Raw genomic sequence first — 144,179 nt, 5'->3', positions numbered from 1 at the left:
CCTAATAACAAAAGTGAGTGATGATGAAGGGGCTTGCTTAATCCTATTGTCATTTTATTTATAGACTCTTTATTCTAGAAACTATGTCCAGAGACATAATACTATGTATTGGCCATTGATTCAATGATCATACTAAAAAATATAATATAGTGCTCTGGGGTGCCTGGGTGGCTCAGTCAGTTAAGCATCTGCCTTTTGGCTCAGGTAATGACCTCAATGTCCTGGGCTTAAGTCTGCATCAGGCTCCCTGCTCTGCAGAGGGCCTGCTTCTCCCTCTCCTTCTGTCTACTGTTCCCCTTGCTCTCTTTCTCGCTCTCATTCTCACTCTCTCCATCAAATAAATAAATAAAATCTTTAAAAAAAATAGACTGTTTCAATAGATGTCCTTGGGTTGGCTCATCCATTGAGCTTTTAATAGACTACTAAATTATTATTACATTAGCTGCTCCTGGATAATTCTTTATAAAGTAGACTTTGTTCATTTTATTACCATGTAACCATTATTTCATGTCCCTTACTGTAAAGTAGTTATTTTATTATAGGCAACATTATATGGGAATCCCAGGTCAGCAAATCTGGCATTCTCTAAGTCCAGAAGGTACTGGTAGCAGTTTTATGGATTGGGAAAAAAACCCATTTTCAGAATTGGTGTATAGTCCATTAAGTCTGAATCATTACCCTCTCTAAGTTTGAAAGAGACTCATGAAATTAATTTTCTACTAAGCAGCCAGCTGGTCATCCCTAAGGAATTGTGTACTATTGAGAGAGGAAAGAGTTAAGTTCTTATCTATTAGCAAGTAGGATTTCTCACCAAGGACAGTATGTGGATTAAATTTAGTAAGGAGGGACTTAAGCCACTGGGTACCTCTATAACTTCCATCTCTGCCACCACTGTCCACTCGGTTCATAAGTTCATTGGGCAAGCACTTTAGTGGCTAAGGAGACAACTTGCCTTATGTCCAAAGGACAAGTCTTTCTTTCTATCTAATATTTGAGTACTTCCTCTCAGGTGGGTACACTCTGATGAGAATTACAAAAGATACAAAAATCTACGACTGTTTGCCTACTTCCATTAGTCTTCCTAAATATCTTATAGTTCTTGCCATGATGTACTTTTCAAGTACCCTCTTGGGAACTGACACTCATTCTCCAGCTGCTGAACATTTCTATGGCCAGAAACTCTCAGCTGAATGACTTTCCATAAACTTCTCTCAGTGTAAGTATGCAACCTTGCCCAAGGTCACAACTCCTTCTAGAAGCAATATCCAGTGACTAGTTAAAGCATAGTTATAAATTTTGCTGCAAGTTGGTAACTCTAAATTAAACCTCTAGAACTAGCTAAAACCTTTGTTGAGATAGAATCAAAATTCATTTTCTCTTCTATTCAATCCTACTTCCTTCACTCCTCCACAAATGGCCCCAGGGGTAGTACTCAATTAATTCACTGAATGAAACCTTAATCTCAATCTCTGAAAAGCAACATAAAACAAATGGTGTCAGAAGTGGCCTGAAAAAGTTGACACAAAAATGAGATTTTGGTGCTGTGTGACCAGCTAGCAAGAAAGATGCCCATCACTGTAGGTAGATGGAACATAGAGAGCCAACAAAAGACAGTAACGTGCAGTGTTTTAAAACTTTCATTAATGATGACTTGATACGGGATATGAAGGAAGGAAAGATATTGATGGGAACAATAAATAGGCATTTAAGAAATTCAGTTAAGTAAATTATAGTATTTATGGATATGAGTGGCTTTCTCTAGGTTCTTCTAAATGCATTGAAGAAAGTTAATGAGAGGCTGAAGATGATTATCAATTAAAATCTTATACCTACATTCTTAGACCATGAGATTCAATCAATTAAAGTATTAGTTGGAAAGCTAAAAGATTTTTTTAGCAACATGTAACTAGATTCTAAAATTTAGCTGCCAGAGGGCATGAAAAGATAAAGATCTGACCCCAGAATTATCTATAAATTTCTTTATAAGAATAGCCAGAAAAGGGTATGAATTCTCAACCTCATTTAGTATGTTATAACAAGTTCAGGTCATTGACTGGGAGAGAGAGGGACATTAAGAAATGAGATGGGAGATATTTCGATTGATGCTCTAAAAAATTCTGCATCTCCAGATTCTTCTGAACCCTGTGGTCCTCAGAAATGGTCTATTTCTCCATGTTAAAGGTGAGTGTGCCTTCTTGCTTGAAGATGGAATAGAAGTCACTGACTTTCAAGAAAGTATGCCCCTTCCTCAGGATTCACCCTCACTACTCCTTTTCCTATGGACCACCAGGTGTATAAATACAGTTAAGCTACAACAGAGCACAACAGGGAAGTGTTGGGCCTCCCAAGAGAGGAAAGGGAATATAGTTGAAAGAATCTTTAAGATGTAGCCATCAAATATTGGCAAGATTCTAGGGAGTCTGGGGAAGCAGGGAAAAAAATTAAAGTTGGATAATGGAAAGCTTATAGATATGAGACTCTCATGATACAAGATTTATCATCTTAGCAAGGCCTCAAGAATATGGTAATGACATCCTGTTCTTGGAAGTGGGAAGGCTCTTGGAAGTTGCAGGAAATGATGGCCAACAGTAAAATGTCAAAAATTTCCATAAAAGATAGTGGAAGAAGAGATTAAAATTCTCAGAGAAGGGACATACTTTAGTAGATGAGCTACCAAGATTAAAAACCTCACCAATTGTCTAGGTTTTAGAGGGAACTCAAAATAAATAATAGTGAAAGGGAATATAAGGGAAGGGACACTTTCTTTTTTAACAAAAGAAACAATGAATGTTCTAGGGAAAGGGGCACCACCATCACTGAAAAGCTCAGAAGTGACTCAGTGGTATAGGACATAATAGGAGATGCTATTTCAGAACAGGGATCCAAAAAAAAAAAAAAAAAAAAGAACAGGGATCCAGGGTGATAGAAGCCCTAAGTAACATAGGCCAGATGGCAGTGCTTAAATGAGTGTGAAAGTTGAAGTAGCAGCCAAAGGGACATGACCTTTTGAGAACTAAGGAGATTGTTAACAGATCGGTATGTCCCTAGGCACAAATTAATGGGCTGCCAATAAAGAAACTGCTCAATCTAAATGTTCAAAAAAATTAAGGATAGATAGCCACACTTTGAAGGCAGCTGCCCCTATAAAAATCAGTCTCTTGTGAACAAATTGATGGTTACCAGAGGGGAGTTGGGTGGGATGGGTGAAACAGATAAAGGGGGTTATGAACTACAAATTTCCTCTTAAAGGGATGAAAAAGTATAACAGGGAATACAGTTCATAAGATTGTAATAATGTCATTTGGCGACCAAAGGTGACTACACTTATCATGGTGAACACCAAATAATGTACAAGTTATTGAATCATTATGTTGTATGCCTGAAACTAATATAACACAGCATGTTAATTATACTTCAATAGAAATTACATCAAAATAAAAAAATATATATGTCTAAAATTAGAAGAATGCTTAAATTTGCAGCCACTACAAAAACAACAAGAAGCAAAACAGGAAAAAAGAATCTCTTGCCCAGTTTTTGACTAGAGCCAGTTTTAACCTTGAAACCATGGACACAGGAAAGATTAAGTCTCTAGGAGGAAGGTCAAAACTCATGGACACAGGAAAGATTAAGTCTCTAGGAGGAAGGTCTTTGAAAAATCATGGCAAGTAAATAGAATACTAATTTTCCCATTCTTTCCTTCAAAGGGACCTACAGCTTCTTACTCAGAATCAGAAAAATTGAATACCCAAAATTTTAAAGATAACTAAACACAGGGTCACACTACAGGCTCATATTGATTCACTATATATTGAGGGTACCATATTAATTAAACCAGATGAGCAAGAGAGAAAAAGACAGTATGTGGATCTAATGGCCTTGGTAAGACACATAAACTTCCAAGGGTAGCAGGAAAAAAAATTACACTAAATCTAGGGCCTACTATATCAGTATAGTTTTTAGGTGTTTGGTGGTCTGTGGTATACTGATACAACCTCTCCAAAGTAAAAGATAAATTATTGACATTCATGCATTCTACCACTAAGAAGGAAGCTTCTGCAGATTCTAGGTGAAGCATATTATATGTACCTTAACAGCTAAATATGAAGCCTTTCCGATTTCTTTTAAGCTTTGGCTTTTCCAATATACCCAGATATTTCAATGAAAGCTATTTAGTGACTATTTCTTCTATATCTCAATTGCAACTTTCTGGGCTTATACTTCCCCATCTCTTCCCATATCCATGTGGGTTCTAATTGCTATATTAACCCCTAAATTACTTTAATACTTAAACTGTAATGATATGATATTGCATAAAAGATAATGAACTCTAGGGATCCCTGGGTGGCGCAGCGGTTTAGCGCCTGCCTTTGGCCCAGGGCGTGATCCTGGTAGACCCGGGATCGAATCCCACGTCGGGCTTCCGGTGCTTGGAGCCTGCTTCTCCCTCTGCCTATGTCTCTGCCTCTCTCTCTCTGTGACTATCATAAAAAAAAAAATAATAAAAAAATTAAAAAAAAAAAAAAGATAATGAACTCTAAGTCATATCCAAAATTCCAATAAAGCTAAAGCAGAACTTAGATGTGTATATTAGGAAAGAATACTTTATTACAGGAGAAAATCTTCATGACCCTGCAGTATTTGAAGATTTCTTAAAGAGGGCACTGAAAACACTAACCAAAAGGTAAAATATTTAATTAGATTAATTAAAATTATCAAAAGATAACTCCACAAATTAGAAGATACTTTCAATACCTTCCTCCCACAATAGACTAACATCCATCTATATTTTTAAAAATCTCTAAAATTAATTGGAAAAAGTCAGCAAAAAAAGTCATTTAAGGAAAATGACTTAGACAATTCTCAAAAGAGGATATTTCAAATCATAGATAGGCTTACAAAAATGAAAATTATAACCAAAATGCCATACCACTGTAAATATATTACAAAGGCTAATTTTTTTTTTTTAAACTAACAAAACCTAGTGTTGTTGAGATGTAGAACAAATGGAACTCTCATGAACTGTTTGTGGGGATATGAGTTGATATAACCATTTTGGAAAATTGTTTGGCATTATCCACTAAAGCTGAACATATCTATATTCTTAGACCATGAGATTCAACTCTGCTTTTTACTTTAGAGATGACACACAGGATAGAATAATTAAATGAGTCTCTAAATATCAGAGATGTTACCCAGTATCAAAAGTTACTAATAAATCAAAGATGAGAGGTAACTGTTAGATGCAAGCAAAACTTGAACTCTAAAACATCTTAAACATAATGAGTCATTTATTGGCGCCTAACTCCAAGGGGTTGGGGATGTGCCAAGAAAAAAAGGGAGAACCAGACACAGATGAGTTTTAGATATATTTATGGGATCTGACAGAAAGCAACGTATCTAGTCCTTTGCAAAAGTGAAGTAAATTGTGTTGCATTAATTTATTTTATAATTAATTTATTATTAAAGAGAAAGAATGATCACACTGAAAGGGGTCAATATAACCTACTTAAATTTTTCTAATTTTAAAAAAATATTTCAAAAGTGTTTTAAATACATTATATAAGCTCAGGATTATGGAATGACTAAAAAAAATTAAAAGAAACTTGAACTTTGGCAGAGCCATTTAACATGTTTCTGTTGCTTTTATTTGGGATTATGTATGGAGATCAGGGTGTATCATAATCTTTTTAATTTATAAAGTCTTTAAGATTTTAAGTCTTAAAATTGCTGAATAACATAAAACCTTTTTTATAAGTGAAGACACAATGAAATAAGTAGGATCTAATGGTTAAGTGAAAATAAGCAGAAAAATGGAAGCCAGGATAGGGAAGTTCAAAAAAAAAAATTATAACAGCACAAAATTCAAATCTAAATGTCTTTATCTAAAGCAAAAGAAAGACATTAGTAATCAATTTTAACTGTCACTGCTGTTTGGTTTTGTTTGTCTCTCTCGCCCTCAGGCAAAAGGCTGTGTTGGCACAACCAAAATATTTAACAAGTTCTTACACATTTTAATGACAGCAGTAGAAATAACCCAAATATGATGTCCTGAATCTATATAAAACAATGTTTTTAAAGAACAAGTTTCATGTTGTAGAGAGCAGCTTTCTGACCCCCTGTATTATCACTCAAAGGCTCAGTGCCAACAGCATGAAGCATGAACAACCAAAGCAGCCATTTCTCATATTTCAAACTCCTAAATGGATGAACCTTGCTAAGATGGGAAAACAGCCTTTGTAAAATGGAGATAAGATGGTTGTTAAGGAGGGAGAATGGGAGTAGATGTTGGATTTGTTTCTTTCTTTGGCATTGTCTGTTGTTGTTCCCTTCCTCTGTACTAGAAAAAAGAAAATAATAAGAAATAAATTTATAAAAATTTTTAAAAAGATATTTTTTTAGAACATTAGGTCCAATCACATAATACATTCACATGATGGTAATCCTTTAATTGAAAGGTGAAGGTACAGAAAAATTGGATTAAAATCTATGTAGGAAGGAATATAATAAATTATCAATGCCTTTATTTACCTAATTCTGATACAGTGGATAAGAGGTAAAATACTGAAATTGAGCAAAGTTATCTTGAATAAATATCAGGAAGCCCTTATTCATAGTGGATAATAAAATTAAAGAACTATTTGTTCCAAGAAGTGGCAGTGGCAGGAAATTAAACTAGATTCAAAATAATTTTCATCAAATTGATGAATGATATAACTATAGAAAGTTCCTGAGAAAAACTGGGGCATGATTCAACTTTCAATTAAAGCGAGGAAAACTAATCCATACCACCTAATGACAGGTAACTTGCAGTAATTGTCCACAACAGGACAGTTGCTTAGAATCAAGGTGTCTAATAGAAAGTCACCAGCCACACATGGTTGTTTAAATTTAAATCAATTAAAATAAAATATTCAGTTCTTCAACATATAAAGTAGATGAATGGGCAATTCCTCTAATTTAATTTGTGATGGATGACTCAGAGCCCACCAATGGTGTGAATATACCCAACTCCACTGTGGACCCCAAAGAGACTATCATTGTGAAAGATTCTACTATAGGCTAACCACTCTGTTCCCTGATGTAAATATAAGATAACAAAACATGATATTTTACTTCAAGAGAGTTTAAATATGGAGAGAAGAAAACTGAGAAACAAAATTTAAGTGCAATTAATGGTACCGTTGGTGTGTGGAGGGAGAACAGAAGTTTACCTTGAGGAGTCAGATATGACTTTACTGATGAATCGGGTTTTTCTTTTTTAAGATTTCATTTATTTGAGAGAGAGAGAGAGAGAGAGAGAGAGTGCAGGAGGAGGGGGAGGGGCAGAGGGAGAGGGAGAAGCATACTCCTTGCTCAGCAAGGCTTGATTCCTGGACCCTAAGATCATGACCTGAGCTCAAGTCAGATGCTTAACTGATTCAGCCACCTAGGCGCTCCCTGATGAGTTTTGACTGAGACTTGAAAAGTATTTGTTGGATTCCTCTTCAGGCAAGTGTTGGAGAGCCTACAGTCATGGAGAAAGGCATCTGCAAAAGTGGCATGAGTTTAGAGCAGAGCAACTATTTTGATAAAACGTGAGTGCAGAGTGCCTAGCTGAGATAGGCTTTTATAGTATGTCATGAATATCTAGTTTGTCATATTGAGCTAAGGGGCCACTTAAGCAATTAAAACACAAAAATGGGGATCCCTGGGTGGCGCAGCGGTTTAGTGCCTGCCTTTGGCCCAGGGTGTGATCCTGGAGACCCGGGATCGAATCCCACGTCAGGCTCCTGGTGCATGGAGCCTGCTTCTCCCTCTGCCTATGTCTCTGCCTCTCTCTCTCTCTCTGTGACTATCATAAATAAATAAAAATTTAAAATAAATAAATAAATAAGTAAATAAATAAATAAATAAAACACAAAAATGGCTCAATTTTGTGTGTCAGAAATACAACTTAGGGGACCCCTGGGTTAGCTCAGTTGGTTGGGTTTCTACCTTTGGTCCAGATCATGACCTCAGGAGGTCCTGGAATCAAGTCTCACATCAGGCTCCCTGCTCAGTGATGAGTAGGCTTCTTCTCCATCTGTGATCTCTCTCTCCCTCAAATAAATAAATACAATCTTTAAAAAATAACTCCATATAGATATTAAAACAATGAGATAGCAAGAAGCATGGCAACCAGTTAAGAGACAATTCTAACAATTCCAGTGAGAAATTTTGGAAAATGGGTGATGACAAGTGTCTAAACTGGGGCAGAGACAATGGCAGTAGAAAATATTTTGAAAAAAAAAAAAAAAAGATGCTGAATTTTATGAGTGTGGTTGTGGAATATTCTTATGAAGATATCTAGTAGAAAGTTAGATTCAGAAGTCTAGAGTTTGAAAGAAAAGTTAACTATAGATAAACTCTGAAATCAGTAATACTATTTTATAGTGGCTGGTGAGGGGAGGTAACTTTGACCTCATTTCTCTCCCCGAAGACTCCACTATTCTACCTATCATCAACATCATCAGTGGTCTTTGAGGATTCCATTTGATATTACACATGTATTAGTACCAATCTTTTTATTAGAGTCAGGGTTGAATAAATATGAGTATAGCACTCTAAATACTTATTCCTCCCAGACATAATATCATGGCTTTATCATCTTGATAAGTGATGATTATGTAAAGCTATCCAGCTAAGGCTATTTTTCAAATCTTTGCTGTTGCCTATATGTCTAAGCAGGTAATTGGTAATTAACTGGTTACTTAAACATTTTAAAAATTAGTATATTTTCAATGTTGTTGCTAAAGTTACTGAATCACATAAAGAAAACCCTTTAACCAAATATGCCCATATCCTCTAGAAAAAGTTACATACCATTTTATTTCACTTTTCAAATTATGCTCAATTATATTTTTTAACTAAGTTTGGCATAAAAGGCAGCATGTAAACATGTGGAAATGAATTCCTTTGAATAAGAACAATGTCTTCTAAGATTGTGATATATATTATTTTGAACACAGAACAAAAACTCTAAGGATCAAGATATGTTGGGTATCAAATCAAAACTACAGGGAGATATCACTTCACATCTGTTAAGATGACTATTACTAAAAACATAAAAGATGACAAATGTTGGTGAGGATGTGAAGAAATTGGAACCCAGTGCACTGTGGTTGGAAATGTAAAACGGTACAGGTGCTATGAAAAACAGTGTGGATGGTTATCAAAAAATTAAAAATAGAATTACAGTGGGGCACCTCAGTCATTTATGCATTTGACTTAGGCTCAGGTCATGATCTCAGGGCCATGGGATCAAGCCCCATGTCAGGCTCCACACTCAGCTGGAGTCTGCTGGAGATTCCTTCTTCCTCACTCTTTGTCCCTCCCCTGCTCACACTCTGTCTCTCTCTTTCTCTTTCTAAGATAAATAAATAAATCTTAAAAAAAAAAAAAAAAAAAAACCGGAACTCCCACATGACCCAGCAGTCCCACTCCTGCACACATATTCCAAAGAATTGGAATCGGGATGAAGAGATATCTGCATTCTCATGTTCACAACAGCTTTACATACATATCCAAAATATGAATGGGTAAAAAAATGGGTAAAATTTTCCATTTTATAATGGAAAATTATTGAACCTTAAAAAAGAAGAAAAACTTTCCATTCATGACATTATGGAAGAACCCAAACAACATAATGTTAAGTAAAATAAGCCAGACACAAAAAGACAAATACTACATAATCTCACTTATAGGTGGCATCTAAAACAAACTCATAGAAGCAGGGGGTAGAATGGTGGTTGCCAGTGGTGGGGTTTTCAGGGAATGGGGAGATGTTGGTCAAGTGTACGGTTTCAGTTATAGAAGTTGAATAAGTTTTGGATATTTAATACATCATGGTGAATATAGTTAATAATGCTTTATTGTGTTTTTGAAATTTGCTGAGAGGGTTAATGTCAAATGTTCTCACCACAAACATGGAAAGGAAAAAAAGGGTAAACTAAGAGAAGTGATGAATAAATTAATTAGCTGGATTTTGATTATCATTTCACTAAATATGCATATATCAAATCATCAAGTTGTACACCTTAAATATATACTCTTCCTATTTGTCAATTATACCATTAAAAAGCTGAAAAATGTCATGTGATCCATCAAGATTGTAACATTTAAATTTTGAGGACTTTGAAAAATTACATTTGATGCACATCAATGAAGTGTATCAATGTCTAGTGACGATATTCTTCATCAAAAAGTCATTTGTTCATGTGGCACCTTTTGTGAAACAGTGTTGGAACAATACCCATATATCCTAATATAGATAGTTACATGGCTTCAAATGGTTTTCTGATTTGAAAAATCAAAATATAGTTGCAACTAATAAAGATATTCAAGAGAGCATTTTAGAACAAGTGAAGACAGTGTCAGAAGAGATTTTAAAATGTTTTATACAGTGATAGTATTATTAGAGTCAGCATAGAAACTTTAAGAATTCTTTAATAGAAAACATTTTCCGTCATGTTTCCTGAGTTGTTTTTAAAGTATAACTGATTTAGAACTACTACTGTTGCTGGATAGGCCTCTATTGTCAGACTTGCTTATGAAACAGAAAAGAAATAGTTGAACTTAGCACATAACATATTTGCATGCAAACTGCATTTCTAAAATTCTTAGAAATAGTTTATTTTAGGTAGATTAAGAATACTCTCTTTAAAATTTACAAACTTTCTAAAATTCTTAGAAATAGTTTATTTTAGGTAGATTAAGAATACTCTCTTTAAAATTTACAAAATCAGTTTGCATATCCAGACCTTTAAAACTGAAAATGAAACATAAACTTGATCTATCCTGTAAATGAGTAATGAATTCTACACTTTAGTTCACTGAGATGTAATTTAGATAATTTTTGTTATATTAAACCAAATACATATGTTTTCATAAGGAAAAGTATTCCATACTGCTGTACACTTAGAAAAAGACAATTTCAGTTTCTATATAAATTATCCTTTGAAAGATTTTCCTTTGAAACAAATGAGGCAGTGAAATAGCAGAGAAAAACAACTAAAAGAAAAACAGGTAACCATATGATTTTCCCTTTGCTCTTTGGTTAGCGGCTATGTTTAAAATCCCATGATTTTGGTCAATATCACACTTTACAGCTAAACCATTAGAGCAGTTCCATTAAATTTAGAAACAAAGGAAACGTATATTGGGTATGACTTCAATTTGTAAACATCATTCTGGTTTATGCTACTAATGTAAATGTAAAATATAAATTGTAAAAAAAATACAAATGACAGATAAACATAGATAAACATATGTTAAGTATAACCTCTGAGTTAAAAAGGCAATTAAAAGTAATGATACAGTTTCAATGATCAGCTATCAAATATTTTAATAATGAGAATAATACTAATGTTGTCTAGGGTACAATGAATAGGTCCTCTTAGACACTGTAGATTGGAATTAAATTAGTACATCTAGTCTGAATTTACTTTGGCAGTTAAATTCAAGAGAAGTTAAAAGAAGCTTTTCCTTTGTGACAAAAGAATTTCATCTCTAAAAATCTACAATTATAAAATAGTAAAAACTGAGCTATAGAATTACGCAAAAAATGTTTACAGAAATAATATTAGTAAGAGAAAAATTAGAAATAGTAAATGACTATAAGTAAATGAATACATAGTACATCAATATAAAGAATTCCATGAAGCTATCTAAAATTCTATTTTTAAGAATACTTAGTGAAATAGGGGCATCTGGATGGCTCAGTGGTTGAGCAACTGCCTTCAGCTCAGGTTGTAATCCCGGGGTCCTAGGATCGAGTCCTGCATCAGGCTCCCCATGGGAAGCCTGCTTCTCCCTCTGCCTATGTCTCTGCCTCTCCCTCTGTGTCTCTCATGAATAAATAAATAAAATCTTAAAAAAAAGAATATTTAATGATATGAAAATGCTCACAACATAGTGAAGTAAATAAAGAAGAAAATAAAATTGTATAAGTTTCATATCCAGTTTGGTAAAAATAAATACACACACATATACACACACACACACAAGCTTAGAAAGAATATAGATGAGATAAATGATAGATGATAAATAGATAGATAAATAGGAAGAAGAAGCTATACAGAAAGTGACCAAACCTTGGTAAAATTTTGGGTAAATTTTCTTTTCTTCTTTTTACCATCCTAGGATGAATATGTATTAGTTTTATCTTATTGTTTTTAAAGAACATGTTGTAAACCTCTAGGACATTCATTTCATTACATAATTTATCACATTTTAATTACTTAAAAGAGTAATGGCTCTAAATATAAAGTTTAATAAATATTTTGGGAAAATCTGGCCCCATTTCCATTTTGTCCTTTCATTCCTGGATGTACCTTTAGAACATGATCTATATGGAAATTAGCAGACTATACTAAATAATGACACTGCTCTTGCATGCAATGATTCAAAAATAAAATGTAAGTTAATAAATTCTTCATAAAAATGACTGTTTCACAGAAGGACACTACTGGAGATTGCCAGTTGATTAAACCTCCAACAAGATACATTTGTTTTCTAGTTCTATACTTACTGATTCCATAATAATAACTGCAGTGCAGAATTACTGCTTGCATTTACCTCAGCACAAGGAGCCCTGTTGTTTTTTATCAGAACATTATGTTTCCTAATTTACTGTCCAATTTTCCAGACATATCAAGAAAAATAATACGAGTAAAAGAAAAAACAAACCAAAAACAAACTGACACCTGAGACTACAAATGAGATCACCTAAAAATATAATTAAAATATAAAGTTTCTCCATGAAAACAAAAACAATGTTAATATAACATAAATTGACATTTTAAAAGTATATTTTCTGACGTAAAGTTTCATTTTAAATATTTTTATTTCTGTGTTAGATTAATAGCTAATTTAGGGCTACACTTACCTCCTTTTCATGTTACATTTTCTATAATGGAGTTTATAAGGGAAAATATCTAGTTGGAATAAATATGAATGGTAAACTATTTTTTTTTGGTTTGCAAAAAATATACTTTGCTAAAATACATTATGAATCACAGTGACAAAACTCTGCTTCCAGGGATATGAAGATTCAGTAGTGAAAAAAAAACTTACATTCAAGTGACATGATAATAGACTCCTAACACTTCAGAATCTTAGAATACAGTAGTAAGGTGACAAGTAGTAATGGTGTTTTCTGCTCTTTCGAGATACAGTTACAAATTAACTTGTGAATACCTTTCAGCTTTTCTTTTTCAAAATTAGGACAAAGATAAACTCAAGATGTGCTTTAAGTGTCATCAATAGAGTGTGAGGAAATCTAAACAACATTTCATTTTTAAACGTGTTTTTGCCTAATTTTATCTTTCCTTACTATATAAAATTTGAAACATGTTGGAGGTAGTTTGAGATTTTTTAAAATTAGCACTCTAACCAGTTTAGATAATTTTAGATTAAGATATTTCTTAGACCTTTACAGTTCCAATAGATTTTATCCTTTGTATTCATTATGTAGGCTAGGCTAAAAAATCAATTGGACCCAGATATATAAATGATCAGTACAGTCGGATGTTATTTCTTGCTCCATGGAATATCCAAGTTTACAGGGTACAGGGAATGTCTCCTCCCCAAAATCACTTGAGAATCCAACCTGAGGGCACATTCTCTACCTTCAATATGGAGTGTGTAAGGTTGCCTTGGAGATCACATTCCCAGTCAGTCAGAATCGGAAATGAGCATGGAGGAGTATTTTTAAGAGATTTGGGGTGTGCGAGGGATATTCACAGGAGTGAATACAGTTGCATGTACATATCTGTCTGAAAGAGAAGCTGGAAAATGTAGTTCAGGAGAAAGAAAAACATGTTTTCTTGGAGGCCTGCAAAGAGCCATCAACCAGGTTGGTCCCTCCATCCATGCATACTTATTCCTTCCCAAGTGATACAACCTAATTACCCACTAGTTAGGGAAGTCTGCCCCAAGTCTATTAGGTTTGAATTTGGTTGCTTGTACTCTAATGACCTATGAATTGAAAGAGAAGTTATAAGTCTGTCCACACTCAACATCAGGGCAAGAGTAGGATTGTTGCATGAAAACTCCAGTGTTTAATATAGGAAAAAATGAAAAACACATCGCAGTTCCTAGTTTTATGGTGGGATAAAATCCTGCAATTTAGGTACTGTGGAAAGCCCTCTCCTGGGAGAAAGTTTACGATTATATCCATAGTCTGCTCTCAGAGTGGACATTCCCTTCTTCTTCACTGACTCTGTGGCCCTTGGCTCTGCCTTTGAGAAGTCTATCCTTGTTGTCTTCAATGGCCACATCTGAAGAGGGTGGGGTGAAGTATATACTTGGAAATTTCAGTTTGGACAGCTATTTTCCTGCTGGTGAAATTGCCTAGATGTGATAATCACATTCTACCTTGTACCCCTTACAGGGAGATGAGGGCTTCCCTATAGCTTTTTAGCATAACATCAGGCTTAGAAAAAAGTTGAAAGACTAATGCTAAAATACCCATGGATCCACATCACAAAAATACCCAAAGTATTAATAATTTTATGGGCTTGTGGTTTCTGAGACAGTATAATTCCACTAAAAATGTATATGCTTCTGATAAGTTCCAAGTTCCAGTTATTTCCATATTCCAGGAAATGCTGCCAAAATTTATTCCAGCCATAATTTTAAAGTCAGCTCTATTAAGTTGGCTTTATTTCTTTGTTCTTCCTCTTCCTCCATCTCTCTCTCTCTTTCTCTCTCTGCCGTTTTCTTTCTCCTACCAATATTACTTTAAGATTACTTTAAGGTCATCTGAAACAGTATGAATGCATGAGAAAACAGCTCCTCTCAAGTTGATTATTGCACAAGCTGAAGCCCTTTGACTATACTGTTTTAACATGCCTTTGGTTCTCAGAGCTTTTTTCAGTCTTTTCTCTTATAGTTCAGGATTCAGAGCAGTTGCATTTTCAAACCTTGTGATGCTTTTAATCTAGCTTTGTCTATTCCCTTCAATCTCTGTTTAAAACCAGCTAATTCTTGCCTGAGCTCAGCTCTTTCTCGTAATACATGGCTCAGTGTAGCAAATAACAGTCACACATTTATTAACTTTCTAGCTTTTTCTCATCACTTACCCTAGAGCTACAGGTCCAGCAGGCATTTCTTCTACCTTCCAAATAATTACAATTGAGAGTTTTCAAGATGTTTTGCCACCACATAGCCCCTGATTCCACTTTGTCACTTGCTGTATACATTTTTCTCACCACCTATCACATGACCTCCACTTGGGTTTTTTTTTTTTTTTTTAGATTTTATCTATTTATTCATGAGAGAGACAGAGAAAGAGAGAGAGAGGCAGAGACACAGGCAGAGGAAGAAGCAGGCTCCATGCAGGGAGCCTGACATGGGACTCGATCCAGGGTCTCCAGGATCACGTCCTGGGCTGAAGGCGGCGCTAAACCGCTGAGCCACCCAGGCTGCCCTCTCCACTTGTTTTTTGTTGGTAGAGCAAAATTTTATGTTATAACACATTTTAATTTTTTACAGCAGCACCCCATCGCGGTATTATTTTTCTGCTAGTTTGAGTGAGCTGGGCCAGACAATAGAGCTAAACATGTAGTAACTTAAAATATTATCATTCTCATACAAACTGTCTAGGGACATGCCTAGTCAATGACCAATCCTGGGGGTAGGGTAGGGGCACTCTTGGAGTTTCTATTTAGGGTAGAAGAAAGGTAGAAAAGTATAAAGCAGTGCTCATGGGTGATTTTTATAAGATGGGCCCAGAAATGTGCATATCACTTTCCTTACATTTTACCAGAGGATACTTGGTTACATTGACAACAACCCACAAGGGAAATCAAGAAGAGGGTCTTAGTTTTGCACCCAGAAAAAAAAAGAGCAGGTGACCAGGTAGTAGTCTTCACCTCCCTTCTGAAGTTCTTAAAAGTGGCATAACTCATGAGGAATCAAGTATGGATACAAATATAAAAGTGTTGAGGGTAAAGAAAAGTAAAAGTAAAATATGTTGAACAGAGGAGTAACAGTAGCCACTGAATTTATGTCATTCATAATCTGAGAGGAAAGACTTCTTCCTTCAGTTTCCTAAATGAATATATATATATTCTCCTAGTTACTGTCTCCTTGCTTATACATGCTTTGATATCAGTGATGATGAAATTGTTATTAGGCTGTGAAGTTTTATATTTTGTTTCATAGAAAAATGTGCATCTGGCCAAAAAAAAAAAAGGCACAAAGTAAACTTTCAAGTTTCAATAAAGCTCTAATTTCTGATCACTCTGTGGCTTAGATACAATTATGTCAGTCACAAGGCAAATATTACTTTCCTTTTTAAGAAAACCAATATCTTTTAACAGTAGGAAGGATTTTCTGTGTCTACATAACTCATTTCTATTAGAGTTGTCATGTTTGTTTTATTGATATAATTCAGGACTTGGTTGTAGAAAGGGAAAGGAATACTGGATTGCAAAATAAATGCTAAATAGTACATATTTAATATTGAATCTGGAGTATATAGATCTGAAACAAAGGAATTTTAATATATCCTGAATGTGGCCAAGGATAATACACTATATTAATGCAGCAATGTGTACATAAAAATTAAAGATAATGATTATATTTATTAAGCAGTAATTAACAGAGCTTATTCAATCTTCATGAACATACAGTAGATCCTGTCGTTGTGTCTGTTTTACAGATGAGAAAATCGAGGCTCAATAGTCCCAGTACTTACTCAAGATCCAAAACCAAAAAATAAAATAATAAAACTATCTATAGTGATAAAATATAAACACCCATCTATCTGATCTTAAATTCAGTAAAAACTGCCAGTATAACATTGCCCTATGTTATAATAGCAAATACTTTTATAGTATTTAATCAGTGCTAACATATTCTAGGAGCTTTACATCTATTAATTCATTTAAGCCATACAATTGGACTGGGTAGGTATTACTTTTATTATGGAAGAATAAAATGAAGCATGGGAAGGTTAAAAAGATTGCTCATTTTTATACAGCCAGTAAAGAGGAGAGAGCTAGGATTTATCCCCCAGCTGTTTGGCTCCAGGGTGTACATATTTAACTACTTCTTTTTGCTGTGTCTCACATAATGCTCAATTTTCACCAAAAATGAATTTTATTAGAGGACTAAGTGGCCCACTGGAATCTCAAGTAAGGTGATTTCTTATAATACATGCTTATTAAACTGATTATATCCTAGTTCCTTTTGGTTAACTGTTGGTTATTGATTAAACACACAACATTGTCCATCTGAAAATATTTTTTTGTTTACCTTATGCTATGCAAACTTCATATATATTCAGGTTCCAAAGTCTATTTTGCTAGAAATAATTAAGATTCATAAATACGGCAATCCTCTCTACACATTTTAGTGTTTATTTCAAATCAGGCAAGACACAAGGAGATTATGTTATATACTCAGCGTGACTTTAGTTATGAATGACAGTCATATCTCAAATCCTCAAACCTATGATACTTTTCTATTTCTCTCACTCAACCAACACTGCAGTGTTATAAATAACTTCAAATTTAATGACAGCATGAGCATGTACCTTTGTTGAAAAGTTGAAATTAAGTTTTTTTTTTTACAATAAAGTATAAAATTTTATTGTTAAAAAGAAGAAACTTATGGAGAGTAATGTATTCTAAAAGTTATCTTTCGGCCCATCTATCCTACCTAGTCAATCATCATGACTTTGAATTCAAAACAAAACAAAATGAATAGAAGATTAAAATTATGACAATGAATGCAAGCACCGTGGCTTGCCTTTAAATTTTTAAACCAAGTTTTCTCTATACCTGGGTAATTTGATCTTCCATTAGTTTCTGCTTTAGAAGGTTATTTTGCCATTTCTCCATACCATATGTGCAAATGCAAGTATGACCATCAAGCTGAATACTGGCCATGAGAGCTGAGTGGATGGCCCTTCTCTAGGGAGAATGTGGAGAATCTGCTCCTTGGGGCTAGTCCTCTAAAGGAGTTGCACTGCTACAACGTGAGACCTGAGTTCTGTTGATTACCAACCTCCCATTTGTCTATCCTTAGATTTAGATATATTTTTTTTTTACCAGAATCCTTCTGAGAAGATAACACAGAGATTCCATGTTGAGGCAGTCAATACTGCCTCTGCTCAGCAGCACACTTCATTCACTTTATGAATCAGTTTTTCCTCAGTGCTGTCACAGGCCTGGGATCCAGGAGAAAGTTAAAGATGTGACCTGTAGATAGCACATCTAGAGTTCCACTGAACTGGAAACATTATTCCTGAAAGCAGAAAAAGACTGCTCTCTGACAGAATTAAACTTTAGTATAACTGATAGGGGTAACTAAGCATCAATACACTCAGCTATAAGCTTTATCAAACGTCTTCCTCTAATTTTAAAACTCACAGCACCAGTATGTAAATGTGTTCACTAAAAGCAAGTAGTAAAGTATCCCACCTTCTTTCCTGCTTATTTATACCCAAAATACCTAGAAAACCACCCATGAATGAGTATTATTTCCTCATTCTACAGTTAGAAAACCGAGACATTGATGGATTAATTAAACAGATGACACCACTGATTTAAAATCTTTTGCCCCTAAAGGCAGATATGTTCCATAGAACTATAAAACTTTGTTTTTGGCTTTAGGTTAAATGAAATGAGAAAACTAAACAAATGCATTAATGTTACTCCCTTAAGATGTGAGTTACCAAAAATCAAGTTGGGATAGGTGATTGTAAGTGCATTACTCAGGTCTTCCATTACTTATAACCTTTAATGGATGGCTCTCACTAATGGGTACTATCTAATATTAAAGTAAGATGGTCCCTAATGAGTGGATCTGAAAACATGAGTGGATGGAATTCATCCATACCAAAGCCTCATCTTCAGTGAAGAGCAAAGACATAAAAATGTTTCCTAAACTTAACTTGAGACTGTATTTGGATATATTCTATTCTTTTTACATTTTGTTACCTTATTCACCTAGGATCCAAATCCAAGTAATATTTGTCAACAAACTAGAACTTCACCTGAAGAGAATAAAGCATTTAAATACATATTCTTTTGTTCTCAGAGCATTTTCCCTTAGGAAAAACCTTCCTCTCAAAACTTAATTTGAATAATAGGGTGAGAAATTGTTAATGACCATTTATTTTGCAACTGCTTACCTAACCTAATATCAAAGACTTACTTCAGAAAGTTCACTGTATTCTTTTGATTCATTTTTTACTATATCATTAATTACAAATGAGTTCTGAATGAAGAATGATGTATATCTTTGTGTTACCATATTTTCTTGATCCATATTCCCAAAAATAACATTTTCCAGTTTATTCCAAGTCTTCCATAGTCATCTTTCTTAAGGTCAAGAAAAAGACACAATAATGAGAAAATAGAACAAACAGCAGCTAATGGAAGGAGCAGTTCATAAGAGGCTGTAATGGCAATTCCACCCAGACAGCAAAGGAATGCAGCATTTTCACTGAGCGCTACCTGACAGATTCAATAATCAAGGGAAAGCCTTAATTGATGACACTTCATTAGCATAATGAGTCGAAGCTGGGAAAAGAGAGTCCCTTATTAATTAATCAAGCAAAGCACGAACTGGTTCAGTCACCTACACTCTGCCATTTTCTATTAATCAAGAAAATGTGTATTAAAATCATTTGAAATCCCGGCATGTGGATTATCATTCCAAGAAGAGCAATGGCAAAATGGTTTGCCCAGTTGCACACATCTGCTCTGGACTCATGGATGCCTCCAATTCAGATTTGCAAGGCTGAAACCATGCACAGAGAATACAGTAAAGTGGTCTCCAAAACATGTAAATCAGCATCTCATTAGGAAGGTAAACAAAACCCCATCAGCCTCACTAGGAAAAAAAAAGAAAAGAAAAATAAATTATTTTGCCATGCCTTCACCTACTGTCCAAAACATCTATTGTATGAAATATATATATGTATATAATACATAAAATTTTTAGAATCTGTTCAGCATCCATAACTGATTCCAGATTCACTACTTCTGGCTATTCATATTCTATTAGGTCACAAGAGAAATGATGATTGGTTGTCGGCTCTGTACAAAGAAGTCATACACCCTAGGTCCCCAACTAACCACAGGCACAGGTGTTGAGAATCACTGCTAATGAGGTTAACAAGCCAAGATCAAAACTGTGGAATCCCTATAGCAGAATGGACTTGAAGAGAGACTAAAACCAGGATTCTATTATTGTAAGGTCACTTCCCTGTGTTGTCTTTTATAATCTTCAGGTGAGAGGTGGCTGTCAACATATTAATAAACTAAAGAGAGCATAGAAGTTTGAAAACAGATCTCTGGAAAGGAAGTCTACAGACTTGGATTTTCCATCTAGCTCTGACAACCACTAACTAGCTTTGTGGCTTAGTTCAGTCCCTGGATGGTAAGGGTATTTATTTCTATATAGTAAGAAGTTTAAACTAGAGGAACTCTTAGGTTTTTGTAGCCTAAGATCAAATGTCATTAACAAAAGAAAGCAATTCAGATAAGGCAAGGGTCTGATTTACCCAGGTAACCAACCATGGAAATGTTATGCAATTTTGTAATAATGGTTTAATCAAACTCTTGACTTGCTTTGTATCTATCTGTTTCAATGTCTCCACATATTGTGCCGATTTTGCACTCTCCAGGTACAGGGTGAATCCCCTGCAAAGACTAGAGGTGACCAGGACTCTCTAAAGTTATGCAATGCCCAAGCTGCATGGCCACACATAACAGCTGTGCAAACTCGGCCATGTAAATTGAAAGTCAATTTGTCTGTCCATCTTGTCTTTATATGTTATATTTTTCTATACCTGCTCCAGTTCAAAATGGATGTGAAACCTTATGCAGATCTTAGTGGTTCCAGGATAAGTAAAAAAAGAAAATAAAAACTGATTAAGCAGAAAAAAACTTTATCCACTGCCATCTATCAGTATTATTTTTAAGCACTTGATATTCAAAAAATAAATTTGTTTGACAGAAAAGTGCTTCATCTAAATATTCAAGTGGGTGCATTAAGCCCAATAACAAAATAAATCCACATCTGAAGCACTCCAGACATTCTAGAACCTTAAGTGCAGTGAAACACAGATGACCAGAAAAGAGCCATTACTGCTCCTGGGCTCTTTCATGTCAGCCAAATTGGTCCCAAGTGCTGAACATTAACTATTTGTGCTCTGAGTGGAGATGAGCGTTACCTCCTTGCAGGACAATAACTTGTATCAATTTGGAAAGAGTTCAGCTTTGTGATGAGGAAGATTTAATAGTAATAAATTCTATTTTGTAACTCGAAAATGGCTGAAGCCACCACCTATAACACAGGATGATGACCAGGGACTGAATGTTCTCAGTAGCTATTTTTTCTTATAAATATTTCATTGATTTTTCAGACCCACAAAGATTCCCTATTGTCATAAAGTTGGTTTAATACATATAATAGACTTTGTTCTATGCATATAAAATGAAATCTCCTCTCAGGTATAGTAGAAATAGGAAAAATGCCTGTTATATGCAGGATCTATTTTTGAATTCCAACTATTGACTTTCCAGGAAGATTTTCAGACCTTTTCACCATCTGCCGAGTATTTCTGCAATGTCCTGGTTTTGTGTACAAGCATTATCAGTCAATAAAGAAACATAAACCTGATTTAAAAATGAGAAAACACATCATATGCCAAAAACAAAGTGAGTATAATTAAACGCAAACAAAAACAAAAAAACAGCCAGAGTGATAGCAACTCTTTTTCTCAGATTCTAGGAAACACTAGCAAAAATACATGTTTATTTCCATAAATACCAGAGAACTGCAATTTGATAAAGAGTGGCTCTCCCTTATTGTTATGAAAATAATAAATTCTTATAAAAAAGTAAGAATTGAGATAAATTAAAAGGATGAAACCCATTATCTTGATAACCTGAGAATATAAAGCAAGGCTGAAAGAATTGCTTTACATAAAACAGAGCAAAATAACAGAATTATTTAAAAGAAAGTCCTACAGATGACTAATTTAATAGAGATTTAAATCCTTTCCAATTTTAAAGTAAGTACATCTATTTGAAAATGTAGATCGAATTTTAGAGAGGTGCTAAGAAGTTTAAGGGCTTAACTACCAACCCACCTTTGAAATGATTTTACAACTGAAAAAAAAATCATATTCATCAAGTATGAACTTAGTTCTGTTTTTGGAAGATGCATTATCATTCTCAGCCCATTTACAATACTAGTTTGTGTGTTGTTAAGAGTAATGCCCAAAATAAACAGATAAAATCTGCTCATAAAATACATGCAACATATGAGGCACACATCTGTAGGGAAAGGAAATAAAAGTCATTCAAAAGTTCACAGAATATTATTATTAGAGAAAGGCAACTTTAGAATAACCTTATAGTACTGGAAAAGTTACAATATATTTAACTTCATATCTGCCATTTGGGGTAGTGTAGGAAATACCAGAAGAGGATGAGGAACTGCTTTAAATGGTAAGGACATCAAAGAAAGATCTAGAAGTCCACTGCCTCTGTGTATATTTTCTTCTATGTCCTACTCATAATTAAGCAGAGAATAATGCACAGACTACTGCTAGGAAAAAACAAAAGTCCATCCACAATTTCAGTCTTTTGTTTATGCAATCACAAAGCATACTTTATGGTCGTCAAGAGGTAAGAGGCAGGTTTACCATTGGTCATCTTTTACTATTTCCTGAGGATCTCCTGGATATATTGTACAACACTAGACACTTTGTAGACATAAAAGCTCAGGTATATAGAGAAAAAGTAATGGTCAAGTGACAAAATGAACAAGTGATAAAGGCAGAAACAAAATCTAGATCTTCTAATTGCCAGGTCACTGCTTCATACTAATGCCTGTTTTGGTGCTTTGCTGGACCAATAAGTCTATATTGAAAGTTTTTTTTTGGAAAGTTTTTTTTAAGGAAAACTCATGCTATTTTAACAGGATGACTGAGAGAATGAAAATGAAAAGGATTTCTATTCTTGATGCTTTTTATATGTGAAATGGGGTTCTAAGAAATTACTCTGCTTAACAATCAACACGAAGAGCCACATCAGTAGGCCTCTTTAGCAGCCACAAAAGAAATACAAAAATTCAATCTTGGACCTGTTTAATAAATACATTTTATTTTATTTATTTTTTAAAATAAATACATTTTAAAGTATGTGATGCAACATATTATGAATCTTATGTGGTTAAAACTAATCTAGATATTTTATTACTGAAAAAATTTTGGTTAAGGCATGATTTGAAATTATTAATATAATCCATTGTAAAAAGAAACTTTCAAGAAAACTGTGTTTTAGAGAGGACTTATTCCAGGAAGTTTTTATGTCAAACCAAGAGCCAAAATTTAAGACAAAACATAGTTTTACAACGATTATTTTGCTATTGTGAATCTTTCAAAGAGAAATTAAAATTACTTTTTAAAAACTAGGGAAATTTAGAACTTCAAGAGTTCATATATATATGTGTGTGTGTTTGTGTATATATGTATATTAATTTTCTTCAACATAGAAGTGAGGAATAAATGAAAAGCTTAAATGAAGAGTTAAGACATAGTGCAAGAGCTAGAAAACTTTGCTAGCCATGATGTGATTATCTCCAGACCAACCTAAAGGCTAATGCTGCTTACTTAATATTTTTGGTAATCTCAGATCACCTCACTTTTCTCTATGATTTTTACAAAGAGAATTATTCACATTTTTAAATTCAGGTTTCATTGAGAATAGTATACATGGATATTATAATAAGGAAATGTAAGAAACATAGCATACTTACCATGTCTTGGCATTTCTACTTAAGTATTTACTTCTACTTGATTCAGGTAATCATAAATTACCTTACATAGATTCAGAACACGTTTGATTATAGAAACTTTTAAAATTTGAGTTTGAGTTCATTTGAAATAGCAAATATATTCTAAATCAAACTTTCAACTAATAATTTAAGTGTGCTCATGGGGAAAATGACACACAATTTGAAACCAATAGCATCCCAAGAAATTGATATATGCTCATTCAACCATAGAGATCAGTCAAATAGAGTGGATTCTAAATTTTTAAGATTCTTTTATACTGGTAACTTACTGCAATATTACTGGCTTTCCTCCCTTGTTCAGTTCATTGGTCCTTTTTCTGCTGCTCTCTTCCAAGTCTATGATGAACAGCTGATACAAAAAGAAGTGTGTAAACACAACTCATTATATCTTAAAGAAAAGATCTTGTTGGATTTGCCTTACAAAGCCTGTCATTTTGTGAGTTTTTTTTTTTTAAGAATTATTTATTTGTTTATTCAGAGAGAGAGAGAGAGAGGCAGAGACACAGGCAGAGGGAGAAGCAGGCTCCATGCAAGAAGCCCGACGTGGGACTCGATCCCCAGTCTCCAGGATCACACCCCGGGCTGCAGGCGGCGCTAAACCGCTGCGCCACCAGGGCTGCTCCATTTTGTGACAGTTTGTAAAAATTTATAAAAATTGTATGTGTGTGTCAGTGTTTGTGTAGAAGCAATGCTGTATGTTTAAGATTGTTAAATCAATAGATATTGACAACCGGTAGAAATCCACAGATTTAAATTCTGCTTATATGTTTCAAATTGGAATAGACATCATGGCTATCAATTTCAGAGAAGAACCAAGTAGAATAATACCAGTTATAACACTTTGAATTTCTTAAATAAAAGCTATGTACTGATAAGTGAATTTTATCAAAACAAAAAAGCTTTAGAAAAATGAAAAACAAGTCTAATATTTTGACATAACAACTCAATGGGGAGAGGAATAAATATTATCAAACTATATACTGGAAGAATTAATAATCATTGGAACATGTGAAATTTAGTCACAACCATCATTTTAGATTTCTTTTTTATATTTCTCCCTCCAAGGCCCTTATAGTTATTTTGGTAATACAGCACAAGGAAAAACCTCTATCATCACAAAGAGAAAACACTGAGATTCCATTACTGAGGTGAATATATGAATCACCCTTATGCATAAAGCACATTTTGAAAAAGATTTTACTTATTTGTGAGAGCAGAGCACACAAGAGAGCATGAGTTAAGGGGGGGAGTGGCAGAGAGAGAGGGAGAAGCAGGCTCCCCTATTGAGTATGGAGCCTAAAGTGGGGGGTGGATCCCAGAGCCATGGGGTCATAACATGAGCTAAAGGCAGAGACTTAACCTACTGAACAAGTCAGGTGCTTGGCATAGGGCACAATTTTAACTAGAATGTGAAAAAGATACTGCCATAAATGGGAGGTAAAAAGTAAAAGGGTACTTTTAAAAATAACACTGAAGAATTCATGGATGCATCAGAAAATTTCTAAGTGCAGAGAAAGCTACTACAGTTTTCTCTACCTGGGAAAGATAGGAAGTAATTTTGCATATGTGTGTGTGAATCAAAGATCATAAGATTATATGTCCTTCTCTTATTTCTGGTCCAATCCATGGTATCTCTGCTTGTTTAGAAAATATGCTACAATCTTCACTCCACGACATCTCTCATCTACATACTCTTTCTGATCCCACAAATAACTTTTTAGTTCAGGCTGCTTTTATCTCCCTAAAGGAATAGGAGAGAGGTGGGTAATTACAGAGGTCACATTTTGAGAAGGTGAAGTGCAGGATACACCCAACATGTTTAATTGGAAGAGGGATACTTCATCCAAAGTAACAGTGGGTAAATCAGACAGTGTCGCGGGTTCCAGATGCAGGTAAGTTCAGAGTTTTGTGATGGGAAGGTAAAAAAGTACATGACTTTTATTTCAGATTATTTCTGGCTTCTTAATTAAGTACAAAGTTTGATCATCAATGGAGAGCAAAACAGAGAGGAGAGTAGGAACAAAACATACAGGGGAAATAATATGATATCAATGGTTGTTTTGAAGCCTACTGAATGTTTTACACAAGTACACAGCTATGAATCCTCCATATGTAAAACAAACTTTCTCTTGTACCCATTCTCATTCAAGTTAGATAACAAGTGCTCTGAAAATCCCTTTGACCAGCAAGTGTAGAAGGGCAGAAGGAATAAGTTCTAGTTCTCCTCTAGTCTTTCTAACAAAAAGTTACCAAAAGAAAATTGTATGACAAACTACTCTCAATATATGTGTCTCAGTAAATTTGCTCAATAATTTTATTTCTGGTTCCAAAAGGGAGCATTGGCATTCTAATGCAATCTCTGCCTTTAATGCCTTATGCCTTTGCTTTGGCCAGGGTGGTGTGGATGTTCTCATTCTTTACATGGTACTTGACAATAAATCTGTTTTCCTCATTGAAGAAAGCATAAAACTCTACTCATAGCCATGTCTGTGGAATATATGTCCTACTTTGGATCCTAGGTGAACAAGCCAGCTTTACCAGCAAAAATCATCATGAACATTTTAATGCAGTTATTGTAGTGGAGTACAAGGGGAGAAAAGAGCTACTATATTTCTGGAAATAAAGAACAGACCTTCATAAGAGTAAGGGAGTGATCTGTTTACTAGAGTGATGGGGTTGTTTTCAAGTTAACAATATAGAGACATGGGCATGAGGAATGCTGGAGAAGTTCACTTTAAAAAAAAATGAAGCACAAGTTGGGATCTGAGTCTCATGAAGTTGAATGCAGGCTCAAGACTAGTCTATGAAGAAGCATGATTTGATGCTAAAACCAAAAATGCTGAATACAATCCCTTAAGCCTTTCTGTCCTAGAAAATGTAATAGCATTTGAGATGGAAACTCTAAATCAGCAGTTCTCAACTGGAAGTGCAGCTGTCCTCCAGAAACATTTCTCAATCTCTGCAGATGTTTTGTTGTTGTTGTTGTTGTCATAACTAGGGGACGTGCTATTGGCATCTACTGGGTAGACCCCATAAATGCTATTGAATATCCTACAATGAACAGGGTAGCCCCTCACAACAAAGAATCATTTGGCATCAAAAGTCAGTACCACGGAGATTGAGGAACGCTGTTTCAAATAATGGCCAAATGGCCACACTTGTAGAAGACTGAAGAGTGGGTAGAGGATTTACCATTCCTACATATTCAGGGCTATTCCTTTTTTTTTTTTTTTTTTTTTTTTAGTTTTATTTATTTATTCATGAGTGACACAGAGAGAGAAAGAGGCAGAGACACAAGTAGAGGGAGAAGCAGGCTCCCTTAGGGAGCCTGATGTGGGACTCAATCTCGGGATTCCAGGACCACTCCCTGGGCTGAAAGCAGACACCCAACTGCTGAGCCACCCAGGGATCCCTCAAGGCTATTCTTATGCATGTTGCAGTCCTCAGATAAATCATGGAGAAACAACCTTGTATTCATGTGGGTTTTTAGTCATTTTTTTAAAAGATTTATTTATTTATTTATTCATGAGAGACAGAGAGAGAGAGACAGAGACACAGGCAGAGAGGGAGAAGCAGGCTCCATGCAGGGAGCCCTACACGGGACTCCATCACGGGTCTCCAGGATCAAGCCCTGGGCCGAAGACAGGCGCCAAACTGCTGAGCCACCCAGGGATCCCCTTTTTAGTCATTTTTAAAATGTTCTCTCTCTACTCTTATCTGAGGACTGATAAACTTTTTTGGTCATATTGTTGGTTCCTTTCTAGTATTTGCTCTGTTCTTTCCCTACAAAATTTTCCCAACTTTATAGCCTGCCTTCTACTTCCCTCACAGCCCCACAGTCATCTCTTCTTATTTACTTTACTTTGTGAAGTAAATGACTTTGATCTGGACATCCTTGTATTGTGTTCTTGCTGTATCCCAAGATATGGTGTGACAACTGCAAACATGCACCTCATTATACAGCTGGATATTTCACAAAATATTGTTGGGATAACATACCAAAAATTAACAAAGAACTAATGTGAACTAATACACACTGAAACATATCTTTTTTTTCCCCCTCACACTTCAGAGTTTAAGACCATTTGTTAATTATAGTTTTCATTTGTCAGAGAACAAAAATACCCTGCCACAGATGCCCACCAGCCCTGGAGAACTGCCAAAGGCTGCAAGTTCTATAGCCACTTTCCTGGAAACACAAAGGACAATGTGTTTATTTAATTATGTTGTGCTAGAAGCTCGCAATATTTAGCTGCTTTCAACTTATCTGCATAATAATGATTGCATGGAATCAGTTATAGTGATAAAAGCACTTTCATACAGGAGGTATTGTTCTTTCCTCTTGAATCATATATCTCTTTATCCATATACATGTTTTAAATTCAGCACAGGTTTAGATAATCCTCTTTGTGACAGCTTCTGCAGCATCTCTGAACAGAAATAAAAATAAAGAGAGAGCTTGGAACATTTTGTTCCTTTTAGTATATAAAGAATTGAAAATGCAAAGCACTGAAAATTTAAGGATTTAGAACTCCTGATAAGTATAAAATCTTTTCCAACCACACTATTTCAAATTTTAGAGGGAAATAATAATGTAATAATAAATTAGTCTGTAACATGTGGAGTAGCTTTAGAAAACAAGTTTGGTTTTTCTACAATATGCCGCTGAAAGTACCTCTTCCTGATGAACTGTCCTCATTTTTTTTTTTTTTTACTGCACAATGTTAGGTTACTTATTGCTCTTTCAAAATGGGCCAGCTCTCATCATATATTTTCTGCATATTTTATTATGAATGATAAAATTTGTTTATGTGAGTAAAGTAAAAAAGCCCACATTTTTCATGATGAACTCGTTTTTGGGTAGAGGCATGATTCTCCTTTCCTTAAAAAAATACTAAATTTGATTGCTTACTTAAATTATATATATGCTGAGCTCTAAATTTGTATTATTATCTTTTGACATATGGTACTGTATCAGTTAGGATATGTATATGTAAGAAACACTATAGGAGAGGATATTTGATCTGTCCATGGATAAGCTCCCCAAATTCCCACATATTAAATTAACTAGGGCAGTCTTCCTAACAGGTTGGGGATGCGTGAGGGATGTCTCTATCTAGAAACATCTTTAAGGTACCAGTCATCTGCAAACAAAACAAAACAAATCATAATTAATTTGTTCTCAAAATCCCTACTTGCATTTTTATAAGACTTTAAGATTGCAAGATAGTCTAGTTTGATTTGGCCTACACTTTCTTTTCTTTATTTACTCCATTTTTCAGTTAAATAACTAGTAACAGTAAAATGGTAGTGCAATGGGAAAATCTGGATCCTAATGTTTGGAATTCAGAATAAGGCAAAATACGCATGCAAAAGTTATAAGATGGCATGAGGTATCGCAGCACTGGTGCTAATGATTGTAAATAAACTACATTTCCACGAAAAAGTATTCAACTTGCTCCAAATGCTTGCAAACACAGAAGTCAGTATCACATGGGAAGACCAGAAAATCTCAGGTAACAGCTATGCAAATGATCTGTACTCTACCATCAGCACACTCTAGACAGGAAGTTCTGAGGAACAGTGTGTAATTGATTTAAAAATGGTCCTTTCTAAAGGGGAAACAATTTCTCTTATCCACAAAAGATCTTCTTAGATATACTCTTCTTCTGACCAAGAAAAGATAGTTCTCAAATTTAGGAGGAATTTACCTCTTAACATCCAAAGATCTATGAAAACAAGCCATCTGTTTAAGCGGTTGGCGTCAGTGATTCTGAAACATGACTATCACACTATCTTTAAATTCCTTCTATAAGAAGGCAAGCTGTGTTTCTATTATTTTGAGCATCAAATCTATATAGCATAGCAACAAGTATGCTTAAAAACTATAGATTAATACTCAAAATGATGTGGGGAATAATGTAAGCTGAAGTTAACATGAACAAAAAAAATGGCAGCAAAGTCAACAGTGCCCTCCTTACAAGGAAGGATTGGGTGTATATCTTAGGTTCAGTGGGATTTAGCCCAATATTTGAGGTACAGATCAGGAAATTTACCAGATGGTGAATACACAAGGAATGCTTCACTCCACAGTGATAGCATTCGTATCTTATCTAGAAGATACCAGAAAGTTGGCAGATAAAATTCTACATCATTTGTAATAAGGTTTTAAATAAAAATAGCATGTGAATCATTTGAGGATGGAAGAAGAATGAGGAATTCCTGTAACTAAAATACTCTTCCTTAAATATTCTGGTTAACCATAATTTATTGGATGTGACATCTTTCTCTCAAAGCATAAAATATTCCTTAACACTATGAAAACAGTAGTGAGAGTACATGGAGTAAGTCTCTCCTCATGTAATTTCAACACTGACAAGTTGTGGTTTGTCAAATAACACGGCAAGGAGGAATATTACTAGCAATTCTTGGTTATAAAGAGATATATGTTTTAATCAGTTTTACAAATATTTTCAAATATTCTTTCCTTCACAGTGTGCAAGCTTCGTAAGCAGCTCACTCTCTAGAGACAGAGGAGAAATAGGTCCCATAAGAAGGCTGATACAAAGAAAAGAGCATCTGACAATGTCTGAAGACAAACAAAGCTTCCTGGAGGATTAAGTAGGTAGGAGAAAGAGCAAGTCGAAGACAGGTGGGCCAGGCACAATGAACACATGGAAAGGTGTTGATGTGAAAGAAAATATATACTTGCAGGAATTCCATAGGCTGAGGTGAATTTACAGACTGTTTTTGTTGTTTATCTCTAGCTCTTAAAAATCTTCAAATATAATTTCTATTATTTGAGGTATCCATGCAGTTTCAATAATTAGCTCTAACTATAAAAATCTTGTTACACATGGTCAGAAATTCTTATTCAGGATTCCAAAGCAACATTTACAAATCCTTATTGTAAATCACTGGCTCCAAAAGGGGCACACTTAAGCTTTACCATATTTCCCCTAATAGGTAAGGGAAGTAGGTTATATTTGTATACTTAATAACATCCATCCAGTTGTAAGGTTATCAATATTCTACATCTAAGTAAACAAGCTGCCCATCAGTTCTGAGATGTATAACTGTCATATTAATCTTACTGCTTCTGTGGGTTGATAGAAAGCAGTTATACTTCTTTTTACATTCCACATTTTACTAGTGGAATTGCAAATTTTTCTGGCAGTGAGATGGTCTAGGAAAAGGAATTTGTGATTCAAAGTATGATATTTTCCATTACCTCATGGTTTGTGTTAGCAGTACAGTATACATGAAGACCATGATTTCCAACTTTATATTATTCCTAACCAAAACACAGCAAGTACTATATACAGCTTTCAACTCCTCTATTTACTATTATTCTTATTAAAATAAGATTTGCATGCAATAATACCTAGAAAATCCTCACATCAATTGTGGTGGCCACCCGTGCGTTACCTAACAATACCAACTCCCTGCTAAAGATTCTTAAATGTCTGACTCTCCATTCATAATAGTCAGAAAGGTACACATAATGATCTATGGTCACCTCCAACTTCACTTCTTGCTTGGCTTCCATCCTATGCTTTAACCATGTTGAATTATTTCATTTTTGCATTACAAGCCAGCCAAGGTTCTCACCGCCCATCTGTATACTTGTTACTTTGTGTGCTTGATGCTCCTACATCACTTCATCTGATTAATGCATTCTTAACTTGCACGCTTATCACAGATGTCACCTCTTCCAAGAATTCTTCCCTAGGCCTTCAATCTGGATTAGGTGACTCTTAAAATTGTTTCCTATGCACCTTATCCTTTATCAAGACCTTTGTCACATCGTATTTGCTAATATGTTTGCGCTTCCAGTAAAACAGAAGCCACAAATTGGAGGTTGCAATGTATTTCAAATGCCTAACACTATTTCTAGTCTGTAATAGGTGCTTAATAAATGTCTATTGAATAAATAAATAAAAAAAAAACATGTAGATGGATATTGTTCCTCCTTCACTTTAAAATGAGCATTTTGAGGTTGGCTGAGTAATGCTGGGCTATTTTTCCTTTGTCTTCATATTGAGTTTTTATTCATTTAATTCATGTGTTAGAGAAAATTGATTTTCTTGCCTGACTTCTTAACTCAGCAGTACGGTTTTGACAATGCTGGAGCCTGGTGTTTTGTTTATTTGTTTTCCTGTGCTCTGAATGGATTTCAGTGGTTTGTTCGGTACTATTTACTATTATAATCTGAATTTCAATGAGAATTCTGAAGTGTCACAAGCTCTGTTGTGCATGTGTTGCTTGTTAGGGGAGAAAACCCAAAGTTAGTGGGATAATATCCACCCTTCTTTAGTTTCCTTTACTGGACTGGTTTATGTGCATTATCACAGATATGTCTTTCTTTACAACAATATCTGAAATTATTATAAAATTGTCCAAGGAGTTTTAGTTACACATTTGGTATCTTGAAATGAGAAAGCAAAACATCTGTTAAGTTATTCTGAATCTAAAACTATCTTTAATAACAAAAGTTTTACTTTTATGTAACATTTAAAAGATCCCATAAAACATCTTATTTTTTATAAAACTATTTAACAAATATTGATTATCTCTACCTTCCAATGATATGATTGAGTCAAAGATATATTAAATATTTTTTTAGAGATGAAATTGATATTGATAGGCCACATTTCTCCTGAATCTCAGCCCTGGTCGCTCTTCAACTGAACAAGGTAATAACTGGTATTTACTCAATTAATAATTCCAGTGATAATTTCACAGACTGTCTTTTTAAAGAAAATTTTGATTTTTGAAATGTATTTATATTGATCCAGTTAGTCCTTTTCCTTAGTGATTCAGGTTATCCAGAGAAATAGTGGTATGATAATAGAAAGACACAAGAAGACATAATTAAGGGATTTACATTTTTTAAAATAAAAGTATAAAGAAATTTAGATGATTAAATAGGTAAGATGGTGATGCAGCATATTACCATCTGAAAGGACAAATTGCTCAGTCTTCCCAATGTTCCCCAAGAAGGCACAGAGCCTTTGAAAAAGGACACTTTTTGCTGGATGTGAAAAAGCCCAGCTTTGCCACTGCCAAAGGGTTTTATGTTCTGCTCCTAAGTCCTCTCCACCATTACTACAACTGTCATGAGCACCGGCTATGTGTTTATCGCTATATGTAACTGGGACAGAACTAATCACTATTATTCTTCCTGAATGAGTAAGTGAAGCAAAAGTCACTTCTTAAGGTGGAACATCTCCTACAGTGTTTCTTAATGAGTTTAGAGGCACCATTAGCATTTCGAACAGCATATTTAGCATCCCTGGCTCCTACACAACAAATTCTAGTGCTATCTTTTGGTCACTGTGCAACCAAAAATACCTTCCCACATTTACAAACGCCCTACTTTAGACCCATGGAATGAGGAGACTGAGAATTCTTCCCATATTAAATATTCTTGGGAAAAAAGCGGGAAAAAAATTTTGCTTTAGTGTCTTCCAGTTTTATGAGAAAAATGCTATAGTATTTTCTGTAATCATGTTTGGCCATTTTCCCTTCTGCAAAATTATCTAAGATACAGTTGTCTAAGATAAGATAAGATAAAAGATAAGATAAAATACAATTATTACATATATATTATATATACATTATTATTTTATGATAACAATGAACAGTGTCTGAAAAATGCCAGACAAATGGAATGAAATAGGAATATTTCTTATGATTTAAAAGTAAAAGGATACACACCTAATACCATTTTCACCTATCATTAAATTCAGATACACTTTAGAGAGGGGTCTAGTCTCTGTTAGAACTCTTTTCTTGAGAGGAAGTAACTTTACACTTCTGAACAACCATAACTGTAAAGTTTTTAGAAATGTTTTCTTAAATGAGTCATTATCTGCTTACCTATACACCAATGATTTTAATTTTGACACCCAAGTGACACAGGATATAAATAATACATTGCATATTTTCCAGGAAAATTCTTCAAAATTTTGACAATAAGGTTTTACATACTTCATATTCTTGGTCTTCTCTATCATTCTACATACAGCATAATTTCCAAATATCTCTTTATTCTGATCCCTTTAGTCCAGACACATGGTAGGCAGTTTGTGCATCTCTTAATACACAAACTCTCAAAGTGAATGCAATAGGCCACACTACATGAATAGCACAGAATATCACAGGGATATTAACCCCCATGTTCTGCATAATATCAGGGTTTCTACAGATAATATTTGCAATAGCTTCTGTTGGTATTGGCAACCACAACCGTCAACTGAGTTATCAACTGATTTTAAAATATATACATTTTTTTACACAATAAATATCTCAAAATCCAATTTGTGATAAGATTTTTTACATAAAGATTTTTATTAAACATAATGTCTTATGTAATTACCTACCTAAATTCATATACTACTTTCAGTTCCTAATTCTTTTTTTTTTTAATTTTTTATTTATTTATGATAGTCACAGAGAGAGAGAGAGGCAGAGACATAGGCAGAGGGAGAAGCAGGCTCCATTCACCGAGAGCCCGACGTGGGATTCGATCCCGGGTCTCTAGGAGCGCACCCTGGGCCAAAGGCAGGCACCAAACCGCTGCGCCACCCAGGGATCCCTTAGTTCCTAATTCTGATTACACATTCAACATTTTGGCTATCCTAAATTTTGTCTTTTATAGATTCAGTAAACTTAACTCTTACGCAAGTTATACAATCAATTTTACCTGTAAAATTGTGAGAATAACATTTGTCTGGCTTTAATAATAAAATTTAAAAATTACACATGTAATAGGTTACATTCCACATTTAAATTTCAGCGGTGCTTACAGACCCTTTATAGTTATCAGTTTGCTTTCCTCTCCCTACCTCATTTTCACCTCTCCAATATTTACTGAATAATTCAAGATGAAACACTATATAATACCATCAATAACTGCCCTCTAAGTTCACTATGATCTATTAATAATATACTTGGGAATGATGATTAACTCTTAATATGCCAACCTATAATTCATTTGGTCTACAGAATCCCATGTTGTTTTAAATACATTGTTTAATGCCTTACGGAAATTCAGATTTATTATGTCTAAACTGCTCACCTCTTCTATCACTTTAGTAATAAAAAGCAACAATCATGAAGTATATTAGATGGCAAGATATGTTCTTGTTAAATTAATTCAGATCCCTAAATGATTAACAGACTATCTTTTCAAATTTTAAATTTCAAGCTTAAGAAAAATAGAAATGTATAACATATAACACAACTTAACAACACATAATGTAATAGACATGCATTATAGGAATAACTAATTTTGCCCTAGATTTCATTCTGACCTTTTTAATAATAGCAACTAAGTTCTATTCTCAGAGCTCTAGCAGTACACATATAGTTGCCCAGCTAAACATCATATTTTATGATAGTCTTATATTGCATGTGAACAAGGATTCAGTTTTTGCAAATAGAATATGAATAAAAGTGATATGTACAAGAGCACCTGGGTGGCCCAGTTGGTTAAGCATCTGATTCTTGGTGTCAGCTCAGGCTATGATCCAAATTCAGCATGGAGTCTACTTGAGATTCTCTCTCCTTCTTCCTCTTCCCCTCACACTTGTGCACTCTCTCTAAAATAAGTAAATTAATCTTTTTTTTCTATGAGAATCTTTTTTTAAAAAGCAATATATACAATCCCTTCTTAATTTTCCTAAAAGAAAATTGCCTGCTTTCTACTGCCTCTCTCTATTTGCCTTCTCCTAGGCTAGAGATGGAAGTGCTGCTGATGTGCCAGCTCCAACAATCCAATTTAGGCAAACACCCATTTGAATAGTAGAGCTTAAAACATAAGAAAGCCAGATTATCTCTTGATCTTGTTTGTGAAACAGATCTGCCTACATCTATACTACCATGTAGTATAACAAAAATAAGCTTTATCCTGTGTTTTAGCTTCTGTGTTTAGGATCCACTTGCCACAAAATTAGCTTATATCCTAATTTTTACCCCTAAAACTCAATGCTAAACTGTTAAACATTAACTTTTACTTCAGGGTTTTTTTTTTTAACAAAATAAATATTATACATGCTACTGAATAATTCTTCTCCCAATCATGACATTTTCCTCTCTCCTTCTCCAAAGGTAAATACCATTCTTATGACTAGTTGGAAATACTACTTATTGTTTTCACTCTGATTTGATATTGAACTAGCAAACAAGCTGTGACAAAGGTACACTAGAACAGGCTATAAGTGAGTAAATAAACATAGCTTCTCATTGACTGTCTAGTTGCTTATTGAGGTGCACTAATAGTTTGATGAGAGGTTCAGTCTGCGCAGAATAAGATATTTACCACACTGGAGGATTCCAGAGTGTTTTATAGTGTTAGGCTTTGGAAGGGAAATGTAAGTCCTTGAGGTCTACCTGACATATTTAAATCAACCAATCAAGCAAGCAATCAATCTTTTTTTTTCCTGATACTCTCTTGTTATTGCATTAACAGATTTTAAGGAAATTGGGCCCTGCTCTGTTCAAGCTTTATGCTTTTCTTATATCCAATGGTATTTTTAAATCAGATGCTCAGTCTTCATAAATCAGATATTGAGCTCAGGGGAATATAAAAAATAGTGAAAGGGAATAAAGGGGAAAGGAGAAAAAATGAGTGGGAAATATCAGAAAGGGAGACAGAACATGAGAGACTCCTAACTCTGGGAAACGAACTAGGGGTGGTGGAAGGGGAGGTGACTGGGTGACGGGCACTGAGGTGGGCACTTGATGGGATGAGCACTGGGTGTTATATGTTATTCTATATGTTGACAAATTGAACACCAATAAAAAATAAATTTATACATAAAAAAAGAATTGTTTAAGTATGGGCATCCAGTTAGACTGCACTGTCATTTGTTAAATTACATCAAATGTAGATTAGATTGTGATCGAGTCAAAACTAGCAAAAATGAGATATAAATTCCAAAAAGAGTAACATTTTATTATGGATTTTTTGCTGTGATTTAGAGCACTCTGCTTTTTAGTGTATATAAAAATTCATAAAGTAATGGAAAATGTGTGCCACATAATAAATGAAATCATATAAAACTTATTTGAAACCACCACAAATTAGATATTTCCAAATGAAACAACTATATTTATGTCAACAGAATTAAATATTAACATCCAATACCAAAATATTCCATCATTTACCTGGTAAACTTACACGCTGAGTTTTATATCTTCACTACCTTTACCTTTACCACAGAGTCAATACCACTACATATAGACATACAGTTTTTATTTTCTTCCAGTCCCAAATGTTGGTAATAAATGTTGATAAAATGTTGGTGATAAATATTTAAGAAACAAGAAATGCTTCTTGCAGAAAAGTAAAATATTAACTTCTGCAATTCTCAGACACTGTGTATTAGCGAGGAGAGCTTGATCTTAAACTTACAACCAAAACATCTTTTGACCACATTACCAAAAAATTAATCCCAGTAATTTTGTGTTAGTTTGGGATTCCCTTGAAAATAAAGAGCCTGAAGTAAGGATTCAAATACAAAGTGTTTATTTGGGAAGATAATCAAATAGAGGAGTGGGGAAGACAGAATAGCGATAACAGGCAAAGAGGAAAAGCCAGCTCAAGGGTCTTTACTGAGCTGGTTTTCACTGTTGACAACTGTGGCTCGATTTCACTGGAGAGGTTCTGTATATCTCTGTAGAGTGTGTCCCAGCATGGTCTGCCTAAAATACTGAAAGAATATTTTTTTGCCTTTCCTTTCTCTCTGACTAATCTTTAGTTAAAAGCTAAAGAATTTCTATTTTGTTTTATAAATAATATGTTACTCATTGAGTATTATATATGACACAACAATTTTTCTAGATAATGGCTTAGTGCACATGTCAGATGACCAAGTAAGAGTCAAAAACATTAAATAAACTCCCCAAGTTTATCCAGTAGTAAGTGGCAAGGCCAGGACTTAAATAATTTCCAATCAGGAAAAGACAGTACAATAAAATTAATATATTATACAAGAGTTTAATGGAGGAATTATCTATAAAGATATCATGTAGGAAAACTACTAGGGATAGTGCAATGCCCTAGTGATAGGATGGAGAGAGAGATAGTTCTATTCCTACATCTGAAGGCATACAGGAAAGAAACCAATACCAGAAACTGGAAGGAGGGTGATGGGAGCTGTGGCTTTTGGCAGTAAAACATAGCCAGCATATGACTACAAGGACAAGGCAAGGTAAATAAACAATTTACAAGAAGCTGAAGGAATATAAGGAATATGACAGCTCGTGACACTTCAGCCCTTTGTTGTAGGCTAAAACCAGGTGGAAGTCAATAGAGAGTGGATCTGAATTAGACCAGTAAGCAAACAAGGCATTTAATACAAGGAGACCATCATATTCCAAAGCCACATATTTAATCACTATGCTATTAAGTCATTTAAAAAAAGACATCATACGATATAAGTATTTGTTCAGAACATTTGATTTGCAAGCTAATGTATAAAAAACATAGGATGGAGTTGATGCTGGAAGTAGGGAAATCAGGTTGATTTACCATGATCAAAGAGTAAGTACTGAAGGCTTTCAACTGTTGTTGCAGAGTGTATGGACTGATCACAATTCTACTGTAGAAGTAGAATCAATACCACTTGACAACTAAACTGCAAATACAAATATAAGACAAAGGAGACTGAAAAGATCATGTTATGCATGAGTGTTTTACACAAAAGGACACAACTAAAAGAAACAGATAAAATAGAAAGAGGAGTAGGTTTAAGAAGGAACATGGTTATTTAATTTGGGGATGGACTTTACTTGAATGTAGATTGCACATTCTAATGGAATGTACTAATGGAATGTACATTTGGGGACAGACTATGCTTGAATGTACAAACTGTAAATTCTAATGGATGTACCAGTGAAAACATCTAGCAAGTTGTTGGAAGTGCAGCAACATATCTCTAGGAGGAGGTCAGAATTTAGAATACAGATAAGGGAAGCTATCTGCAGAGAAGTTATATTTATAGTCCTGAGTTAGGATAAGAAAATAAAATATAGGAAGAAGTGCTTTCTATAGTATGTGAAGTTAAGGTGAAAGGTTAAATTCACATGAAAGACATAACAAATTTAACATTTTATCTAATAACGTAAGTTCAAAATATATAAAGCAAAAAATCAACCAAACTTAAAATATAAAATTAGAAATTTACCTTTAGAGAGAGACATTTTAACCTATTTCAGCAATTAATAGATCAATCAAGTAATATATAAATTTATAAATGATTAGAATGATACAATTTAACAAGTTTAATCTAATGAACATATAGAAAAATACTGCACTCAAAACTCTTCTATGGATTCTTTTCAAAAATAGCTGGAAGGAAAAAAAAACAAAACTGAATACGCATGCTTTCTGTATTAGTCAATGAAACTGACTTCAGAGAAACAGAACAAATAGGATACATATAGCTATATATAAGAAAAGATTTATTATAGAAATTTGCTTGTATGGTTGCTGCCTACAAGCTGGAGAACCAGGAAAGCCAGTATATAATTCAGTCCAGGTCCAAAGGCCTGAGAAACATGGGACTGCTGTTTTAAGTCTCAGAGTCCAAAGGCCCTAGAACCAGCGGCTTCAAGGACCAATGATAAGACAGATGAATGCTCTTTCTACAAGAGACTGCAAAGTTGTTCTACCTTTTTGTTCCATCAGGGCCCTTAGTGGATTGGATGATGCCCACCCATATAGGTAAGGATGTGTCTCTTTATTCAGCCTACTGAATCAAATGTTAGTATCTTCTAAAAAAAACCCCTCACAAACGCATTCAGAAATAAATGTTTTACTAGCTATCTGGGGATCCTTTAGCCCAAAAAGTTAATACATGAAATTATCTACCATACTTATCTAGAATTATATTTTAAAAAATTAATTCCCATCTGATAAATTGGACAATGTAAGGAGTAAGGTTTCAAAACTTTGAGAAGATACAATGTGACAAATCTTCAAGTATTTAGGACAGGGAAATATTTTTTAAAATGTTCCAGAAGCACAGACTATAAAAAAGAGTGATTAAACTGGAATTGGAGTTATTTAATTGTATATACCAAGAACATATCAAGAAAATGAAAAGACAGCTCAATAAGATATTTGTCACACTTACTCTGACAAAAAATTAAAATATAAAATATGTGTTTAAAAATTCCTATCTGCCAATTACAAAAATATCAGTAATATATAAGAAACACATAAAAGACATACATATGCAGATTATAAGAAAAATATATAGAAAGACACTCAAAATCATCATTAAACAGAGAATACAGCTAGAAATGCACCCATTTCTTCTAGATTGCCTAATTTGTTGGCGTATAGCTGCTCATAATATGTTTTTAAATTTCTTTGTATTTCCTTTGTATTGGTTGTGATCTCTCCTCTTTCATTTGTGATTTTATTAATTTGCGTCTTTTCTCTTTTCTTTTTAATAAGGTTGTCTAGGGGTTTATCCATCTTACTAATTCTTTCAAAGAACCAACTCCTGGTTTTGTTGATCCGTTCTACATTTTATTTTTTTTGTTTTTGTTTTGTTTTTGTTTTTTTTTTGGTGCCAATTTTAAATACAGTTTTATTTAAGACATTGCATTTTCCACTTAACAATACAGTGCTTATAAAGGGCAATGTTTATTTCCTTTCCCTGTGCACATATTCCATATTCAAGTATCAAGAATGCCCAGTATATTTACTATAGCAGCTTGACTTTAAAACTGCCATGGAATTTGCTACAAATTTGGGTCCTTGAAATGTGTGGAACAATGCTAGACCTGTCATCAGGTTGGCTTAATCAACCTCTTCAATGGTAGGCCCAGAGGAGGCACCACCAGAGGGAGGAGCTCCACCACCAGGAAAGCCTCCAGGCATTCCTCCTGGCATGCCTCCTGCACTCTGGTATAGCTTCGTAATGATGGGATTGCAGACTTTCTCCAGCTCTTTCTGCTGATGTTCAAATTCTTCCTTCTCTGCAGTCTGGTTCTTATCGAGCCAGTTGATGATTTCATTGCACTTGTCAAGAATCTTCTGTTTGTCTTCATCATTGATTTTGCCCTGAAGTTTTTCATCTTCAACAGTTGCTTTCATGTTGAAAGCGTAAGACTCAAGTGAATTCTTGGAAGACACCTTGTCTCTCTGCTTCTCATCTTCGGCTTTGTACTTCTCAGCTTCCGGGACCATGCGCTCAGTGTCCTCCTTGCTCAAGCGGCCCTTGTCATTAGTGATGGTAATCTTGTTCTCTTTTCCTGTGCTCTTATCCACAGCAGACACGTTGAGGATACCATTTGCATCAATATCAAAAGTGACTTCAATCTGAGGAACGCCACGAGGAGCAGGAGGTATGCCTGTGAGTTCAAACTTGCCAAGTAGGTTGTTATCCTTGGTCATAGCATGCTCACCTTCATAGACCTGAATAAGCACACCAGGTTGGTTGTCAGAGTAGGTAGTAAAGGTTTGTGTCTGTTTTGTAGGAATGGTAGTATTGTGCTTGATGAGCACAGTCATGACTCCTCCAGCAGTTTCAATACCAAGAGAAAGTGGGGTGACATCCAATAGCAGCAAATCTTGAACATTTTCAGATTTGTCACCAGAAAGAATGGTTGCCTGGACAGCTGCACCATAAGCAACGGCCTCATCAGGGTTGATGCTCTTATTCAGTTCCTTTCCATTGAAGAAATCTTGCAGAAGTTTCTGAATCTTGGGGATATGGGTAGAACCACCCACCAGGACAATGTCATGGATCTGAGACTTGTCCAGCTTGGCATCGCGAAGAGCTTTCTCTACAGGGTCCAGGGTGCCACGGAACAGGTCAGCATTTAATTCTTCAAACCGGGCACGAGTAATAGAGGTATAGAAGTCGATTCCTTCATGCAGAGAATCAATCTCAATACTGGCCTGGGTGCTGGAAGAAAGTGTACGCTTAGCCCATTCACATGCAGTACGGAGACGGCGGACAGCCCTCTTGTTTTCGCTGATGTCCTTCTTGTGTTTGCGCTTGAATTCTGCAATAAAATGGTTGACCATTCTGTTGTCAAAGTCTTCTCCACCTAAGTGGGTGTCTCCAGCTGTGGACTTGACATCAAAAGTAAGGATTGACACATCAAAAGTGCCACCTCCTAAATCAAAGATCAACACATTCCTTTCAGCTCCAACCTTCTTGTCTAAGCCATAAGCAATAGCAGCAGCAGTTGGCTCATTGATAATTCGAAGTACGTTAAGACCGGCAATAGTTCCAGCATCTTTGGTAGCCTGACGCTGAGAGTCATTGAAGTATGCAGGTACCGTGACAACTGCATTGGTAACAGTCTTCCCAAGGTAGGCCTCTGCAATTTCCTTCATCTTCGTCAGGACCATAGAGGACACCTCCTCTGGATAGAAACTTTTGGTCTCCCCCTTGTATTCTACTTGGACTTTAGGCCTGCCAGCATCATTCACCACCATGAAGGGCCAATGCTTCATATCAGATTGGACGACAGCATCATCAAATCTACGTCCAATCAGCCGCTTGGCATAGAAAACCGTGTTGGTGGGGTCCATCGCAACTTGATTCTTCGCAGCATCACCGATCAATCGTTCGGTGTCTGAAGGCGACATAACTTGGGGTGGTTCGGTTTCCCTGATCATTGGCAATTATTTCCACTTTCCCGTGCTGGAAGACACCCACGCAGGAGTAGGTGGTGCCAAGATCGATCCCGACTGCAGGTCCCTTAGACATAATTGCTTCTGTGTGGGCCGGGCTCGGCTCGTGGAGACAACAGCCGCCTGCGGATCTGGCGCCGCGTTCAATGAGCCCGTTCTACATTTTGTACATCCATTCTACATACACTCTATTTCATTTAGTTCTGCTCAAATCTTTATTATCTCTCTTCTTCTGCTTGGTGTAGGTTTTACTTGCTCTTCTATCTCCAATTCCTTTAGGTTCAAGGTTAACTTGTGTACATGAGTTTTTTTCCCAATTTTTTGAGGGAGGCTTGTATTGCAATGTATTTCCCTCTTAGGACTGCTTTTGCTGTAACCCAAAGATTTTGAACGGTTGTATCTTCATTTTCATTAGTTTCTATGAATCTTTTTAATTCTTCTCTAATTTCCTGGTTGACCCATTCATCATTTTTTTTTAAGATTCTAGTTATTTATTCATGAGAGACACACAGAGAGAGAGAGAGACAGAGACAGAGACAGAGACAGAGGCAGAACACAGGCAGAGGGAGAAGCAGGCTCCATGAAGGGAGCCCAATGTGGGACTCGATCCCAGGAATCCAGGATCAGGCCCTGAGCCGAAGGCAGGCGCTTAACCGCTGAACCACCCAGGCCTCCCCCATTCGTCTTTTAGTAGGATGCTATTTAACCTTCATGTGTTTGAGTTTCTTCCAAATTTCTTCTTGTGATTGAGTTCTCGTTTCACAGCATTGTGGTCTGAAAATACACAGGGGACAATCCCAGTCTTTTGGTATCAGTTGAGACCTGATTTGTGACCCAGTATGTGGTCTATTCTGGAGAAAGTTCCATGTGCACATGAGAAGAATGTGTATTCAGTTACGTTTGGTTGGAAAGTTCTGTATATATCTGTGAAATCCATCTGATCCAGTGTATCATTTAAGGCCCTTGTTTCCTTGGTGATGTTCTGCTTAGAATATCTGTCATTAGCTGAAAGTGCTGTGTTGAAGTCTCCTACTATTAGTGTATTATTATCTAAGTATCTCTTTACTTTGGTTATTAATTAATATGCTTGGCAGATCCCACATTAGGGGCATATATATTCATGATTGTTAGGTCTTCTTGTTGGATAGACCCTTTAAGTATGATATAGTGTCCCTCTTCATCTCTTGCTACAGCCTTTGGGTTAAACTTTATCTGATATGGGCTTATTTCTGGACTCTATCATGTTTCATTGATCTATGTATCTGTTTTTATGTCAATACCATACTGTTTTGATTATTATAGTTTTATAATATATTTTGAAATCAGGAAGTGTGAGCCTGACAGCTTTGTTCTTTTTCAAGATTGGTTTGGCTATTTGGGGTCTTTTGTAATTCTATACAAATTACAGAATTTTTTTCTTGTTTCCTTGAAAAATGCCTTTGGAATTTTGATAGAGATAGCACTGAATCTGTAGATTGCTTTGGGTTGTATGGATATTTCAATAGTATTTATTTCAATTCATGACCATGGGATATCTTTCCATCATTTGTGTCTTCTTCAATTTCTTTCATCAATGCCTTATAGATTTCAGTGTACAGATCTTTTATCTTGGTCTTACTGCTAACATAGTCAATTAACACTTTTTAACACTTTTTTTTAACACTTTTTTATGTTATATGTATTATATATGCATACTTTCAATAAAATAAGCTAGAGAAAAGAAAACATTAAGAAAACCATAAGGAAAATACATTTACAGTATTTTACTGTATTTGTTGAAAACAATCCATATATATGTGAATACATGTAGTTCAAACCTATGTTGTTTAAGGGTCAACTATAATGAGAACCAAATAAATTAAAATCCCAGAAAGTGGAAAACCTGTCAGAAGTGGGCTAATACTGAGCAACTGTTTTTTTTTGTCGTTTCTTTTTTTATTTTAATTTCTCCCCATCTTGGTTGGACAATGGGCTGGGGCTCATGGTACTTATTTATGATTTTGAATGAAGACTGAAGATCAAAGTCTGACTATGCAGAGGGTAGCTTCTGGGGAAGAGACATCCAGCAAAGCTTTTAACGGTTTCCAGAACCTTGCTGAACTAGAGACTTAGACTCTAGAGCACAACCCGATTTCCCCTCAAACTGAATTCAGAAGTTTGGCTGAAAGCTTTTATAAGGCAGAATGAAATGTCTCTCAGCTAGGGGGTCCTGAGTAAACAGCTGCCAGAGGAAGACAGCCTAAAACAAAATAGGCAAAAGATGAAAGCCCTACAGGAGAGTTGCACTGACACTGAGTCCGAACAGCTATTTGCACACACACTGTGTTCCAATGCTGGCTGCAGTTTGAGGGTAAGAATCCAAAGTTGGTCCTGTCAGGTGATTGATGGGGCAGGGAAAGCAGCAATCATTTTAGCATTCAGAAGCTGTAGTGATACAACTGACAACTTCAGGAACCTCAAACACATGATTAGGTTTCACTTCAAAACATTGTCAGAATTATGAAGCCCTATGGAATGGGAAGCTAAAAAGCTAATTAAAAAGCTCTGAAGGTCAGTACTTAATATATCGAGCTGAGCAGAGATAGATCTGTCAGGTTCCTAAATCAAAATACACAAGAATACAAGGACAACTCAGATACATAATTAGTCTCATTTAAACTGTTTTCCAGCTATCTCTCTGTCTACTTCTTGAAAGGACCGAGGTGACCAGAACATTACTCTGTTTGTCCAAAACATGAATAAATAACCCTTTCCCTTAGAAGATAATAACATCTGCAGTTCACAGTATTATTTTATAGACATCTTTTATTACAAAATAAAAATTACAGACACAAATAGGCAAGGTTATTTGAGCAATAATCAAATATCATACTTAATGGAGAAATTTTTAGCATTTTTACCTTTGAGATTGAGAATGAGAAAAAGAAGCCTGCTGTCATATTTCTATTCAAAACTGTAATGGGAAGTACTAGCCAGCTCAATAAAGCAAATAAAAAATATAAGAATTATGAAGAAATAAAAGTACCCAAGAAATCAATAGGTAAATTTAAAAAACTACATGTTGTAAGATTGCAAAATACAAGTTCAATATGCAAAATCATTTTAATTACTGTATGCCAGGAATAAACAAATAGAAAATTAAATCTTAAATTATATCCTGAAAAATATTAATTATAAGAAATAAATTTAATACACAATATAACAGACCTTAACACTAGAAAATAAAAAACATTATTAAAATTAAACCTGAATAAATGGACAGATGTGCTATGTTCATGAATTAGAATACTTAATAATGTTAAAATTAAAACATATGCAAAATAATGGAGTAAATGAATATCGACTAAAATTTTCATTACTTATTTTTTGGAAAATAAAAAAAAAACTGATTTTCAAATCCACAGGAAATACAAGTGGTCAAGTATAAATACAGCATTCCTGAAGAAGGTAGCGGTATGTATCCTCTCTCAATTCTGTTGTGGAATCTGTAAGTCTGAAATAAAGAAGTCAGCAGATCCATGCTCCCAAGCTCCAGAGAAGAACTCCTTGAACTATCACCTTTTTGCAGGTCCTACCATGGCTTAGCTTGTAAACACATCACCTCAATCTCTACTGCTATCTTCACCTCGTCTTTCCCTACATGTCTGTGTCATCATCTCTTCTTTTGAGACACACACACACACACACAGAGGCAGAGACACAGGCAGAGGGAGAAGTAGGCTCAGCTCCATGCAGGGAGCCCAATGTGGGACTCGATCCCTGGACTCCAGGATCAAAGGCAGGTGCTAAACTGCTGAGCCACCCAGGAATCCCCCTTTTGTTTTTTTTTAAAGATTTTACTTATTTATTCATGACAAACACAGAGAGAGTGAGAAAGGCAGAGACACAGGCAGAGGGAGAAGGAAGCTCCATGCAGGGAGCCCGAGAACCTCTCTTAAATTTGTAGAGAGTTTCTGGGTTTTTGTTTTGTTTTGTTTTACTTTTTCTTTTCAATTCGTCTACCTATTTTTCTCCCCATGTCTAGCAACCACCAATTTATTCTCTGTATGTAAGACCTTGTTTCTTTTTTTCTTTCTTTTTTTTTAATATTTCACGCGTAAGAAATCATACCATATTTGTCTTTTTCTGTCTGACTTATTTCATTTAGCACAATAATATCCTTAAAGCCCATCCACACTGTCACAAATGGCAAGATTTCATTCTTTTAATATGACTAATATTCCATTACACACTGACATACACACACATACACACACACATGCATTACAATTCCTTTATTCATTTATCATCACTGGACACTTACATTGTTTCTTTATCTTGGTTATTATAAATAATGTTGCAATGAACGTGGGAGTACATATATCTTTTCAAGAGGGTGTTTTCATTTTCTTTGAACAAATAACCAGAAATAGAATTCCTGGATCATATGGTAGGTCTATTTTTAATTTTTTAGGAACCTCCATACTATTTTGTATAGTGGCTGTACCAATTTATATTCCCACCAACAGTGTACAAGGGTTCCCTTTTCTTCACATCCCTGTCCATACTTGTTACTTCTTGTCTTTTAGGTAATAGTCCTAGAGCTTCAGCCTGAGGGACTGGCTTCAGGTTTGGTGTACATCTAATGGCCTATGGAGCAACTTTAAAGAATACAGGCTGTGGGTACCATTTTAGTGCTATCCCTCTACCTTGTTCTAATTCACTTGTATCTCCTAGAAAAGAGCTCATATACTTATCTGGAGCCTTGATTTATACAAATGCTATCCAGAGGACACTGCCAGATTGCGTGACTCTGATGGCCAGCTGGACTTATGCTTGTGGTCCCACTGTGGGACCTACTGGCATACTTTTAAAAGCTGCTGTGTGAGAGTCTGGCTTCCAAACAAACTCAATCTAGATGCTGAGATCCTCCCCTCAGGGACAATGATAGGTCTTGGCACATTCTCAACTACTGGGAGCTATTAAAAATATATTAGGCTATTTGGAAAAACACAAAAATTTGAGAGATGACAAAGATCTGAGCAGGATTGAACGGCAAGTTTCATGAGGCCACTTCTTCAAGAGTGTGAGAGCAGCTGTGTCATCCACTGTATAGAAACTAACAAAGTCAAGCAATATGAAGAAACAGAAGAATGTTTCAAATGAAAGAACAAGATAAAAACCTCAGAAAAAACGTAAACAAAACAAAACAAAACCTCAGAAAAAAATTAATGAAATGGAAGTAAGTAATTTATCTGAAAAAGAGTTTAAAGTAATAGTCATAATGATGCTTACTATACTAGAGAGAAGAGGGATGAATAGTGAGAAGTTCAGCATACAGATGGAAAATACAAGACAGTACCAAACAGAAGTCACAAAGCTAAAGGATAACCAAGCTGAAAAATACACTACAAGGCTTACATCAGATTAGATGAAGCAGAAGAAATGATTTTTCAACTTGAAGACAAGGCAGTGGAACTGACCCAATCAGAGCAGCAGAAAGAAAAGAGAATAAAAAAGTGAAGATAACTTAAGGGATTTAGAGGACAACATCAAATGGACTGACATTCACAGTATAGGGCTCCCAGAAGGAGAAGAATGAAAGATAGGAGCCAAAACCTTATTTAAGAAAATAAGAGCTGAACATTTCCCTAACCTGGGAGGGAAATAGACATCCAGATCCAGGAAGCTCAAAGAGTTCCCAATAAGATGGACCAAAAGAGGGTCATATCAATACACATAATAATTAAAATGTCAAAAGTTAAAAACAAGGAGAGAATTTTAAAAGCAGCAAGAGAAAAACAGTAACACACCTTGCTCTTAATTCCATAAGCATCCAAGAAAACTAAACAAAGGAGTCTGTTACTTAGACAGCATTCCCAGAATTATCTAACCAGGAAAGATAAAATGTACTATAGCTACAAGAGGAATATAGAGTGACCAGCCAGGATATGCAAACTTCGCTGAACTGAGAGGCTACACTGAAAAGGGTTGTCAGATGAACAGAGCAAGAGTACAGCAGAGCAGTCAAGACTGGTTTTGAAGTGCATTTGTAAATGTGGGATAAAATGAGCACAGGCTGTCTACAGTTGTTTTTGGCTAGGTGTGGCTTGGCTTCGATGGAGTTGCAACATGTTCTTACAGAAGGCAAAGCACTGGCACACAAAACCCATCGTTACTCATAAGAAGCTTGAGTTCTCAAAGGAAAATACGTAATCCTTGCAATTCAGTGATCATTTAATACCTTGAAATCCCATGAACCTTTTTTTTTATTTTTTTTATTTTTATTTATGATAGTCACACAGAGAGAGAGAGAGAGGCAGAGACATAGGCAGAGGGAGAAGCAGGCTCCATGCACCAGGAGCCCGACGTGGGATTCGATCCCGGGTCTCCAGGATCGTGCCCTGGGCCAAAGGCAGGCGCCAAACCGCTGCGCCACCCAGGGATCCCCCATGAACCTTTTTAAAATAAAGAAATCTCATCCCATCTCCAAATTTCTGAATTAGAATGTCCAGAGGGTGAAGACTAGCCATGTACACCTTTGAAAACTTTCACAGATAACAACTACAGGTTAGAAGAAAAGATTATCAAGAAGAATGCTGTTCATATTAATTCTATTTTTATTAGAGTTTTGCCTTGAGATTCTGTGTCAATTCTACAAATTGAAAATAGTTATGAGAAAGAACTATATATTCTTAGAAAAGTCAATTCAAGTAAACTGGGCACTGTGACTGAGGATACAAAATACAATCCACTACTTCTGCTCCAGGAGACCTCAGTCCAGACTTTACCAAAAGGAAAGGCATAATACTGACCTTCGAGTACTCTCCACTTGAAGTCATATTCTTAGCTTTCCTTCAGATTTTTCTATAGGAAGAATATTTTCTCCACAGTTAAATGTCTCCATTTCCCCATTCTTTGAAACTTCCTACAATTAAGTAAACAAATCCTTTGATTTGGCTATTTTTTTTTTTTTAAGTTTCTGGAGTGTGATCAGCATGATCTCTGGATATTACTATTTTATGGAAAGCCATTGAGTCTCCTTCTCAGAGATGAAGTGTAACTTCATGTGGGCTCCAGACTTTTTTACTTTGATGATGATATCTCCTAATGGTTTCCTAGTATTCAGATTTGATTATATTAATGTAACATATTTCACGTATTAATGATGTTAATCTCATTATCTCATGTGTTATCTGAGTACCACATTTAGATCACATAAGAACTCCCTCAAAAAAACGCTTTTTATAAAAATGCCATCCACGTTTTCACTTATGATGCTCTATTCCTCCTCATCATTTTAAATCCTTAAGGAAACATTTAAAAAACTTCTCATGGGGAAAACTTCTGTCATGGGCAAACAGTCAAATAGTTGCCAACACTTCCAAAGCCAGTGCTTGTTGATGCTTACTCCCTGGCTGGCAAAAGAACCTTTTGCACAAATGCTGAGAGGTTTCTTGGCTCCACTATGCACTATAATTCACCCTGTTATGGAGGAAAACAGCTGTTTTGTGATCATGGTCTGGACATTTGCCATATTGTCATACTGAGTTAAAATCCCAACTCGCCTCTCAGCACTGCAGTTCAGTCTCTAGGCTATTGGATAATGAATGAAGAGAACCCTTGAACTTTCTCTTTTAATTCACTGACTTTGATTGTCCTAACTTTAGCATGTTTTGTTATTTATCAATAGACAAATTTTTAGCAATACATAGCAATAAAAGCATCCCTTGAAATTTCATGTTTCCAAATCAAGATGTTCAAGGATAACCACAGTCATTATAAGTGAATCCCTCTGAACATAGTTCATGGTGACATGTAATTTCATTGGCTCATGATGACACCTCATTCCCAAACCATGTACACAGCTCTTATTTGGCTGGTGTCAGCACTTGATTTGTGTACAATCTGATGTCAACAAATGGCTCTCAATACCAGTTACCATATATTTGCAATGTACCCAAATACAGATTGCTGCTGGAGAAACATCATTGAGAATTCCCTTACCACCACAAATGTAAAACCTCATAAAATGAAACTGCATTTTAAAATTTTAATCTTAAGGGGTTTTAACACCAAGTACACAAGACAATTAAGAATTCTGTATAATTATTCTCCAGAATAATATAAACATATTCTGAAATAATTCACATGGAGCAGTCCACTTAAAATTCAGGTAATATAGTCATATTTTCTAAATAGTGGTAGGTACATATAAAAACAAAAAAAAGAACATAATGGGAAGAATAAAGATATCACTTCCTTTCACAGAGATGCATCAATTTCCAGATTCCTTTGGATACAGTTACTACACCACTGTGAGATTTCACTAACTATATTGCACCATGGAACAATCCACTAATAACTCACAAAGGATCATTAAACTTCATTTAGGCAGTTAGTGGTTATCAAAGGGACTAAATGTTAATTCCATCTCCAAATGGACTCACAGTGCATGGAGATTCTCAAATATGTCATTCAGAGGAGGAAGACATGTATATGCATACACATTTTGATCAGTGAACATAAGTAATGACCATTTCATTTAAAGGGCACAATTTATATTCTACTTTTATTTCTTTACTACTCAAAGCCTAGGTTTGTTTGTAGATAGATAATATTACCAGGCCTTTATTAGTAGATCCTGTTACACTTAAGGAAACGCTGCACATATTTCTTGCAAATTATGAATCATAATTTTTCCATAGGAAGTTGAAGTCAAAGTCAAAATACAGAATAGTAGTAATGAAAGAGTGGTTTCTAGGAAATAGCAGTCACACAGAAGTGACTGGAACAGATCACAACTAATCCAGAACCGGAGTAGGTTCCACAGATGCCATACAGTTGTAGGGACACAACTATTTCCTAGTGCATGTGCACAACAGCCAATTCCAGGCACACATTCTAAATCCAATTTCCAGCACTTGGGAAAAGAAGATTATCAGTAAAGGGATGGTTAAATCTGGTATAATGCCACTAATTCTTCAAGAAAGCATATGACGAGATACAGTTCACTAGTTATAATTTTTTTTAATTTTCAGAAAATTTAGATTGTTGATATTTATTTTGTGAGAGATGATTTTTCCTTTATTTGAAAGTTTGTTGCATGTAAATGTAATAAATATTAAAGGGACAAGTATTTCATGAGAAATATTTATAAAATAATTCATATTCATTAATAAAACACTTTAGAACACAATAAATATTTTGTGTCATAGCAATGTCAGCAGGAATAGATGCACTAATTATATTACATAAAGTCTTTATGCCCTATCCTGAAAACACGTCATTCTAAAAGAGGACCTGAAAATGCATGTATGCATAACATAAAATATCTACTGCTAAGGAAAAAAAAAGCACTTGTAGTTCTTCAGCTCCCAACATGAGCCACTGTTTGAGAAAAGAAATGTGTTTGCTTTATACAATACTATTCACAACCAAATTATCCCAAAGTGCTTTACAAAGTAATTAGTTGGAGACTAGTATGAGAGTATGTAGGCAAACATAGGAGCCATTAAGACACTCAGCAATAGCTCACACACTGCTTTGGACATTAGAACCTGTTTTATTGAGAGTGGAGATGTTATTTCAATTATAGAGTAATTTAATAGAATAATTGGAATTCCTCTGGGTCTAGTAAGTTTTACAGATCATCAAAAATGATAAGCTAACTCCATATATTTTTTTTAATTTCTAAGAATATCCAAGTGTGAATTAAAACATATATTTTCCCTCAGGTAATATATTTACAAGAAATTATTGCTATGAGGTTAAATTATAACAGAAAAACATTATGTAATTCTCTCCAAAAGATCCCTAATAGATTTGGTAAGGACGTATTATTTCACAAATTCTTTTCTTTACCGTCTCCATCGACAAACACTTCACTTATTTTCTCCTGAGCTTTGTTTATACGAGGATTCAACCCAGAAACCCTCTTCTCTCTTCTCAACATATTTAATCCTTAGCCTTCCTTTAAGTCACAGGTAAGTTTAAAAAAATTTTTTTTAAGTCACAGTTTAGATGTCACCTCTTTTATGAAAAATCTCTCAGTTGAAACATCCCCCTTCCTGGTTTTATATCGCGTTTCTTTGGTCTCTCATTGGACTTTGGCCGATTATTTTGGATTAGCATTTATAGTTCAAGAATAAGACCCTTGAGGACAGCAATAATGTCTGCCACCTCATTCATTCCCAATACACGGTCAGATATTTGGTTTCCAAAGGTGGAGCAGATAGCAGTCTGGAGGATGTATTGTCAGGAGCTTCTCAAAGAAAGGATTGCACCATGATGCACAAGTTAAGCAGCCAAGCTTCTGGCTTCTATTCTTTTACCAGCCTGATGTTTCTTCCTTATCCGCTAGTGGCCTAAGTTCCTTTGATCAAAAGGCACCCTCTAGACACCATTTCACACATAAACAATCATGTACAAGCAGATATGTTGACAAAACTGCTGTGTTCATCTTTTCACCATTTTAAGTGGCAGAGAGCTGGCTAGGATTAGCTGATAGGCTGCCAAGTTCTTACCTTCCTCTGGTCCTCATGTCACAGTATGGACTGCCCCAAGGTGGCCCTTCTTTCCTTACAGGAGCAACGAAAATATTCAATGGATAAATAATAAAAGGAAGAATAATTATAGAATAAAAAGGAGGTTGTATTTCTACCTAAAATGCATTATAAAATATTATATTCCTTTTGCTGTAAAACCTCTCTCTGTTTCCCACATGGTTGTTGAATGTGCATGGAGGCCCTACTTTGAGTGTTTACTCAGTAAAGGTCATAAAATCAACAGTTTCTGTTAAGCAGCACTACGCTTTGTCAGTCTGGATTTTTGTCACTTTTTTTGTCTTGGGCTTCACTTTGGACGTCTTTTTGGCTGTGAAAAGGTTCTCAGTAACAGGTGCATCCTATTATCAGTGAAACCAGATACATGCCACGGCAGAGTCTGCACAGCAGAGGCTAGTTTACTTTCTGTGCTTACAGCTCACACTTCTTTAGTCTATCTGACTCACTAAGAAACCATGTCCCAGGCCAGAAGACAATCTATCGTATTTCAAGGCGGAAACCAATTGCCTCAGATGAACTGTTACATTGCAGCCACTAGGGAATATAGAAGCTGCTGATATTACCAGTTTGGGCTCTCTCTCTTGTTAATCAGTGACTGAAAAACCCAAACAAATCTATTCAAAAAAGGACTCGATTAGCTCACCTACAGAATAGCCCTTGTTCACGTCTGCCTTGATCCTGGGGCTCACGTTAATGTTACCAGGATCTGATCTCTCTCTCAAATACTTAGCTCTGTGATCTTTGTGTTGGCTTCATTCTTTGATAGGAATTCCCCTTATAGTGCCAAAATGGATGCAATGGCTTCAGCTTCATATCTCGTGAATGCAAGTTCCATAGTCCCAGGAGATCTCTGATTACAACTCATTAGTTCTGACTGTGTCAGGTGACATGCCCCCGCCCCCCCAACAATTATTCTGGCCAAGAGAATGTAGTGTCTAATTTCAAAAGTCAGAAAGGAGTCAATTACCAACAAATAAGCAAGGGCTGAAAGTAGAGCAAGAGTGGATTACTGAGGGAAGTCAGGGGTGCTATTTGGAAGGGAAAAGGGGAATAAATAATAAATGGCCAAGTTGTAAAGAACTGCTATGCTATAAATATAAAAAAACAGTTTTTTTTTTTTTTTTTTTTTTTTTTTTGCTTTACTAGGGGTTTAATGCAGTACCAATTACATTCTTAGTGACATAATTTCATTCATTTCACTTTAGGTGGATTTTAATAAAAACTTGCATAAAAATTTACATAGAAAATATTGTCCTCATAGACTTTTCTACAAATTCACATATCTATAAAATAAGTATATATACTTAGGACATTATGAACCATTAATGGCATTTTGCCAGCTCTTCTCAGGTCTGGAAGCCTCTCTGTGTGATCAATACCCTTTAGGATGAGCAGACTAGCCTCTCTCAGTTGAGTTAAAATTTCACAATATTGAGAACTCTTCCATCAAACTATTTCCCCCAACTTTAAAATTTATTTATTTATTGAGATTATTTATTGAGCATCTCCTTTGTATCCAACACAACATTAATTACTACAGATATAATGAACTGTAGTGACAAATTCTCTGCCTACGTGAAGTTTAGTATGATCCATCTGCATTTTGAAAAGATCTCTCTTGGAGCACCTGGGTGGCTCAGTGGTTGAGTGTCTGCCTTCACTCAGGTCATGATCCTGGGGTCCTGGAACCAAGTCCCAAATCAGGATCCTCACAGGGAGGCTGCTTCTCCCTCTGCCTATGTCTTTGCCTCTCTGTGTGTGTCTCTCATGAAGAAATAAATAAAATATTTAAAGAAAGAAAAGATCTCTCTTATTGAAGCATATGTAGGGAAACTAGTTAGGTAGAAACTACAGCAGTGTGGGTGAGAGATGAACCTAAGTTTAATTTGAGCAGAAACACAGGAGATGGAGCAAAGTCATAAGAATAGAAATAATCTTTGAATATAAATTGTCAATAACTTGCCAATGGCTAAGTAGTGAGGTTGCAGTGCAGTGGGACATCCATATTGCCTCCTATATATCTGACTTAACGAACGGAATGAATAGTCCTATACTCTCTAATAAGGAACACTGGAAGAAGACCAGGTTTGAGAAATGCTGAGTATTTTTACCTCTCCTATGACACTAATAGTAGAGCTTGCATTTTACTTAGTTTTGGGCCTACATTATTCCCAGTCACATTATTGCCCCTTTCAGTGAGAGATCAAATCTTAAGAGTTTCATCTTACCCTAGAGCCATCATGAGGCCTGGCTCATAGTAGTACCTATTTATTGTGTTCCACTTACTTTTGTGGACTGACTAAATTAATGAATTAGCAAATAAAAAGCCATGTATTGCAGTACCTAAATTATATTACCACATTATATTCCTTTCTATTCACCATTATGTTTTGCAGGATTCCTCTTTAAAGGACCAAATTCTGGACAGCCTGGGTGGCTCAGCAGTTTAGCACTGCCTTCAGCCCAGGGCATGATCCTGGAGTCCCAGGATTGAGTCCCATGTCGGGCTCCTTGCAGGGAACCTGCTTCTCCCTCTGCCTCTGCCTCTCTCTCTCTCTCTCTCTCTCTCTCTCTGTGTCTCTCATGAATAAATAAATAAAATCTTAAAATAAAAATAAAAAAATAAAGGACCAAATTCTGAAATTTTTTTAAATAACTACCTAAATAATAGTTTGAATTACATTATATTATATATATATATAATTTTATATATTGTGAAGTGATTACCACAATAAGTTAAGTTAGCAACCATAATCTCATATTAATAGAGGAAGTTTTTAATCAAACAAGAGGGGCAACAAAATTTTATTGGTTAAATATAATGAATAGAAAGGCAGCCAGCCATGTGCGTCTTTTCTCTTATATAAAGCTAGGGAAGACCTCACACAGTGAGAATGGGGAAAATTAACAAGGCAGGAAACAACAAATGTTGGAGAGGATGTGGAGAAAGGGGAACCCTCTTGCACTGTTGGTGGGAATGTGAACTGGTGCAGCCACTCTGGAAAACTGTGTGGAGGTTCCTCAAAGACTTAAAAATAGACCTGCCCTACGACCCAGCAATTGCACTGCTGAGGATTTACTCCAAAGATACAGATGCAGTGAAACGCCGGGACCCTGCACCCCGATGTTTCTAGCAGCAATGGCCACGATAGCCAAACTGTGGAAGGAGCCTCGGTGTCCATCGAAAGATGAATGGATCAAGAAGATGTGGTCTATGTATACAATGGAATATTCCTCAGCCATTAGAAACGACAAATACCCACCATTTGCTTCGATGTGGATGGAACTGGAGGGTAGTATGCGGAGTGAAATAAGTCAATCGGAGAAGGACAAACATTATATGTTCTCATTCATTTGGGGAATATAAAAAATAGTGACAGGGAATAAAGGGGAAAGGAGAAAAAATGAGTGGGAAATATCAGAAAAGGAGACAGAACATGAAAGACTCCTAACTCTGGGAAACGAACTAGGGGTGGGGGAAGGGGAGGTGGGTGGGAGGTGAGGGTGACTGGGTGACAGGCACTGAGGTGGGCACTTGATGGGATGAGCACTGGGTGTTATTCTATATGTTGGCAAATTGAACACCAATAAAAAATAAATTTATTAAAAAAAAAAAAAAGCTAGGGAACGCTAGGTGAGAAACGCCAGTTTCAATACTTATTATCCTTTCTCACCCCCCACCTCCCCATAATGTAGCATTAAGAGCTACACTGTGTTGGAAGCACTGAACAAGAAGACTAGAAGAGCAGGCAAGGGAAAGGTAAATAAGGACCTATATTCTCCATGTTAAGGTATTTAGATCTTATCTGGTAATCTGTTATTTGCCTTTGTTTTCTTTACCTCTGAACTCCCAAAAGTATTTATTTTTTTAAAATATTCATTTGACCCTATAAAGACTTTTTAACTAACAACCTATTATAGCATCAGATTGTCAATTATTTCTTCTTTTGCTACGTAACTTTTCAAACATTTGTCATATTTGAGTAATATCTACACTTGAGTTTGAGGACTACCTTGATCTTCTTTGTAGTCTGATCCCATCTCTTACAACTGTCTTAATTATAGTTAGCAGTTGTTTGATTGCTAGGCTTCCCATTAGTTGTATTAATTTATTAGGTGGTTCTTATTCTTTCAATGGTAAATGGTTCAGACTTTACAATGTGAATAAACATATTCTGGCAATGTTCCTTCCACTATTTCGGCTTTACTCTCATGTTCTTCGTGGGTTGGAATTATTTCCAATCAAAAATTATTTCAACTCAATCATAAATCTCCCATATATCTTCGGAGGGAATGGTTCCTAAAGCACACCCTCAGGGTTATTTTTTAATCTTCTGATCTTGTAATCACTAGAGCTCAAATAGTTCCCAAGTTACTCTATAACCTTTAGACAAGCATTGATTTATTTTCTGAGTTTCATCTTGCCAGACCTCTCATTTTAAAGATTGCTTCAAAAATGAGATCTATGTTACCTTAACATTGGCTCTTTCCCTGATACATGCCCTGCTGTTAACTGAATACATGTCAAAAACATTAAAGACATACATAGGGTACTTTCTATGCTAATAATTAAGTAGACCTTCCTGTTTTTCCTCTCAAAATTACCTTGCACAAAATAGCACTGTAGTCCTGGGCTAAAGGAATTGCAACATTTTCTAATGGAATATCCAAATGGCTCAGTATTTCTCAGTCCTGGCTTTGCATGACATCACTTGAGAAGAGTTATATGCATGGTGCAACTTACCCCCAGAGATACTGTCCTGGGGTAGTGCCTGGACATTAGTAATACCAACAATCAGGCAGGGTTGAGAAGTAGGCTGCACTAGTCAATAATATTGTTTTTTGTTTGTTTGGCTGCTTGGTTTGGTTTTTAACAAAACAAGAATCTAAAGATACTAGGTTCAAGTGAGTCTGCCAGTAATTACCTTGTGAATTTGGGCAAGTCATTTCATCTTTCCAAATCTCAGATTTTTGCCTGTAACATAAAAAGTTTAGATGAGATGTTTTAATCCTTTACTAGGCAAACAAATTTTATCTGCTAGATGCCAGACACACTAAGTGAGATTGGGTATAGTCAGTACCAATCAGTAACTGACCTGATTTATATCTTCTTAAGAAGTGGCTACCATAACCAGCAGTGCATTTTCATTTACAATTAAATTCTTACCAAAATAAAATTTTAATTGCACAAAAATTTTATTAACTGCTATTCCAAATACTCTTTCTTTCACCTTTCTACTTATAGTTAATTGCTTAATTAAGTTGTTATATTACTCTGAAGGATTTTTGTAGTTAGAGGCCAGTATTGGTTTCTTATATTTTAATCACCCTATAGTCTCACCATATTTGGGCAAAATGAAGAGGATCGCAACAAGCTTTTCGTTGAAAAAATAAATAATAAGGCAGAAAACATGGCCCAGGAGATAGGAGGTTAGGCAAGCGGGTGTATATTTAGGGCAAGATGAGGAACTATATCAGCATGTTTCTTTCTAGTCCAGAAAAAAGCTGCAAGTATGATTATCCAAGTCTTGAAACTCAGGTCATTGGTGCCATAATGGTCCACCCTTGAAGATGATATCCTGTCCAAAACCTGATTATCCAGATCTGGTGGGCCTTCTGCATACACATTACTTTTATATGCATTCATAAAAGGAACAGAATTATTTGCACTCCCATTGCTCTACTTTTCACAAACTTTATTGTCATTTTTGTCTTCTAGCTCATCTGTCTTAATCTTGATAGTATTCTCAGCAACCACTCGACTTTGTCTTAAGTTATAGTGTTATCCAAAATAGATGTTTTACCTTTTTTCAATTTTCCTTTTTCTATTTTTCCCAATAATGTGGACCTTTATGGTTTATTCCATAAAACATCCAAATGTCCTGATTTATAAATTGTGAAACAAGTTGCGTATATATGCAGATATGTGAACAATGTGAACATTGTTTTGGATAGACTGCCCATTTTGAGGCTCAGTAACAGCCCTCCACTCTATCCTGCTTTATTATTTAACTCTTTGGATTCGGTTTGGGGTCTGAGTGTAATCTGAAGTAAAAGAAAATTAGCAATTTGGGGCGATCTTATATGGCATTCACTCTGCAGAGAAAACTGAGTATATTTTTAGGCACTGCATGTTTATAACCTAATTTTCCCTCATTACTTTACAGAGGTGACCTTGTTCTAATACCGCCGGCACCCGATGTTATAAAAGTGAAATTCTTTTCAAACCTGTGCTGTTAATGTGTTCCTGCTCAGAAACAAATGCAAGATAACATTAACATTCCTGCCACAAAATACCTGCTAATTTGCTTGCAGTGAAGATAGAAAGCTTTTCATTACATATCACAAACTTCATTTATGTAGAATGAGTCACCAGGCTTGCTGAAAAGCCAATGAGCATCTAATCTCTAATGGTGCCTTCAGCTCTAACATCAATCCTCCTAGTTTGACTCATCTTTTATCAGCTAGTCAGTCTTTTTTTTTTTTTAATTTCTATCCTGTTTCAAAATTGTGTTGTTCATCTGTCAAAACAGCTTTGATTTATGCTTTTTTTATATTACAGCTGCAGAGAAGAAAACACACACACACAGAGGAATATGCTATTTTCTCATTAAGGTCAGAATAAAATCTATGCAACAGAAAATGAACAACTTAGTTTCAAACAAATGATGACATTACTAAGTTCATAAAAGTTGCATTCCTGATCTTAAATTCTGCTTGATAGGTGTCCCTCCATGTTGTTTCTCTTGAAAATGATTTGCAGTGGCCCATGCAGATTTATATGCCATTTCTTGGCATAAGAGAGAAATAAAAAGAAATAAGATTTCAATGCATTGGTTTGTTCTAAACATATTAAGACAATGGCTTTTCAATTATGGTTATTCTATTAAAGTCATATCCTAATGGCATGCTATCATTGATGAAGTCTTAATCTCTCAGAACTTCCCAGAAGATTAACCCTGGAGAGCTACTTTGTGTCAATACTGGATCATTTCCTGAGGAGGGGAAAAATGTGCTTTATGTATCAAACTCTAACTACAGACTTTCATTAAATACATCCAATGGATATTCTTACGTATTAGATATAAAATTCCCCAAGAGTTTTAGGGACTTAGAAAACCTAACTGAGGATGAACTCTTTTGCACTGGCAGAATTAGGAAGCAAGTTAAGTTGAAAGTCAGTAAAGTCAGGTCAAGCAAAGAATGTGTGTGTGTTATACAAGATTGAAGATATTCCATCACCTTGTTTTAGTGGCATATTACGCAAACTTAAGAGGGTTTTTTTTCCCCTTTTCTTTTCAACACCAAAGACATTTTATCCTTCCCAACAGGTGAACACTGAGCCATTTCCTTGCTGTAAAAAGCAGAGCCTCAAGTCATTATGCCAATTTGTTGTCTCCTAGGCCCTAATAGGTCTTCATAGAATCCTGATGAAAAACACAAGGTTCATTGAAGCTCCAGAGACAAATCTCCCTCAAATGAAGCCTAGTCTTATTTGTCTGCAGAAAAAGCATACACTTCTTCAGAGTGTGACTGTTCTGTGGGATTAAAAATGAAATACAGACAAAATAAAAGGTATGGTAACCAGCTGGTTCCAAGCGACCATGAAGTCACTAATACCAAAGTTGTCGTAATTCTAATCTAGATCTTCTCCACAAATTTCACACCTCAAATTATGCCTTCTTTAGCTCAGAATTCATGGATGTGTACACACAAAGACTAAATGGAAATAGTATCCTTAATATGAAGGTTTCCCTCTTCTCAATTGTCAGCTACAGTAAGTGTATTAAAGCCATCCCATCCTCAATTTTTCTAAATCTACATTCTTCCTTAAGACTCCATGCTTCCCTAACATTATTTGTTTCTTCAATATCATCAAATTAGCAGATAGAACAACAACAACAAAAAAACTTTTGAATCCTTAATTTTCTTGATTACTTATTTACTTACATCAGATATTTTTATGCATAAATGAATACTACTTTGGTACATTTGATGCTGACAGAAATAGAAATCTATTCTGAAACAATCCACAAATGTTTTTTGTTTTGAAGATTTTGCTATACCTTTCCTTGTCAAACACCTTCGTTTCTTTCTGGGAAATTTTTCAATCCTGGGAAATTTACATTAAAATTATCATAATAATGATCTGCAACATATATCACTATACATTCCCAATGTATTTATAAATATACCTTTTCGAATCCATATAAAAACACCATGAAGAAGATATGTGGTCAACCAATACATTTTTAGCACTGAGTAAATTGGAAGGAATTTTGATTTATATGTAATTCAAAAGATCTGAGTATTAACTGTAGCTTCAATAATTTTAAACCCTGGTTTGGATAAGTCACATAATCCCTTTGAACCTCAGTTTCTTCAGTCACCAATTTAATGAAAACAAACTATAAGCTATAGGTTGTCTGGAAATTAATGAAATAGAATCTATACCTTCAAGTTATAATATAGTGGAGACTCATATATATATATTTACAACTATCTATATGATCCTAGATATAGAAGTTAAAGTTTGTAAGACCAATGTAAGGAAAATTATGTGAGAAATGTGAGAAATAGCCTTGCCAATTATTATGTAGATTAAATAAGAAAAAGGGAATTTGAAAACGGTACACATATTATGAAAGTGCAAAGTATTATTGTCAAACATCATTCTAGTAAACAGTTCCAGGAGCAGTGGGCAAAATAATGGCCCCCAAAGATGTCCACATCCTAATCCCTGGAACCTGTAAATATGTCACCTACATTATAAAAGGGGCTGTGCAGTTATGCTTAAATTAAAGAGTATGGGATGGGGAGACTATCCTGGATTACCTAAGTGAGCCCAATGTAAGGGTCCTTTGTAATAGAAAAAGGAAATAGAAGAGATCAGAATGATGAGATCTGAGAGGGACTCACCTTCTAATTCTGGCTTTCAGGTGGAGAAAGTCAGCTATGAGTCAATGAATCTGTGGATGGCCTCTAAAAGCTACAAAAGGTACAGATATAGACTTTCCCCTAGACCCTCTATGAGGGAATGTAGCCATTACCTTGATTTTAGCCCACTGAGACCCAAGTTGAACTTCTAACCTACAGAACTATAAGATAATAGATTGGGTTATTTAAAGTCCCAAAGTCTGTAGTAATCTGTCACAGCAATCATAGAAAACTAATATACCAGGCATTACACTGTTTAATGTCAGACTGAAGATATTCCTAGGAACCCAGCATCCAAGAACGAAAGGCAGACCAGAGGGGTTACAACTCTGGGAAGGCATTTCAAGGCCAAGAAACACAAGGGAGGGTATGGGTTATGAAAAAGACACAGGGCAACTCTTGGCCTAAGTGAGAACAGAAAACAGATGTGAAGCATGACTGATCTATTGTTCACATATTATTAAGCATCTATTGTATACATAATTATATGCTAGAAGTTTCAAGGAGTATATTAAAGGTAAACTCCATGAATGTTCTCAAATGCAGAGTCCACTTTTTATTTGTTTGTTTGTTTGTTTGTTTGTTTTTGGCCAAGGACCGCCCTGTCCCCAAACACATTTCCTATTCCACTGAAATGGAACTACTTAGCGAGGAAGACCACTGATGGGAAACACCTGGAGGACCTATCTCCCACAGAGGCCGTCTCTTCCCAGCACAGATTCACAAGGGAACTAACCAAAGTGCACTTTCTCTCATTGCACCACATGTGCAGTTCAAGAAAACGCTAGCTCCAGAAAGATAGCCTGCTTGGCTGGGGCTTACCCTGTACACAGAGTCCTAGAATCTGACAAGGCTGAGGGTAGGAAATGTGCAGGAAGGAAAGAGGGCATGCTTGGTGTTCTGGATCAATGGTCTGGCTCCCCAGGGTCCTCTCCCAGTTGGGGACATAGGGGTTTACTGACAGTTTTGGCCATAGGTGGGAGCCTGTGGTACATACACAGGGATAAAAGGGTCCATCTTGCTCCAAAACAGTGTAGTTCATTCCTCTGACTCCTGATCTCATGAGATAACAAAGCCAGATCTCCCGGGATCCTGGACTGGGAATCATGACTGAGATACTGGACCTTAGTCTGATAAAAACAAGAGGTCTATAAATGGCCCAAGGATAACCATCATTCAGATCCCTTCACCAATGGATCAATATGAGAAACACCACCTCAGGAGATGGTTTGGTGAGCAAAGGCAGGCCCTATTCCACAGTGGGTATGAGCCAAACACGGGCCAGGAGACAAAAGTGAAAAGTACATGTGTGAGCCTCTGTGGCTCTACATCTAGGCACCGTGCCATCACCTGTCAGGTCTGGGAATTCTGGGGATGAACAGGGCCTCTGGTGGACATTTCCTGGGGAGGTCCACTCCTCCCACCCCAATGCCCAAGTTGCCAATTCCTCCAAAGCCAGGTCTTGCAGGTACTCCTCTTTAATTTTTATTTATTTATTTATTTATTTTCAAAAATTAATTAATTAATTAATTAATTAATTTATTTATTTATGATAGTCACACACACACACAGAGAGAGAGAGAGAGAGAGAGAGAGGCAGAGACACAGGCAGAGGGAGAAGCAGGCTCCATCCACTGGGAGCCCGACGTGGGATTCGATCCTGCGTCTCCAGGATCGCGCCCTGGGCCAAAGGCAGGCGCTAAACCGCTGCGCCATCCAGGGATCCCCCCTTTTTAATTTTTTAAAAAAATATTTTATTTATTTATTCATAAGAGACACACACAGAGAGAGGCAGAGGGAGAAGCAGGCTCCTGGCAGGGAGCTCGATGTGGGACTCGATCCCTGCTCCCTGGAATCAAGACCTGAGCCAAAGGCATACGTTCAACTGCTGAGCCACCCAGGTGCCCTTTGCAGATACTTCTAAGCCTTGCAATCCCAGTATGGCTAGGAAGTTCAGTGATAAGAGATACCTATGGGACCTGAATCCCACAGGTTCCCTTACCTTCCCCAGGCACAGGGCTATGGGGGGTCTCACCATCTCACTCAAACCTCCTGCTCTTCTCGGCATCATAAATAGAGTGCAGGTAACCCCTATCTACAGGAAGAGGGCTGATGGGGGACGGGTGGTCCGGATGCACACACACCTAGAGGTCCTGGAATCCCCGGGGCTGGACATTGGTGAGGAGGGAAGTGTTCACAAGCTGGCCTCTCTGAATCTGCAGGCAGCAGATTGGTCCTTCCTTTGATTGGTCCAGAGTATCATCCTTGAGTGCTGCTTGGGGCCACAGGCAGCGCAGCACAGAAAAAACGAAAGGCAGCCAGCGTGCATCCAGCTCCAAAACCTAGTAGCTAAGTCCCCTGAGGCCAGATCTCGCAGTATCTCGGGGTCAAAACCTCGCAGGAACCTGGAAACCCTGGAAACCCTCAGCCTTGGCATCCTGGGCAAGTCTCCAGGTGAGAGGCACCTGGGAGACCTGAGTCCCACAGGTGCCCTGGGTAGCGAACCAGCCCAGGGCCATAAGGGGTCTAACTCAAATGGCCTTCCCCCTCCTCATCACTAGTGCAGTGTAGGAACACTTAGCACCATGGAGATGGCCTCCGGATTCCAGTAAAGACTAGCAATACAGAATACCAGCAAATAAATGTCATAAAACTGAAGTAGAATAAGTTATATATACAATGTGAGTTCTGTGAATCCACAAATAAGATTATTTGGCAACAGGAGTAGCCATGTGGGGATGTGAATAGGTTACAAAGCCAAATGGCCACTAGAAGACTAAGAGGAGGTAAAATAGAGTGAATGGGAAGATTACCACCTCCACTTCCCACTACAACCAGGGGATTTCAGTGTTCATTTTTTTGTATATATTGAATGCCCATGGAAGAGTTTCTTTATATAAAAGACTTAAATGAAGCTTTTTTGAATAATTTGACAGCCATTGCTGTAATCAGTTGGAAACCAGTGAACAGATTTAAGCTTGGAAATCTCACAAATACTTTACTACCAGGAGTGTAGAAGTATAAAAGATGGAACAGAGACATCAGGTGTAATAGCCCAAGTTCAAAGTTAATGGGGGAAGGCATGAAAAAGACAAATCTGATAGATTTTTAAAAAGAAAAAAAAAAAAAGAAAGGAAGAAAAGAACAAGTACTTCTTGATCATAATTTGATAAGGGAGGGAGGTAGAGAGCCTTAGAGGACAAGGTATATACCACTACCATTATTCCCTAAGTAGCAATACTGGTTTGAATATATAAACTAATTTAATCCTCCTAACAATAGGAGATGGCTTGTATCAATATTCCTGGTTTACTAGTAAGAAAACGGAGGTTGCAAACACCAAGAAATTTGCCAAAGGTCACTTAGTTAGCTCTTGGCAGGGCCAGCATTCAAATTCAGGCTGTACGGCTCTGGGGCTGTGTTCTTAGCCACTATGGATGGAGTAGTTATTTGAGGAAGAAAGCAACTTTTTTTTTCTTAAGATTTATTTATGGGGTGCCTGGGTGGCTCAGTTGGTTAAGCGCCTGTCTTTGGGCTCACGTCATGATCCTGGAGTTCCAGGATCAAGTCCCTCATCAGGAGGGACTAATGCTCAGCAGGAGTCTGCTTCTCCCTCTGCCCCTAACTCCGCTTGTGCTCCCTCTCTCTCTTTCTCTCTCTCTCTTTTTCACTCTCTCTGTGTCTTTCAACTAAATAAATAAGAGAGGGGCAGAGGGAGAGACAGAATTTCAAGCCAACTCCCCATTGAGCACAGAGCCCCAGGCGGGGCTCAATCTCATGACCCTGAGATCGTGACCTGAGCAGAAATAAAAAATGAGACACTAAAAGTACCGAGCCACCCAGGCACCCCCAAAGGAAGCAACTTTTACTTGGAACACGTAAGATCTGAAGCAACTAAAACAGAGTATCTCTGTGGTGCATTTTGCTATCATTACACTAAAATCTCAGAACATTGCTGCTGTGTAGAGCAAGGTTGACCCTGACAAATGATAAATCTAGATACCACTAAATTACTGTTTGAGTCAATAGGACATCTTGACTTTCGCTGAAAGCACTGAGAACCATAATATTATTTCATTATCACTAAACTATAGCAATTCATAAAAGAATTAGAGAGAGCTACTTCCCTAGAGACAGTCATGCCATATGGCTGTTATAAAAATATAGTTTTAAATAACATCAAATCTAAGCACTGTTATTGAAATCTCTTCATATGACACTATATATAATTCCGAAGGGGTCAATAGAACACTAAATAAACCCCTGTAACAAGAAAATAATCTGATTATGCATTACTTGGCAATTATTAAAAACAACAACTTTAACGATTGTATTTCACTTTTTAAAATGTAGGTTAAATCCTCCTTAAGTTTTAGTTACCGAACTATCACTGATAATGAGGAAAATAACAGATATTAGTTTCAAATCAGTACAGAATTTCTGGCATATAATTAGAGATCTGAAAACTCATATGTAGTCAAGAGATGCCTCGTTACCCACAGGTAGTTGACAAAATGCTTTACCACCTGCATATTGCCTGTTAAATTTAGATCAAGATTGACAAAATATTTTTTCCTGTGGTGCTTGTAACTCAAAAGCCAAAACTTCTAAGACTCTCTTGCCCTAGTTTCACTTTTTATTTATTTATTTTTATTTATTTAATTTTTTTTTAGAAATCTTCCTTCATAGAAGCCTTTAGAACTCTGTGAAACTTTTTTTTTTCTTCTATTCCTTTGCTGTTTGGAATTCCACTTCTGAGTTACAACTATGTGAAAGCTCTAAGATAACCACAAAAACAAAAGTGTGGCATCAAATTGAACCTGACCTTCTGGCAGGCAGAATGGAACAAAACCTCTCCTTTAAATCCCTCTAGTATTTGGTGAATCTTCTAATCCTAAAAAGCTGACTCTTATTGATTCTTTTTGTGTTATAAAAGAAATATCATATCTGAAGAACTTTTTTATGAAAAGTCTGGAGATTCTTAGCTACTACATTGAGAAGAATTCTAATGCTGAATAAAGAATCAATCATAAGTACCAAAAAGAAGGGCTCTGACCATTTGGAGAAAAACATGTAGAAGAATCTTTCATTTCCTTTGAATTTCACCTTGAAGCACCTTATGGCTTTCCAACATATGCTATATTTGGTTGTAGAATCTGACTATATATCATAAAAATATTGAGAGAATTCTCAAATGCTGAGAATATATTGAGATTAACTCATAGGTAAATGATTTAAACATTGGGATATTTATCTATCTATGCATATATACATATGTATATGATTGCTTTTCTTACTATATGTTAATTTGTTTTAAATTTAAATCTTCAAATACATGTATAAATGCACTCAGTATGCATCCAGTCCTTATGTGACTTGCCAACATTTCAGCATTTTCCGCACATGTAAACTATGATTTTCTGAGTTTGAAGTCCCAGCTGCCATTTACTCTGGAAGTTAAGGAATTGTTTTGGGAACTCTAAGGTCACTCAGCTGCATCTGGGTCACTGAGCTCAGATCCAGGCAGAACAGAATGTTGCTCTTCTCCCAATGGACTTCTTTTTTAGTGCATGCTACTTCTAATATTCACTCTCTCCCTAGGGTCTAACTGGGTTACACTCAAAGTCCAGCTCAGTACAGAGGCCAGATTTCTTATACTCTTGAGGATATTGTGGACTACATTAGTGTTTAAAATATGGGTAAACATTAATGTTTAAAATATGGGTAAAGTAATGAGCCACATATAGATCAAAGGAATAAATCATGAAACTTCACAATTAAAAAAAAAAAGGCTTTCTATATGTATGTCCTTTAAGTAAACCATTTAAATAACTTGAAGTAAATGTTTTCCAGTCTTGCTTACAAGGTGGGCCTGTGGCAGGGATCTCAAGAACAGTGTAATAAGGAATCTATAATGTAATCACTTAGTGTTTAGTAAAATATTGTTTAATAGAACTCAATTGAAGATACAATGTCTTTATAAATTTTCTTCTCAACACCGGCATTTACACTCAGTCTAGAGATATTTCCAGAGTAATTAGTTACACCAGAAAAAACCCCCACAATTAGTTCAAAATAGCTAAGATCCACAGAGGAAATAGAAAGGTCCCAGCTGTGATTCTAATTCATCAACAACAATACATTTTTAAATCACCTATTTAGGGATCCCTGAGTGGCGCAGCGGTTTAGCGCCTGTCTTTGGCCCAGGGCACGATCCTGGAGACCCAGGATCGAATCCCACATCGGGGTCCCAGTGCATGGAGCCTGCTTTTCTCTCTGCCTATGTCTCTGCCTCTCTCTCTCTCTCACTGTGTGGCTATCATAAATAAATAAAATAAAAAAAAATAAATCACCTATTTAAAACTAAAATAATATAAAAAATAAGGAGGATCAGTGCCAAGGTATTTGTTAAAGAAGTGATAGAATGTAAAATGTCATAAACAACAGTAAAAATGAGTTGCTTAGATTGCATTTAACAACGAAAAGTGCAACATGTCATGATAATTCTTGGAGAAACATTGAGAAATCTGAAAACCTTAATTTTCTGTTTTTGTATGAGATCATACCTAAATTGATTTCAGAGAAATTCTGCTCTCTTACAAAATAATTATGTGACCACTTTTGAGAACTCTAAGAACAGAAATCCATTTAGTTTTTTCATACAAAGGAACTTTAACATAATTGATTATACAAATGATAAAGTTGAGAGTGAGTGCCATGAAGCATGACAAATACTAGCAATAGTAGGAAGACACCAACTATTCCTAGGACAAAAGAAACAGTGAGAGGAAATGGTATAAGAAGAACAGGAAGGTAGGATTGTCCTGCCTGGCAGCCAGAAACAGGAACATGCAACAAGGGCTTTCTATCAGGAGCAGGAACTAATACAGATACATAGTCACTGCTAGAAAAGCTACTATAGGCGAGAAGGGGTGCAGGAGGGGAAATACCCTGATTTATTTTTTTACCCTCCAATACCTGCAATTTGCTGAATATAAACAAGAGTCAATAGACAGGAAAATCTGTAATGCAGAGTAAATCAAGAGAATGTGAGAAAGACACCAGCAACCAAACAGTCAAATAAGTAGCACAGGAATTATAAGAAATGAAAATGTTAAGAATCCATAAATATCAGCTCATCCAACCTCTCACTTGTTTCAAAGCATTCATAGCCAGGAATGGTTCTGAAAAATGTCTGCACTTATGCAGAAACAAAATCCTTTATTTGTAGTCTGATCACATTTTCTAATGTTCACTGGTTTGGTCATCATCCTTTTTTACAGTATCTCTCCAATTGTAAAGTCCATTTGGTGATCTTAATTATTATTTTATTTGGTTGGCTATAGAAGCTAAGTAAGTAGTTCTCAAGCTCATTCATGAGCAGTTATCTTCAAAAATGAACAAAAAGACTGATATTGAGATGCCATGGCAGAAACCTAGAGAACTTACAGTTTTAATCTTCTTTACGTATTTTTTGTAGACTTTTATGTTTCTCCTTAGCGTGTAAGAGTAAAGAATATTTAGTTAAGCAAAGCTGTTCTCATACAGTAAGCTTCAAATCATAAAACCCAGTCCATATTCATTCTGCTTAGAACATCACCTTCCATTTTGCAAAAATATTTCCAGGATTCCAACTGTTTATCTCTGACATCATGTGGAAAGGATTTATTATCTCGTCTCCTGAGAGAAATATCAGATCTTACACATATAAAAATATTACTGACTTTTAATCTCTTTTCTGTTCTAAACGTTCTAATTCTCTATGTCTAACTCATTAAGAATACACTGTGATGGGTTTTTTCTGCTTTGAATTATGGTCTTAAGCCAGTTTTTTTAGCACTGATAATGTGGTTGTTTTCATCCCAGCCAAATCCAATTAATTTTTCAAGTAAAATTTCAAGGCATATTATATCAAAGCTTTTACTCCAGTTGAAAACAAAATTCAAGAATGGAAAACAGCTGTGTGCCTTTCTCCACTGTTTCTTTAATTCTCCCTAAGGTTTTGTTGTTTGTTCTTATGCTAGCATGGTTTCTATAGAAGTCAGTTTATTTGTTTGGGGAAGGGAGTGGGTATGGGTGGGTGTTTTCTGAATTCGGGTTCTCCAAATAGAACCAGTAGGATATATGCATGTGTGTATATAAATGTGCATGTGTTTAAGGAATGACTTATGAGATTTTGGGAGCTGGCGAGTTTGAAACTTGTAGGGCAGCCTGGCAGGCGACATTCTGGTAAGAGCTAATGTTTCAGCCCCAAGTCCGAAGTGATCATGAGACAGAATTTCTTCCTCTTCGGTGGACCTCAGCTTTTTCTCTTAAGGCCTTCAACTGACTGTATAAAGCCCACCCACATAATGGATGCTACTCTACTTTATGCAAAAGTCTACTGATTTACATTTTAATCATGACTAAATAATGACTTAGCAACAACATGAAGACTGGCCTTTGACCAAACAACTGGGCACCATAGCCTAGTCAAGTTGACACATAACTTAACGATCACATTTTCGTTTGTTACAATTACTCCTTTGACCAGAAATCTATTTCACTTGAGTTGTATTGCATCATTATCTATTATAAAAAATACAGTGCTAGAAAATATTTAGAGAAATGTGAATTCTGAGTATGACTTCATTTCTAAAATATTAAGAACATTATTATTATTAAACTTTATTTTAAGAAAAAGCATTAAAATGAAAAATGACTTGTAATATTTCCTAAGCTGAAAATTTGATAAAACTCCTGTAGGAGAGGTAAATCCACTTACATATATTATAAAACGCCCTCAAAACCTAATTTAAATTTGTAAAAAAAAAAAAAATTCCTGATGCTGAACATTTATTCTATAATCTTTGCATTATTCTAATTTTTCATACATTTTCAGTAAATTTCAGTGGCTATATATGAAGTTTGTATTTTGAATGTGTAGTTAAATCTATTTTTTAAATATAAAACCCAGATATTTTAGTAAGGTCAAAGCCAATGCTTGTAGTTTAATTACTATTATTTTAAACCCTGGTAAGACTTACTTTGGTGAATGTTTCCCTAGTACTTTATGCAGGATTATACTTTAGAAATTTTTTTTCTTTTTTATATAACTACTACTTTGTCACTTTTTTATAAATCTACCTATAAAAAAAGCATAGTCTTAATGAAATTATGTTCCTAAGGAAACTAATTTCTAAGTCACTTTGTAGTTTTTGTAATTAAAAAACAAAAAAGGAAAATACAGTTTTTGTTAATTAAATACCATTTCTCGTATATCAATGATCCACCTGAGACTGGAAATGAAATAGTTCTCTCTTGTTTAAAAAATAGTGACCAAAAAATGGATCTTTTTAAGTTCTGTTGTCCAAAGTTATTTTAAACTTTCTTCCTGATATCTTTTATATTCTTCTTTCAAAATTCAACTGCCACACAGTTTAAGAATTTAGTTTCTTAATTTTTTTCAGTCTCCTAATAGCATGATGGATGGTCTACAATTGGAACTCCATTGGAAAATGTTTTTTTCTTTCTTTTTTTTTTATTAAAGAACTTAAGCAATATTTAGACTATTAAATCACACACTACTTTTTAAGATAATGCTTTTCTCTATATAATTTAAAGATTTTTCATAAACATAGCCTCATTAATCTTCTGTGTCTCCAAAGGTAATTGTGTATGCATGATTTCCATTTTACAGATTGTAAACTAACCTGAGGAAACTGACCATCATGGGATTCCTTTTGTTCCTCGTGCCACAGCTTTGACCCACAAAGATTTCAAATTTATTACAGGCATAGAGTTTATTTTACTCTTCTATTATATTCCCCAAAGTCCAAAGAGAATGCAGTCTTGTGTGACTAAAGGAAAAAAAGTTTCAAAGTCAGAAAGCCAGGCTGTGAGACATAGCTTTCCCATTTGGGCAAATTATTTAACCTCTCCAAGTTTACATCTGTGAAACACCTGCTCTCTCCACAACAGTGTTGTTTGTGAGGCTCAAATGAAAGAAATATGTAAATGTGCTTTGTAAATTGCAGCTCCTATATAAATGTTAGTTATTATGTTATACTTATAACCCCACTTGACAGTTTCTTTGATGCAAATATTGAATGTTCTCAATGTTGGCATTCTTCAAGCCATAGTATATCAGATATGTTTACCAATCATTTACTGAATACACTAAAGAATGAATATTATTGAATATTCACTGTGTATCCGGCCCTGTTCTAGATTCTGGTGTAGAGAGGCTACATTTTTTTTAAATGTTGTTATCAGGCAGGACTGAAGACCCTAAACACTCTAAAGAAGTAAAAGTGGAAGCTTGTGGCTAACTGGGGAAAAAACACCTAGCTAAAGGATATAGCAAGTGCCAAGAATGTTCGAGATGCAAATAGAGGACAGATGTGCTGTTGCAATGTAAACAGAGAGAGGGTAGTAGAACATGAGCTCTGAGATAGTAGGGATAGGGGTAGATCAAGAAAGACATTATGAATACTGGTTTTTACTCTGAATAACTTGGTAAGCATTGGAGAGCTTTATACAGGGTGACATGTGTCACTGTAGCTCCTAGAATGAGAATAGAATGAAGAAGAAAGGCAGAAGGGATATAACCAGCTGAAGGAATGAATGCAGCAGCCCTGGAAAAATATGACGGTGCACTCAATCAAGGTACTAGCAGACTGCATGGTAATAAGAAGGCAGATTATATCTATACATTTTGAATGTAGAGCTGATAAAAAATCTGTGAATGGTTTTATAGTAAAACCATGTACACATTTTGAAAAAACTTACATCTTTATAAAATTGAGTCATCTCCAATTACTTAGATCATCTTTAATTCCCCTTAGTTTTGTAGTTTCCAGTGTAGAATTCCAGAACTGATTTTCCTGCATTTTCCTTAGATACATAATGATTTTTATTGCTATTTTAGGTTCATCTTTATTAATTTTTCTCTACTATATATAATTTATACATAATTTTATCTACATTGCTAAATATACATAATCTTCTCAAGTCTGTAAGAACTTAATGAATGAATACCAGACCTGAAACTAATGTAACATTATATTATCAACTATACTGCAAAAAAAAAAAAAAAGATATTAGATGTAAAACAAAAAGGAAAGAGGAATTTGAAAATAGTTGATTACAACCAAAGAAGGAAGGATCCATAGAAAAATAAAGAATAGAGGCTCTTGGGTGGTTTCGTGGGTTGGGCATCTGACTCGATTTCAGCTAGGGTCATGATCTCAGCCCTGCTTCAGTCTCCGTACTCAACCTGCAGTCTGCTTAAGATTCTCTCCCTTTCCCTCTGTCCCTCCCGGATACCACTACTGCTCTTTCTCTCTTTCAGAAAAATTTTTAAAAAAAGAAAAAGAACAAAAAAAGAATGGGATAAAAGCTTTAAACACAAATATATAAATACAAATATAATAATATGATATATAAGTAGGTGTATGTGTACACACACATATACATTCACACATTAAAATTTTATACACACACATATATATACACATACTGTAAAATTTTACATTTATGTATCTATATGTATAAAATGTCAAAAATAGGTTTTATATAATTCATTCTGTTTTGTTTTTTTTTCTATCTTGCATCCTTCACTAGAGTAGTCAAATATTTTCAATTATGCAATGTTTTTCCTTTATCAATTATTTTCAAACTATGTATTTTTAATGATTACCATATATATTTTATGCATCCTTGATGTATTACAGTGCAGTACTACTTTTTTTTAGACAAAAGGAGTGGCAGAGAGAGAGAGAAAAACAGTATCGCAAGCAGGCTCCACACACAGTGCTGAGCCTGAAGCAGGGCTCAATCTCCCAACCCTGAGATAATGACCTGAGCTGAAATCAAGAGTCAGATGCTTAACTGACTGAGCCACCCTTATATTAAGAGTCAGGTTTTATCAGCTTTGTAAATTCGTATATTCTCAAATATTGTTTTGTACCTCTCTCTGATGCCTCTAGCTCTGGGATTCTAATTACTATTGTGTTGGACAGTGGAAATCTCACAAGTGTCTTACAATCCTTTCCTTTATTTCCCATTATATTTTCTCTGTTTTCAATTAAGATAGATATTTTCTATTGTTCTCTCTTACAGTTCACTAATTGTGTTTTCTGCTCTAATTTGCTGATAAAATCACTTATTGAAGTCCCCCCCAGCATTATTAAATAAAATTATAAGATATTTAAGATATAGCTTATACTGATTTCATATTTGTATAATTGTGAAATGAGTCCTACCATGTAAGTAACATAAATGCCATAACCTCATATACCTTTTTTTCCTTCTTCTGGTAAGAAACATTTAAGTTCTATTCCCAGAAAATTTCAATTATATAATAATATGTTACCAGCCAGCTATCCTCCATGTTTTGCATTATATCCTCAGACCTTATTCATCTTATACCTAAAAGTTTGCATGCCAATAAGCGTTGGCAAGGATGTAGAGAAAAGGGAACCCTTATACAGTGTTGGTGGAAATGTAAATTGATTCAACTACTATGGAAAACTACATGGGGGCTCCTCAAAAAATTAAAAATAGAACTACCATATGACCCAGCAGTTCCACTTCTAGGTATATACTCAAAATAAATGAAAACAGATTATTGAAGAGATATCTGCATTCCCATATTTATTGCAGTATTATTCACCATAGCCAAGATAGGAAAACAACAACCTAAATGTCTGTCAATGGATGAATAAACAAAAAAGATGTGATATATAAATATATATATACACCTTATTCATATGCATGTATATGTGACATATATACATATATACATGTGTGCATTTATACCTTATTCATATGCGCATATACATATATATACACACACACACACACGCATATATTATTCAGTCATGAGAAAGAACATCCTTCCATTTGCAACAACCTACATTGACCTTGAAGATATTATCATTATGCTGAGTCAGGTAAGTCAAACAAAGACAAATACTGTGTGATAAAACTTATATGTGAAATCTAAAAATGCCAAACTTGGGCAGCCTGCGTGGCTCAGCGGTTTAGCACCACCTTCCGCCCGGGATGTGATCCTGGAGACTCAGGATCGAGTCCCGTGTCAGGCTCCTTGCGGGGAGCCTGCTTCTCCCTCTGCCTGTGTCTCTGCCTCTCTCTCTGTGTCTTCCATGAATAGATAAATAAAGTCTTTAAAAAAAATAAAAAATTCAAACTTATAAAAAGAGAATAAATAGTGGTTACCAGGGGTTGGGAGGTGAGAAGATAGGAGAAATGTTGGAGGGTACAAACTTACAATGAGTAAAAAATAAGTCCTACAATTCTAATGTACACTGTAATGAATAAAGACTACAATATTATAATCATCAAACTTTCTAAGAGACTGGATCTTAATTATTCCAATCACTCATTAAAAAGAAATGATAATTACATGATGTGATAGAGGTGTTAATTATCACTACAATGGAAATTATAAATATATAAATATATCAAATCAACATGTTGTACACCTTAAATTTACATGTTATATGTCAAATATATTTTAATTAAAGAAATTTTTAAAAATGAATCGAATGCAAATTGAATCCTACAAAATAAATAGGAAATTAAAACCACAAACAGTCCGGTATGTTCTAAGTAGGTAAAACCAGTCGCTGGGCATCCACATTAATAAAATAGAGAACAAAGATGTGCTCAAAACAACAAACAGGAAAAAAAGAATAAATTAAAAATGGTTCATCAATTCAAACTGAGTGAATTAGGAATAGATGGGAACTTCTTTGTTGTTTTCATAAGTGGTATCTACAGACATCCCAGAGCAAACATTTTCATTAATGGTGAAATATTAAAAGTTATACTTCTGAGATTGGGAATGAGACAGGAATGTCTATTCTTATCCCTTTTATTAAACATAGTGCTGAATGTCCTAGTCCCTGCAGAAGTATAAGAATAAAAGGTATAAGAATTTGAATGTAGGACTTAAAACTCTCATGATATCAGACAACAGAGTCATATACTTTAAAATTCAAAATGATCTATAGTCAAATTATAAGAATTAATAAATAGGATCAGCACAGTTTTTATGAAGATTGACCTGCAATCAAAAAGTCTACAAATAGGGGATCCCTGGGTGGCTCAGCGGCTTGGCGCCTGCCATTGGCCCAGGGCGCGATCCTGCAGTCCCGGGATCAAGTCCCGCGTCGGGCTCCCTGCATGGAGCCTGCTTCTCCCTCTGCCTGTGTCTCTGCCTCTCTCTCTCTCTCTCTATCATGAATAAATAAAAAAAAATCTAAAAAAAATTAAAGCATACAAATAAATACATATAGCAAACTATATATAGATATTACACTGCAAGAACAGTAAGTTCAATGAGAATACATAATATGGTCAGTGTTGTCTCTCATTAGAAATACAGAATTCCGTAATGTGGCTTTAAACTGAAGTGAGAGCTTTAATGCAGCATTGCCATCAAAGTCTCTGTAATTAAATCTTTGATGTGTTGCTCTATATGACTTCTGCTTAATTTTCATTAAAGAAATGTCTGCTTTAAGCATATCCAACTGTATACCCAGTGCCTTATTTCAATGATGGCACCTAGGAGGCACTCAAACTATCTACTTATTGAATGATTGAATAAACGACATACTATTTTTCCTATTTCTAAAATCTCTTAAATCTATTCTATTCAAATCCCTTTTATTGTAAGATGGATAAATTTTGGGGGAGATAAAAGTATTAAATGTCTATTCTCTTTTAACAATATTGTCTATTTAATTTCTTCCGTCAGTCAAGTAAATTGAGCAATACATATTTTTTTGGATCTCTTTGTTAGTGATGTGTAAAATAACTGCCCAGAGCAGAGATAGGCAATATGGTATTGCTGAACAAGATGCACAGATTACTGTAAAACAGACTGGCTTCTAATTCTAGCCATTAGTTAAGACGCAATAATTCTATGACCTAAGGCAAGTTACTTTGTCTTTGTAAACCTGCTTACACAGTTAAAAATGGGAAAATAATACCAATCTCTAAAGTGACCATTAAAAATTAAAACGTGATGATATATGCTAGCTATTTTTTGTAACATTTCACACATAGATAAGTATTATTATCATTATTATTACAAATCAATAACTGCACAATCTCAATACATACCTCCCACTGGAAACTCCAGAACTTTTAAATAAGAGCTTAGACAGAGAAATCTAGTTGTAAGAGGAATTTAAAAAAATGTGTTTTGAAACTACAGTTGCACAGTATGTGCACTCCTTTTATTGAGAGTACACTTTTTATTTGACATGTATTCACCACAGTGGGTAAAAGGGAATATTGGGAATATTGATATTCCTCCACTGACATTGTGCAATTATCCTCTTGGGTGTAATGAATTTCTTATTCGAATAAGAGTTTAAAGTAGAGGAAAAAATATGTACTGTCTTTCAAAAGCAAAGTCATTAACTCTGAAGAGGAGCAAGTTAAAAGGCAGCTGCTAAGATCTATGAAGTTCTACCAAAAGCAATGAAGGTATTTCTTAATTGCTATGGTTTCATTACTGTAAAACATTTGGAACATGTTGGCCTTTAATGCCATCAACCTATAGCACACATGTTCACAAAAAGGAAAGTAATATCAGTGGAAAATTATGCACTACAATGTGGGTAAGTCAAGACCACAACTTTATTTTCAATATAAAATGTAAAATTAGGTTGGTGTAAGATTCAAAATGATCTCAAAGTTATGTTATTTTAAAAAGTGTTAGTGGTTCACAGGCAATACCCAAGATTGGCAGAGAAAGAAGTAACAAATATTGCTAAGATCAATACAAAGCAAGAAGGAATAGGTGGTCGTTCCCTCCCAAGATTCATTCGCTCTGTTTTTGCTTAACAAAATCACAAAGTCAGAACATAATTGCAATCTCAAAGAAATACAGATAAACATATTCATGAAATGAGTGTTTGTGTTGTTCCTGGGACTGCTTAAGCCCTGGAGACAGAGCAGTGTAGACCTAAGAGCCCTGCCCTTGAAGTTTACATTCAGTTATCAAAACATGAAGTGTCAAAAATTTCTTTTGTCTAGTGCTTGTGAAGTTAAGTGGGACAGCCTTTATTCAGTACATCAGCATTGTTCAGATTCAAATTATTTTCAGTCAGAAAAACTAAATGAAAAAAAAAAAAAAAAAAGAACTCACGTGGACTCTCCCACCACCAGGATTTTTAAGCAGTAATATGGTTCTTTAAGATCTTTGCTTCTTACAAGAAGCAAAACAAAAGTTTGGAGGTTAAGAGTATTATTGTGTCAAAGAAATTACAATTTCCAAAGATTGCAGGTGCTAATGTAATGATAAAAATTTTAAGATAATTCTGTAAAATTGTTTAGCAAGTTTGGCTTGCTAACTTTTTATAGTCAGAATTTGGGTATGAAAGGCTGAAAATATAGTAGTATCTTTTGTTTACTTGTTTGTTTGCTTGCTTGGTAAAAACAGACAGCTACAAGCTGAGGTTGGTAGAGTCTATCCTCCAGATCCCAACTACAACTTGGTCTGAATTCTGACAAGGAGTTTCTGAAACTCCAAGTGACACTCACTCTGTCTCACACTATTTAACTGCAAAAATCAACTGTGGGACTTAGGATAGCAATTGATTGTGTGACTCCATCAAGTGTTCATAAGCACCTATTATAATGTGCTTAACATTATGCTAATTGCTGTGAATACACAAGAGAAGTTTAAGACATAGTCTTAACTCTCAAAGACTATAAGGGTTTATTTGGAAATGCATATGAAATAAACACCTTAAGAGAACAACAAAACACCTTGCATAATTAAAGGTTTACCGGCAGAATTTCAGGGGAGGAGAAAGTTAATAGATAATTTGCTAGTTAGAAAAGCACTGTAGGAGGGAATGAATTAGATAGAAACTGGCCCATTGGGCTGGGTGGGATTTGTGAAGGCAAAAAAGAAAACATGGTGAGAATATTCCAAGCAAGGATGGCATGAATGAAGACACACAGTGAGAAGGAACTTAACTGTGTAGTTGCTGGGTGTGTTGACATTCCCAAAGCATAAGCTAAGAATCCTCTCGCCATGTCATATCAGAATTCCTGAAATCTAACCCTAGTCAGCATATAGATATCTTCAAGACTGAGATTTTTGAAGTGATTTTCACTTAAGGAAATGTGGGGACACGTGAATAAATACAATCAAATGTATCATCTAAACACATTCTCCAATATTGATTAATCCTTTAAGTGGGTTGTATTTTGTCAAGAGTCTCATAATATAAGCATGTAAATGAATATATGGAAAGCAGGAGTGTATACAGGTTGAGAAACAGTTTTATGACTTAGAGCTCTAATTCAGCTTCTTTAGCCTCCAAAATATATTTTCTTTTTAGGTAGAGTATAAGATTTTGTATAAGTGGTGGTAGACAAATTTTTCTCTATTTCTAAGGATATAAAAAAAGAAAGAAAGGTAGAGACATAAAAGGACTGAAACTACAGGCAAAGGTTTCCAGAAAAAGTATCTTGCCTATCAGAATTTTAACATAGAAGAAAAGATTACTAAGGTAAATCATGAACTCTTTAATTTTTAAGGAAATGTTACTAAGCTTTGTTTCCAAAGCACTGACTACAAACAAGGGATGATTGAAGTGACTACTTGAAGTGAATTCCCTATAAACTCAACTCTTTCCAAAGGAAATCTATAAGGGTGTTAAAAATGGTTTCCTTGTTCAATAGCATTTTTGAATGCTAAAATCAGCTAAAATACCATGCATAGTAAGTTATACTAAATTGACACTGCTTCAATTCAGTGGACTAGGAATTAACATCTCAATTATTTGTAGTATTAACAAAGGCAGGAAAAAATTGTCACTGGTGAGAAGCCTCTAAATCATTCAGCTTATCACTTCCCAGAGTTGTCAGACACTGGGCAAGCACATTTTTGTTTTGTTTATTGCTAAATTAAAATGAAGAAAGCTCTGGGGGAAAATCAGTTCCACCTGTGGCCAAATGTTTAAAAGGGTCATTACTAATAGCCAGATCGGCACATATTTGATAAGCTCAGTCTTAGAATGCATTGCTCCACTATAAGATTTTTTCAGTTGCCTTAATCTAGAATGGCAATAAAAATAAATGTGTTGATCTTAATATTTCTGCTGAAAGCTTCCCTTATAATATCCTGCCACCACCCCACAAGTATTATGTATTATTTAAAGTTAGTATAATTCATTATTTTTCACCCAAAATACCCACTGTTCATCTTCTTTGAAAACTATAATTATTCAATAATATGCTATATTGATTCAAATATTTGAATGCCTTATTGGCCCCTAAGGTGAATGTGAACTTACTGGCAGTAAGCTGATAGATACCATAAAATAATTCCAAACAAGAAATTATTGAAAGGAAATCTGTAATTCCATTCCACCTTGCTAGAGTCACTCCAGAGCTCACACTACTTAGATCTTTAAGCACATCTGAACCTGCATGCAGACAGCATGCTTTGTCAAGCTTTACTGAAGCCTGCAGAGCACAGTGGGGATCCAAGCCATATCAGAGGCTCCACATTCCCTTTCCTAATGCCACTTTAGTATACTACCAGGATGCCATATTGTGAACATCAGACCCATCGCAGAAAGTGGTCCATGCTCCAGCATCACATAGCCCTGGTCAGTGCACTGGCATTCTGCTCAGTTACACACTAAGTCCTTTATTATCTAGAACTTCAGTTGGTTTGAATTATCTCTTCTCAAAGTTATCACTGGCCCCTTGTTAAATAAAACCAACAATATCAGGGCATATTCCTTCTAAATTATAGAAATGAAAGTGTGAATAATTATGGATTCAATTTTCCATTACTTTCAATTTTAGATATGAATTTAGATTCATATTTAAATCTATGTTTATCTCATGGTAAATTCCACTTTAAAAATGTACACTTTTCTAGAGATACATATAGTTACCTTGAAAATTAAGAGACATAAATCCACACACTGCTGTAATTAAAGATTCACATGGTAGAAGTCCTATTAGACTCCAAGATTATAGTGTCCTCTTCATACTGGTACTTCATAAATCTTGATGCAAATACCCTGACTTTATAACATCTCAACACAAGACACAAGTGTTAAAATTATCCCCAGTGATCATCTCAATCATCTACTGCTTCCCTCCCACACTCAAGCCATCTCTAAAAGAGGGCTATATTCCAATTGTCATGGGATCTCATCACTTCTCATATTTACTTCATTCCTAGAATCTCATTGTCTCCACATCAAATGAGATTTCTTACTTTAAATGATACAATTTCAGCTAGTTCTCTTCAACTCCAAATTCTCTTGGAAAGACAAGATTTAATGAGCAGATGATTTCTATTTCACATGTTCAAAGTTGATATTAGTCTTTCCTCTGTGTTCTTTTCTCTTTATAGATATTGTAAATGTCCAGATTGAGAGCATGGGCCAGCATATCTTTCCTTTGCCTTTTACAGCATGTCCTTGCTGGCTGTCCTCTTTTCAAATTTTGTGTTTCTTTGAATGGGCTATTGCACTGATGGCTTTTGGCAGCTGCCGAGTGCTAAACCTGCATATAAAATCAATCTGTAGGGCCAGAGTCGCAAAACCGGGCCTACTTGAAATGACTTTTTTCAGCTTTCTGGTTACTGTCATATTAGAGTTTTAGTGCAATAGGCAAGGACAATAATTTATTTTACTTTATGAGAAATCTTTATCTTCAAGGGCCAATGCCTGGTTGAATTCTTTTCAGATCATCCTCTTGAATTTATGCAGCATTTATAGCAATTCAAGATCTTCTTCCTACTAAATATTATGGAAGAGAGTCCAAGACAGTCTTCTGTACCAAATTTTGCATTAAAGCACAAAAAGATACTAAGATATTATGGTATATTCATTATTTTCCCATACATGGGAAATATTACCAGAAACCATTTTATGCTTTCTTCCTCTTGTATATTTTTCTACCTTATCTCAAGAACAAAAGCCCTATTTCATTGCAGTTAAGACGTTGGATTTTGGTGTTAACCCAGCCTAAATCATTTCCCAGCTCTCTTCGAATAGAAAGTAAGAATGTCCTTGGGCCAATTACTTATGTAATATATAAAGCTTATTATACTCATACATAAAATATAATGATCATTCTTACGTTAGAGGAATAAGAAGGATATTTTTAAATAAATTAAAAATTCATATAAGGCAGCTAACACAATACCTGACACAAAGGAAACTTTCAAATTATGTCATTAAATTTATGATTAAGTATAATAACTGCCACTTTTGTTGTCTACTAGTATAAGGAAATTGTGCCTGAGTAACTCACCCCATCACAATCACCTGTTCAATGAAAAACAGAAATTAAGAATGTGTATTTCCAGAATAAAGCAACTTAATGTTTAGAACGCAATAAGGATAATTTTTTTTTAAATAAAGTTTAAAAAAGTCTTGTGTTACCCTTATATTCATTGTTTAACAAGTTACTCCAAACTTAGTGGCATAAAACAACCCCATTTAATTGTACTTGGAAAATCATTAGGTTGGATATCTAGAAAGGTACAATAGAATTGCCTTTTTTTTTTGCTTCAAGAGGTCCGGAGATTCGAATAGAAAGACCCAAATGATGTGGGCTGTAACATTTATCTAGAGATGTCACTTCCAAGATGTCTTCTTAATTTTCAAGTATGGATCAAATGGAACTATTGACCAGAGTATTAAAACATGGCCTCTCCATGTGGCCTAGACTCCTAACAGCATAGTGGCTGGGTTTTGTTAGAGAATCTCCTGAAATGGAACCTCCATGGAACTAGGGTTATAGGAGAACAGTGTGGAAGCTACATGGTCTTTTCTGACATAGCCTCAGAAATAATATAGTGGTCACTTTAGCTATGCTCTCTTGCATCAAAGTAGTCACAAACCTGTCCATGTTCAAAGCAAGAAGACATAAACTCCAGTTTTCTTGGAAGAAAAGTTAAAGAATTTTAAAGCTCTATTTTTAAATACTACATCTTTCCTCCATAAACTACTATTGCTTTGATCACTTCTTTTCATGCTTCCCTGCCCCTTTTTCAGTATTACTTAGTTCTCATTGTACATTGCTTTGTGGTTATTCCTGACTAGATTAAACTTTGTAAATATTATCTATTAATATTATAAACTTAAGAACACAGGAATCATATTTTCCCTTCATTTGTGTCTTCAAATAATTTCCAGCACAAGACTCTTCTTGCACTTTTCTGATTCATTCAATAAGCTTGAATATTTAGCAATATCTTAAAACAAAAGCACATAGGCATTAGCAACAACGGCTAACAACTTTACAAATGAGTGCTAACTTCAGAGATTAGGAAATGCATGATGGGTACCAAGACGTACCCTAAAAATATTAGAAGTAGAGAAATAACTATTTTTATTTAACAAGCCAGGAGACCCTAATTCATAAAGGAACTAAAGTATTCATTAGCTTTGGAATGAGAAAATATCAGTTTGTTCCTAACAGATGCCTAAAATGAATGCAGACTCAAAACAATGGAGGTCTGGAATCTATCATTCATCTTGAGAAGGGAATATTCCCCCAGTATTTGATTTGATCAGAGCATTCCTTTGCCCTAACATGACCACATGGCCAAATTCTATTGTACTTTAAGACTCAACTCAGAGAACCTTGATCCACCAAATTTTACTGATCCTTTCCCCACCACCAAGCTAAAGGGAATTGCTTTTTCCTGTGACTATGAATTGCATTCTATATGCTTTTCTTTTGTGGCTTTCTGTTTACCAGTTCATATTCTTATTATTTAAAAACATGACATCTCCTTTTCTAGGTCCTAAATGGTACACAGTAAGTATCACAAAGATATAAAGAAGAAAGGGAAGGTCAGAGGGAGAGAAAAGATGAGGTGGAGAAGAGTATGAGGAGAGGAGATTAAGGGAAGAACATAAAGAAGGATGGGGATGGAGAAAGAAGGTCCAGAGGATGAACAGCAAAAAGAAGGGTAGCACATTGTCTTTCAAAGGGGTAGATTAAAAAAAAAAAAGCAAGATAATCTACTTAAAAAAAAGAATATCAGAAACAGTGTATGGGAGCTCCATTGGAGTTAAATAATAAAGATCATCACTTTGTACTTTGGCCAAGACAGTAATAAAATGGAAAGCTTTAGAAGTAGACTTTGAAATACGTTCCTATTAATTAATATACTTTTGTCCTTGAAACTGGGATTGTACTCATATAAACCATTTTATTTCCTCTTGAGCTATTTCAAGAACTATTACAGAGCTCTGTGTTGCTCATTAAGGAATTTAGAATAAGGAGCAAAGGACTTAAAGAAAGATTATTTTATGGATGCTCTCGAGAATTAGCCATAGCCAGCTGAAGACAGCAGACTCACACAAAATGTATCTTCCCTATGAATGCTCCATACACTGGTCATCCAGCTCTTCGATCTCAGTCATATATAAATTAATCCAGGCTCAGCACTCAGAAAGGCAAACAAAACATTTAATTTTAAATACTGCCACAGTTAAAATTTAGAGACAATTTCTTAGGAATCAGGACAATGTCAGTAAGGATGCCAGTGGATCTTTGAAGTCTCTAGTTCCAACTGCAGGCAAAGGAGAAGTCCAACAGTTACCCCACACAAGTACAGAATCCCCGACCTGAGGCTACCCTCACTGTGCCTCCATCAGATTTTTTTAGACCCATAGACAGAAACCCTCCAGGTCAACAGTAGTGAACTCTGGACAGGGATAGCTCTTGGTAAGCACCTCAGGCAGAGTCATTGACAACTCCTTTATACTGTTTATAAAGTTAAAAAAGAATACATCCAGCAAGCGGCCACCAAGATCATTATAACATCAAGGATTATTCCTTTCATCTTAACTGTTCTTTTGTCTACTTTTAATTTCATTTGGTTTTAGCCTGATTTCTTTCAGAATTTAAGTATGATCAACCCCAATAATTGATGATGCTGAAAGAAGTAATCTCATCAAAACCCTGAGCAGCTGTGTCTTTTACATTGGCTGACTCTCTTGTGTCTGCCATTATCCAGGCTATTGGTCAAACATTCCAAAATGGTTGGACTATTTCCATCAAGTAGTCTCAGCAAATTTCTATTTGGAGGCAGCCTGCTTAGTCATGACCACTCCACCATTCCTACCTGTACCATAGCGAGGTACAAAAAGTGCTGCCCTACTCAGATCTGTAGAGCAGTTGATGCTTCTTCCTCTACACTACAGTCGTAAAGTTCATATCTCTGTGGTGTCCAATAAAGCTCATGTCATTTCTGCTTGCCTAGCAATAGAGTGTAATGGAAATAATATGGGATTGGTAGCCAGAAAACTTAAATTTGAGACTTAGCTCTATCATTGGCTGACCATATCATCTTTTAAAAAGCTGCAACATCTCTGCCTTGATTTCCTAACCTATAAAATGGGAGGACAGAATTGTAAAATCATTCATCCCTCATCTCTGTTGGGAAAAATAAATAAAAGTCAATGTGAAATGCTTTTTTAAGTATATATCTATTTTTAATATGTCAAACTTTTGCACCAAGTAACTAAACCTAAGTGACTAAATTAGTACGGCTAACTTAGAAGCTGTGTTTCTGAACCAGCATAACCTAACCTCAGTAAATTACCAGGGTCAATTATGAAGGAAAAACTTATACTCTTTATTCTATTTCAGGACATCATTATTGTTTTTTCTTTTTCCTGTGGGAGACTTGCCAAGCCCAAACAGATGGTGTTTGTTAAAAAAGAAAAGGTAATTGAATAAAGGCAGCCTCATGTCGTTAATAACCCATTTTAAAAGCACGAAGCATAAACCGTTTTACTCTCACCCAGTGGCATTAGATCACTGCTTCACCAAAAAGGTCAACTCAGAAGGACTTGTAGTTTCACAGCCTCTTCTCAAAAATACTCTCTGTAGTCCATAAGGCACTTTTGAATAGAGAAAAAGTTAAGCAAGGAAAGATTCCCAATTCTATCCTAATTCTTAACAATGGAATGGTTGACTTCACATCAAGGTTTAAATACATTTCAAATAGAAGCCCAAACTTTAAAGAAATCCTGTGTTACAAAACTTTCCAAAAATCATGACTTCTCAATACTTTCTAGCAAAGCAACGATACTTCATCCACCTCTCTTTGGCATATTGTATCCCATCAAGTGGGAAAAGGGGTGCTGTTGGGCTTCAATGTCTGTGGTCCTCAGTCAATGTCCACACTGTCCCAGAGCTCAATGTTTTGTTGCCAAAGGAAATGATAGCTTCCAGAATCTAGCTAGGAAACTAATGCTCCAAGGTAAGCAGAAAGCTGGGCAAGCCATGCAGATGAACAGAGGAGATCACTGTGGAGATCATTGAAGCCTAGTGATTTATGAGACACCAAACTATCTGCAAACAACTGTTCTAACTTTTCTTCCACAGAGCAAGTAACACACAAACTACAAGGTGCCCTTCTTGAGGAGACCACAAGAGAGAAGAACACTTGGATACAACTACTTTGTTGCTGTTACTGCTTTTAATGTAGAAGATATCTCTTCTTCAAATCTTTCTGAGAAAGGTACATTTTATAGATGATCTAGTTGATTTCAACATGTGGGAATTTCACTTGTAATCTTCCTTAAAACTAATCTGCAGGAAAAAAATGACTAAAACTGATTTGCATAAAGACACTTGACATGTGGCAGGCACGAGATTAGGCTCTGAAATCTCTTGTGGGCACATGTATGTGTGCATGAGGGTACATGTTTGTGTGTGTATGTGTGTGTTTTTAATAAGCAAACACACATATACATATATGGAAACTTGTATATAACATATATAAGGATTCTATGCATAATTCACATGTATATATTTTGTGTGTGTGGAATTTTACATCCCAGAAAGTTCCCTGGAAGCAGTAACATCTCACCATTATTAGCTCAATGTCATCATCGCATAAGTAGGATATGCAATAGCCCTATCAATGTCTTCATGAACAGAATGGATTTAAGATAGAAGAGATAAAAGGAAAGGAAAGCTATACTGTAAAATATATATTAATCGCAGAACTTCATTTAATGACTTGTAATTTGGGTGCTGCTTTGATGTCCTAGGGCCTTAATCTTTTTTTTTTTTTTTAAGAGTCAATCTGAATAAACCCTTTATAATTTGTTTAAATGCAGGATGAGTAATGCTAGCATGAGTTGGGGAAAACAAAACACTAGAAAGATATGTGGAACTGTCAGTAATTCATCAGGGCCAGCCAATTTTAGCACCTAATAATTTTTTTTTCTGTGCTCCTTCTTTAGAAGAGAACAAATCAGAACGCCAATGCAGTAAATTCTCACAGGGGAAACCATAATTCTATTGATGTGCTTCAAGATGGCTTTTTGTTTTCAATTCTGCAAAAGCAGATCGATAAAACTAATGCAGGTTCTCTCCTCAGACTTTTCTTCTACATTCATAGTTAGGAGACTGGATAACACTAGTTTAACTGATTCAGCACTGGTAGGCACAAGTTTTGCACAGGAGTAGAAAATAAGAGGTAAAAGAAAAAACAATAACAAAACAGACAAAATACAGTACTAGAGTGAGACAGTTTCATTTATCAGTTAAGCATGTGAACCCTTATGTTAATATACCTAGGTTTGAATCCTAATTTTCTCACTAGGTGTAACTTCAGCAAGAGATATGATGATTCCAGACCCCATAAAATTCCTTTAACTTACTCTTAAGTATTAAATGAGAGTAAGAAAAGGTAAGAGAATTAAATGAAATTATCCATGTAAAAAAAACTCTTAGAAGTTTCAGCAAATTCTAAGTGTTCCATAAATGTTAACATCGCTACGATTGTGTGACTTTTAATACTCTTGCTCTTTGGGCATGGGTGTGCTTCCTAGATCATTCAAAACCTGTAGGAAAAAAATGAGGTCATCCAAAGAGATAAGAATCAATGCATTTGAATATGGATTTAGACAGAGTTTGGGATAGAGGTGAAGAAGGAGCCTATGAGAGCAGAGAGAGAATTTGGAAAGGCTTTTAACAACTCCTGTCTGTCTTCCTTTTTATTTGCTACAGTCCTAAGAGCTGATGGAAGAAGAAAATATAATATGCATGCTAACCAGTCTGAAGAGAACTCAGGGGAATGCTGGAGCAATCCTAACTTTCAGACACTAACATTGTCTCCTAATACTCATTTAACTTAGACTTGCTGTCCTTCAAAACAATTCTTATCTCCACTTTGAAATGGGAATGTACTCATCCTTTTTTATCCACTTTATTGAAATTGTAAGCTCACTTTATTGTAAGCTCATTCCTGTATGTTCTTCCCATGCACTCTCTGTAATGACCCAACGCCGCCTCTCTGACAACATAGCAGTTAAGACCCTCTTGGATATCAGCGCTGAGGCCATCGCTTAGCTGCAGGTCCTGGAGCAAATAATCTTTTATCTATGCCTGAAACTTCCGTATCTTCCCTATGTCCCTATGTACAGTGGACTATACAGCTTCATCCTAAAGTAAGAAATGTTTTATTCGGTGTGTTGGTGGAAGGAAAGTGTCGGAGGAAATTAGGCTTATTTGCAACCTCAAGATCATAATTAGACGGAGGTACAAATGGTTTCATCAACATGCTGAAACATAAAAGTACCAATAGTGTGGGATTTCTAGATATACAACGAAGACCTCTTCACCTTTACACAAGATAAACATGACTCAAAAGCTGTTGATACAAAAACTACATTTGCATTGTTACATTATTTTCTGTAGAACTGATGATTTTGAGAGACATGTAAAAGGGAGAAATGAAATTCCTTTAACTTTTGTTAATTTAAAAAAATATTTCTTCATAACTCAAAAAATATTTCTTCATAACTTAGAATATAGTCCTCAGCAATTCATTTCCTAAGGCTTATATTTAATATATTCAGCCAAAGCCACTTAAGACTTGATAAAAGTTCCCAGATGAGTGGTTCATTATGCAATTGTGAAGTCAATAGTGTTTGAAGAGGAAATTGATAGTGGAAACAAATTATTAATAACAAAAATCACTTTTTAAAAAATTGATAGTGTTTTTTGGAGAAATTTTAGGATTATAGAAAAACTTATCAGTAAATACACAGAGTTCCCATATATCCTCTCCTCCTAAAAACATAGACAATTTCCCATCTAATGGACATGTTGCATTAGTGTGATAAATGTGTTGTAACTGACGAGATAATACTGATGCATTATTATTAAAGTCGATAGTTTACATCAGGATTCACTCTTTGTATATATTCTATGAGTTTTGACTGATGACATGTATCTACCCTTATAGTATCATACAGAGTAGTTACTCTGCCATAATAATCCCGTGTTTCACCTTTTCATTTCTCCCTCCCTCTCTCAAACTTCTGGCAACCATTGATATTTTTGCTGTCTCCACAGCTTTGTTTTTTCTGAAATATTACTTAGAATGATATTATTATTAGTTAGAATGATATGCTATGTAGCCTTTTCAAAAAACAAAAAACATCTTACCTTCTTTCACTTAGCAATATGTATTTAAGAGCCTTCCATATCTTTCTATGGCTGGATAACTCATTTCTTTTCATTGCTGAAGAATATTTCATTGGATGAGTGGGTCATATTTTGTGCATTCACTTTCTGAATTATTGAATGCTTCCAAATGTTGGAAATTATGAATAAAGCTGCTATAAGCACTTGCAAGTTTTTATGTGGAGGTAAGATGTCCACTCATTTGGGTAAATACCAAGGAGCTATACCATTTCAAATTTTCACTGATAATGAATGAGAGTTCTTATTGCTCCACATCCTTGTTAGCATTTGGATTGTCAGATATTTAGATTTAGCCATTCTAATAGGACACGGTGGCATCTTATTATTGTTTTAATTTTCAATTCCCTGATGAGAAATTACAATGAGTATCTTTTCATATGCTTTGTCTTCTGTGTATCTTTGCTTATGAAGTATCTGTTCAGATATTTAATATTTTTTAATTGGGTTGTTTACTTCTGTTGAGTTTTAATTCTTCTATGTATATTTTAGATACCAGTCCTTTTACGTGTCTTAACATCACTTTTTATACTTGACTTTATTTTTAAAGATAGTTTTAGATTTAAATCTAGTTTCCTTTTTAAACATCGTACATTAGTAATAAACATAACTTTTAATAATTAGTCTCCAGATAATGTGAAAGTTGAAACAAGGTCCAAATTTATCAGTTTCCTGAGGGTGATAAGGAACCCAGACTCTCCATCATCTAGTGACCTTGGATGCTGTAGTTTGGAAGCACTCAGACATTTTGCACTCATTGCCCATCTAACATCAATAGCAATAATCATGTCTTTAGTTCTTAGCACTTTCAGCTGAATTTAGTATGTCTTTAGTATGTTTGATTGAGTCAAGAATGAATAGGATGGTCACATTCTGTCAATCCTGTAATTTCTCTTCTGTCCAGCCTCTGTGTTTTAAGTAGAAGAAAACATCCTTATGATCTGTTACCTTTATTTATCAAATAACCGAAGAAAGATCCCAAGAACTATAACTAGGTCTTCACATTTCTTTCCACTTCGTTCATCCGTAGAGTTCACACAAAGATTCACTCTCCTCAAACTAACCAGAAACAATGAGGTCTATCTTTCCATATTGTTTATATTTCTTTTTTCACTGCTTGCTTTTAGCCCACAAGTTTTTCTCTCATGGCTCTAAACAAGGTCAGATTTACCCAAAATACCCATCACCCTTTTTGTAAATGCATGAAGTTATGCTATATGCTTACAATTGCTTCCCATATGAAATAAAATGCTACATTTTACTTCGTGTTAAAATCTCAACCCAAGTACCACATCTATTTCCAAAACCAATACACAAGCAAGGTAATTTTTGTTGTCAGTAACATAGATATTAAAATTACAATGTCAAATCTCAGATCAGAACTGCAACTAAGAAGTTTCACCTATCTTATATATATTTTTCTTAATAAGATCAGCCTTCAAATCCTGAGGCCGTTTCTTTTCTTTCCTTTTTTTCTTCCAATACATGGTATCAAACTATCTTATTACCGAGCAAAATCTTCTTGATACCCTGAATTTTCACATTGGTTTCACATTTGTCACAAAAGGTATTTTTTTGTTAAGTAAGGTACTTTGGCTTAAATTTCTTATATATGATAGATAATATCTCAGCAAGATGTGAATGCATTTTAAATCATCCTTGGCGGTATAGAATGGCTGTGTCGATTACAACATTCAAGGCATTTATTCAGAATGTTTTATCTCATGTCTCAGGATTAGGAACTCAACATTGTCCTTTCAATTTCTATTTGTAACTCAACTTGAGAATTTTCTATCTAACATTAATTTCCTTGGCATTTACTTCTTGATTTGTCTATGATGTATAGTTATGATCTCTCTCAAGAACAATTCTAAATCTTTCTGATATTGTATATAATACTTGTATTATTTTTATTTCAAACATAATAAACTGAATAACTCTTTAAAGTTTTCTTAAATCATAATACTCATACATAAAATGCACATATGAGAGTGAATTTCAATGGATTTTTCACTAATTGAAAGCACCAGTAAAACCATCATACCAGAAGCACTCCTCATATTTCCATTTAGGTCCCATGAAGCAAACACCATCTATGGTTTTGACAAGGTGTATTCTGTAAACCTAAAATATAATGTTGATCTGAAAATCTATTTAAAAACCCAGAAAAATGTTGGCATCTTCCTCCATACTACAAGACCTCATCCAATTACATCTGCAACCTTCTGACAAAGACTATTATGACAGAAGGACACAGGCTATTATGAGAGAAAGACAATAATGCTTAGGAGGTGACAACTTGAGTCTGAGTCTAGACTCTGCAATTCAGTATGACTTGAAACAAATCAATTAAATGGCTGAACTTCTGGTTCTATATTAATATAATAAGTACAATGCATTACCTTAGATTTTCCTCAAGTTTGGTGGCAAAAACACAATGAAAGTGCCTTACATATTTTAAAGGACACTATAAACAGACCATTCTTTTGTTTATAAAATACAGGATTTCCACCAGTTCTATCAGTGCTGTAACTCTTAGATGGTCAACTATGCCTTCAAAACATTTCTGTGTTACAGAACACATTTTGTCAACACTTATATAGACTTGGTCTGAAATGAAATTTCATAATATTGACATCACTAGTAACAGATTTCTTAACTATGCCTTAACCATAATATTTCACAATTATTTAAGAAACAAAAGCCCTACTATTTTTTTAAATTACTTCATTACTGCTTATTTTCTACATGTGTTTTCAATAATACATCATACATTTTATCAGTATAAGCAAAACAGAGAGATTAATATATTATTACTTACAATTGCTGCAGAGTCATTGTCCCCTCCCTACCTAAAGGTTTTTATTAATAAATTTAAATAAGTGACACATATACTTCTGAAGGTCTTTTAATCTACATTTATTTTAGCATGAATAATCCTTACATGTAAAAGGTAAATTCACCTATCACCTATAAGATTTTATTCTATTGCATTCAGTACATGGGCTTTCATGGATGAAAAATGTGCTGAAATTATTATCTGCACTATTTGCTAAACATAGAAAATGAAAAAATTCTGTTTTGTGAAGAAATACATAAAATAATGATGCTATTTTCTATGTTTAAGATGAAAACACAAATATCCTATTAAAAGATAAACATAATAGAAAAGATAAACATAATAGAAAAGATAAAAATTAAAAATAGTATTGGCTGGTTTAACTTAAGACTAAAAATGCATTTGCATGCCATCTATCATCCAGTGCTTACCACATGCTCATAAACACTGTAGCATGCAGAAAATGCATAAGGAAGCCATTTTTTCCTGGTGATTTAAATTTGTTATCTCACTGTAAACTCAGCATTGAAGTTCCTGAGTCTGATTACTGAATTCTCCTTTGTCTCTAGATCCACAGCCCCTTTCTAACATCATCATTACTGCCTCCCTTTCCTAGTCCAGTGTATAAGATTTCTGCCTTCATTACTGGTTGGGTTTTAAGCTCTTTTTCAGGAGCCAAAACCTTGCTAGTTTTTTTTTTTTTTTTTTTTTTTTTTTAAGATTTATTTATTTATTTTAGAGAGAGAGAGAGAGAGAGAGAGTGAGAGCATAGTGGGAAGGGCAAAGAGAGAGGGAGAAAGAACCTTAAGCTGACTCCATGCTGAGCATGGAGCCCAGCCCAAACTGGGGCTCAATCTCACACTCTGAGATCACAGCCCTGAGATCATGACCTGAGCCACAGTCAAGAGTCAGTCACTTAACTAACCATACCATCCAGACGCCTCTAAAACCTTGCTATTTTTTAGAGACCTAGACAATTGCCTCACCCTTGCCAGCTTCTAATTCTTAAGGTCTCAACCATCTCTTCCAGACTTTTTAGGTACTTATCATTCCCATCTTCTCTCTTTCTGATTTCAGAGCACCAACATCACTTAGAAATCCCCATTCTGAGACAAACAGAAAGACTCCTAACTCTGGGAAATGAACTAGGGGTGGTGGAAGGGGAGGAGGGCGAGGGGTGGGGGTGAATGGGAGATGGGCACTGAGGGGGGCACTTGACAGGATGAGCACTGTATTCTGTATGTTGGCAAATTGAACACCAATAAAAAATAAATTTATTTATTTATTTTTTATTTATTTATTTATTTTTTTAAATAAATTTATTATAAAAAAAAAAGAAAAAGAAATCCCCATTCTTAGGACCCAGTCATCAAATCTGACTTTCTTGGTTGTTAGCATTGTGTTAAAAATTATCCCCCTTTGACATCATGATTTGGAGACCTAAATTATCTCTAAAATTGGGCATAAGGTATGCAAAATGTTAATAAAACTGTAATATCCCTATAGACTTAGGGATTCCATAGCATAGCCCATATTCCAGAAAGAAGTAAATACTGGAATTTAAGGCAACAGAACAGTGCTGAAACAGATATTTGTAAGTCATGTCTCATTATCTTCATGATTTGGGCCAATCAGAAATCCTTTGAAAAGCTACATTATTCAAAATGGAAGCACCGCCAGGCCTTGAGCACTACGTAAATTAAATTCAGGCAATTTGAAAGGGTTTTGTTAGGCAGACAAATTGTTAAAGAAAGATAGAAAAAATTAAGGATTTTTCTCATGTTGATTACACATGGCTATCAAAAGAATAGTTTGGAAGCCAAAGGAGCTCTACATAAAATAATAGAAGTAATACAAAGTGAAATACAATTTAGTGCTTAATTCATTAGAATTTAAATAAATAAGGACAGAAGATTTCAGTCAAGGACTGATACTTGATCCTGAAAAAGAATTAGGAAGAGAATGCAGATGACTTCATGAAACAATGCACTCATCTGAATAGATGTATTGTGGAAGAATCGGGGCTGAGTTCTTAAGGAGAATCAGCCTAACTATTTCAGCATTGTGCTGAGGGGTAGTAGGAAATTGAACTAACCTTGGAAAAGTAAGGCTAAATTAAGGACTACCTCAAAGGCCAAAAATAGAAGTTGTCAAAGTATGAAAACATTGATAGATTTAGAGCAAGAGAAAGATGTCTATCTTCACATATTACATCTACTTTATTTACTTTTTTTCTCTATTAAACTAATATTGATGAGTGTAGTCTAGGTCAGTCAAGCTCATATTAAATTATAATTGACTATAGCATAGAGTTCTTTGGTGGTAGTGTAGTAGAAATTTTGGAAGGGATTGTCAAGCAGATGGAGAATAAGTTCTCCACATCTGAATCATTGCTCTGATCTGAGTATATATTGTGATTCTGTGTCAGATTTGTTTAAAACACAGCTTTAGCAGGTTCAAATATTGCAAAGCACAGTTTTAAGTCATAAAAGCATAAAATCTAGATATGGAAAGGGAATTTTAAAGCTAAAAAACATTTCAGGTTGATGGCCACTGGCCTTAAAAATGCTTGGAATAAATTTGGGGTTCAATAAATCTTTTTGAATTGTTTAGAGAGAGATCTGAAACCCCCCTAACCAAAGATGATTTGCCTTACAGTACTTGGAAATAGAAGAGAAACTACCCTCTAGGTCTCTTATCTTTGGAAATTCTTATTGTTTAATTCTGACCCTGCATTCCACTTTTGATATCATGTTGCAGTATCATAGACTGGGAAAAATATATTTTATGATTTTAATTGTCTAATCCTAGAATAATGAGGATAAATCTCCCCATTATTTTGAAATCAAACAACTAATTATATTAATCATCATCTCTCAGAATTCATTTTTTCAAAAACATATATTTAATTTATGTCATACTAAATTTTTATGGTTATTCTTCTTTGTTCAAAGCTGATTTATTGATCAACTCTATTACCTTACCCAATTGCATTTTAGAAGATATGTCATCAACATTTGCATGTTTCATTAGTAGAACTGTCTTAATCCATCATAAAGGTGAATTATTTCTCCCAATTTATTCTAAACTCAATGGCATCACTTTTTAAAAGCACATTGTCTATTACAGGCTTTGGTTATCGTCAAACTAACTCTTCTACATCTACATTCCTACTTACTGTGTTTTTAAAGACCTTTTAGAACTATATAAAAAAATTACTTACACCATCCAGCCATAACAATGTACTGGGTACAGTCTTATGTGCAAGACAGCAGATCAAATGCTGGAGGAGAAAAACAAAAGAAGGTACATTTGGAAAGAGTTGTGCCTTTGGAAAGAGTATTTTTAGGACTTGAGGTAAAGACATTCCAATGAAGAAAAGGCTTTGGAGCCCTTACAATACAGCCTATAAACGAGAGCAAATCAAATTCAGAATTAAAATAGTGTAGGGTATAGAAAGAATGTAGTGCATATGAGAGTTCATACACTACTGCACTCTTATCTGGCCTAATCCTACCGAACCAAGCTCTTCTATTATCATGAGACTTGTCTGTGTTTTATTAGATACTGTGTGTGTCACATGTTTACCCTGCTATAAGCCTTCTGGACTGTCTGATGATACTGTTTCTATATTCTCTGACAATTCTGACTTTAGCCTGAAGATTAATTCCCTGAATTGTCCCTCTCAATCTAACAAGCTTTCATTCCATTGTCATTGTATTGTTGCAAGTCCCAAATAGTTTATGGGTATCACAAACAAATCCAATACACTCACTAATTCCAACTTTAGTCATGAGAAAAATCTTACAACTCAGATGGGTATCGGTTGAGCCACCATGGACTGAAAATGCAGACCATGCCCTCTTAAATATTTGGATTGAAATTCACTGACATTTAGTGTCAATGGTAGGTTAGATTAGAAAGGTAAAGATACTCTTTCCAGAAAGTTATTGTTAAAGTATTCCTGTTTTTGTTGATCTAAGAAATTCCTTTTATACAAATATATTGTAATATTACCATGATTCTTTAATATTTGTTCCATCTAGCATCAATTTATTAATCAGAGGGACTGAAGCCTTAAAAGAATGTAAATACAGGCAAACATCATTTCAAAGGTGACACAGGGCAGTTCCTACAGGAATCTGTAGGGGTAGGAACTGCATATGTAGGGCAACTTCAACATGTAGGAAAGATAGGAAAACTTAGTAAGAGCATGAAGGTCCCAGGCCAGAGTCCAGCCACAAACACGGAGACATCAAAGAAAGGAAAGGAGAAAAGAAAGTTATCACCATGATGTAGAAGCAGAAAATCAGGAGGGCATGCCCCTAAGATAAAATTTACCTTTCTTATCAATTCTGCCCTTGGGTGATAGAAGACAATTTTAGTTACTTTTGGATTGGAATACAAGAGAAAAAAAAGAAAGCAAGTAAAAAACAAAAACAACAACAAAACAACAATATTCTTAATTTTTTTCTAGTGTAGGTAATACTGATCGCTTAGATGAGTCTGCTATTAATCTGCTCACTGCGGGCCCTTGGGAAGCTATCTGTTAATCATCAGACTCACAATTTTGGTTCAAGTCTTGATCTCAGGGTGGTGAGACTGAGCCCTGCCTTGGGCTCCCTGTTAGCAGGGAGTGCTTGAGATTCTCTTTCCCTCTCTCTCTGCCCCCCACCCCCCTCTCCTGCAAGAATATGCTCTCTCTCAAATAAATCTAAAAGAAAAAAAATCTGCTCACTGACTAAACCCTCACAAAACTTTGTGGTCATTCCCTCTTGGAGTATCAACTTCCCCCTGTAACTTCATGTGACTCTGAGCTAAACTTCCGGAATGGTCTCTGATTCTGAACTTTTTTTCTGAGTGCTCAAACACAGGCCTTTTAAAGGTATCATACCAAAAGTCGACCTTCTTATCTTCACTAAACTGGCTTCTCTTACTATCCTAAACTAAATCAGTGAATGGCACCTATAATCCTAAAAGTCTGATTAGCAGATAACTGTATTTGATTAGCCATTAATGATCATTTTTTAAAATTTTTTTTGAGATACTACTTTCCATTTATAATTTGCAGAAAGAGGTACTAATTTGCTATTTATAGGATTAATATAAGATTTTAAAAGTATGTTCATGCAATTAAAAAATGCTTTGAACTAAAGCAAATATCAAAGCAAACAGCCCATGCATTATGCACATAAGTCATAATTGTAAAATTGATACACAAATGACTGATTTAAAAACCCTGTCACAAGCTTTAGAATACCCTTTATATAGAGGTCTCTGCTATTTTCTTATCTTCAGTATTTACCTGTCTCTACCTCTGTAGTAGTATGCAATAGTCATTATTATAATCATTCCTTGCACATAAGTATACTGCATCACCCCCTTGCTTTTCCCAATGTCACTTGAAATTAACCCCTCTAATCATAGGTGTATAGATCATCACCATCCCCACTTATCTGCCTGACAAATGTCCCCTCAAGTTTTAAAATTCACCAAAATACATCTTATTGCAATGGTGTTTTATTCTTTTATTTTTTTAAAGATTTTTATTTATTTGAGAGAGAGAGCACATGTGTACACAGTCGAGGGGAGGTGGGGAGAGTCTCAAGCAGATTCCTTGCTGAGGCACAGAGCCCAAGTAGGGGCTCAATTTCATGACCCTGAGATCACAACTTGAGCCAAAATGAAGAGTTGGATGCTTAACGGATGGCCCAAACTACAACGGTGTTTTCGATTTCCAAGCTTATCCTCCCAAGTTCTAACCTTCAAAGACACATTTCAGTGTTTTACTGTATCTCTAGGCAATTGCCATAAAGCCTGAATTAGATTAGAAATGTAAAACATGTTTTTTAAGTGACTGATTATTTCTTTGATATTAGAAGTTAATATTTAATATGTTAGAGCTATAAATAAACCTTGTCTTTCAGCTCTGGATAATAGCTTCACCAAAGATTTCTGTTGGCTGTGTTTGCTTCTCAAACTTTATGATTACTATTTTTATTTTTTATTTATTTATTTTTTAAACTATTGACAATTTTTTAAAAAGATTTTATTTATTTATTCATGACAGAGAGAGAGAGAGAGAGAGAGGCGGTGACATAGGCAGAGGGAGAAGCAGGCTCCATGCAGGGAGCCTGATGTGGGACTCGATCCCAGATCTCGAGGATCACACCTTGGGCTGAAGGCAGCGCTAAACTACTGGGCCACCAGGGCTGCCCACTTCTCAAACTTTAAACAGAGGCTTATGCAAATCCTAAGCACCAACCATCTCCAGATGTTGCTTCCAGAAGCCAACAGCTCATCTTTATGGCCTAATCTCAACTCTAACTGCTTTCCATTACATATTCCCTCCTTTTAAAGAAGCCCTTTAATTTAAAAGTCAAGCATATCAAGCCTTCTGTCCTGCATCACAGGATAGAGGGAACATTATTCCAAGGCCTACAGCTTAATAGGTAGATGAGCAAATGTCCCTTCTCTCTCAATGTACTGTATCAATGATTTCTAAGGATAATTTAGTCTAACACTCCACAAGAGGCTGGAGTATTTGCCAATGGTTCTGTTTTCTAGAAGAGATGTCTAAGTTTCAGAGCACTGCATTGCATCAATTATTTATAATTTGTCTTTGGTGTTAAAAAACAAACTATTTTAGCTTGAATATGACTTTGAGTAACCTCCTGATATCTGTAATATTTCCTCAAAAATCATTTACGTGTATATATGTATACATATATTTTTAAATATGTTATAATGTTAAATATATAAGTCAAAAAGAAAAGACAGAGTGACCCTTAACAGAGGATCAATCAGACTACACTGGGCTTTTTGTTTGTTTTTGCTGTTTTAGGAATTACTGAGCTCATTTCATTCAACCCATTCACGGTATGGGGGTGAGGGATGATGATTTCCCCAAGATAGTATCAGAATGTCAATGTCCTACCCTTATTTATTCCTTCACAAGTTGTGGACACCCAAATCACTGGGTTTCAAAAGACAGAGCCATTCCAGGTTTCAAGAAAGAGTAACAGATTATTCTAATAATTGAAGCACTATTTGGCATGATTTGTAATCTATAAGATTTTCAAAAAAAGCAAAGAGTTCTTCTGGAGTAATACAGAGGAGCTAGAAGTTCTGCAAGTAGTGGAGTGGGAGACTAGGATTTCAAGTTAGAAAAGTGGATTGAGAAGAGGTATATCTATTCTGAAGTTCTAGATAAGTAATGCAAAAGAGCCCTGCAATCATTGCCATTTAATACTGAGTCAGAGTTTGGGATAGCTGATCAGTCCGTCTTCATTGCACCTGTGTGAAAAAAACCTCACTTAAGGAACACTGCATGGTTAGAACCCAAGGTCTCAGGCAATCTACTATTATGTAGAATAACCCATAAGAGAATAACCCCCAAAAAGAAAGATGTTCATATACTGATCTCCAGAACCTATGAATAAATTATGTTATATAGAAAAGGAGAATTAAGGTTGCTTAAATAATTAAGATTATTCATCCGCTATCCTTAATATATAGAAAGATTATCTTGAATTATGCAGGTGGGCCTAACGTCACCACAAGATTCCTTAAAAGCAGGTAAGAAAATTAGAAGAAAACCTGAGAGAGAGAGTGGTGTTAGAAGGACCTAGGTAATACTGCTGGGTTTTGAAGATACAAAAAAGGAAACATGAACTACAGAGAACAGAAGACCTCTAGAAACTAGAGAAGGCATAGAAAAAGATTCTTCCCTAGAGGCTCCGGGAAGGAATGCAACCCACCAACACCCTGATCTCAGCCTAGTGAGATCTGTGTTAATCTTCTAATCTACAGAACAGTGAAATAACAAATTTGTCTTGTTTGAGCCACTACATTTGTAGTAAGTTGTTACAGTGGTAAGAGAAAGCTAATATAATACAAATGCCAGAAATTTTTCCTTTGCCACCACCATGAGTACTTCATGGGGAATGTTTTGTTTTTTGTTTTTGTATCTCCACACAAGATGACTCTAAGAGCAAAGGAAGCCCTTCATCACTTAGCAGAATAGTACACAGAAGATGCCCTACGTATCCTTGGGACTGAAACCAAGGATGAACTACACAATCATAAGATAGTGATAGTAACACAAGGACACACTGGATGGAAATTTGCTCCTTGGCTTCACCCTACCAACACACAAATCATCTATCATCTGTACCCATTTTATTCTTCCCTGCATGGCAATCTCCACCAACTATCTAGAGATGACGGTTTGAAGCCCATTCCTTTCTGCCTCCATAGGCACTTGACTGAATTGATTACTTTTCCTTTCCATTGTGGATTTAATTCCTTCCTTCCTTCATCTGGAATGAATATTTCCTGCTGTGCTTTTTCAACATTATCAAGTGTCTTTCATCAGCAAGCAATCGACAACAACAAAAAAATCATCCTCTGTTCTCTATCCTATCTCTATTTAGAAACTTGGGAGGGGGGGATGCTTTCTATAATAGAAGTACTGCTACTCCATGGCTCCCTTTGTCATCTCTCTTTCTATTTTTATTTAAGTGACACCTAGGGTCATATTCCCTAAGGTGACCAATGACCTCTATGCCACTAAATCCAGTGGCCATTCTTAGAACTACTGACGTCTCCCAATGTCTTCAAACACTTCTTTATCAAACCATTTGCAAGAAACCATTCTCTATCTAGGAATGCTTTCTCTCCATTTCACCTGATCCTTAATGTTCACATCTCAGACTGGCACTTACACAGGGAAGCATTGCCCATCTGTTACATACCTACCACAATTGTGTTTTTAGATGTAGGCTTCTGATTATTTAATTAATGTCTGTCTTTCCTATGGGAATGTAAGCTCCTCAATGTCAAGGGCCAGGCTGATTTTGGTTACAATTATAGTCATAATTCCAAAAACACTGCTAAGAGCAATCTTAACATTGATAGGCACTCAAAAAAGTATTTGTTCAATGAAGGATAAGTTTAAAAATACATACCCAGGAAAAAAAAAAGTGAGAAATCAATAACATTTACTGAGTAACAATATATGGTAAGAACACACTAATCATTTTGAAGGCTCATCTTACTTCATCTTTTAAATAACCCAATAAAAATACTAATTCCATTCTATGGGAGAAAAAAATTGAGATTTGTAGAGGAAATTCCTCCAAGGGCTCCCAAGTAAAAGCAGCAAAATCAAGACTTGGAATTTAGATATGCTAAGCCCCAAATCCACATGTGTGGTCTCATACTCATTCTGTCTTTAAAATTTTGATATTTTGCTCACCATGAATTTTTGCATTCATTTTAATTTCTTAAAAACATTAAACTATTGTTTCTCTTGATAATTGTGTTTTTGTTGCCCCCTGAAATTTTACACCTGAGGCAAGTACTTCCCTTGCCTTACTTATTACCCCATCCTAGTCTGACCCTGCACAAATTACAGAGTTTGATCAAAATGTTTATTCTAAAAGTAAGCTACATACGGAATTAAGCAATAGAGACCAGTCTCTCCGAGGGAAGATAGGAGAATCCAGTATTCTTAACCTGGATCAGAATGATGAGAGTGGGTTTCCTCAGTAAGGTAATGACTAGTGATCTGCAGAGAAAGTGAAAGGCGATTCTCTACCATGCCAAGGACAAAAGAGAAAGAAAATCTTGCAGGACTTTCTATGCAGACATAAGAATATATTTATGTTTGGCACAAACTACTTCTACCACATTCTGCTGCTCAAAGCAGGTCACAAAGCCATCCCAAACTCAAGAGGAGGGCAAACAGACTCCACCTCTTGACAAGACGAATTGTAAAGATACCAGGGGTGCATATTCAGACAGGAGAAAAGGTCCTGTCATATTTTGCTAATAATCTACCACAAGAAGCAACAGTAGTATTATAACACCATTGCTGGCATTGGAAAAATTAGCTCTTCATTTGTAAATATTTGGCAATTTGGTTCGGAAATAATAGTGTGTTGTTGTTTTATTTTGCTTGTTGATGCTTAGTAATGAACTTCACTTTGATAACTGTGGAAATCACATACTACAACATTCTAAACGTCTTCAGAAGAGAAGGAATGATTCTCAAATAAGAGACACTCCAGTTTTTATTCAGTTTGGGTTTTGTTTTTCCTGATAGGAGGAAAATCCACAACCATCTCTAGAGGCCTCTCTTGCCCATTTAACAGATTAGGTCAATTCATTCTTGGAGACATTGTAACCATTGCTTTGGGCATATTGTCTATGGTGGGAAAGGCCCTCAGCAGGACAGAAGTGATGAGATACCCAGCAGAGTCTGCCGAAGCCCTCTCTATTAAACACGTATTCTCTGAGCAACAGTAAATGTTTCCAAGGGTACGGAAAAATATTTTAGAACCACCTGGGAATGGATTAAATGCATGATCTTCTGGTTTTGGCTTCCTAGGCACATTCTTCCTGTCCACATCCAAACTAGGGAACAAGTTCTCTGGGTTTACTGCCTCAAACAAGGTTTCGTTATGAATGGAAATTGTTTTAGAAAAACTTGGGTTCTTCCCCTCCCCATGTATTGTTTATATGCCTGTTTAAATTCAAATTTGAGCCAGCAGCTTGGGAAATAAGAATATTTGAAGTGTATGGCAAAAGTTTCATATGCTGAAGGCTGATTTATCCAGAAGCATAAATGCTGAATTATACACCTCCCACTTACTCTAAATTGAACTGCCCACATCTTTGTGGGGCTGCCCACAAGGTGTCTAATGAGTTATATGCCAGGGCTTATTTAACAAGAAAAGAAACCAAATAGAGCGTAACTGAAACCTGGGTACATTTTGTTTTTGTTTTGTTTCAGAGAGCTGTCAGATATTCCAGTCCAATCTTAAAGTTGTTGCTTCCCTTTATTGCAAGTCGACTTCAGAATTTTAGTTACCTCTTGCTACAAAAGGTTTCAGTTTCCAGGGTGGCAGGAAGAATGAAGATCGATGGTTCCTGGGCCTGGTTGGTCATACCAATTTGTACTGCAATCTTGGTGCTGCAGTCTCTGAGATTTGAGTTTAAATGTGCGCCTTGCAGCTTTGGAAGAAAGATGTGGTCTGCATACAGCTGTAGATCAACACTGCCAGTTTATTCACAGGATAAGGCATCCAACCTGCTTGTGCACATGGGCATTTCATGGGATATAGAAAGGAAAAGAAAAGGAGACAAATAGAATGAGACAAGGAATGAAGGAAGAAACGGAAGGAAAGAGGAAGAAAGAAAGAGAAGGAGAAAGGGAAGAAGTGGGAAGAGAGGGATACAGGGAGGTGACTTATTTGTTTTCTTAAAATGGCACAGTTACAGCTAAATCTTTCCAATAACCAATCATGGTTTGTTCACAGAAAAGAGCGTCAGTCGAACATAGAAATAATACTATCATTTAATAGTAATGCTTAATGAAAATTGAATAAGAATTCATCTTCTTTAATACATACTGAATAATAAACATGTAACCATTATTCCTACTGGCATATATTTGTAATTGGTCCAAATGACTTGCTCTTTAAAAATCTTGCCTCTGTGGAGCGCCTGGGTGGCTCAGCCATTGAGTGTCTGCCTTTGGCTCAGGGTGTGATACTGGAGTCCCCTGATCAAGTCCCCTGCAGGGAGCCTGCTTCTCCCTCTGCCTGTGTCCCTGCCTCTCTCTCTCTCTCTTTGTCTCTTATGAATAAATAAATAACAATCTTCAAAAAAAAAAAAAAAAAAAAACCTTTCTTTAAAAAAAAAATCTCGCCTTTGAGATATTGTCTTTCTGATTTGGTTCATAAATGCCCCATCCCATATTGCAGTTGAAAGGTTCATATAATTCAAACTTTAAATTTTTGTTTCTCAAATGATTACACTGAATTTCTAATGAAGGCCAGGCACCTTTCTTATTTTATAAATTTAAAAATGAGCAATACAATGGGTTAGGAAGTTCTAATTTTATAATGCAACTTTTGTAATAAATTTTATAATCCAACTTTCAATGATTTAGAATCTTGTTTAAACTGAGACCACTCCTACTTTACACACGTGATTGTTTTTAACTGCTCATTTCCTCGTCCCATGAAACCCTGAGGAAATGCAGTAAGAAATAACATCTATTTTTTGTATTGAAAGAAAAATATCTGCAGTTTATTTTTACAAATACAAAGCTTGACTTTTTGGTATTATGTGCATATTCAGACTGGGGATGCCTAGAGTTTGCAGGCCAGAATTTTCCTTGCTCAATGTTTGTTTGTTTATTTATTTCTTCAAGACAAATACCTGCAAAGAAAAATATTTTCTTTTAGGTTTGGATAGATTTAGTTTCAGTTAGCGAAATGCTAAAATAATGAATTAGTATGATCTAGAATAGATATATCATGTTTATTTTGTTTAAACAAGTGGAGCAGATTTTACACACTATCCACAGACTAGCCATCTTTCAGATGAGAAAAAAATTAGTTTTTGAATACTTAAGGTTAGACTTAATGTATTTATTTAATAAAGAGGAGTGTTCTGTGTTTAAAGTAGTAATTAGGAGAGTCATTCTTTTCTGTAAAACAAGCTGACAACCCCCTTTGGCTCTGTCTTACAGGTTAGATTATCCCATGATAGTAAAGAAGAAAGGTCATAGGAGAACTTAAAATGCTAAGTAGTCACATTTACCAGATAACAAATGTCTGCCCGCTGCACTCAGTTCTGAAGGAGAGAACCTTTATATATATATAGAGAGAGAGATAGATAAAGATGGATAGAGTGATGGATAGATAAAGATGGATAGATAGATAATCTCATACTTTCAGGTATTCTCACAGTCATTTTCCCATTCCAGAGATGAGGATAGTAAGGTACATAGGGAAAGGGTGTTTATCTTTGGTAAACAGTTGTATGCCATGATTAATTCCCAGTGATTTATGCTTAAGTAAACATTTCAGCCATTAACTTAGAAATATTTGCACAACCCATATTTTGCTAATTCACTCATTATTCTGTGTTTCTATATTCTCAGTCTCCAAAGAACCAGTTTTATTATTTGGTGTAATGATTTTTTTTTTTAAGATTTATTTATTTGAGAGAGAGAGAGAATGCAAGTGGTGGAAGGGGCAGAGGGAGAGAGAATCCTCCAGCAGACTTTCCCCTGATTGCATAGCTTAATGTGGGGCTTGATTCCAGGATCCTGAAATCATGACTTGGGCTGAAATTGAATTGGCCACTTAACTGACTAAGCCACCCAGATGCCCCTGGTGCGATGATTCTAAGAGCTAGTTTAAGACCTTTAGAGACCCTAAATAACTTACGAAGAATGCATTCTATACACATTCAAACCATGAATAGTACTAAACCATAAAATAAGTATTTGGAATTGCAATGTTTCTGATTCTTCTCAGAGACTTTGATTTTTTTAAATCACATATAAAATCATTTTCAAAAAAGATCTGGTGTTTTTGTTTGCTGAACCCTAAGCACAATCTTGACCTCTTCTTGGGTGTTCCAGAGTGACAAATTATCGATTATCAACCCTGTAGTAGCAGCAGGCTTTTAACATTTAAAAGTTTCCTTTCTCCCCATATTCTTGGATATTTTAATTAGGAATCATTTTAATAAAAACATCTGAATTACCTAATACAGTCTTTAAACAACAGCCAAAAAAAAAAAGTTCCCCTTAAAATGGAATTGTCAGCTTTTCTGAGTATTCAGAGTAGCTGCGTATATGGTGCTACTCTGAATTAGCTCTTTAGTTTTCATTAAAGCATTATATTGAATAAGTTAAATATCTCTGCTCCTAATTTAAAATGGTAATGAGAAGCTGAAAATCAGAGGCAGTGCAATGAGAAATACCAGGGACATACACGTCAAATTTAATAAAAGGATTCTTTATCCTTGGTTTAGCTTTGGCTTTATTCTTTTGACCAAAAAAGAACATTGGAATCTTGATATAAAAGAGAAGGCTATAAAGTGAAGTGTAATGACTTTAGAGATGAACGTATTGGTTCATGTATTACTTGGTATTGAAATATAAAATCTCTTAGAAAACCAATTTTTCAAAACCTATTAAAGAGACATAATTAATAATTCTACCTAAAACAATTTCTTTTTTGCCATTATTATTAGCAATATTATATGAAGATAAGCTTTAATCAAAACACTTTAATCAAGAATTTACCTGATGGCTTTCTTAGAGTGTTTTTACAACTTTATATATTTTACTGTGTGGTAAGTGATGTTTATTTCTATATTTAAACATTATTTGCTAATATAAAATGGCTTATCTAAGATTCTGCTTGAGAAAGTGAAAGGCATTACTTCCAAATTCTCCAGAAGACATAATCCACAATGTATTAAGGTATGTTGTCTTCAAACTGATCACTAGCATTATATAATATCTACATGTTTTAGAGACAGACTGAATCAAAATACAATGGTGTAATAAAGCATAGTAAGAAGGAGGTTAATTATAGTTTGAGATGTCAGTTTCTGTCTGACTGATGAAACCATTTCAACTGACACAAAGCATTAAGAGCTTGGAGTTGGGGCATAGGGAGGTGGATTATATGGCCACAAGAGGGCAGTAGATGGTCTAAACTAATGAACTGAACTGATGCATATGGAAAGATTACAGTAGTGAAGGTTTTTACTATAAAACCAGCCTTTTATAAGTTTTGGTCTCCCAAGTAGGAAGCATGAAAACACACAAGGTGCTTCTGTAATGCCTTATTTTCTCCCTTTCAATTAACAGAATAGGAAGTTTAGCAAAAGTAACTGGAGGTCACAAAAATGAGTAAATGGAAGCATTTGCTTGTACCACAGAAAAGAGGGTTGCATGTCTCACAATGCAGATTGAAAAATTTAGTTCTCAAGCAGCTAACATAATTTCTCTACCCTAACCTAGACCTTTCGTATAATTTCATATGATTTTCTTTACAATTTTGCCTCTGTGTTTCTAGCCAAAATCCTTAGAGCAATGGAAAGAAAATTGCAGTGAGAGTCAGGATACATGGTTCTAGAGCAAGTTATTTCAACCTATAGACCAACTAATCAAACTCTGTCATTTGACATAAAATATATAGGTGTTTATTTGTATTGCTTCCCATTACATAAGATATGAGGTTGGTCCATGGCGTCTTCTTCAGCTCTAATTTAAAAAATAATTATAATCCAGCACATTTGAATACATCTTAGGTTCTTTCTTCCTCATTCCATTTGTTATGTGCTATGCCCTAGGAGAGAGAGACGGGCTTCCACCCTCTGAGTGTGTGACCTGTCATCTTATATATCACCATCACACAGTTGGCCCTTCTGGATCATGGCTCCACAGGAATTGTTTCTGTGTCCCAATCTTTAGGCTGTGTAGCTGACCCAGCTCTTTGAAAGATGCTTCCTTACAGTGGAAATAAAGCGTTTCAGAGTGATTCTGTGTCTGCATGTGTCTCTGCATGGGCACATGTGTACACATGCATGTGAGTCTTGTTAGATCAACAGCCTATTTCTGGTAATAATGCTGCCTTACTCCAGATCACCATGACTCTACATTTCCAAGTCATTGTACACTGGTTCTTCACCCTGGTATCCCACACTCAGTCAGACAATACATCCAGGCACTTCTACCTTAAGTGCTTTAGCCCAGGCTGCTATAACAAATTACCATTAACTGTGTGGCTTAAATAATGCACATTCATTTCTTACAATCACGGAGACTGGGAAGTCCAATATCAAGATGCCTGCAAATTCTATGTTGTGAGGCCCCTCTTCTTTGTTTGCAGACAGAAGTAATCCTGCTGCATCCTCATATCTCTCTCATGTGTCTTCTCATAAGGTCACTAAGCCTTATTCATGAGTGTTCTCACCTTTGTGATCTAATTATGCCTCAAAGGTTCCACTTCAAGTACCATCACATTAGAGATTAGGGTTCCAACATATGAATTTTGGTGGAAGACAAACATTCATTTGATAACACTAAGCAAAGTCTGTGTGTGTGTTTGTGTGTGTGTGTGTATTATAGATGCACATATATCTATATCTCTCTATCTCCACCTCCTCTTTCTTACTAATATTGTCATCATTCTAGTGTAGACCCTTATTACTCTTCTGGGCTCCTAAAACAACTCATAATTTATTTCCCATCATCAGGCTCTTTCCATCCTAATCCATCCTCCAGATAGCTGTCAGAGGAATCCTCTTCAACACGACTCTGATCATATTACTTGTCTCCTCAAAAACCTTAAGTGATGACCATTTTTTACCAAATCAAATGTGAACACATAGCAAAGTGATCAGGGCTTCCTGAAGTATGACCCCTAGATAGAACACTCTGAAGAGGCAAAATGGAATTAAAAAAAAAAAATCTGAGCTACACACTGGACAGCAAACAATTGTGTCCTTCATTTTCTTCATCTATAAAATTAGGTTAGATTACATAATCTTGCAATCACCTTCTGAAATCACTATTTTGTTATAGAGCTTTACCCTCTACTTCTCTGCTGGGCACCTATTACCACTAAAAGGAACAAAATCACTGGCCATTGCTAGATTATGAGCTTTCTTTCTTCCAACATGTTTGTATTCATAATTCCATAACTCATAAACTGTCCTTCCAACCAAGGTGTGCATCAAAATCCTGCCTGTCATTAGCATTCCGCTCAAACTACCATCCAAAAGCTTTCTCTCTTGCCTCTAAAATCTCTTCCAAAAGCCATTGCATTCTCCATGTTTATGTCTTAACTCCTGCCTTAGGTTTGGGCTTCTATAGTAATGCCATTGGCTAGTGTAACTTAAACATTTACTTCTTGCCATTCTAAAGGCTGAAAAATCCAAGATCAAGGTACTGACAGATGTCCTGTCTATTGAGAGCCTATGTCCTGGCTTGTGGATGGCCATTTTCTCATTGTATTCTCACATGGTTGAAAGAGAAAGAGAGAGAGAACGCTCATGTATCTCATGCTGTCATGCTGTCATGTGTTCCTTCGTATAAGGGTACTATCCCATTATGAGGGCTCCATCCTCATGACCTAATTGCATTCCAGAGTTCCTTCCAATCTCCCAATAACTCCATATTGGGGATTAGGAGTTCAAAAAAGAATGTGTGTGGGGGGACAAAAACATTGTCTATAGCAGCTCCCCTATTCAAATTAAGTGTCAAGTGGGCAGAAACCATGTTTCTTTCATTCTTTTACTCCCTTGGACCTTGTTCATTATAGATCGTCAATAAATTGAGTGATTTAGTGAATCATAGGGGATGAAAGTTAAATAATATAAGAGATTTAAATTTCCGATAAATGTTTCAAATGAGATGAATATGCCTTGATGAAATTCCGGAAGAAAGCTTACCTACCTCTGATGTGGTAGAGTTCTAAGGGTTACTGGCAGTTTACAGTCACAGAGAGGAAACAAAATTTCTATGTGACTTGAACTATTTCAGCAAAAGAATTTCTCCAGAGTACAAGAAATCTCTAAAGACACGGCATTTAATACAGTCATCAATGATACCTTGAAAAGTAGATATTTCTAGAGTCAAATTTATTTTTTAAAATGTTGAGAGAAGAATTTATCTTTATGAGAATTCCGTTTTAAAACTTTAAAAATGTCATTTATAAAGCACATATATTTAACTAGAAAATGATAAGGATCAGTTTCAGAATCTTTAAAGAATTTAGGGGGAGAATAGATGTTTTGACTTCTATAGCAGAGAAGAAATGAATATAAAAAGAAGTGATTTAGGGGCACCTGGGTGTCTCAGTCAGTTAAGTGTCTAACTCTTGGTTTCCTCTCAGGTCATGATCTTAGTGTCATGAGATCAAGCCCCATGTCAGGCCCTGTGCTTAGCACAGAGTCAGCTTGAGATTCCTCCTCTCTCTCTTTTTCTCTCTCTGCAACTCCCCTCTCTTTCTCTCTAAAACAAAATAAATTATAAAATATTTTTAAAAAGAAGTTATTTAGATACATCACATAATTAATACATATCACTTTTCCTCTTCTGACAGTAGAAATAGCTAATGATCATAACTCTTGGAAATAATGTCTTAATTCATAACTTGTGAAAGTTAACCAAAATAAGTCTTGGAAATAATTTTTACCTATTGCCTTCCAAAAAAGTTAAGTTTAACATTAAATTTAACAACAACCAAAAACAGAACAAGGTAGTAGGCTTTAGCAAAATTATATCTAAATAGCATCTAATTTAAAAAGTAACGTTCTTTAAAAAGTAATATAGACACACAATACAAGACAATTTTCCTCCGAATATTCTAATTCATCCTTTTGCCTTTGGGATTTCTCCTACCTTCAAACCTTGCGCTAACACTGCATCCTTCTTCATTAGTCATGGCTTTCTGGGGGCCATAGGAAAAAGCAAAGAGATAGAGACCATTCTGATTTAATTATGTCTTTCCCAAATTTTTCACAGGATCACAGGAGAATTCATAATCTAAGTTCAGAGGAGTCCATTTGATAGATTTACATGAAAAGATTTTAAAGACCTTTACCCAACAAGTTTAACTTCCCTCCTCATAAAAATATTTTCAGATATATGAAACTATACTAAATCTGATGATTGACTAAAAGGATGTAGCAAAGGCACTATGGACAACTTAATAATGTACTAGAGCTCTTGGCTATTTGTCCAAATTATGCTAGCCATCCTGTGGGTCATATATTCATCTTCTGACTACATATATTTTTAGAACTCCAGATGAAACTGATCTGACACTGTGCTGTGCTCTGTGGATAAACTGATACATAAAACACAACTTTCAAGTACCTACCCTATTGTCTGTCTTAGGTTTCATGAAAAGATTGTCATTACATCCTTGCCACCTTATCCCAGTACCCTTGTGACCAAAAGCATGTATATTTAGGATAGCAATAATATGTTTCCCATGAAAAATAGGCCAGCACCAATAGGTTGAAATATGGATTCTGAAGCACATTAATTTTCCTTATGTGAAGGTTAATTCAATTGCCTAAATTAGAAAACTGTTATTATATATAAACTGGTATAATATCATTTGAAAGTAGAGTGTTATAAGTGAAAGATGCATATTGCAAAATGTGGAGCAACTCCTAAAAGATGTGGTTAATAAACCAGTGATTTAGAATAAGGAAAATAAAAATTTCCTCAATTAATGCAAAATAAAGCAGCAAAAAAGGGGAAAATAACAGATGGGGAAAAAACTTTTTTAAATATATAAAAAAATAACAAAGAACAGATGGGAATTTTTTTTTTCAAGTAGTAGCATAATGTAGATATGAACCTAACAAATTTGATACTTACATTAAATGTAAATGATCTAAGTAACCCCAATGAAAGGGGAGAGTTTGACACACTGGATAAAAAAGCAAGACCTATTATTTGTTCTCCATGAGAAACCCACTTTTAATACAAAGAGCTAAGTTAAAAATAAATTCTGGAAAATAGATATATCTTGCAAACAATAATAAGAAAGTTGGAGTCCTGTAAATATTAGGCAAGGCAGACCTCAAAACAAGGGATATTATGAATGATAACAAAGGATAACTCATAATGACTGAAGAATCAATTCACTAATAGAAACTAAAAGCTCTATGTATATATATACCCAGTAACAAATCTTCAAAATACTCGAAGCAAAATATGACAGAACTCTAAGGAGAAATAAATTTCCACTTGCAGTTGAAGCCTTTAATACTCTTGGCAGAAGATAAGAAATCGTATAGAAAATTTGAACAACACTGCCTACTAACTTGATCTAATTGACATTATAGAATACTCCAGTTTACATCATCAGAATACACATTAGTTCCAAGAACATATGAAACATTCATAAAGAAAGACCATAAAGTAAGACTCAATAAATTTAAAGAGACTGAAATCATAAGAGCATATTTTCTGACCAAACTGAAGCTAAAATAGAAATCAATAATAGAAAAATATATAGAGATCCCTAGTATCTGAAAAGCTTAAAACACAAGCTTAAATAACCCTTGATTCCAAGAAGAAACTGCAAAAGAAATTAGAAATTATTTTGTACTGAATGAAAATGAAAATACAATATGTCAAAAAATGTGAGATGATGCTAAAGCAGTGTATGTAGGAAAAATGTGATTTTAATTTTAAATGCTTAGATTAGCAAAAATGGGGTCTCAGATCACTGATCTAAGTTTTTGCATGAATAAACTAAAAAAGAAGAGCAAATAGAATACAATAAGCCAAAAGTAGAAAATATTAAATATATTAAAGAAAGCAAATGTAATAGAAAAGAGTGGAGAAAATTAATAAAACCTTGCAAAAGACCCACAACATCTGTAAGTCACTTGCTAGATTTACCAAAAACAACAGCAAAAAATGAGAAAGCAGACAAAAATAACAATGTTTAGAATTTAAAAATAGGACATCATATATCTTGCAGATATTAAAAGGATAATAAAAGAATTATATGAAAACTGTTGCTAAATTTGAAAACTCAGATGATACAGACTAATTCACTAAAATACATATTACAAAACTGATTCAGAAAGAAATTGAAAATCTAAGTATTTTATATCTACTAAAGAAGTTGGATTTTAGTTAAGAACCTTCCCACAAAGAAAAAAATGGCCTGACAGTCCATACTAAACGATTTCATCAAACATTTAAGGAAGAATTAATGATAGTCTTTCACAAACTCTATCAAATAATTGAGAAGAAAGGAAAAGTTGTCAGTGATTTTTATGAAGAAAGCATTACCTAGATACCAAAATCAGGCAGACACTACAAGAAAATAATACCTTCATGGACATAGATGCAAAAAGCCTTCACAAAACATTAGCAAATGAAAACCAGCATGTATAAAAAGGATATTACATCATGATGCTTATTTCAAGAAGTAAAGTTTGGTTTAAGAGTAAGAATACCGTTCAAGAATAAATGATGTTACAAATTTCTTTATTTTTAAATATTTTTAGAATTTTTTAAAGATTTATTTATTTATTTTAGAGAGAGAGAGAAAGAGCAGGGTGGGGGGCACAAGGAGAGGGAGAGAATCTCAAGCAGACTCACCACTGAGTGTGGAGCCCAATGTAGGGCTTAATCCCATGACTCCCAGACCACAACCTGAGTTGGAATCAATGGTTGGACATTTACCTAACTAAGCCACTCAGGCACCCCAAGAATTACCTTATTTTTAAATTTTTAAATATCAAGTAATATTCCACTGTATGTGTATGCCACATTTTCTATATCCATTTATCTATTGATGAATGCTTGGGTTGTTTCTCTATTTTGGTATTGTGAACAGTGTTTCTTCAATGAGCACGAGAGAGCTTTGAGATCTTGATTTAAATTATTTTCTATATATATCCAGAGTGGAATTGCTAGATCATATGGTAAATCTACTTTTAATATTTTGAGAGACCTCCATATTGTTTTGCATGATTGCTGCACCACTTTACATTCCTACCAACAGGGTTCCAACTTCTCCACAATCTCTCTAACATTTCTTATGTTCAGTGAAATAAGCCAGTCACAGAAGGATAAATACTGCATGATTCCACTTAAATGAAGTATTTAAAATTGTCAAACTGATGGAAGCAGAGAATACAGTACTGATTGTCAGGGGCTGGGGGATGGGAGAAATGGGGAAATGTTATTCAAAGAGTATAAAGTTTCACTTATGTCAGATACATAAGTTTTAGAGATCTGCTGTACCACATGGTAGTACCTAGAGTTAACAATACAGTATTATGCACTTCAAGACTTGTTTAAAATGGAGCTGTCATATTGTGGTTTACTTACCCCTCCTCCCCCAAAAAATGGGATATAGGAAACGCTGGGAAGTGTTGGATAGATCTGTTATCTTGATTATGGGGATGGTATTATTAGTGTTTGCATGTGTACAAACTCATCAATATTGTACACATTAAACATGTGCAGTTCTTGGGACTCCTGGGTGGCTCAGCAGTTGAGCATCTGCCTTCCGCCCAGGGCATGATCCTGGAGACCCGGAGTCGAGTCCCCAACATTGGGCTCCCTACACGGAGCCTGTTTCTCTCTCTGCCTGTGTCTCTGCCTCTGTGTGTGTGTGTCTCTCATGAATAAATAAGTAAAATCTTAATAAAATAAAATAAAATAAACATGTGCAGTTCTTTGTACATTAATTACACCTCAATAAAGCTGTTAAAAATAGTAATAGAATCTATCTCAAGAATTGTTTAATTATTGAATGAGGCAATGTTTGTTCTTTGCTTAGCGCAGTAACTGGCACAGATGATCATTCAAAAATCACACAATAGAATAAAATAAATAAAATACTTCCAATAAAAAATAACTAATAAATGACCTTAGCCGGTTATCAGGATATTAGGTGAACATGCAAAAGTTATTTATATTTCCATATTCTAGAAAAAAATGGAGACCAAAATTAAAACAATAACATTTAGAACAGCATCCAAAACCACAAAATATTTATAGATAGGGGAGCCTGGGTGTCTCAGTGGCAGAGTACCTGCCTTCATCTCAGGTCGTGATCCCGGGGTTCTGGGATTGAGTCCCCCAACAGGCTTCTCCCTCTGCCTTTGTCTCTGCCTCTCTCTGTGTCACTTATGAACGGGCAAATGAAATGTTAAAAAAAAATTATGGGTAAATTAGTGTTTTTAAGATCTGCCACTGAAAACTACAAAAGATTTCTGAGACATATCTAAGATCTAAGTAAATGGAGAGATATACTATGTTGATGAATTATAATATTCAATATCTTAAAATTTAATTCTTCCCAAACTGAGCTCCAGATTCTACTCAAGTACATTAAAAGTTTGAGCAGGTTTTCATTTGGTAGAAATTAACAAGCTGACCCTAATGTTTATGTGAAAATTCAAAGGATCAAGAATAATTGAAACTGAAGATGAAAAACAGAAGTGAAAGAATTACACTACTTGATTTCAAGACTTACTCTAAAGCTACAATAATTTAAACAATGTGGCACTGGCTTAAAGATAGAGATGCAGATTAATGAAACAGAAGAGTCCAGAAATAACCCCACAAAGATATATTTACTTGATTTTTAATAAGTTGCTAAGGCAATTCAATGCTAAAAAGATAAACATTTTTCAAAAAACAGTGATAAAATAACACTGTAAGAAAAAAAAAACCCTCAAATCTTATCTTACACCGCACACAAAAATTAACTTGAAATGGAGCTAGAATTAAACATAAAAGGGGCGCCTGAGTGGCTCAGTTAGTTAAGCATCTGCCTTCAGCTCCAGTCATGATCCCAGGATCCTGGGATCAGGCTCCCTGCTCAGTGAGGAGCCTGCTTCTCCCTCTCCCTCTACCTGCTGCTTTCCCTGCTTACTCTCTCTCTGTCAAATAAATAAAATAAAATAAAATTTTTAAAGGACTAAACAAAAAGTTGAAGCTATAATTTCTAGGAAACAACTCTTTGTGACCTTACAGAAGATAAATATTTTTTAGAGAGTTCAAAAAAAGCAGTAGCATAAAAGAAACAATAGATTGAGCTTCATGATTAAAAAAAAAAAATTCTCTTTGAAAGACATGATCAGGAAAATGAAAAAGGATGATGCTAATTGGGAGAAAATATTTGCAATCCATATTTCTGAAAATGAGCTTGCCAGATCTGAATAATTAAGGAACTCACATGTACCAATAAGGGGAATGCAAAAGTATCAAAAACAGGAACAAAATCTCACAGAAAGAGACATATAAAAGGCCAATGCATATAGGAAAAAATATTCAATGTTATTAACCCCCAGGGAAATGAAAATTTAAACTGAGGTGAAGTACCGTTTAATAGTCATCTGGAAGGCCTAAAATTTAAAAGATGGTCAATATTGAATGTCAGCTAGAATATGGAACAACTGGAATTCCTACACATTGCTCGTGGGAATGCAAAATGGTAGAGTCACATTAGCATAGTTTGGAAGTTTCTAATAAAGTTTAGCATAATCTTACCATATGAACCAACAATCACAAGTATTTACTCAGGAGAAATAAAAACTTAAGTCCAAATAAAGATCTGTACACAAATGTTTACAGCAAGTTTATTCATGACAGCTCCAAACTGGAAATAGTCCAGAAGAACATCAGCAGATAAATGGATAAACAAATCGTGGTATATCCCAAAGAAGATTACTCAGCGGTAAGAATAAATAAGCTATAAATACATACAATGATATGAATGAATATTTAAAACATTATGCTGAGAACAAAAGTCAGATGCAAAAGAATGCACATGATACTATTTATTTAAAGCTGCAGGGAAGAAATCTAATACATTGATCGAAAGCAGATCAATGTCATCAAAGTCCGGGGGTAGGGTAGGGAAAGTTGATTAGGAAAGGGCACAAGGAAATCTTTTGGGGTCAGAAAATGTTCTATATCTTGATTATGGTATACAGGCTCAGCAAAATTCTTCACTGCACTTAAAAACCTATGCTTTTTATGCTTTGTGAATCAAGCCTCACTAAAGTTACTAAAACTGGTCTCCTAAAAACTGTGAGCAGATATAACCTGGCAACTATTTTTATTATATATCATATGTCTTATTACTTCAGAGCCCACCAAGTTAGCACTACCCCAAAACCAGGCACCAATGAACTCCATCTAAAATAAATGTACTACCACTGAAAGCAAACCAGTTTAATTTAAAAAGCAATTTATGATTGATGAAAATTCCCTAGAAATTCCAAACTACTGATGCTTCAGAATTTCATTAACCAAGTATTGAAGACATCTTGCATCCTTTTCTTTCACAAAAGAGACTGATCTCCTTAACAATAAGCCCTGAATCATAAAGTAAAAACCCAGGGAGCAGTAGAGGTCTCGTTCAGCCTAGGTAGGATAAGCAGACAGTCGGATTCTTTGTATATTCGGTGACACCGTTGTTGAACACAAGGACCATTCTCTTGTCAGCACTGAGTAAATGGCAAACCACAAAACCTCTAAGCTCGGTAACTGCCACGGTAAATTTGAGGAAGTTTAATTTTACTCAGAAATATAAAAGGATAGGTTTCCAATCTTCAGTCCGTAAGAGTAAGAAAAAGAGACCAAATGCGTTAACAGTACACTGCCCTCACCCCTTTGTGTCCTCGAGCTATCCCTTTTCTTCAACAGCTTGGCAGAGAGGAGGAATATATCACTTATTTTCTGAACAGGAAACAGACACAGCAAGAAAGCAGCCCATGAAGCGGAGACTCTGTGACTGCCTTGTACAGTTCATCGGTGCACACAGATCTGGCTCTAATGAAGCCATTTACATGCAGATGCAGGCCTGGGTGTGTGGACACCAGTCTCAACTCTGGGAATTGTTGTTCCATCTAATCAAAAGAAATTTGCACATGAAAGCCACATCCGTGTTCATTAACCCCATAGCTCTCAATATTGCTTCTCTATTATTCCTAACAAAATTGCAAACCTTCATATGATTAGGTACCCCACTTCAGGGCTTTATTTCCCTCCCATCCCCAATCCAGGCCTGCATCTGAATGTAAAACTGAGCGTGGGTCTGTAAGGTTGAATGATTTGTAAATACACTTACTGAAATCCAACACCAGGCACCTTTTTCACATTGATTGGCCTACACAGACACACTTTTCCCTCTCTTCCTCAACCAACGAGAATGAATCTTTTATGCTACCATCTTATCATCCCTGAAAATATAAAAGTACTTTTCAGGATGAGAATCCCAAGACAGTAAGTTTAATTGCCAACTTTATTCTCATTTGCGAACAAGACAAAAGTCACAAATGAGTCCAGCGGCAAATATGAGTCACACATTACAACTGAAATACAAAGGCAATAACAAAGGCATTTTCAGCAAGACTTACAAGCAAAGCTCATGGTTATCAGCTGATCCAGGTCCATCACACACTTAATAAGAATTACCTCTCCTGTCAATCGTGTGGATTTTAACTGCAGATCTCATGCCAGTGATCTGTCTACACTGCCTTCTTATAAGGGACCATGCATAATACGTGTGCCCCTTCTTATTACCAAAGATAATCCTGAGCAGCCTGGACTTTCCAATATATGTAATACATGTATAGTAATAAATGTACTGGAATTGTTTATTTTGCTAGTAATAGCAAATTGAGTTTCTCTTTCTACAGAATAAGAAGAGCAAGAATAACTTAGCTTTGTTAATGCAATTCAGCAGTGACCTGCCAGGAAGTCTGGGGCTGAGAGGCCAGGCAGGTCTTCCTGCCCACTCAGTGTCTGGCCTTCTTGCTGAAGCTGCCAACAATAGTCTTAATTAGTGCCAATTATGATTTTTTTAAAATGTGGACACCTGCATAATGTGAATGAGATGGAGAGTCCTACCACATTTTCTATCAACCATCAAACAGCTGTCAGAGGTTGACAATTTTTAGTTGTTATTGTTCTGAAAAATTCAGATTATTAGCCTAGAGGTAAATTTCTTTATGTCTCATTTGTATTAATGCTCCAAATAATTTAGATCCCTATTATTTCCTCTTGTCTATTTATTTATTAATTTTCAGACAAAAACACAGCTTATAGGTCCTCCATAAAACAAACAAACAAGCCAAAGCATGATACTGTTTTTGGTTCATTGAATGACTTCACATATTCTATCACTTGATTATTAATATTAAAGAATTGGCCATAACTTTGAAGTCTAGCGAGTCCTGCTACAGAAAGGCAGACTTTATTTAGATTAAAATATCAACTATGGAGTCCTGCATTCTTTAGAATAAAGCTAAACTTTTAGCTCACTGGTTTTGAATTTATGTTCCATGGATACATCACAGAGGCCACCACAGATGCTTAAAACAAGGTGGGAGTTCACCTAACACTATAGTTCCCCAATTGTCATACAGAGCAGTTCTACTTTTCCATAACTAGAAATGTACATAAGATATCTTTAAAGAAAGTTTCTGCAGCTAAAAGAATTTGAAATCACTGGCATATGCAGAAGATGACAAGAAAGGAGAGAGGGAGAAACAAGAAGAAATCATCTATTACCACTTATGAAAGTACAAGGAAATGGAATACGACACTATCACACTTCTAGTGACAGAAATGCTCCCATGGAATCATTTTATTGCTCCAGTTGATGGGAAAACAGTAAAACAACTGTTGGATTTCATTTTCAATTGTTGCTTAGTCTGTAAGAATGTTTAGCAAGTAGATTTGCAAAAACTTTGGAGCAGCCCATCTGTTCATTTTAAAGGATGAAGGAAAAGAAGGTAATTAGAAAAAAGGAGGAAGACGGGAGATGAAGCATTGGGAGAAATTTCTCGTTTCATATTTGTAAAATATAGCTTTAAATAAAAATCCCTGAATTCTGGAATACTCACTAGCGTGGGAGAAATCCAAAGGAAGTGATTCAAAAAGTAAAAAAAAAAAAAAAAAAATACATGCTGCATTTCTAAATAATCTCCTATAACCAAACACTATGTATAGTTTCAGAATTCATAAATGCACAAAAGACCCATTAATTAACTCTTAATCATTTATTGAACCTTTATTAAGCAATGATTAGACCCTAGATACTATAATTTTAGTGGTTCCAAACCCGTTCAGTACAAAGACAGGCTAGACAACAGGCAACTACAATACAAAGTGGTAAATTATTTGATAGCAGTAGGCACAGAGTTCTATGGGGGTTTTGGCCTAGGAGTCACAGACATCCCTTTGATGAGATTATGTTTAGGGAACCAAAGGCAGGAAGTAGAGAAAGTGGAGAATGTTGATCCAGTTCAGGCGTATGAATGAAAAATAGTCCATATTTGTGGGATAATAGAAAAGGAAATACTGAATGTGAGGCTAATCATTTAGCCTTGAAATTTATTTTCCTCAAATTATTGTTCAACTATTTACTACATCCAAATGATAGCTCTTCTTAAAGAGAAGCACTGGAATGCTAAATATCATCAAAGATCAAAAATCAGATTTTTAAAAAGATTGTTATTTATTTATTCATGAGAGACAGATTTTATTTTTTAAAGAAGAACAGCATCTATGTGGTCTTATGTTGGCTGCAGTCACCTTATGAAGAATATTTTACTAAATAATTCTAAATAAAAACTGGGAATGACAAGGAGAATTTCTATAAATGTATGGTATTTAGCATCTCTGTTGTTCTGAGCTTAAAGAAATCAAAACTGAAGTTGTAGAACAGGTGTCCCTTGGGGTGGGGAGAGGCCAAACTTCTCACTACAGTAAGTCTGTCATTTCCCACTATCAAGTCCACAGAAAACTAGTTTAGGAGATGCTCCATGGAAAAAGAATTCTATGCTCTATTAATTTTGGAAATGATTTTGTTCCAAAGCCCCGTATGGAAATCCACAGTACATATAAAAATAGTAAGTTACATGAAGTCTTTCTTTAAAGAAACCTTCTTACTTAATTTTGTATAATTCAGTATTTCCCCAAATCTCTTTACTCCAGAACACTTTATTTATGTAATTCTCACACTAGAGTGAAATCCTATGGAACCGAAGTTTTAGGAAAACACTTTGTGAAATTCTTGGTTCTGTCTAAGGTATTGGCCTCTAATACAAATAGTATAGTAGAGAAAGTATTACGCACTTCATTCATGAACATCATTGTGCACGTGGACTCCAGGTAGGAAGGAAAAGACAATTCCTAAATATTCACAACTTCTCCATGCTGTCCCAAATTTTCAAACAACAGTTTCTAATTCAACTTCAAGTCTGCAGTTACTAAGGATGCACACAGGCCTCTCCTCTGCCCATTCCCTCATTAATGTTTTATATTGGTGACATTCTTTTGCAACACATTTTCTTCAGAACACTACCGTATTTGACAACACTAACAACTGTCACATTGAAACATTCCCTTCCTTTTTTTTTTTTTTGTTTTCCAGTGACATTGTAGATTCCTCTGTTCTCCAACTTCCTGCTCCTTGACCACCTTTCTCTAGGTTATTTGCTGTTTTATCCTCCTCCATTTATGGATTTTATTCTCCAAGGCTGAAGTTGGGCTTCCATTCTTTCTGCTGTCTTTTCATTTTCTAGCTGATCATCTCTAACAGCTTAAAATACTACATGATGATCCTTAAATGCATATTTTTAACTTCCTCTTTTTCAAATAAGCTCTATCCTCATATTCTGGGTAACTATTATGATCCTAAAATAATTCAATATTAAAATAATCACTGATTTTATTGCTGAAAGTACTGATTTTCATTTCAATTAATTTTAAGGATTGAAATTTTGACAATATTTTTCCTTCATACCTGCTTTCCAAGCAGATATCAAATCCTGATTATGTTTCTTTCCCTCACCTATTCTTTATGTTCTAATCATCCTTTCAAGTATATACAGTTATATATGCCTCCTACTTCCCCATATCTCATCAGTATATTCTCACACATTGTTCTTCTTAAAATATAGAAGTCCTTATGTCAATATCTTGCCACAAATTACTTCATGATTATTTAGTTTTTGGAAAATATTATGTACTACAAAATTATGAAAACTCCATGGTACAAAGTTTATAAATCCATAAAAGGATGAAAAATCACCCAGAATATTCCTCAGCCATTGATAACCAGAGTTAATAATTTTGTGTACTTTTCAATACTACCAGTATCTGTTTTTATCCTGATTTATCCTAATTTACCAAATAGATTACATTTTTTTTGTGTCATAGATTTTCTTTTAAAAGTTGGCATTTAATAAGTTTGTCATGTTCCAAGAGGTATTATAATTCATTTAACTATATCCCTGTTGTTGAACAAATGGGCAAAATTCAGTTTCTCAATGTTATTAATAGGTAAAACATTCATTTTTAAGTCACCTCTGATTTTCTCTTCTCAGGATAAATTACAAGAATTGCCAAGTTTGGGTAAAAGAATATGAAATTTTTCAGAAATATTGAACTAATTTTCCCTACAATCATCAGGGAAGGGTTTCTTCCAAAACTTCTCATAACTCCTTAGTGCTCATTGTATAAATTCTCAAATCTCAGCTTGGCTTTCAAAATTCTGTCTAACCTTATTTTGCATTACAATAAATATTCCATTGAGACCTTTATAGTTTCCTGTCTCTTAAATACTACACACTCTTTTAATCTCAGGCTTCTATTTATGTTACCTTTATTTCAGAATGTTTGTTATCTTCTTCCTCTGTCTGTGTATACAAATCATGCCCATTCTCCTCAACACTTGCTAATGTGGCACATCTTTAATTGGCTTTCCTTCATAAATCATTTTCCCCTTTCTCTGAACTCCTGTATCATTATCAATATGTTTGCTTTGATTTGAATTGTTGATTAGTTTGTATAAATGTTTATCTGAGTTTTAATTTGAGGTTACCCCCGTCCAACAATTTTACTTCAAATGTTTGAACATTTAACAATATACTGTGCATCTGATAATGCTCAGTGAATATTTGTTGAATGAATACTATATAATAGGTACTAAGATAGTAATCTTTACATGAGTGAAACATCTAGCTAATGTTATGTTCATTTCATTGGCTCATTATCCCTTGACAGCCGAAATTTTAGCAAAATACTATAAGAGATCACCAAGCTAAACTCTATTTTCAGAATATTTTCTCAATTATCCTTTTTTGGCCTTTGTATGTTATGACAAATTGAATCAGTTAAATTTCATTCGGCTTCTACCGTAAACCAACCGCAAAGTTAAGTCTTAGAGTGTACACTCTAAAGTTACTTCACCATGGGCAGCCCAGGTAGCTTAGCAGTTTCGCTCCGCCTTCAGCCCAGGGTGTGATCCCACATCGGCTCCCTGCATGGAGCCTGCTTCTCCCTCTGCCTGTGTCTCTGCCTCTTCTCTCCGTGTGTCTCTCATGAATGAATAAATAAAACCTTTTAAAAAAATAAATAAAGTTACTTCCCCAAAACATGTTGCACTCAGGAACTGAGAATATTATTAGAGAAAAAATAAAAATAATAAAGTATTCTTGGAAATTAAGATAATTTACTTCATTGTAATGTTTGGTAAAGAACCAGAATATTTTCCCCAAGATTTATAATTTCATGACCATAGTCAATCTTGGCAGTAAGTTAACTAATTGTAAAGAAAGTTATGAAACTTACTACAAAATTAGAAAAAGGAATAGAATTTGATTCATAAGTATATTGGGTAATCATTAGGATATGGAAGTAAGATTTGTTTCTACAAACCTCTACCAAATAAGTTTTGCATACCTTGATTATTATGTATATTTTTGGTCCCTTCAATACGGATAACCTTAAAGCAGATCTGGGAGGGAGATGATTCTAAAATTATATTGTTAGCTAAAATCATATTGTTAGCTAAAATCATATTGTTACATACTTTATTACAATGGACCACTTATAGGTGAAATTTCATTGAATTGTACAAGACCCCTAGTAACCATTAAGAAAAAATTAGGTCATCCTGGGTTTTCTGACACAGTGGAATTTTAGGAAGCATTAAGCTTAATAATAATAATAATAAATATATTAATAGCAGTGAAAGGATTATTTCTACATTAAAATGGCATTACTAGCTATACTTATTTAAGATAAAATTTGAGATAAAGACTTTTGACCACACTCTGCTTCATGTACACGAGTTTGATTGTTTATAATTTCTAACAATGCAAAAAAATAAAAAAACACTTTTTAAAGATCTCAAATACATTCCAACTTCTATCTAATCAGAACATTTGCTTTATGTTTTGTCCTACTGATTATTAAAGCAGGCTATGAGTTTACACATGTAAGAGGACTTGGTTCTACCTTAAAATGATTCCTCATGACCATAAAGGAATTTGGAAATACTACTTCAATTTCCAGTCATTGTTTCTCTTCAATAAGTCAAAGGGAATCAGAATAGCCTAGTTTAACCACACAGGACAGAGAGAGACTACAATAGATAAGTTACCTGATGTTAAGGAATCAGAGATTTTACTTTGCCTCTACCTTCTCCAATTTCGGATGTATTCTTGTGAAGTTACGTATATCTCTCCAAACTAAGACAGGGTCATAATAGAGTATTAGGAAACTGCTAGAGCAGACCATGAAATCTGGTATAAAACTACTTAATGAAGTTTCAGTTTTCCATACAGACATATTAGTAAAGGTTTTACATTTTTATCTTTTTTTAAAAAGATTATTTATTTATTTATTTATTTATTTATTTATTTATGAGAGAGAGAGAGAGAGAGAGAGAGAGCAGGCTCTAACCCAAGGAGGGAGGAGGAACAGAAGGAGAGAGAACAGTAGGCTCCCCAGTGAGCAGTGAGCCAGTGAGGGGTTTAGTCCCAGGACTCTAGATCATGACCTGAGCTGAAGGCAGATGCTTAACCAACTAAGCCACCCAGGCACCCTGGTTTTTATCTTTAATAAAGCTATCTACCAGAAACAGTTGAAGAATGAGAACAAAATGCTTAGAGGGCTAAACTCTGATTTATTTGTTGGAAGAAGGCTGACTTTCTCTGACCCAAAGATTTTGCCATAGTTTTCTATGTGTTATCTCTTTAATCCTGGAAATATCACTGTGAATTAGGTTATAGTACCCTCATGTTTATGGATGAAGACAGTAAAGCTGAAATAAGATAGCTTAGTAATGTTACAAAGAGAAATTAAACAGTTAATAAGTCAGGATCTAAGGCAGTAATTTGACTATCAATTTTAGGAAAATAAATAGAATTTACACGTAAAAAGGATCATGGGAAACCAACTGGAAAACAAAACAAAAGAAAACAAAACAGGAGAATGCTTGCTTTGTTTTTGAACCTGGACTGGAATTCTTTAACATCTCACTGATGATCTGAATAGGCTATAATCCCAGGTCCAAGGGCTGAATCCAACTAGCACCTGTGCATGACGCTGAGTCATCTGTGTGATACTTCTTGCTGCCTTGAAAAGACTCCATGCCTAGAACAGAAAGTACTTTCAGGGAAATAATGACATTGACTTGACCTATTCCCCAGCTGCCTGAAGAGTAGCTCACACACAGGTCTAAGATTGTTTGCCTACCCAAAGGAAGCTCTGGATGAATTGCTCATTCATCATCCCAATGTCTATAATTCAGGGTTGCTCTTGTGTGGTTGCTCTATTACTCCTCAGTAATATCAAAAAGGCTAAAGTTATACAAACAAGACAACTTTGTCCTCTACTCTATCATGCAAGAAAGCTTACAATGTCTGTCTGTCTCTTTCTAGGTTGCTATGAATGCCTGCTAATGAAAAGATGAATAAGGGCATATGTTAATGAGAAGTCAAGTGCAAAATGAATGTAAATAAAAGGAATGCCTTCTAGTCATTAAAAATATTTGAAAGTGATTTATTTCTCCCTCATCTTTCCTTCATAATTCACTTGCTCGTGTCAACTCTCCTTTCTCTCCTTAACAGAGTTGTTGAGAGAATAAATCATTGATATTGAAGATATTTTGTTTGTACATGTATGTGAAGAAAAAAAGAAACAAAACTGGGTATGCTTAAATTGTTGTGAATAACCAAGTTGTTAATATCCTCACTTACTGTTTCATATGCTTGACCAGAATTTCCAGATTTTTAATATCAAATTATTAGTTTTCAAGAATATATGAAAAAGCCATATTTTTCAACTTAGAAGCTCTCCTATAACAAAGACTTAACATTTTCTATCAATGTAAGAAAGGCTTAAAATAATATTGCTTTCTAGTTGTGATTCTCTTGATACATTCAATTCACTAATTCAAAGTGAAAACTTCCTTTTTCATAAGTTCTTTGTTTGAATGCTACAAAATATTTTTAAAAATAAGCTTCTTCAGAAGGCTGTTTAATGAGCAACATAGCTCGTATCTTTTAAGCCTTTCCCCACAAGATTCCTAGTAACATATCACTTACAAATAGGAATCCTGTATTGATCATCTTTATATTAATCCATCTAAAAGTGCAAATGTATTAATATGGCATAAGAATGTACCACAATTCTTTTCTAGGTATTTTAAATTTCTTACAGTATATTATTTATAAGCGAATATATGGACAAACATGATTAGGTGAAAATTTGATGTCAATTTCTTACCTGAAGTGTACCAAGGTTAACATTGAAAAGAAAATACATGATATTGCCTAGTAATCTGTATAAAATCACCTACAATCAATTCAGGGTAATACAGAAAGTCAAAGCCATGAGGAAACGTCTGTCAGTAGCCAACCTCTTCCTCACAATGCCAAAGCCATGCTTTCAGACAGATAACAATCTCTGAGTATAATGGCAGGACAAAGTAGAGGAAATGAGCTGTATAGAGATGCCGCCTACTAACCAACCTATTGATAACACTGTGTATTGACTTCTTACTCTTACTCATACCTTGTCTCTGCTACCAGAGGCCTAAGAACTGCATGAGGCCACTACCTCAGTAAAACCATGCACATCACAGAATGTCCATTTTCTGGTTTGAGATCGGAGTTACAGTTGCTATAGTGATATATCTTGCTTTAGATTTTGTTGATACACAAGGGCTGTGCATTTCAGTATAATAAAAAACAATAGCTTGTCATCTATGTGATTTACATAGAAAAGCTAGAAATAGGAGTTTACACTGAGAAATCCTATTTTGTGACCCCTACTGTAGAGTCCTTTTGGTGAGGTCAGTTCCTTACCACTGCTTGCCCTGAGCTAGTTGAGCTATTCTTTTCCCGTAGCAGCAAATCTAAGGCGTGGTTTTTGTCTGGAAAATTGAGTTCACTGGGGATAGCTGTTTAGGCTTGGCTCTATCTCCTTAAATTTTCATCACACCCACTCTCCTCTTCCTAGTCTAAGAGCCAGGCTTATTCAATTAATCATAAACTCCCATACCCAGCTCCTGTATTTTCCCATTTCAAGTCCTTAAAAGTAAGTTATTGGCAATCCATATAGATAAAGAATAGAATAATTATTAAAAAATTATTCTAGGTTGAAATTAGATATTTTTCATACTTCCCTAAAATATCTTCAGAATACTAAAAATATCTTTAAAAGAACTGACAACTTCATGAAGGCCATTCGTTTTCTTTTGACTCCTTCTAATTCTCAATTTATATCTCCTGACTCTTTCCTTGTCACACCCCACTCACCTTATTCTTGCCTTGTGTAAAATGTACTTTCATGAATTAGAACATTACTTCATCATTCCTTCTACCCTAAAGGCTCACTTTTCTCTTCCCTATTTTCAGCTCTTTGATGGCAAACTCTCCTGCATTTGGATTCAGTTTAAGTGATATTTCCTCAAAGATTCCTCAAAGATTTCTTCCCTAATCTACTTCATCCTCTGAATCCTCCCCCATCCCTGACAAGTTTAGTTTCCCTTATTCCCTTTCTAGGAGCAACCAGCATTTTTTGCAGTTGCATTTTACTATTATTTGTGTAATTATTTCTTTAACATCGGTCTTCAATGCCATCCTGTAAGCCACATGAAAACCAGTACTATGTACACACACTAGACAGCCTATAAATAAAAAAACAATCACTAAATGAATGAGAAAATAAATGAATGGACATAAAAATGAGTGAGTGCATGTCCTGAAGACAATAAGGAGACAATATTTTTGTTAGCATATCTATCTGTTGCTTTAATTATGGAATATCTATAGCAAAAGCACTTTTAATAATGTTTAATTACTTTTCTAACATCAGCGAATTTACTTATTAAGAGTACTTTATTATAACGCTTATAACTGACAAGCCTAAGTTATTTTCAGTTGAGAATACAACCTGCTTTAAAGTTGAATGACTCATTATAGTACTCACTGAAGGCTCACTTCAGACAGCACATGTATTTGCACACTGAGAAGACACAAATAAAGCAAATTCCTTGCCCTGTGGATGTTTGCAATTTATTCCCCCCTGCCCCACCCTCTTCCAGGGAAACTCTACTAGGAAACATTCCTTCTGATTACATATCTTGAAAATAATGAAATAGCCTATAAACCAAACAACTTAAGATTTCCAGTATAATATGAGCTCTATGGAATATGGAAAAATAGTCTATGGAAAGTCTATCATAGTCTATCTATGGAATGACAATCTAAACCAATGTACTAGTAGATTGAAGGATGAGAATTGTTCTTTATTAAATGCCATCATCAAGGGAAATTTCTATTTAGAATAAAACTTAGAAGAATATTTTCTCAGTCAGTAACTGAAGAAATCAAAGTTCGCATAAGGAATTCAATATAAAAGCATTGTTTTATGTTTATATATATATAGTTTATATCTCAATATTGGCATCTTTCTTAAAATACCTGCAGAGTGTCTTGGTTAATTTTTTTCTATGAATTTTATTTAAAATAGAGTGTATGAACTTATATATATGTGTGTGTATATATATATATATATATATATACACATATATATATTTTACAGCATTTAAATAAACTTATTAACTTAATTTTAAAGCTATATGTATTCTATTTAAAATGAATTTGGGGTCATTTCTAATGAAAAATATTAAAACATTTAGATCAGAAATCCTAGCCCCTGTGAATACTGTTTATGAACATACAATACCACAACCAGATTGGGAAATGGGGAATTTGGACAATGGAATATCTTTCTTTACTTGGTTTAGAAGGGATAAAGCAGTAAGTAGTAATATTGTTATATCATCATAAAAATTTGAAACATAAGAGTAATTTTTTAATATTTCTAAAGTTTCTAAAAAGATTTTCAAGTATTAAATTTTGCAATACTCATATTCTAATGTTTTAAGGTTTCCAGAAATTACTTGCTAACTTCACAAAGTTTTCATATCCAAATAACTAAAATATAGTTCTCTTAGAAATGTTTAGATCTTCTGAGTATTAGTTTGTGAAGATAGATGATTCAGAGTAAAATCATCTCCTAGGCACCTTAAACATTCTGTGTATTCTAATTAGAGCTCTTATCTTTCTGTATCCAACCAAAAATAGTTGCGATTTGATGTGATTTTCTTACTTAGGAAAGATACTCAGAATGTTTAGAAAGTTTTTGTTTAGTTTTCCAAAAAACTCACTGTGCTTAAAGAAGCTAGTTTTATTTACACCTAAAATACTTGTTTAAAAAATTTTTTTAAAACATTTATTTTACTTACTTACAGAGATGAGTCACTGAAAAACATGCGTAAAATGAAATAGACATACCAGTTTAGTACTTATGTGCAGTTGTGGGTGTGTACAAAAATATGTTAGTATTGTCATCCCTATAGTTACCCTTACCTACAGTGCATGGACTGTGCATGTTATTGAACCAACTTCCCATACGGACATACAGAAAATAACATAAATACATAAATAAGTGTAGTATTTATTTACATGGGTACAATATATTCTTATTGCAGTGAACTCCACAGGACATTACAGTTTTCATCTCCTTCTTCTCCCCTGCAACAACAAGATTTCATTGTATACTGCTAGAAATCATATTCCCAGTTGTGACTGAGAGTAAACAAACTCAAAACAGGATCTCTAGGTCTCTTTATTGATGCTGCCCTGGGAGGAGGCAGTGCATTAACAAGTGGGAAGAAAAGGTAGGGGAGGAAGGACTCTAAATTCAATGCACTGAAAAGAAGGAAAGAAACCCTCAAAGGAAAGCCATTTACTTTCCAACACTACCTGATAAACAAATTAATTTCCTCTTTCTTCCTCCAGGCTCCAAATGCTTGTTTTGGGGGCTGGGAGAGATGGGACAGTGGAAAGGAAGAAAAAAGGGATTATAGATGGAGTTTTTTAGACTGGATGTTTGTAATTATTTAAGGTGACCGGTTTGAGGGAATTAAGAGTGCCTAGTTACAGATTGATTTCTTTTCAGAATAAAAGATTCTGTTCTAAAACTGCTTGTTTAGATCTCACAATGGAAAGAGACTCACAAACGACTGGCAATTACATGCACTCAACACATAAGTCTGCCATTAGGCGTTTTTTTTAGAGTTAGAGAATGATAATAATTGGAATTTCTATGCAAAACATTATTTGCTGTGAATATTTACACAGAAAATACACTTGTAACCAAATTAATAAAGCAGCACTCTACAGATTGTAAATGGAGACATGGAAATTTAAATAGCCCTCATTATAGTTTTTGTTAAAGGGAATTTTTCTCGTGTAGGCACGTTTCAAAATCCCAATCTGCATTTTGTTGATGAGGTATGAATGTATATAAGATCATCCCCTTCTGGCCTAATAAAATGCTCATCTGACTGATTAGAAACAGGGATAGGGGTTCTGAAAACTAGATTACATGGTCATACTCACTAGATGGACTTCTTTTCAGCTGCTCTACCTATTAGTTGGGGAGATGGGTCTCACTGGTCTTTTGACACCATTTTTATTTGGGAGACTTACACTCACTACCTTGTAGCACTATTCCCCACCACAGGTGACTGCACTTCCCTTTTGTTTACTTCACCACAATTAGTTTCTTACACAGTGGAAACAAACGGGAGATTTCAACTGTTGGTAAATAAAGGGCTGTGCATGAGTGCCTCTTAATAGCTTATCATCGTGTGTAATCAAACTGAATAATTGCCGGAGAGGAGAGCTCCTACACATTGGCAGATGCCCGTGGGCTGAGCTCTGCTCTGGAATGTCACCGAGCAACAAAGCCCTGGATGGATAATGCATCAGCAGCACTGGGGCTCTAGGCATGTCACGCAGGTGGGGAGAAATCAGCGAGGTGAGGCAAATCTAAGTGTGCCAATGACACAGGAATGGTATTAGATGGATAGGGGGCAAGTAAAAAGACAAAGAAGCCAAGAAATTGAAGAAAACAGCTTTCACCACTAAATGGAAATTACCTTGAATGCTGCATTGCACCAGTGACTTTGACAGCTGAAGCAGCAGCAAAGAGAACTTGACTAAGATATTGGCTGTGCTGTTTGCTTTGCAAGGGGCTAAGTGTGGTTGACTTTCTCCTGACAAGATCAATCACTGTTCATATAACACAATGAGCCAAATTCAAGAATATTTTCTGGGGGGCATTCATAAAAAGATTGAAAAGCAGTAAGCTGTTCCTATGCCTGAATCCACAGGGACACAGAAATACATTCCCCAAACACCATCTACCTAAGAATTTTCCTAGGCATTATATAAAATTATACTTTGTAAATGCTTAGTATTTTATGTCATATAATTAAACTTTAATGTCATTTATTGATCAGCAAATAGATTCACAGATTCCAGATAATCTTAAACCTACACTTATTTTGCCCCATTTTAAATTAGATTTCACAGACTAGAGCCTTGTTTTCGTGCTGTGTTTCTGCTGTTCTCCTACAGAACACTCTATTATGTATATGGCAGATTGACTGGTGCTTACTGTTGGGTTTTGCAGTGAGTTAGCTGTGTCATACACACAACATTCATGCACATACATACACACACCAAGTCAAGTGAGTCTCATTATAGACTGGCATTCTCTATGACAGACAAGTAACATCTGTGCTGCTTTGTCTGCAAACAGTGCGTCTGCTGGGGAATCTTATTCACAAATCCTTTAAAACACACAAGCTCCCCCTTTATTCTCCCTTCTTTTTGCACAAGAATATGAATAAGAATTGAAATTCCAAATTAACTATTCCAGATAAAGCTTAAGGTTTTCATTAATATTTAAATTGAACTATCAGACGTGATGTTGTGATATTTCATACCAACAGCTCTGCACAGAAAGGCTTTTAAATATTAAGGTTTCATCATTTTAAAAAGAAAGAAGGAATTGTTCTTTCCTTTCAAACACTGATACTGTGGAAACTAATGTAAGCCATGTAAGAAACAACCGGAAAAAAAAAAAAAGCTGAAATTACTCATAAAAGCGTAGATACCATCTCTGCCATACCACACCACCTTGAATACCAGAGCTCTGTGCTCTGTTGGATAGGCTCATCCCAGTACTCAAAAGGAAAACAACTACAATAGTTCAACCAGCAGCTGTTTGTTTGGCTCTTTCCAGCGCCTGGATCGTAATAGCTATTCAATAAGTATCTATTTAATATTGAACACATAGAGATGTGAGCTAGATGTTGTGAGGGACACAAGCACATAATAAACAGCCTCCATCCTTGATTATATTACAGTATCAACAAATTATTCTCATGGTTCCCAGAGTAAAAATCAGAAGATTTTCTAGAAGAGGAATGACAAGAATTGATCTGACATTGATTGAATGAGGAAGAGATTCCAAAAACCTGAAATGATACAAGGGCAGGAAAAAAAAGAATATCCCAGGCTATTAAAGGACACTTAATGGCTAGATGGCCAAGAGCGGAAGGTTCACCTAAGGGAGCAAAAGGCTCATGTAGGGGAGCAGTAGAGGTCATACTTGAAAAGAAAAGTTAGGACTGAGTCACAGAGCACACTGAATGTCAGACCTTTGAACTTTCTACTCCATTTCATAAGAAAGAAGCCATTGAAGGATGTTTTAGAAGGGGAGTGACAGGGAAATTAGTTGTTTGGGGAGATTAGCCTAGCTATCCCAGAAGCCTGTTCATCTTTGTAATGGGAAAATACAAATATTCAATCCAGACAATTTCAAAGTTTTATAAGAAAGAAGCTGCACTGGTGTTATAGTCAACTTTCTCTCGACTATTGATCTTTTAATCATCTTATAATGTCTTCAACAGTCCTTGGTATGCCCTGTATCTAATTAACAACTCCTTGTGTCTCCATTAAAGAATCATCTTTATCTGGATAGTAAATGTTGGGGCATCTCAATGTTAGGATTTAGACTGGTTCTTCTCACTCCATAGTTACTTCCCAACCTCCTTTTTATACTCATAATTCAGATAGCTATCTATCAACATATGACCTTCAAAATCCTATTATGAGTCCAGCTATTTCCTATGAGCTCTTGGCCCTTATGGCCAACTGTTTAATTAACATTTTCTCTTGGTGGCTCAGTAGTTGAACGTCTGCCTTTGGCTCAGGTCATGACCCGGGGTCCTGGGATCGAGTCCTGCATCAGGCTCTCCACAGGGAGCCTGCTTCTCCCTCTGCCTGTGTCTCTGCTTTCTCTCTTTCTGTGTCTCTCATGAGTAAATAAATAAAATCTTAAAAAAAAAAACTTTCTCTTGTACATATCAAAAAACTCATCACCAGTATGCCTGGGTGGCTCAATTAGTTAAGTGCAGGACTCTTGATTTCAGCTCAGATCTTGCTATCAGAGTTGTGAGATCAAGCCCCACATGGGGCTCCATGCTGAGCACAAAGTCTGCTTGGGATCCTCTCTCTCCCTCTGCCCCTCTCCCTGATCACATACATGCACTCTCTCACCTCTCTCTCTCTCTCTCAAAGATAAATCTAGAAGATCTTTAAAAAAAAACACAAAACTCATCATCACCAGACATGCTAGATATGTATTTACTATTGTCAATCTCCTTGCAAAATGTAGGCTCCTTGTGGGCAGACATTTTTATCATTTTGCCCATGCATTCCCATGTCTGCAGTAGTGCTTGGCACGTAGATGATACTCAAAAATATTTTTGAATGAATAAATGCCAAACTCTCTGGTCCAAGCTGTTATATACCATCTCCAGTGCTATACCAACTGAGCAGACTATTTTAATCACCAACGTTGTTTAGAATTACTGGCACATGGTGATAATAAAAAATGGTTGGACTTTTTATTGCTTATATTATTCTTTTTAAATTCTCTATAGACAATATACTCTTTTATCACTCAGATCTAAGGAGAACATCTTCTACTATCACCTCCTTGGTAAATTATTGATAATACCTCTCTTAGAACATTTTGAGCATCACTTTTCCCTACTTCAAACTCCACACTATAGTCATACACATCTTTTTACAACACATATCTGATCATGACATCACCCTGCTTAAAATGCCAAAAAGACTTCCTATTGTGGTTAAAATAAAAACAGCACACGATTAATATAGACAATGTAGCCTTGTAGGATCCAGCTCCTACTTACTTTTCCATCTCTCTGTGTATAACACTCCTCTGCTCATGTTCACTTCTGTTCTCTCTGCTCCAGCCACATGGTCCTTCTTGCTTGAGATTCTCATACTTGGCATGCTGCTGAACTACTCAAAAGACTTCCATTTCTCTCTTGACCTAGTTAATTGCATTGTCCCCTCTGGTTCTAGGCTTGGAGATGCTCTTTCTCTGAGAAGCCTTTCTTGATCTCCTTGACTCAGCCAATTGTCCTTTATAGAACTTAGAATTACTTACAGTTTGATATGTGTGTGTGTCTGCTTTTGTTCACATTTGCAAACATTTAATTACTTAATTACATAAGTTATTTAAATACTTAATACTTACTAGATGTCATCTATGAGTCATTCACTATACTGCACACTTGAAATATAGCAATAAACAATTGCAATTGTTGAGCTGACATTCAAGTGAGAAGATAGATAATAACTAATATACTACATATCATAATGCTAAGTGGTACTGAGAGATAAAAGAAAATAAAACAAGGATAACTGGTAAGGGAATGTAGAGATTATTATATCAGGTAAGATGGTCAGGGAAATTATTTCCACAGAAAGGGTATTTGAACAAATAACAAAGATAAGTGAAGGTGAAAATAACACAAGTATTTGGGCAAAATAACCCCAAGCCAAAGGAATAATAAGGGCAAAGGCCTTGAGGTACTAGTGTTCTGGGTAGGTCAAAATCCAGCCAGAGCACCAGTGATGCTAGAAGTGAGTGAGCAAGTAGGAAATGAGATAACAACACACAGTGGTGTTAAGACCATATCAAATATTACGGGCCAAGAAAAAAAGTTTAAAATTTGGATTTTATTTTGAGTGTGCTAGGAAGGTTTTGAAAACAGGAATGTAATGATCCAATTTTAGTTTTAAAAGTTTTGCTCTAGCTGACATGTGGGGGATTTGGTAGCAAAAGAGCAGAAGCAGAAACCAATTAGGACGTTATTGCAGTAGTATGGACAATGGAATAGAAGGGTAATGATAGATCATGAGTAGATGCCAGATTCAGAATAAATTTTGACAGTAAAGCCAACAAAGATGGCTTAGACATGAGGTATAAAAAAGGGAAGAATCAAGAAAGACTCTAAGATTTTTGGCCTGAGAAACTGAATGTATGCTGTTATCATGTACTGAAGTCAGCAAGATTGAGAAAGGGATGAGTTGATAAATGGGCTTTGGACATGTTAATTTTGTTATGCTGATTAAAATCCAAGTAAAGAGGGACACCTGGGTGCCTCAGTGGTTGAGCGTCTGCCTTCAGCTCAGGGCATGATCCTGGAGTCCTGGGATTGAGTCTCACATCAGGCTCCCCTTAGGGAGCCTGCTTCTCCCTCTGCCTGTGTCTCTGCCTCTCTGTGTCTCTCATGAATAAATAAATAGAAATAAATAAAAATCTTTAAAAAAATCCAAGTAGAGACATCAAGTATACAGTTGGATATAAGTGTTAGGACATTATGTTGCTGATTTTAAAACCATCAGAATGAACAGAACTGAAGACTGGAATTCCTTCATAATAATTTAATAATTATAACTTTCTTCATAACATTCAGGATGGAGTGAAACTATTTGACTTGTGTATGTGCTACCATTGGATAAGACTGTGGACATGAATATTGCTTATATATCAATCCCACCCAGCTTAAAAACTGAAGGGCTCAAAGTAAGTGCTAAATAAACACTGATGGCTTTATTTTTATTTTCTTTTGATAACTCAGATAAGCAAAGAAAGAAAATAACAGCAACACAGCCTCTGACATAATGGAGCCCTAAAGAGAATTTATAGAACAAAATTGGATAAACTGTATAAAAGCAAAGTATTAGGAAAGAGGACAGAATACATGTAATCAAAAGAGCAGGAATGGGAAATTAGTCTTTGGGTTCTAGCTCTTTCTAGGACACATTTGTTAACCTTGGGCCAATATTCTCAGCTCTCTGGTCTTCAATAAAACATGCTCAAAAAAAGATATACATGGGGATCCCTGGGTGGCGCAGCGGTTTGGCGCCTGCCTTTGGCCCAGGGCGCGATCCTGGAGACCCGGGATCGAATCCCACGTCGGGCTCCCGGTGCACGGAGCCTGCTTCTCCCTCTGCCTATGTCTCTGCCTCTCTCTCTTTCTCTCTCTGTGGCTATCATAAATAAATAAAAATTAAAAAAAAAAGCTATACAATGTTAGTATTCTTCAGAATTCAAAGGAAATCAGCTTCATTCTGTTGATCACTTAGATTTTAAAATGTTTACAGGTTTACGTTATTGTGAACTGCAATATTGGTATCCATTTCAGAAACTCATGAATCTGGGCCGTATATCTTTAGTTTAATATTGTTCTACTAACCAAAATGAACATATCTTCTTTAGCTAAATATTTAATAGGGAACTGTCAGCTTACATAAGTTGGTATACCTTAGTTAGCCATTCTGTGGGGACATAAATTAACTCAACCTTCAAGAAAATGTGTAAACAACTGAAAATTCTAGGAAGGAGGGGAGCACTGTTAGTGTTCAAAGAACACTTTCGTGATTACCTTCATCCACATGGACTTAGCAACAACAGAAAATAAAAAAAACAACTTCAAAAATATAGTACGGGCTCCACTATTAATTAATAATGAAAGAATAATCTAATTAAAAATTTAAAAATGCATTCAATATAGTCTTCCTTTGACTTGCTACCCTTGAAATATTTGAGGACATTCATCCAAATAGATGAGGTTCAAAATAATATAAGGACTACAGGATTTCTTGAATATTGCTGAATATTACTTTTCAGTAAGATGAATGCTTGATCTCTCTCTCTCTCAGTCACTCTCACTCTCAAATAAATAAACATTTTTTAAAACCTATTTTAAAAAGGGGGGCACCTGGGTGGCTCAGTAAATAAACATCTGCATTTGGCTCAGGTAATGATACTGAGTTCCAGGACTCAGCCTCTTTGCTCAGTGGGGAGCCTGTTTCACCCTCTCCCTCTACCCCTGGCCCTACTCCTGTGCAAGCTCTCTCTCACTCTCTCTCTTGCTCTTGTTTTCACTCACTCTCTCTCTCTCAAATAAATAAAATTTTAAAACCTATAAAACGAATGTTTAAATTTTTTGAAAGACTTTATTTATTTATTTATTTATTTATTTAGGAGAGAAAAACAGCATGAGGGGAGGGAAAAGTGAAGAGAGTGAGAAATAGACTTCCCACTGAACAAGGAGACTGACACCGGCTGGATCCCAGAACCTGGGATCATGACCTGACCCAAAGGCAGATGTCTAACTGACTGAGCTACTCAGGTACCCCACTATATAGTGCTTGAATTTTGACAGTAGAAAATAGATGCACTGGGGATCCCTGGGTGGCTCAGCGGTTTGGTGCCTGCCTTTGGCCCAAGGCCTGATCCTGGAGACCCAGAATCGAATCCCACGTCAGGCTCCCTGCATAGAGCCTGCTTCTCCCTCTGCCTGTTTCTCCCTTTGCCTGTGTCTCTGCCTCTCTCTCTCTCTCTCTCTCTCTCTCTGTGTCTCTCATGAATAAATAAATAAAAATAAAAAATAAAAAGAAAAGAAAAGAAAAGAAAAAAAGAAAAGAAAGAAAAGAAAAGAAAATAGATGCACTAGTAAAGAGCTTTTTTTTTCTCATCTGAGAAGAAACCCTCATACAAAGACAATATTCTACAGGGACCAGTCTAATTTCTATTTAATAGATATAATATTGGATAAAATTAAATAATATGGAACTTATGTATAAACTAAAATTATATACTACCATTAAAATGCATATTTATAACTTAATTTGTCTATCATTAACTGTCCTTTTTTAGTTTTCCATGAAATCTTTCCCAAAAAATGATACAGACTCCTTTTACTGTGTTTTCCAGCACAGTTTTCTAAACTGTTTTCACTAGAACATCAGCTCTCAAGATGTTAATAGATGCTCTACAAAATAAATAAGTAAATAATAATAATATAAATAAATCATGGAGAAATGCTGCATGATATATTAATGACTCTGGAGAATTCCACAGGAAAAAATAAAACTAACCATTTGTTTAAACCAGCAATTTCCATACTTATTAACCAAGAAGCTTTTCTCCCCTAGCACCTAAGAACAATTTCCGTGACTCTCATGTTACATAGAATATGGTTCTGAAAACAGTCCTTTAGTAGTTGACAGATAACTTCTATAGAGCACTTCCTGCACTGCATTGTACTTACTAGACAATGGCCTGTGTATACACAGGACCTTGTTTTATTCCTACTTTTGTTCACTCTTTGATAAGTTTTGATCTACAGTGTTTACTAATGCTAAATTTTTTATATATTTAAAATACATCAGAAACCTATTAGTTTATTACTACTATTCAAAAAATGTTTTGGTTAAATCTGAATATATTCCCTGTGTGGGCTTGTAGTGCTTTTTCAGCCTGGTGTGGTTTTCCATGCTATTTTAGCTTGTTAAAATCATATTCATTCTTAAAAGCCTAGTCCAGTATCATTTCCTCTGTGAGATTTTTCTAAATCCCCCCGCCCCCACTAAAAATTCAGTCTTTTCTCCCTTCCTGATTCTCACAGCACAGCACTCCCATGCATATTGATATTCAACAAACTTTCAACTTGTAGTGCATTTTACTCTTGGACATGCCTCATTTACCCTATGTCTGCTCCATATTTGCATCTACCCATGCACCTTGCTCTGTGCCTTGTACAAACGAGTATTCAAAATATCACTTGTTAAAAATATGAAAAGGCTATCTTAAAAAGACAAGGTACAACTGCATATGATTTATTGTTTGATTCTCTAACCAGGACTTATGAAATTATTTAATCATACAACAGAATAGAAACGAAAAAAGTTTGAAGGGATTTAGCCCAATTGTTTCCAAACCTGTCTAATTATCAGAATCATTCTGAACCCCTTCAAAACAGCAAATACTAAAGTAACATTATTGCAGACCTGAATTCTAATCTACAACAATAGATTTACAACCCAGAATATGCATATTGCTCCTAACTCTGTCTCTGTTCCACCAAAGAAGCCACAATCTACAATCCCTTCTCTTCTACTACATCATCATCTGAGAGGCTGATCCTGGAGACTAAGAACTTGAAAGCACAGCATAGAGGAACAATGATCCTCTTGTTGTCACCTTTGTTGCAAACACAGAGGCTTGCCAACAGAAGTCATTTGCAGATACTTTGTCAGGGATGAGGACTAAGAAGTAGTTGAAATAGTATTACTTAAAAAATACCTACTGGCCAATAGCATGAGAACCACTGGAAAAGATGATACAATGCAGGTAAATCAAGCCTAGCAAATCAGAAACTCTGGGGCAAGGTTAGAAAAATCTGTATTTCTTTTTTTTATTATTATTTTTTATTTTTAATTTTTTATTTATTTGTGATAGTCACACACACACACAGAGAGAGGCAGAGACACAGGCAGAGGGAGAAGCAGGCTCCATGCACCGGGAGCCCGACGTGGGATTCAATCCCGGGTCTCCAGGATAGCGCCCTGGGCCAAAGGCAGGTGCCACCCAGGGATCCCAAAATCTGTATTTCTGATATGTTTTAATACCCACTAAAATTTGAAACTAAATGTTATAATGGTAAGGATATATATAAGCTTTGACGTCAAAAAGCTTTATTTTCAAATCCTAGATCTGACCACTTTCACTGGTCGCCCAATAGTGGGCAACTGTGCAATAAGAATTTTGTAACAATTAAATGGGACGTGCGGGGCAGCCCCGGTGGCGCAGGGGTTTAGCGCCGCCGGCAGCCCGGGGTGTGATCCTGGAGACCCGGAATCGAGTCCCACATCGGGCTCCCGGTGCATGGAGCCTGCTTCTCCCTCTGCCTGTGTCTCTGCCTCTCTTTCGCTCTCTCTGAATAAATAAATAAATAAATCTTTAAAAAAAATAAAAATAAATGGGATGTGCCACACTGAATCTAACAAATAGTGAGGTTTTAGTAAATAAAAGCTATCCTTATGTTGATGTTCCTGCTGGTAGTGGTGGAGTGGTGGTAGATACACAAGAGGAACATCTGTCACAGTCCTGAGTGTACTGTAGTCCATTATGTACTATGTGACACTTATACTCACTCTACTCTCTACTCTTTGACCATTCTCTATGAGTCTGTAGGATTCTGTATGTATTTAGCAGCTTTCATAGTATAACTCCTTTGGACTCCTTGTTCACATAGCAAAAACCAGTAACTTCTATTTTTTTATGAATATTTATGCCTCAAAACAAACTTTCAACAATTTTTACTTTACAAAATTTTGATAGACATTTTATAAATATTTTTGATTTATAAAAAGTGGTTTTAACTATTATTCTAATTTTGCAGGTGAGAAAATATAAGCTTAGAGGTACTTTCTAAAGACCACATGGGAGGTACATATGTAGCAGAGCTTAAATTCTGAATCCTTATTTCTGCCACTGTACCAAAGCAGAAACATTTTCTGGAAAGTTAAGAAAGTTAAGCGAGGCTTTTGAGACAGGCGAGACTCCCCACCCCAACACTTTCAAAGAAAGGACCCTGGGACTGGGGGGACATCTGTGTGAATCCGCTTGCAGGCTTGCAGACGGTTGGTCGTAATCACCATAAGAACTCGAGTTAATATTTGTAGAGACTTAAGACGGTGCTGGCTTGTAGCAAGCGCAGTACCACTGCTCGTTAAATAAATAAACACAAACAGGGAAAAAAAAGTATAAAGTATAAGTATTTCTATACTATTAAATACATTTTATTTTAGTCCATTAAATATTTGTAATGCCAATAAGATAACTATATATCAGAATATTTTATTAACTGTGCCATTGGATTATAATTTCATACAAATAAAGAAAAATCACTTGGTGCACAGTGGCCATGAAGAAACTACCTGTTTTATACAGGAAATATTTGTTCATGAGTAAAAAATGCATGTGGTTCAAATATCAAAACATATTAAAACATATGTAATGCATGGGGTACCTGGGTGGCTTAGTCAGTTGAGCGTCAACTCTTGATTTCAGCTCAGGTCATGATCCCAGGGTCCTGAGATTAAGCCCTGCATCTGGCTCCAGGCTCAAGAGGGAGTCTGCTTGAGTTCTCCCTTTCTCTCTCCCTTTGCCCCTCCCCCTGCTTGTACACACACTCACTCCCTCTAAAATAAATAAATAAATCCAAATATATACAAAAAAATGTATATCTGTATGTAAAATGTAAATTCCCTCCCACATCTGCCTCTGTGCTCTATCTACAAAGGTACTCTCCCCTACGAGGGTCATGTATTTCCCAATTCCATGTGAATTTCATCTCCAAATGTTATGTCCATATGTAAAAGCTCTGATCTACCTCCTCTCAAAAGCTAACCACGAGGATAATTTTTAAGGTTTTTTTATGCTTACACAACTTATATATAACATTACTTTTAATTTTCTTCATTTGTACACAAAAAACACTATATAGTACAAACTTAAAACTTTATTTAAACTATTTTTAAAACTTTATTTCTCTTGACATAATAACAATCTTTCCATTGGGCTATGAACAGATCATCCTAATTATTTTCATGTTATTATTTGCCTTAATGAAACATAATTCATTGAACCACATCCTATTAATGAACATTTTCTTCAATTATTTGCTATTACAGGCCAAACTATATGAAATTGCTAACATTCAAACGTTTTGATCCATATAAAATGTGGATTTCATATAGCCCAAACGAACATAAACACTACTGGAATAAATTGCCTTGCATATCTGCAGAGTTAAATAGAATTCTAGTACAAATTTCCAAAAGTGGAAGTATTAGGAAAAAGGTATATAATTCCAATATATTTTTTATAATTTAAATACGTTTTTCAACTTACCCACCATAATATTTATACAACCTGATACTTTCAACAGCTGTTTATAAGTGCCTATTCTTCTATAGTTGCTCCATCAGAGTATTACTAAACTTTGGGAAATGTGTCAGTGTAGAGATTGCAATTTACTTTCCTCTTATCCTACTTCAGTCTCCGTCTCTGTCTTTTGCTGTCTTGCTGTCTATCTCTTCTGTTTAACAGTCATTTTCTTCATGCCTTTCAGAATTGGAGTCAAAGTCCCAAAGTTCTTTGCACCTCAAATTTATAAGTGAATCACTTTGTTTTCTTCTAGCATTTTTAGCATTTATCCCTTATATTTAAATATTTTAACTATTTGAAATATATCCTATTGCACACTGAGATATTGGACAAAATTCTTGTTCTTCAGATGTCTTCCCAGTTGTCCTAATCCCACTTACTAAATAGTTTATCTTTCCTCCAGTTAGTTTAAGACACCACATTTAACATATATTTAATCCACACATATATTTTTGTTTATTTCTGAAATATCTAGTCTTTTTCTTTGATATGTTTCTCTTTTGTACTATTGTCATACCATTTAAATTTTCAATGAATTGTATGTTAGTATCTACTAATTTTTTCTCATGCTCCTCCTTTTCAGAATTTTCCAAGTTATCATTTTTTATCTGCATTTTTAATTAAAATAATCAACATACAGGTTTTGACTAAGAATACAAATACATGCTTCAAATATAAAAATCAAACAAGGGGTGCCTGTGTGACTCATTTCATTATGCATCCAATTCTTGATTTCAGCGAGGGTCAGGACCTCAGAGTTGTGAATGGCAATCTCTGGCTAGGCTTAGAGATTCTCTCTTTCTCTCTCTCTCCCTCTGACAATCTCTAAATAAACAAATAAATAAATAAATAGTTGACCATGTTGTTCAAATAAATAAATAAAAATAAAAGTCTAACAAAATGCATGCATTGCTGCCTCCACTCTGCCTAATTACTTCCCTTATCTTCCCTTATTGTGAAATAACTACTGCAAGCAGGTTTTTGGCATCCTTTTAGAAAATACTTATCCACATACAGTAAATTGAATATAATTTCTTCCCTCCATCTTATACATGGCAGTATGCTATACACCCTGCTCTATGCCTTTGGTAAGCACTCTGTATACAAATAGAATACCATGGAAGTCAAAAGTATATTTATCAATTTAACCCTCATTACAAACCTCTGAATTATATAATAATGAAGAAACTCAGGCAAGAAGAGGTTAAGTAGAATGACCCAAAGTCACACAATTTTAAGTGAGAAAACTGGGATTCGAATCCAGTCAGCCTGACAATTTTCATCATTGATCATTTTAAATGTTTCCAGCCATTGTTTCTTTTGTGCTTTCCTTATATCCTTGTGAAATCGTTCTCCCATTTAAGCCCTACTTAAAACAGTATAACTCTTTTGTACTGAAATTCTAGTCGATAACCTCTTGTTTCTGAGTATTAATTTAACTCTTTAAAGAAACACAGGGACTGTCATGCATTTGCAACTTGAATAATGTTTGTGTCATGTTGGTGGAGTTGGTTGGAGAATGGGGTAGGAGAGAGAAGTAGGGATGATGGCTAGCTGGGTAATCACTGTGCAATGTGGAGAAGTGCAAATGAGGTGGTAAAGAAAGACTCAATTTATTCGGTGTTAGCTACAGCACAGAAACTGGGACTGATGCATGACAACATCTTGTATACATAAACCTTCCAGATCCATCTCCAGGGGATACTTGAAGTAGACTTTTTTCCTTTTTCTTTTTGGCTGTTCCTATTCTAAATCTTTCTATATTTGGTTAATCTTCCATTTTAGGATTCCTGGTGGGAGGTATAACCCACCTCTTACCGAAAAATCTGAAAGTGGTAGATTATTATATTCCCAGTCTCTCTTATGCCTAAGGAGTGTGTCCTCCAATCAGATGAGTCTGCACCAGACTTTAGATGTGAGCTAGGGTATCTGCTCTGCCCCCATGCTCTTTGCACATGTCTCTGGGCAATAAGAACAGATGGTGGTAAAAGTGACATCCAATTCTTTTATCCTATGTGTTCAGGGGTAAGCTGCAATGAATAATGTTCACCACTGGTGGCATAATGTTCTCATAGGGCCGGGCCTACTTTGTTATTTTTGCCTTTGTTCCTGATCCTGTCATCTCAGAATTGGTTTTCTAGCCTTACAACAACA

The 144,179-nt window shown here is 35.3% G+C and overlaps 1 long non-coding RNA gene and 1 pseudogene across 1 annotated transcript; both read right to left on the bottom strand.

Annotated features, from left to right (window-relative positions):
• Positions 1 to 40,434: 40,434 nt before the first annotated feature.
• Positions 40,435 to 42,648, bottom strand: LOC608802 (annotated as a pseudogene).
• A 10,053-nt stretch (positions 42,649 to 52,701) lies between these two features.
• Positions 52,702 to 108,124, bottom strand: LOC119872984. Its single transcript, XR_005362817.1, has 5 exons — positions 107,990 to 108,124; positions 103,233 to 103,451; positions 95,580 to 95,639; positions 57,984 to 58,033; positions 52,702 to 53,073 (listed from the first exon to the last, which is right to left on the bottom strand). It is a non-coding gene; the product is annotated as an uncharacterized LOC119872984 (long non-coding RNA).
• Between the last annotated feature and the right edge of the window lie 36,055 nt (positions 108,125 to 144,179).

The sequence above is a fragment of the Canis lupus genome, chromosome 8 (genome assembly GCF_011100685.1).
Source record: "Canis lupus familiaris isolate Mischka breed German Shepherd chromosome 8, alternate assembly UU_Cfam_GSD_1.0, whole genome shotgun sequence".
NCBI lineage: Eukaryota > Metazoa > Chordata > Mammalia > Carnivora > Canidae > Canis > Canis lupus.
Note: the sequence above shows the minus strand (reverse complement) of the source record. Positions and strands in the feature narration are given on the sequence as shown.